Source organism: Peromyscus maniculatus, chromosome 4, assembly GCF_049852395.1.
Source record: "Peromyscus maniculatus bairdii isolate BWxNUB_F1_BW_parent chromosome 4, HU_Pman_BW_mat_3.1, whole genome shotgun sequence".
Classification (NCBI taxonomy): Eukaryota; Metazoa; Chordata; class Mammalia; order Rodentia; family Cricetidae; genus Peromyscus; species Peromyscus maniculatus.
This window is the reverse complement of record NC_134855.1, coordinates 62,196,049-62,311,400: the sequence shown is the minus strand read 5'-3', so window position 1 is coordinate 62,311,400 and position 115,352 is coordinate 62,196,049. Positions and strand designations below refer to the sequence as shown.

The 115,352-nt window shown below is 50.5% G+C and overlaps 5 protein-coding genes and 1 long non-coding RNA gene across 12 annotated transcripts; 3 read left to right on the top strand and 3 right to left on the bottom strand.

Annotated features, from left to right (window-relative positions):
* The first annotated feature begins 13,788 nt into the window (after positions 1–13,788).
* On the top strand, positions 13,789–30,997 carry Rtn4rl2 (reticulon 4 receptor like 2). The gene is made up of 3 exons (XM_006989651.4): positions 13,789–14,365; positions 20,581–21,062; positions 29,613–30,997. The coding sequence occupies exons 1-3, from the start codon at positions 14,335–14,337 to the stop codon at positions 30,360–30,362; spliced, it is 1,263 nt and encodes a 420-aa protein (XP_006989713.2). The 5' UTR covers positions 13,789–14,334; the 3' UTR covers positions 30,363–30,997.
* A 6,848-nt stretch (positions 30,998–37,845) lies between these two features.
* Positions 37,846–66,238, bottom strand: Slc43a1 (solute carrier family 43 member 1). Of its 2 annotated transcripts, XM_076569823.1 has the most exons (17): positions 66,171–66,238; positions 64,127–64,179; positions 63,457–63,726; positions 62,161–62,327; positions 52,224–52,401; positions 52,085–52,140; positions 51,880–51,956; positions 49,207–49,299; positions 47,460–47,593; positions 46,331–46,509; positions 45,085–45,231; positions 44,914–44,949; positions 44,617–44,770; positions 42,216–42,357; positions 41,880–41,953; positions 40,287–40,410; positions 37,846–38,563 (listed from the first exon to the last, which is right to left on the bottom strand). In XM_076569823.1, exons 3-17 carry the CDS (start codon positions 63,570–63,572, stop codon positions 38,417–38,419), a joined length of 1,824 nt encoding a protein of 607 aa, XP_076425938.1. In that variant the 5' UTR covers positions 63,573–63,726; positions 64,127–64,179; positions 66,171–66,238; the 3' UTR covers positions 37,846–38,416. The 2 variants fall into 2 exon arrangements, with proteins under 2 accessions (XP_076425938.1, XP_006989712.2); XM_006989650.4 differs by lacking the exons at positions 64,127–64,179; positions 66,171–66,238 and having other exon boundaries at positions 63,457–63,772.
* Positions 66,239–74,890: 8,652 nt separating this feature from the next.
* Timm10 (translocase of inner mitochondrial membrane 10) lies at positions 74,891–78,507 on the bottom strand. The gene is made up of 3 exons (XM_006989649.4): positions 78,289–78,507; positions 77,747–77,862; positions 74,891–75,316 (listed from the first exon to the last, which is right to left on the bottom strand). The coding sequence occupies exons 2-3, from the start codon at positions 77,815–77,817 to the stop codon at positions 75,115–75,117; spliced, it is 273 nt and encodes a 90-aa protein (XP_006989711.1). The 5' UTR covers positions 77,818–77,862; positions 78,289–78,507; the 3' UTR covers positions 74,891–75,114.
* A 1,299-nt stretch (positions 78,508–79,806) lies between these two features.
* On the top strand, positions 79,807–82,089 carry LOC143272917 (uncharacterized). Its single transcript, XR_013050568.1, has 2 exons — positions 79,807–81,170; positions 81,786–82,089. It is a non-coding gene; the product is annotated as an uncharacterized LOC143272917 (long non-coding RNA).
* Positions 82,090–83,929: 1,840 nt separating this feature from the next.
* Positions 83,930–96,044, top strand: Smtnl1 (smoothelin like 1). 6 transcript variants are annotated; one of them, XM_006989644.4, is made up of 9 exons: positions 83,937–84,040; positions 86,773–86,817; positions 87,764–88,521; positions 89,476–89,608; positions 89,714–89,765; positions 90,721–90,876; positions 91,059–91,173; positions 91,339–91,490; positions 95,872–96,044. In XM_006989644.4, exons 3-9 carry the CDS (start codon positions 87,766–87,768, stop codon positions 96,014–96,016), a joined length of 1,509 nt encoding a protein of 502 aa, XP_006989706.2. In that variant the 5' UTR covers positions 83,937–84,040; positions 86,773–86,817; positions 87,764–87,765; the 3' UTR covers positions 96,017–96,044. The 6 variants fall into 6 exon arrangements, with proteins under 6 accessions (XP_006989707.2, XP_006989706.2, XP_076425935.1 ...); XM_076569820.1 differs by having other exon boundaries at positions 83,978–84,040; positions 86,689–86,817; XM_076569821.1 differs by having other exon boundaries at positions 84,022–84,040; positions 86,692–86,817.
* A 1,584-nt stretch (positions 96,045–97,628) lies between these two features.
* Ube2l6 (ubiquitin conjugating enzyme E2 L6) lies at positions 97,629–112,802 on the bottom strand. The gene is made up of 4 exons (XM_006989641.4): positions 112,652–112,802; positions 108,378–108,473; positions 102,503–102,689; positions 97,629–97,911 (listed from the first exon to the last, which is right to left on the bottom strand). The coding sequence occupies exons 1-4, from the start codon at positions 112,676–112,678 to the stop codon at positions 97,760–97,762; spliced, it is 462 nt and encodes a 153-aa protein (XP_006989703.2). The 5' UTR covers positions 112,679–112,802; the 3' UTR covers positions 97,629–97,759.
* Between the last annotated feature and the right edge of the window lie 2,550 nt (positions 112,803–115,352).

The following is a 115,352-nucleotide window of genomic DNA, read 5'->3' as shown; positions in this document are numbered from 1 at the left end:
GATGGAGGTAGCTTTGTTGAAAATTGGGAAGTCTGAGCAAAATCTTAATGGCAGCAAGCTGTCCTAGTGTCATAGACACATCTGGTTGCTACATCAACTCCAGCCCTGGGCCTGTATTTGCATCTAGTAATCATTCACAAATTAAGTGGATGGGGCTGGAGATCGAGGCTCGGCTGGTAAAGTCCTGGGTTTGATACCCAGCACTGCATAAATATGTAGTCTTGGCTGTCCTAGAAGTCAACTTGTAATCAAGACAGGACCAATCTAATTTAGGGTGAAGCCACACCATGGACAGAGCTTATGTCTTGATGGTATCATTAAGCCACTGAATTAACCAATCCTCGTGTCTCTACCTCTGGGTCTGCCACCGTATGAGGTATATAATACATCTTGTTGTTTAAGCCATTCAGGGGTAGGTTTTATAGAACCTACATCAACAAAACATTCTAACTGACCAAGGATTTTCCTTCTGCTCCCTCTAGGTGATTAGATGACCTTAATTCTTACAGGTCAACTCTATATTATTTTCTAAGATCACGGAGAATTGTCTTATTCTCATGTACCACCAAGTATCAGCCCCCACTGATATCACCACAGCATGATGGATGCATTTTCCCTGTGTGATGCTAAATATTTTTTGTCAACTTGCAGGATCTAGAATCATTTAAGAGATGGGCAATTCTGTGAGGGAGTTTCTAGGTTGAGTTCATTGACATGGGAAGACCCATCCTAAATGTCAGAGGCACCATTCCATGGTCTGGAATCCCAGGCTGCATAAAAGGGAGCATTCAAGCTGAACACCATGTTCTCTCTGCTTCCTGACTGCAGGTGCAGTGTGACCAGCTGCCTCCCACTCCTTTTAAGTACCAAGGTTATACAGTAAAATGTAAGTCTAGGGCAAGGGTCATAGTTGGGGATAGAACACACTGAGAATATTCATGAGGCCCTAGATTTGATCTTCCACATCCCTCTCAACAATAGCAACAAAAAAAAGAAAGAAGGAAAGAAAGTACTGTGGCTTCCCTACCATGACAAACTATAACCCATGGAAATCAGCCAAGATAAAGCCTGCCTTCCTTCCTAAGCTGTATCAAGTGTTTCATCATATTGATGAGAAAAGTAACTAGTCCATTTAGTGCTAAGATAAGGGGTGTTAGAGAGACGGCTCAGTGATTAAGAGCACTTGTTGTGTTTCCAGAGGACCTGAGTTCAAGTCCCAGCACATATGTTGAGTGGCTCATAAGCATTCATAACTCCAGTTCCAGGGGATCTGATTACCTCTTCTGGGCACTCACATGCACATGCCATATATACACAGACACACATTCAAACACATAGATTTTTTTTTTTTTAAAGAAAAGAAAAGAAAAAAATGGCCTGGGTGGTGGTGGTGCAGACCTTTTGATCCAGCACTCTGGAGGCAGAGGCAGGATGATCTCAGTGTTTGAGACCAGCCTGGTCTACAGAGAGAGTTCCAGGACAGCCAGGGCTACACAGAGAAACCCTGTCTCAAAAAAACAAAAGGGGGGGGGGGGAGGAAGAAAGGAAGTGAAGAGATAGGAAGGAAGGAAGGAAGGAAGGAAGGAAGGAAGGAAGGAAGGAAGGAATGAAGGAAGAAGGAAGGAGGAACGACAAGAAGAAGAAGAAGAAAGACAAAGAAAGAAAGAAAGAAAGAAAGAAAGAAAGAAAGAAAGAAAGAAAGAAAGAAAAGAAGATAAAAGAAAGAAAGAAAGAAAGAAAGAGAAAAGAGAAAGAGAAGAGGAAAGGAATAAGAACAAAAAGTCCTAGATGTGAAGCTCCTGAAATGCACTTGACCAGACACCTACCTCTGGAACCATCGCCAGCTGCTTGTCAGAAAGAAGGTCAAGACAGAGAGGACCCTAGGTCCTGAAGTGTTAGGAAAGTGGTGTTTAGAGCTCGACACCCTGACCGTTCCTACTGTAGTCCACAGGTATTGAGGTCCCCCCTGCAGTCTGGAAAGTCCCCATTCTTAAGTAGATAACTCAAGCAAGAAATTCTTCTGTTTTTAATTTTAAATGTTAAATTATTAAAGAGATAATGCATGCACCAGGTCTTTTTTTTTTTCTTTTTAAGTACAAAGGTTATACAGTAAAGCATAAGTCTAGGGCAAGGGTCATAGCTTGAGGACAGAACACATGGAGAGTATTCGTGAGGCCCTAGGTTTGATCTTCCACATCCCTCTCAACAACAGCAACAAAAAGAAAGAAAGAAGGGAGGGAGGGAGGGAGGGAGGGAGGGAGGGAGGAGGGAGGGAGGGAGGGAGGGAGGGGAGAGAGGAAGGAAGGAAGGAAGGAAGGAAAGGAAGGAAGGAAGGAAGGAAGGAAGGAAGGAAGAAGGAAGGAAGGAAGGAAGTGGAAGAGACAGAGAGACAGAAAGACAGAGAGAAGGCTCTCAGCCATCAGAACAATATCAAGAGCACCCGATGTGGGTGCAAGACGATGTAGAAGGAGTTAGAGTCTCACCGTCTCTGTTGCTTATATCATATCCCCCAACCCCACCAAACTAGCTTGAGATTCAAGTAGTCAGTTGTGCAAACCTAGGTCAAGACCTCTCCCTGCTAGCCTTCCAGGCCCACCCATGATGCTGGCCAGCCTTTGTTACTGTTTCCTCTGAGTCATTTTGGAGACAGTCTCTGCATCTGGTGGTGCAATGTGTGATATAATTATTGTATTAATATTTCATCCCACATGTTTTTGACACGGTGGTAGCACACTGCTAAAACATTCCGTCTCTTATTGTGTTACTGTATCTTTAATTTCTTAGTGTGTTTGTGTCGTGCTGTGTGTGTGTTCCTGTGTCAGTCAGTGCACATGAGAGATATCTTTGCATGTGTGTGTGCATGTATACAGACGCCAGAGGACAACCAAAGGTGGTGTTTCTCAGAAGACATCCGCCTTGTTTTTTCGATGTGGGGTCTCTCATTAGCCTGGAGCACACCAGGTAGACTAGGCTGGCTGCCAAGGAGTTCCAGATATCCACCGATCTCTGCCTCCCTAGCTCTGGGATTACAACTGTGCACCATTGCGCTAGATTTTTCTGTGTGTTTTCTGGGGATCAAACTGCGTCCTTGTGCTTATGGAGCCAGCACTTTACCAGCTCAGCCATCTCCCCAACCCTTAACTAACTTGTTATGGTTTTTTTAAGATTTTTTTTACGTGTGTGTGTGTGTGTGTGTGTGTGTGTGTCTGTCTGTCTGTCTGTCTGTCTGTCTGTCTGTCTGTCTGTGTATCATGTGCATACTGTGGAAGTCAGAAGATGTTGGATCCACTGGAATTGGAGTTACACACAGTTGCAAGCTGCCCAGTGTGGGTGTTGGGACTGAACACAGGTTTTCTGGAAGAACAATATGCTCTCTTAACCAGTGAGTCATCTCTCCAGCCACATTTTAATTCTGTTCCACAAAAGAACATATAGCCCTCATTCTTCTTTTTATAATTTGTATTAAATTCAATGACAATTTGGGTATATTTATATATGAAACAGGATTGGAGTCCCTCATGCCTCATTGGTGATGCTAGGTTGTTTGACAATATAATAAGCAGCTACAAACAAGGCGGCATCTCCACGTGCACACTTCAAGGACAACTGCAGGATCACTTTCTAAAACGTGAGTTTCTAGATCAAAGAGTAAGTACATTTTAAAGTTAATAGCCATTTATCACTGACCTTCAAAGCAGCCATACCAATTAACACCCGCACCAGTGATAGATGAGAGTGCCTCTTTTCTCCACATTCTGGAGAGGCAAGCAACTCATAGATCAACTTTTGAGAGCACACAGAGGGGAGCTGCTGGCCTGTTAGATGGTCCTTATCATAAATAAGACCCAGGTGCAGATCAGTGAGAGGAAAGCCCTTGGGAATCTAGTGATGCCATATCTGAATCCTGGCATTTTGTTTTCTTTTTAAACAAGGTCTCAACTATCTTCTAGGCTTCCCTGAACTCACTGTGTAGTCAAGGATGTCCTTGAACTTCTGATCCTACTGTTTCCACCTCGCCAGGGCCCGGAACGCTGTCAAGGGTCAACAGCCCAGCTTTGAATACTTGTTCTCTGTGTAATTTGAGCAAATGCGTTAGCTCATGGTGGGCCTCATATTCCTAATGTGTAAAGCATAAATCTTTTTAAAACCATATCTGGTCATTATAAAGAGCCAGCAGACAAAAGCATGCAAAGTCCCATGTAGGGGGACTGTAGCAGGCAAGCGTCTGAACCCAAGTTTCCTCTGCGAATGGCGTTGATCTAGATTTGACTCGGGCAAGACCTGGGCAAGTGTTGTGCCTGAGGTAGAGTGTGCAGTTCTGAATGCATCTTATAAGGGGCCAGGAAAGTTCAGGCTGAGGAGAAAGTGGGCTGTTCAGGCCTCAGAAGTGGAGTAGAGAAGTGTGGCATCAGTTTTACCTAAAGGAAGACACACAAGATCATTGTGATTTTTTCTTTTTTTTTTTTCCATTTAAAAATTTTTTATTCATTTTACACACTAACCATAGATGCCCCTCTCAACCCTCCTCCCGATCCCCCCCCCCAACTCCTTCCCCGGCTCCGACCTCCTCCTCCAAAAGGGTGAAGCCTCCCATGGGGAGTCAGAAAGCCTGGTACATTCAGTTGAGGCAGAGTCAAGCTCCTCCCCAAAACATCAAGAGTGAGCAAAGTGGTACACCGTGGAGGGGGGGCAATAGAGAGGAGGGGATGGGGGATGAAAACATGAGAGAACAGAATGGTCGAGCTGGGGGAGGAGGGACAGAGTGGGAGAGCAATAGATAGAGGGAGACATTGTGGGTTAAGGGAGAAATCTGCTGCTAGGGAAATTCCCAGGAATCCACAAGGATGACCCCAGCTTAGACTACTAGCAATAGTGGAGAGGGTGCCTGAGCTGGCCTACCCTGGTACTCAAATGGGTGAAAACCCAACTGTCATCATAGAGTTTCATCCAGTAACTGATGGAAGCAGATGCAGAGATCATTGTGATTTTTAAAGTAAGCCCTGTAAATGTTGATATTTTATTGTGCCATGAAAAATACAACCAACCCACTTAAATGATCCCATGGTCTCTCCCCCCCCCAAAAAAAAATCAGGTGGAGGGGCTGGAGAGTTGACTCAGCAGTTAAGAACATTCACTGCTCTTTCAAAGGTCCCAAGTTTGGTTCCCAGGACCCACATCAGACAGTTCATAACTGCCTGCAACTCCAGCTCCAGACTACCTGATGGGATCCGAGGCCCTTTTCTGACTTCTCTGGCCTCCCACACACATGTGCTCAAACACACATGCAGACACATACATACATAAATTTTAAAGTGAGGAGTAAATGAGAAAGATATCCAACATCCATCTCTAACCTCTACATGCATGTGCCCACACATGAACATGTACACATACATCACACGCAACAAAAACTAATAGGTAGGTAGATAGCTAATAGATAGTAGATAGGTATGTAGTCAGATAGATAGATAGATAGATAGATAGATAGATAGATAGATAGATACATGCATGCATACATACATACATACATGGATGAATGGATGCATAGATAGTTAGATAGATAGATAATTAGATAGATAGACAGATAGATAGATAGATAGATAGATAGATAGATAGATAGATAGATAGATAGATAGATAGACAGACAGATAGACAGACAGATAGATAGACAGACAGACAGACAGACAGACAGATAATGGGGAGGCTGGAGAGATGGCCCAGCACTTAAGAGCACTTATTGCTCTTCCAGAGGACCCAGCATCAGTTCCCAGCACCCACATGGTGACACACAACCATCTGTAACCTCAGTTCCGAGTGATCTGACACCCAGGCACCCATGTAGACAAAACTCTCAAAGACATAAAAACAAAAATAAATAAATAATGGATAGTTTTAGAAAGAGAATGCTAATGAAAGCATTTAAATGTTTTTAAAGTGATTGGATTGAAATTTAAAAACTCAGTGATTCATTTTGCATGGTATATGAACCACAGCTATCCCCCAAATCGCGATAGTAATACATTAGGAACTGGAGTTCCTCAAACACTGATAGACAATGCCAACTTTAGAACTCAACGTGAGTTCTATGAATTAAACAGACAGTGGATTTAAAGCCCCACTCTTTGGCTGGACAGGTGGGCTAGCCACTCCAGAACTCAGATTCCTAATCTATAAAATGAGAGTGGTATTTTTTAATTAAATTTATTTATTTATTTTTCATCCCAACCGCAGTTTCCCCTCCCTCCTCTCTTCCCATTCCCTTCCCCCCCAACCTCCACTCCCCCCCCCCCATCCTCTCCTCCTCTGTTTCTGTTCAGAAAGGGGCAGGCCTCCCATGGGTATCAACAAGGCATAACAAGTTGCAGTAAGACTAATCTCCTCCCCTTGTATTAAGGCCCGGCAAGGCAAGCCAGGATGAGGAATAGGTTCCCAAAAGCAAGCCAAAGTGCTAGGGACAGCCCTGCTCCCACTGTTAGGAGTCCCACAAGTAGACCAAGCTACACAACTGTCACATATATGTAGAGGCCTAGATCGGCCCTACGCAGGCTCCCTGGTTGTTGTCGGTCCGGAGTCTGTGAGCACCTAGGAGTCCAGGTTAGTTGTTTCTGTGGGTTTCTTGTGATATCCTTGACCGACCCCTCTGACTGCTAAATCCTTCCTCCCTCTCTTCGGCAGGACTCCCTGAGCTCAGCCTAACGTCCAGCTGTGGGTCTCTGCGTCTGTTTCCATCAGCTTCTGGATGAAGACTGTCCGATGACAATTGGGCTAGGCACCAATCTATGAGTACAGCCAAATATCATTAGGAATCATTATGTTGACTTATTTTTCTCTAGTCATGTTTGCTTCTATCCTAGGTCTCTGGGCCACCCAGCCTCTGGGTCCTGGCACTCCAGGCAGTGTCAGGGGTGGGCTTCCATCTCGAGGCATGGGTCTGTCATTGGTTGGCCAGGGAGTGATATTTTTTGTCGCAGGATGCCTGCAAAGATTTAATGAAGTCACATGCACAAGGTGTTCACTTCACTTCCTGGAATGCAGGAAGTGCCTAGTAAGTGTGACGGTTGTAATTACAGTGAGCATAAGCCAAGGAGTTTAATTTCATTGGCCACATAAGATTTTGTTGTTATAGAACCCATTCTGTTGTGGAACATCGTTATTAACAAAGAAGATGGTTAAGCAATAAAGGAAAACCACCCATCACTCTCCCAACAGTCCACAATTTTCACTTTTGCATTTTCTTCTCTTGACTTTGTCAAATGAGTGCTTATTTTGCATGTCTGCAGTCGGTATCCATGCAAATTTGGTGCCCTGCCCTTTATCAACAAACTGCGTTATAAACAGTTTCCATGTTTCTGCATATCCTTGATCATTACCATTTTTGTGGGTGTGTAGTATTGAACTGGAGAGATCAGCCACGGTTTTCTTAACCATCTCACTGCCTGGAGAAACGAAGAAAGAGAAACGCCAGCGGCATGCCAAGGGCTTCTTTTCCCACCTATTGAATTATGTTCTTTAGACCAATTCCCAGAAGCGAGCTCAGTGGGTCAAAAGATAATAATACTTCCAAGGCTCTTGTTACATTCACTTGATGGTTTTGCAGACTTGCACACTGCTTCCAAAGACTCAGAAGCACAGACTTTCTCCGGTCTTGCCAGCGCAGGATGATGATGTCTGTTAAATTCTGCTAATTTAATCAGTCTGAAATGCTATCCTGATTCAGCTTTCATTTCCATCTCTTTGATCACAAACAGTTTGAACTATTTCCCAAGTATCTGTTTGCTCTCTCCCTACCCAACTGGATGAGGCAGCCAGCCGCATCCCTCACCTCTTTGTCTGTTAAAGTATTTCGATGCGTGTGATGGATTTGAGTGAGAAACTCGACAGATACGAATCATTTGCCAGCCAGATTTGGCCACTGGGGCATCTGAGCAGGGAGATGCATGACCAAGACTACACCTTAGGAAGATGAATTCTCAGATTAATTGAGAAAAATGGACTATGAGGCAGGCAGAGACATCTGTCAGCAGGATCTTAATGGGGGCTTGCACTGGGAAGTGATCCCAGACCCCCGGGCTGTAGGGATCTTATGTCCCTCTTTCTAAGGCTTGTGGCTCTTGTCTTCACCTCCACCCTACAATTCCCCCTCTCATCAACTTGCCCTCCCTTGAAAAATCTAGAGGAACTGTGGGGGAAGGAATCATTCTTCCCTATCCACCCACTATATAAGCTAAAGAAAGTCTTTCCTGAGGGGGATCCCACAGTGAAGAAAAGACAAAACTCCCAGCCACATGTGACATCTTCAAAGAGGTAATGGAAAGACAGGTTACAGCAACAGGGGGGTTGGACTCCGCGGCTTTGTGCTCTCTAATATGGTTCCCAGACTAAAAGAGTCCAAGGCATCCCATCTAACAAATACCGCAGGCAGGACTTCTAAGCGCTGGCCCGCCCCCACCTCCACTTTAATTTTTCACCCTCTGACAAATACCAGCACGACCCTTGTACCACCATTATTAGGGTTAGAGCTGCCCCCAGCAGAGTGCACGTGTGATATGTCAGGGACGTTTACAGGTGCACGAAATAAACAGAATCAGGGAAAATGCGGACTCTGCACTAGGCAAGTTAACAAGTCTATTGTCTAAGGAGACAAGGGGCCCTCTTCCATTGAGTGGGAACTCTGTCAAAACAGTGGGACCTGACTTTTGAATTAATCAGCCTCCAGGGAGCCAAATCCTGCGTGAGGCTCAGCACTGCGTAGGGCTTGGAGAAAGAAGAAAAGGTTAGTATGTCTGTCCCTGGATGCAGAGGCTGGCTCTGAGGCTGCTCAGCCTTGTAGCCTTTCGAGGAAGTCATGTGACTTCTTGGTAGCGCTGGCCTCAACATGTACGAGAACGGGGCACATGGGCAAATAGAAATACTATGTAACAGGTTGGGAATTCTCTCCTCCAACAGCAGTCAAAGCAAACAAGAGGTCTCCACCAACGTAACCCTTGCTTTCCAAGTCACAGGCACCATTCCTGCATTCTTCAAAGAAACCTGATATCAGAAATCTAGATTCAAACTTAGAATGATTGGATTCCGCATGGTTCTATACAGATATATACTGTGTCCTCGTCTCTTGCAACTGTAGTTTGACCTAAACAAGAATCCTCGGGGACATGCACATAAACACCTACTGCAGATCGAAGGTCCATGAGCATCCTCTCTGAAGCACCTCCCTGAAGCCCAGCTTCTGCTATGGGGACACATAACAAGTGGGTTGGAGAAAAGGCTCATGGGTGTCCTCAAGAGTTGGGCCATTTGAGAAAAGGACTCTGTAGTCACCACCAGGGCCATATGGGCTCTAGGAGGGCACACTTCCCTGGCCTTAAGTAGTTCTTATCCCATGAAGGGATATTGGCTGGAGAAAGGCCAGAAAAGAGACCCAAGAGCATGGGGCTCGAGGCAAGACTCCTCTTACACAAGTACAAGATGACTCCAGTTTCTTCAAGCTTGTGTTCCACCTGTTAAAAGATGTATAAACAAACCCTCCCTCACAGAATTACTCTAAATCATCCAGTGCACAGAAGTCGGTGGCCTGAAGTAAGTACTTAAACACAGTACCATAAATAACACGAGTCGGATCCTCTGGAACTGGAGTCACAGACGGTTGTTAGTTGCCATGTGGATGCTGGAGACAGAACTCTGGTCCTTTGCAAGAGCAAGTGCTCTTAATCACCAAAGCGCCTCCCCAGGTCCCAAGCTTGACCTTTAAACTAATATGGTTCAGGACTTCCCCGCCCCCTCAATTCAGAAAGGATCTGATGAGGTATCCTGTCCCCATCGGGCTGGCAGAGCAAGGCACAGTGCTCAAGGAGAAACTGGGCTGCAAGGTGCATCTGCACGAGTGTGCAGTGTGTGTGGTCACTGGCCAGATCAGAGTAATGCAGGGGAACACTCACTAGCCCTGCGTGGTGGACAGCGAGAGAGAGCCGAGGAGCCCCAAATGAGGTTCGGCGGAATCTCTACCAATCCTCATCATCTACTGGAGCCCATCCTCCACCCAGAGCTGGGAAAGTGAGAGCAGTGTGGAATCTGGCTGACAGACTCCACTCTCAGTGACTTCCATCTCAGAAGCCCCAGAGAACCAGGCATGCCAGAAAGCCAGACTCTCAGGAACACCAACTCCGTGATGTCCATTTCAACAACGGGGAAACCGAAGACCTGAGAGGCCATCGCAGGTTACACTCAGAGGCAGAATTCAGTCTGGAACTTCTGGTTCAGGTTGGGAATCCTGCCATCACACCGGACAACCTTGGCATGTGCTAGGAGAGGGTGCCAAGGTCAAGTTCGGCTCCATGGGAGGCCACTATGACTAAGGACTCCCACGCCTAGCATTACCCCTTGCTCCTGATGAACTTAAGTCCTAACTCTGCCTTTTACTTGAGTCTCCAGGTCATTTAGGCTAAAAGCACAAATAATGACATTATTTAGCATTATTGCGCATGGGGTCAGAGACTCTTAGATCCTTTCATGCTTTATCTCATTTAATCTTCAATCAACTCTGTGATCTGGAGAGGCTATTTCTCTTCCATTTTCTACACGAGAAACTTGGAGACTTGGGAAAATTAAGCCACTTGGCGATGGTCACCTGTTTAACCCGGGAGTTGCAAGAGGAAACTCCGCAGAGCCTCTGTGTTAGGGACCACTGAGCAATCCCACGGTGTACATTTACTGACTGGGGTTCTAACATTGACCGCGCCGAGCAGGCCAAGTTTTGGGAGGGTGGCTATGCCAACTCACTAAGTGGGGCCACCAGAGGGGAGAGGAGCCCCAGTGGCACAGTAAGAATAGTCGTGATCATGAAGGACATAAAAGCCCATTTGTGCCAATATCACACCTCTTCTGCGAGTCCTTCCAGAAGCCCGCTTTTCTGCAGACACTGGCTTGCTCGGGAAAGAGTCTATATATTCATCAACCCCTTTCTAGAGATCTTCGGCTTCCAGGGGGACTGCAGCTCCACCTACAGCCACCAGAGGGCGGGCCAGCTCTGTGGCCAAGAAGTACCCAGCGCCTGGCCAACTGTCCAGGCAGAGATGGGCCTACACAACCAAACCACAGTCCTCGATTACACTGTGCCATCAGCCTACTCCTTGGGATCTCCAACCATTTAACTGCAAAAGTCTATCACGGGATCTGCTTCTAGCGAGACAGCCCATACCAAAAACGATGACTTGGAAACAGTAATAAGCCAGCTTTCCTGGAGAGATGGAGATTTTATGTAGCCTGGTGAGCCATACAGTCTCCATGTGCAAATAAGGAGATGGAGGCATAAGGAAGAGTGAATGGTCCGGGGTAGTTAGAGAAAGCGGGTGTTCCGATCCAGAGAGAGCTGTCAAGAGGTGCAAAGAGAGGGGGCCCTAAATGTAAATATCAGGAGAAACAAGGGGTAGGAATAGCCCACAGGGAACACCAAATGCACAGTGAGATTCTGGGAAACCAATACTAGCCACCCTTCCGCCCACCAGCCAGTGGTCCAACAGCCTTGCTCAGCACCTGTTGGACACACTGTATGAGAAGCATTTCCTGCCCTCAAAACGCCGGCAGTCGAGAGTGGGAAGCGGTGAGTCAGCAGATAGCTAGGGGAAACCCGGACACCTGTACAAGACGGTGGCTTAGAGAGCATGTGACCGTCTAGGGAATCCCAACTTGGCCTGAAGGAGAGGCCTAGAGCTAAGGACCCTCTCCCCCGCCGCTCATCGCAGGAAGGGGAGCCCCTCCAAGCTTTGGTTGCCGGCCTGTGTTGGGGGGCCAGTGTCCCCTCCCACCCCTCTCAGAAGAGCTGCAGCCCAGGGAGCCGATGAAGCACACCTGAGTCAGCCCGCCGCCCACCCGCCCCTCAGCGTCTGTCTCCGCATCTTGTGATATTTCGCTCCCCGGGAGCCAGCCCCATTGCGCTCCGGAGGCAGCTCGGCAAACAAACCCAGCGACAGATTGTGCCGCGGCTCATTCCGGGGAAGGACGCCAAATCCCACCCTGCTACCCCCAACACTCCCTCCCCGCCGCCCCCTCCAGCACTACCCCCACCTCAGGCGCGGGCCCTGCGCAGAATGGGACCAGGGAAACGCAGGGCCCTATTTCTGCCTTAGAAAAGAGGGACAGGCGGCCCAGATATGCCCTTTTTTGTTTCTACCTGACCTGGAAAAGCGGGAGAGAAAATTCAGGGGCTGCTAGGCTGGGAGAGCCCTGGAAGTAACAAAAGATAGAACCGGCAGGGGGCACTTCAGCGTGAGGTGCAAGGAGACGGAGAGCCACTACCACCACCACCACCCAGCCAAGGAACAAGATGAAAAGGGGGAAGTGGAGGAGGGACAAAGGAGAGGCGAGGAAATGCATGCAGACGTGGAGAGGCCAAAAGGCTGGGATTCAAAAAAAAAAAAGATGCAGTCAAAGAAGACAGAAGAAGGCGTACGCATATTTGGGAAGGGAAGGACAGAGAAAGTAAGGGAGGGAAGCGAGGGAGAGAATAGAGATGGGATCATAAAATATAAATAAGAGTTGGGAAGAAAATGAGAGAAATCGAAGGAGTACGAGAGAAGAATGACAGATTATAAAAGGAGCATGGAATGAATGAGAAGAGTGAGTCTAGCATTTATAAAGCGCCGACTGTATGCCGTCCGTACACAGCGTTGGACCCTGGCACAGACAGGAAAGGAGGAGCCAGGTGCCCGCGCAGAGGGTTCCTCGGCTCCACTCACGGGAGTGGCACCCAGTGCTTCCACGCTGTCACCGGCAGGGTCCGACTGCGTCCAGATGACCCTGGCACCCGCAGTACGCACCACTGCAACAATCCCAACCCCGCCCGCGCCCCTTGGCGACGGTCCCAAAGCGGCTCCCCCAACTATCCTTCACCTAGTGGCTCTGCTAAGCACCTTGAGCTAGCCAGGATTAGGGCAAAAGGCAAGAGGCCTTTAAAAGAAGGCGCTTAAATCAGAGATTGGCTGATAGTGCCAGGAAAGAGGTCGCTAGAGGTGTCTAGGGCACCTGTGAGGCCCCTTTCCACCCCTCTGTAAAAGAGAAAGACGTTTCTGTGAAACTAACAATCGGCTTCCACTTTTGGGTCCTCTTCTGCCCTCTGGCGAGGGATGAGATATCCCCTTTGGGGCATATCACGTAAATACGCGCGCGCGCGCGTGTGTACACACACACACACACACACACACACACACACACACACACACACACACACACCCGCAGGCGCGCCCAAACTTACACCCATTTGAAAAAGTTTTAAGGTGCATACAACAATCCCGAGTACGTATACCCTTTGCCTCCTGTCCCAAACTCGCGCGCGCAAAATTTCACACAGCCCTCGTGGGACCCACCAGAGCAGAAACCAGCGCGCACACTCACGTACTCCTGCCCTGTCACCGACGGGGATAAAAGGCCAGCACTCAGCGACACCTGCCCAAGTGTCTGTCTGCGCGCGGGGGCACGCGCCTCTACACTCGCTCACACAAACTCCTATACACACTGTTCCTAGGGCTGTACAAGCAGGGCTCGGAGTCTGAGGACCAAGGAGAAAGTGAAATCTTGAAGTTTTCCTAGGGGACACAAACGATGGCAGGGGACAGGGCAGGAGGGGGTGGAGCTGAGCGGGAAACTACTCAAGAAACTGCGTATTTTCTGGCAAAGTTGGGAGAGGAAACCCCCATTCCGGACAAGTCCATGGGGGGAGGGGGGCGTTCCTTAACACTACTGCGCGCGCACGCACACACACACACACACACACACACACCAAGAAGGGATTTCTCTAAAGGCATGGCGCTGCGGAGGCTATGGAAACTCGGCCTTCCGGGTCTCCCAAGGTTGGGAGGGGGAGGGAGGAGTGGGCTAGACGGAGAACCACTCCCGCCTCCTAGTAGCCAGCAAAGGGTTAAACCGGCAAGCCGGGAAGCGAGGGAGGAGCCAGCGAGTGCGGGAATGGGGGGGGGGGGAGCGCTTCTTCGCTGTCCCCACTCTTCCTCGGAGAGCAGTCGGGGTGCAAGGACCGACCGACTAACTGACTCCCTGCGGGGCCGGACTGCCTAGGGGGCGCGGACACCAGGTGTCCAGGGCCAACCCAGCCCTCTCTACCCCGTCGTGCCCCGCCCCGTCCCGTCGGGGCCCGATGGCTCCTTCGGAGGCACGCAGTCCGGGGGGCGCAGGGTAGAGCTCCGCAGCCCCGCCACGTAGCCCGGGGACTCCTCGGGTCCTTCCGGAGCCCCGCGGAGTCCCCGCCGTCTGTCCGGCGGCATAAGGGAGCGAGTGGGAGAGCCCTCCCCACCCCCCGCCGCCCCCTCCCCCGAGCGTCGAGACAAGATGCTGCCCGGGCTCCGGCGCCTGCTGCAAGGTAGGGACAACGTCCGGCGGGAGGACCCTAGAGAGGGGCGCCCCTCTCTTTGGGCATGAGGGTGGGGCAGTGAAGGGGGTGGGGTGGGCTGGGAGCAAAAAAAAAAAACCGCTTAGCGCGGGAGCCGCGCCTCCGCCCCCATAGCTGCCAGCCGCAGGAGGGCACTGGGCTTGGAGCCTGCGGGGAGTGTGCGGGGAGCTCGTGACCAAGGGGCGACGCGGAGGGCAGACCGAGCAGGCTGGGAGGAGGAGAAAGAAAGAGGCTCAGGTTCCGCTGTCCCGGCTCCACCTGCTCCGGGGGACGCCGAGGACTCGGGCCGGCTGGGGAAGCGCCGACTCAGCAACTCCTCATGCCCGGTGTCTCAGCACTTTCCAGTCACCTGGGAAGACAAGCCATGTGGGTAGGGGGCTGTCCGGGAATGGTAGGGGGCAGAGAGCGATTTCCCTATGGCCTTGTCTGGTCGGACAGATGGAGGGGCTAGAAGAGAGGCTAGTTCCAAGCACTGAGTGGCAGCCAAGGGTGTGGGCTGGAGACTGGGGGCGGGGAGGGTAGGGGTCGGAGGGAGGAGGGGAGTCAAGATGAGAAAAGTGTCTAGAGAGGTGGGGGTGTGAGAAAGAGGAGGTGGGGGCGGGATGGGGGGAGGGCGGGAGGAGGAATAAAGGTTAGACGACAGGAAAGCTTGGTAGAAACCAGGGTCCAGGGGAAGACCAAGGGAGAGGGAGAAGGGGACCAGTTCAGGAGAGAATTGTAGAGGCTAGGGATAGGAAGCTAGTGGGGCGCGGGGCGGGGGAGATAACCGGAAGGGTGAGGACTGGGGCTCTGGGAGACTGGAATGGAAAGGGATGGCAAGACTAGAAGCCAGCGGAAGCTGGTGATGGAGGACAGATGTAAGGATCAGACACTGGGGGAAATGGTCACCAGGACTGGGGACCCAGATCCCTACATGGTAGAGTGGTTAGAGAAGGCTCGGGATGGCAATAGAAGCCAGAGGAGGAGATGGAAGAGAAGCGATGAGGTGCCCAGGAAAGAGACAAAGAGGCTCCTGGTAACCACTTCCACGTGGGAAGCCAGCCCTCCATTCTAAAGCGCCTGCCTGTTCTTTCCCTTCTCTCAGGGAGTGGCTGGTGGGCTAGTCCAGGGGACTTTGAGCTCAGGGCCTGGGGCTGCTGTAAGAGAAGGAGGGTGAGCACTTGTGTGTGTGTGTGTGAGAGGGGGGTGGCAGCCTCCTTGGGGTGGGCACCTGGGCTGGCTCAGTGCTGCCATTTATATCTCCAAGCCCCGACGTCGGATCCTGCCGCCCCACAGTAGCTGCTTATTTTGGGGTGTTACATTCTGGCAGAGTGAGAAGCTGTTTGCAGCAGCTTCAAAACCTCCAGTCACCTGCATCAGTGCCTCCCCAGGCCCCTGCGTCACTGGTATGCCATCGCCCCCATGCCACTCCCAAGCCCCCCCCCCCAGCCTCTGCCCCCTCAGCATCTGCTGGGTAGGCCCCTGGCTCTTCCCTGAGGCCGTGTTTAAAGTGTGGAGATGGTGCTTGTATTTGGGGCCCTGTACCCTATTTCTAGAGCCAGAGAGGCCTGTCTACTTTCCCTGGGATAGCTCTGCCCCATTATGGTGCACTCTAGTTCCTGCCTTGGAGTCTGCTCCCGCCCCCTTCGAGTTTCTTATTCCCTCTGGCCTAACGGTTGGCACAGGCCGAGATCCTCATCTCAGAACCTGGGTATTCCAAGGTCTGGCAGCCCTTGGGCCTTGACCGTGATCCTTTGGTGAATGGATCCTTTTGGCTCTGGGTACCTTAGCCTTCCAAGATCAATATCATGTTGTGGCCTCTCTCCACTCCCTCCTGTGGCCAGATGTGGTTATTATGCCTTTGGTCATTGGCCACCTCTTCCTGGATAACCAGAGCCTTGGAGCCCAGGAGTGGAAATCTATAGAGAGAGCCTAGGTCCCTTTCCTCCTCTCGATCCTGAACAGCCAAATGGCTATCACTGTGAGTGTCCCAAGCCTGAGCATATGGGCAGGGTACCTATATTCCCTTTACCTCTAGGCTAGCATCTCACATCCAGGGGGTGTGGTAGGGGTCGGGGCTCCCTAAGAAAAGTCAGCGTGTGTCCTCTGAGCACAGTCCGGCACCTGCGTCTGCTGCTCTGGATCTCACATTACACTTGGGCCGCACAGTGAAGTCTCCCTCCCTTCCTAGGAAGGTTGGGACCTTGGTGCTGTTGATCTCACCAGGGGTCGTGACAGGTTGGGTTCCACGGATAAAGAAGGCTGCATCACAAGCTGGGTGCTGGCGCACAGTAGGTACACGATAACAGATTGATTCCTTCTTCTCTGGTCCCACACACCATTCATCCCGGGGCTTTACCTGCTGACTTCAGAGGAAGGGATGAGCAGGGGGTGAGGGAGGCTGGCAGAAAAAAAGGCTTCCCTCTCCCTTCCCCACAGGGGAGGAAAGAAACCAGGATTCTGAGGACAGAAAGGGGCTCTTCCAACCAGAAGCCGACTTTTCTGCTCTCCAGCCCTTGGGGGGGGGGGGTAGGGGGGGTTCCTGTCTCACAAAGGTTTATCCTAGATAGTGGCTAGAGAATCCCTAACCCACCTCTGACACACTGTAGCTGACCAGGACATGCATAGGGGAACCTGGAGTATAGCGTGGTCCTCAGGGGAGGGCCTGGAATGGCTGTGAAGAGGCGTGTGAAAAGCGGGACTTGGTGGGGGGGAGCATGGGGGAGACGTGGGAGAGGGAAAATGGTACAAGGTGCAGGGGGGAGGAGAGGGGGGAGGGAAAGGTGCTCTCCCAGCCCCCTACCTTGCCTCTGCCTGGAGTGCCCACTCCAACCCAGCCTGGGGGCAGAGAAGCCCAGAGCCCCTCCTCCCCCTCCCCCCTGCCTCCAGTGAGAGCCACAACCTGAATTATGGATGAAGCTCCTTGGGTTACAGCTGCTTTGCGTGGCAGTGAGGGCCAGAAATGGCAACAGAGTCACTGTTACGCAGCCGCTGCCGTGGAGCACCCCCCCCCCCCCAGCACACAGGGTCCCTCCTCAAAGGGCCCTCCCTGCAAGGAAGACCACTGAGACGGAGGGAAGTAGATCCCACCGAGAGAAAAGGCTTAGACGGGGCAGCAGGGAGGCCACTGTGGGGCCAAAGAGAAGAGAGGCACTGGAAAAAGTGAGGGGGGCAGACAGGAAGTTGGGACAAGACGGAGGGGAGGCTTGCCAGCTCCTGATGAGCTTGACCTCAGCCTGGACAAGGGCCTGGGATCAGGGGAGTCGCCCTCTGAACCCCCCGGCCTGCTGGGTTTGTGGCCCTTCCGGCTTTCTCTCCCAGGATAACAGTCAGTCAGGGATAGCAGTCAGTCAGCCGTGGAGGCTGGAAGAAGAGCTTGGAAATCCTGGGGGGCTGGGGAGGTTAGCCATGCAGCTCACACTCTGGTGAGCTTGTGGATGGGGGTGGGATTAAGGGATCAAGAGAAGGATTTGGCTTCCTTTGGTGTAAAGTCCTTGGAGAGGCAGAGATCAGTGGGTGAACAGGAATGCCCTACTGGACACCAGGCCAGTCTTTTTTTTCTGGCCCTTGTCCTGTACCACTTTCGTGCGTGACCTTGGGTGAGTTGTTCGCCTCCTCCGAGATCCAAAACTTGCCATTTCCGTGAGGCCTGACACAGCTCTGAAATCCCCAGCCCTCAGGGCTCAGGAAGCCCACCGCCCAGGGTCCCCCACTGGACTCCCACACCCCACTCCTTCCTGGTTAAGATCAAGGGTGAGAGACATGCTCCTCCACCCCACGTGGCTCTGAAAAAACTCGGGAGGAGAACAGTGATCGTGAACCGCCGCACGGGGGAGGGGTGAGAAGGACCGAGAAACGCGGAGGTGGTGTGAACGAATGGAACAGCCGCGCTGTATCACTGAATATTACATCACACCCAGCCTACACACGCACGGGGCCCGGCACTCACACACGCGGAGGACCGCCAGCACTCGCTCGCTCGCGTTCCAGGAGGGGCCAGTGACACACACACACACACACACACACACACACACACACACACACACACACACACGGGCTGGGGTGGCTTTGGGAAGTGCCTCAAAGTGAAGAGCTAGGGGGCACCCCGACTCACAGGGCACTCCACTCTGCACCAGGGTGGACCCCCCCCCAGGAAGAGGCACAGGGATGCATGCCTGCTACAAACGTCACCTACCGGGGTGAGCAGCACCTTCGACAGTGCACACGGGTCCTCACACTGTCCCTCCAGACCACAGGCAGACAGACAGACCTCCATACACACAGACGCCTCAGAATACATTCAAACCTCCGTTCCCAGCCTTGGAGATCTGACACTGAAAGTTACCCACCTCTCGGCTACCCACTCCCTGAGCCATAGGGACCCCCAAACTAGGGCTTCCTACCCGACTCCTGGGGCCCGAGTCCTAGCTTTGTGGGTGCGGGTTCACCTCTCCCCAGGCTAAGATGCCCCGGGAAGTCTCAGGGGCTTTCTGGGAATCCTGACAGAACTGAGGTCTACCCACAGGAACCTCCACCTGCAGTATTGAGGGGTAAGGGACAGGGATGCACGGAGGAGGAGCTCTGCCCTCCTGGGTCGGGCAGAGAAACTCAGGTCCCCATTCCCAGCACCTTCGTCCCCTGCACCTGCTCTTCTGTCTGCACCCTAAGAAGATTAGCCCACAACCACACTCCAAAAGTTACTTTGGAAAAACCCTAACAAAGGCTTCGAAGGAGGGTGTCTGAGTCGGCTCTGCAGCCCCACTCTCCAGCCCCTTCCTAGGAGGGAAAGGCTAAGGTTCTTCCAAGGCCTGCAGGGGGAAGAGGGAGGCGGCTGTGGGTCACCAGGACACCCACAGGCCTTCTCGTCACAGACGGCCTCAAGTTAGTGTCTTGCTTTCTCGAGTGGGCTGGTTTTGCTCCCGGAGGACATTTGGCAATGTCTAGAGACATTTTGATTGTCATCACTGGGGGCAGGGTGCCGCTGGCATCTGGTGGCTAGAAGACAGTGCTATAGTTTAACAGCCTAAGAAGGGTTGCCCCTATCCCAAAGAATCCCCAGCCCTGACTCGAAGACTTTTGACCCTAACTCTAAACAAGGCCAAACACAACAGTGAAAACAGGAAGGAAAAGACTCCTGTCCCCCAACAACTTTAGACACCTCTCAGTGCCCTCTACAAAGCCCTCCTGGTGTGTGGGGTTGCAGGCTCACCACTCCCCAGGCAAAGCTCCCCAAGAAAACCTCAGAGGCTTCCTGGGGTCCCTGACAGAGGGAAGAGGGCAAAAGCTGGTTCCGCCTTTATCGGCTCTGTTGAGGGTTCCCTCACCGCCAGGTGGCACAGGCCTTTAATGCCAGCACTTGGGAGGCAGAGGCAAGCCCATCTTTGTGAGTTCAAGGCCAGGCTGGTCTACAGAGCAAGTTCTAGGCCAGCCCGGGCTACACAGAGAAACCCTGTCTTAAGGAAGGAAGGAAAAGAAAGAAAGAGCCCCTCAGTCTTTAATACAGTGGAGAAACACAGGCATCCATTCTGGAGAAACTATAGCTCTCAAAAGGATTTCAAGACTGGGATTGTAGCCGAATTGGTAGAGTGCTCGCCTGCATGCACAAGGCCCTGCCTGGGTGTGATCTCCAGCACAGCATCAACTAGGCATGGTGCACACCACTGTAATCTCAGCACTAGGAAGGTGGAGACAGGGGGATCACAAGTTCAGGGACATCCTCAGCTAAACATTAAGTTTGAGGGCGACCTGGGCTACAGGAGACCTGCCTCAAACATACACACACAAGAAAGAAAGAGAAAGAAAGAAAGAAAGAAAGAAAGAGAGAGGGAGGGAGGGAGGGAGGGAGGGAGGGAGGAAGGAAGAAAGGAAGAAAGGAAGAAAGGAAGAAAGGAAGAAAGGAAGAAAGGGGGAGGGAGGGAAGAAAGAAAGGAAGGAAGGAAGGAAGGAAGGAAGGAAGGAAGGAAGAGAAAGAGAGAGAGAGAGAAAGAAAGGAAGGAAGGAAGGAAGGAAGGAAGGAAGGAAGGAAGGAAGGAAGGAAGGAAGGAAGGAAGGAAGGAAGGATGGAAAGAAAGAAAGGAAAATGAGGTTTGCATACCTCAAAGGAACCTGGAGAGAGGTGGGGGGTGGCCAAGCCTCTTGAGCCTGTTAAGTTGCCTCCAGACCCCTGGCCACCCACCCAGCGAGCCTTCACTCTGCTCTCCCAATAGGTCCTGCCTCAGCCTGCCTCCTGCTGAGCCTCGTGGCCCTCCCTCCTGTGACTCCCAGCTGCCCTATGCTCTGCACCTGCTACTCATCCCCACCCACGGTGAGCTGCCAGGCCAACAACTTCTCTTCAGTGCCGCTGTCCCTGCCACCCAGCACCCAGCGACTCTTCCTGCAGAACAACCTCATCCGCTCCCTGCGGCCAGGCACCTTCGGCCCCAACCTGCTCACCCTGTGGCTCTTCTCCAACAACCTCTCCACCATCTACCCCGGCACCTTCCGCCATCTGCAGGCCCTAGAGGAACTGGACCTTGGTGACAATCGGCACCTTCGCTCCCTGGAGCCCGATACCTTCCAGGGCCTGGAGCGTCTGCAGTCGCTACATCTCTACCGCTGCCAGCTCAGCAGCCTGCCTGGCAACATTTTCCGAGGCCTGGTCAGCCTACAGTACCTCTACCTCCAGGAGAACAGCCTGCTCCACCTACAGGTGAGCCAGCTACCTCCCCTAGGCCTCTTCCACCCCTCTCTCTGGACCTAAGTACCCCCTCCTGTCTTCTCAGGCCACCTTTCCTGCCTCAGCATCTCCATCTACCTGTTTCTCTGTCTTCTTTCTCGGTATCTGTCCACCCCAATCAGTAATCCCACTTGCCTCTCTCTGTGTGTCTCTCTAACCCCCGTGTGTCTCTGCCTGTCTCCTGACTTGCCTCCCCCATATGTCTCCCTCTGCCTCTTCTGTCTGTCTCCCTTCATGCACCCACTCAGCACACTCCCCAGTGCCTGTGTATCTCTCCTTTCCCCAAGAGCCTTAGCCCAAAGGCCTTGGCACGATCTTTTCCCATCCACCCCCAAGTCCTCCCACTTCACCGTGCAAGCTGGACAGAGGGCGGGGTCATTGCTGGGGAGGGCCCTGCCTCACAGAAGTCACACTCTTCCCTGATCTCTGGGTAATCACACAAGAGAAAAAAATCCCACCCGTTCCAGATCTGCCCCTCAAACCTGCGGTCTCAGGTAGAACTCTGTTACATAGCTGAAAAACAGATGCTCTGGACAAAAAGAAATGGAAGGAAGAGAAGTATTGTTATTTATTGTTACCAATATTGATCTAATTATTATTTATTATTGTTGTTATGCTGACTGTCGGGCACTCAAACCCTCATATCCCATTTCCTCAGGAAGCAGTGACACACCCCTAACAACCACTCAGAAGGGCATGTTCCCTGGTAGCACAGCCTCTGGCTAGAAGGGGGCACTCCCCACATGAGCCCACAAGGCCCTGCCTTCTCCCTATCCAGGGTTTGGTACCCACAGGTCATCAGTCTGTGGGTTGGAAAATCAGTCCCAGCTGATGCTCCTGATGATAGCAATAGTGATGATAATTTATCGATATGTTGAATATCCACGGTATGCTATACTAGAAGTACAGCAACCCTGGGAACAGTATTCAAATGGAGAGAGGAGCAGGAAAATGCACAGTGACTGGGATAATAGGCCTTATTATTGCTGAATAACGGGCAATCAATTTAGCAGGTGCCTAGTAAGTACACATTGTGTTGGGCCCTGGGCAAAGCACTTTACAGGCATCAACACTACCATTTACAAGCATGTGGTGTTTTTCAAACATGGGCCTCAGTTTTCCTCTCTGTGAAACGGGAGTCATATGAGCATCCATCGCCCAGGGATTTTGTAAGCACTAAATGCATGAATAATTTGTAGTGCACTTAGAATAGTGCTTGGCATATATAAGAGCTATATAAACACTTGTTAAAATGCCATGTTTTTTTTAAATGAACTTTATTTAACATTGGTCTCAGATGAAGTTCAATGCCCCAGCTTGAACTTCATCTTAGAGATCTGGGTCAACTCTAAGGATTATTATGAGGCCATGGAGAGGATCCAAGACACACCTTCCACTTCTCTTCTTCCTAAAGTTGCCGGGAACCACGTGGTTACAGAGTGAACTCAGCCACTTCATCTCAAGCCTACAGGCCTCTGGAGGCAGAGGTTTTCACCACGAAGTGCACACTGGGGATCCCAGGGATTTGTAGGACACGAGTCCCTGAAGCCATTGTCCCTGTGACTGGGGCCTTACTGGGCTCCCCACCAAGCTGAGTCCCAAGCTGCGTAGCAGCAGGGACACACAAGACTAGAAGGGACACAGAAGGGAACTGACTGAGACTACAGAGCCAGAGGGAGCTGACACTTGACCTGCCTGGTACCATCATACTTTAGAGGGATAATACTCCGAAATACAAGTGTGTAGGCTAGGGGTTTTTGCTAGTGTTTGATTGGTTTGTCATTGGTTTTTGTTTGTTTGTTTTTTTTACTTATTTGTATATACATGGGTGTTGGCCTACATGTACATCTGTGCACCACTTGTGTCTAGCGCCCACTGAGGTCATAAGAGGAAGTCAGACTCCCTGGATCTGGGGATAGTTACAGATGGTTGTGAGCTGCCCAGTGGGTGCCAGGACTCAAACCCAGGTCCACCGCTCTTAACGGCTGAGCCATCTCTCTAGCCCTGACCTTGAACTTCTTAATCCTCCCACCTCCGATTCCTGAGTGCTGGGATTACAAATCTCTACCAGCATGCCTGGTTTATAAGTACTGGGGATGGAACCTTGGTCTTTGTGTATGCTAAGCAAGCAAACAACTGAGCCACCACATTCCCAGCCCTGTGGGGTTCAGTTTTAAAAGCACTTCTCGGCCTCTTGCATGGCTTTAGACAAACTATTTTCTCCATCCCCATGTCCACTTCCCAGCCTCCTGTATGTCTTTGGATAAACTATTTTCTCCATCCCCATGTCCACTTCCCTGAGTTGGCACCTTAGTGATGTCAACCTATCCAGAAGCTTCATCAGTATTAAAATGAAAGGTATTTAGCACAGGCCACGCTTCAAAACCATGATTGTTACAGGCTGAGTACCCTGACCTCAAGTGCCGGGGATCGGTTGTGTTTATTTCAGATTTTGGAAGATCTGCATACACATGATGAGTTATCGTGGAGACAGGACCCATGTAGCTCAGCCATGTCTCCTACACACTTGTCCACATAGTTCACCCATGTCTCCCATAGCGTAAAGGAAATCTCAGACAATTTCATAATTCTGACCAGGAAATATTTCAAGGTGGGGAATTCCCCACTTGTGGTGAAGTGTTGTTGATGTTCTGAAAGTTTTGGATTTTGGAGGATTGGATAATTCAGATTTTCTGATTAAAGACACTTGGCCCTTGTTTTTAATTTTTAAATTACATTTTTTTATGCTCATAGGGGAAGGTGGGTGTACATGCACGTGCCATGGCGTGCACAAGTCAAAGGATGACTTGGGGGAGTCAGTTCTCTCCTTCCATCATTTGGGTCCCAACTATGGAACCCAGGTTGTCAGGCTTGGTGGCTGTCTTAGTCAGGGTTTCTATTGCTGTGAAGAGACACCATAACCACAGCAACTCTTATAAAGGAGAATATTTAATTGGAGTGGCTCACTTACAGTTCAGAGGTTCAGTCCATCATCATCATGGCAGGGAGTATGATGGTATGCTAGAGTAGTTGCTGACAGTCCGACATCTTGCCTACCACAGGAAGTCGTCTGAGACACTGGGTGATATCCTGAGCATAGGAAATCTCTAAGCCCGCCCCCAGAGTGACACACTTCCTCCAACAAGACCTCACCCACTCCAGAATAGCCACACCTCCTAATGCTGCCACTAACTATGAGATTATGTGGGCCAATTACATTCAAATCACCACAGTGGCAGACACCTTCACCTGCTGAACCAACTTACTGGCCTAGACTCTGTTTTAATGACTACTCCTAAGATCCTGGTCTCCTTATCAATATGTAAAAGCTACTCATTATTTAGCTTTAGGAAAGGTACCTCCCCTCTCTCAGCCTCCATCTCCTCTTCCTAGTGGGGAGCCATGAAAATGATGCCTTCCACAAAGACAGGCTGTGAGAGGCTAGTAAGTTAATGTGTAGTGTACATAGCTTAGGGCTTAATAAATTACTTTTGCCAGGTGGTGGTGGCGCATGCCTTTAACCCCAGCTCTAGGGAGGCAGAGGCAGGTGGATCTCTGTGAGTTCAAGAGTTTCAGGCAGCTAAGGCTACACAGAGAAACTCTATCTCAAAAAAACAAAAAAACAAAAAAAAACAAAACCGATAGATAGATAGATAGATAGATAGATAGATAGATAGATAGATAGATAGATAGATAGATCGATCTTGACCCTCAGGCCATAGACAGCAGTCTGTTCCTGGGACCACCTAAGGCCCAAGCCCAATGAACCTGTAGGTGATCATCGGGGTTTTCTGAACAATCTTGGCCTGGGCAGCATCGGGGTGTCATGGGAAGGAAGCCTCTTCACACCTGGCCCTTTATAGAGAAGAAAGGAGACAGCCTGTGAGGTGCCTGATGGAACTAGGCTAGGAGATGCCACAAGCAGGTGAGGAAACATGTGGCTCAGTGAGATCCTCGGGAAGCAGGTGTGACCTAGGACGCAGCCCAGCCTGCCCGGGAAGGGAGCTCTGGAGGAGACCCATGGGTAGGATGTGGCAGGTGCCCACGAAAATGGTGGAGGTTCTCATGGAATGTCTGCTGAGGGCGAGGCACTGTGCCAGGCCGGTTCATTCACCAGCAGATTCCTTACTGAGCACCTACTGCATGCCAGGCAGCATGCAGGGTGCCAGGGATTCCAGGGTGAACAAACACAGTATCCCTGCTCTGTTGGAGGGTGGCCAGATGGTAGAGCTGCTTCTCCCCCACCGCAGCGGCTTACTTAGTGTTTACAAGCAGTGCTTGTGCTCAGGCAGATTGGAGTTCTAATCTAAGCGCTCTCTAATGTGCTGTGGCCTCGGGGTCCCATCTACGAAAGAGAGATCATGGCCTGTTGCTCAAGGAGGAGGTGCTGAGGATCATCCAAGGGGATGATACTTGGAAAGAATACAGAGTGGGTGGGAGCCAAGGACAGCAGTGAATTCACCAACTGTGGGGTTGCCAGGCTCCAACTGGCCCAGGTCTGTTAGGTTCCGCAGCACAGGGGTTGGGAGTCTCACCTCTGGACTTTATTATACCCATGTTAGCTGTTGGGCCCTCAGCAAGTGGTTCCCTTCTCTGAGCCCCTTTCTCTTCGTCTCCACATAGAAAAAAAAAATTGCAGCATCTGCCTCATAGTGTCGATGATTAAGATACTATCAGGATCTGTGCCACGCAGGACTTGGCATTCAGTGAGAACTTGGCAAATCACCTGCTGACGCCGATGGTTATGACACCTACCATGGATGGGCAAGCACCATGAGCGGGGGTGCCTAATGCAGAGTGCACACACTGAACAGCTTTGCTGAATGAGTGAGATCAACTCCCAGGCTCACTGAGTCAAAATTAGCAAACGCTTAGGGGACCTGAAGGATCAGCCACTCCAAGTCACTCGTGGCACAGATGGAAACAGTGAGGCCCAGAGAGAGAGGTGCCTGGAGCTGCCCAAGGCCACACAGCCTGGGAAGCTGATAAGACAGGCTCCAAGGCCAGGTACTGGAAGGTTGGAGGAAGGCAAGGTTAAGAACAGGATGCTGTCAGCAAGGCTGAGGAGGGCAGGGATGCTGCATTTAGATTCCAAATGGATACAGAAAGCTGTGAACCGGCCAGGCGGGAGGCAAGGGAAATGTGGTTTTTGAAATGGAAGAGGATGACTTTAGCAGATGTTCCTAGCCCAGAGGGAGGGGGCGTGCGAGAAGGTGATGGGGGAGGGCTGGGGCTGTGAAAGTCAAGAGCTTATTAATGCACAGAGAACCGTTTTAATGGTGGAGAGAGGAAGGGCTGGATTTGAGAGCTGCAGTCCAGGAAGTGGCGATGGGATTTGGCTACAACTTGGGTTGGGGGAAGGGAATGGACCCCAAGGCTGAGGCTCAGAGCAGGGGCCGAGAGGAGAAGAGGCTAGAATACAAAATTGGACTGTGGTTACTAAGTATCTGGGTTCCCTGGGGTGTCTGAACCTCTGTCTTCCCTTCCAGAACCCTAAGTCTCCAAAGGGTAACCCAGCGCCACCCTCCTGTGTGCCCACATTGATCCTCTAGCCATACATCTCCGGGTGTGTCCTACTATTGCTGACACTCTAGGAAGAGAAACCCCAAGGGAGGGGTTAAGCGGAAGGACTCAGAGTACCCGCTGGGCAGGACCGGAAAGGAGGAACTAGAGGGGTGCACAGCAAGACTGAGGCTTTTGTGGTGAGCGGGTCAGCTAGGGACCTGGACAGGCATTCAGGGTGGTGGCATCAGAGGGTGGAGAACGCTGTCAGAGGGAGCAAGAAGGTTGAGGAGGACTGATCTCAATGTGGCCAAGAGAAGGGCTCTTGGCAGACTCAGTTCCTGTAGCAGAGAGGGCGGAAGGCAGATGGGAGGAGGTGCAAGAGCGCGCGGGAACACAGGAAGGTGGGGGCTGTGGATATGGGCTGGAACTCAGCACACTCCCCCTCCTGAGACCTTCGACCAGGTGCCCAGGTCGCATGAGGAAGGAACCATCACCCCAGGCACTGGGGGAGCAGGAGAGAACCAGAGTTGGGGGACAGGCCAAGGTGAACTGGCCTGAGCAGAGAGGATGCTCGTGTCCTGTTAAACCCAGATCTCCTGGGACCTGCTGACCACGGCCACTTGGGGAGGACCTTGAGGCAGTGGGAGCGAGAGGAATGGGGTTCCAGCACTTTCTATAGATAACCCTTCATCTGAAGCAAACCTCACTTTGGATGGGTGGTCACTTAAGTAACTAACTCCCAAATCACATTGTGCATGGGTGGCGGAGGGTGTTAATGCAATCCAGGGCCTTCAACATGAATAAGCGAGTACTCTACACCTGAGCTACAGCCTCACCCCAGCTGACCACCAAAAGTTCCCTGGTCAGCTGGTTAAGAAGCAGAGCTCCCACTGCTCCCCCCCCCCCCCCCCCCGTCATATCCCATACCTTCACTTCTGAGCCATCATCTCAAGGTTCTGCCAGTACATGACTTCTCCACCCCAGGCCCTGTCCCCGACACTGTAAGAGGGACAGTGGTACAAGGCTTCAGAGGCCAGCCTCTTCCCTCCTTTGCTAAGTCTGGGATGTGGAGCTGACAGTGGTCCCCTGAATAACTCAGCCAGAAGCAGAACTTCCCGTCCCCAAAGAAACCCTCCGTCAGAGGGAAATGGATGAGACGGGATGGGCTGGAATTCTAAAGGAGTCCCTGCTGTCATGACAACCGTGATTTATGGATGGTTGACTGTGCCTCTATCAGGTGGTACCCGCAGCAGCAGCATCGTAGCATCTAACCTCTTCAGTCTATTGAAGAACCTTCTAAAGGAAGATATATATACTAAGGGACAGGGCTCTGTGAGGTTAAACAGCTTGTCCAGCAGCTAGGAAAAGGAAAATCTAGGCTTTGCGGCAGTGCTTCTAACTCCTGAGCCTGTGGGCTTCATCCCTGGACAAAAACTCTACATGCAAGAACTGTACCCAGCACTCCACCCCATGAACCTTATGTGAACCCTGTTCATTGGTCCTCAGAACAGAGCCAAGAGCTAGGGGCACTCGTTTCCACTTTACGGAGGAGAAAGCATGCTTAGAGGTAACTCAGCTTGGCCAACTTCACAAACGATCACACAATGTCTGCCCATGTGAAAACCTTTTCTTCTTTTCCAAGACAGGGTTTCTCTGTGTTGCCCTGGCTGTCCTGGAACTCACTTTGTAGTCCAGGCTGGCCTCCAACTCATGGAGATCCACCTGCCTCTGCCTCTCCAGCGCTGGGATTAAAGGCGTGCGCCACCACTGCCTGGCTATCCCAAGTATCTTGATACATTCTGCTCCATTAATTGCCACGTTTTACAAAGAGAGAAAGAGGCTCAGAAAGACAGAGTGACTTTTCCCCCAGGTATCAAAGTTCATGGCAGACCCAGGATCTAACTCTCAAGCTCCAAGCACGGTCTTCAGGCAACCTGATCACCAGCATGGGAAAGGCAGACTTGTTCTCAGTCTAGATGGCAAGCTGCTGGGAGGTACTGGAATCTGAAAGGGACTGGGATACAATCTAAATTTAAGAACCAGGCAGGTGAGATGGCATTGTCCCTGTGTGACGGTTCATATTGACTGCCATCTTGACAGGATCTAGACTCACCTAGAAAGGCTGGAAAGATGGCTTGTCAGAAAGGTGGTCATCACCAAGCCTGGTGTCCTGAGTTCTAGCCTGGAACTCCACATGATATAAGGAGAGGACGCACTCCCACAAGTTGTGTACACACACACACACACACACACACACACACACACACGCACACATACACACACGCACACATGTGCACGCACACGCGCACACACACGCACACGCGCGCGCACACACACACACACACACGCACGCACGCACGCACGCACGAGGAGGGGGTGAATAAATAAGTAAATTTTAAGACCCACTGCCAAAGCCAGCTATTGTGTTACTGAGCGACAATCCAAGCCACTCAAGAGGGTGAGGCACCGGGATGGCTAGCTGAAGATCCACCTAGGCTAAACATCAAGTCCAAAGTCAATCGGGGCAAGTCGGTGAGACTCTGTCTCAAAAATAAGTGTAGAAAGGGAGCTGTGGCTATAGTTCAGCGGCAGGGTTCTTGCCTGGCATTGCTGTGCTGGGTTCAGCCCCTTGGGGCCCTGGGCAAAGGGACCCACTGACCTCAGTTGTATAGCTTTCTCCATAGGAAATAGGTTAGAAGATGCACGCTTTAAATTCAGGACTCAGTTGATAAGGCGCTGCCTAGCATGTTTGAAACCCTGAGTGTGATCTCCAGCACCACATAAAACTGCCAGGGAGCACAAACCTGAAATCTCAGAAACCAAGAGGTGGAGGCAGGAGATGAGAGGATCATCTTGGATACATAGCAGGGATACATGGTATCTCAAAAAAGAGAAAAGGCAAGCCCTTTCGCACTGTTCCACCCTGCCATTATGCCTTCCTTACCCTCCCCAGGTCCTGGAGTGGAGTCCCCGACCCCGTCTCAGGCCACTCTCTTCTGTTTCCATCCCCCCACTCAGGATGACTTGTTCGCGGACCTGGCCAACCTGAGCCACCTCTTCCTCCACGGGAACCGCCTGCGGCTGCTCACGGAGCACGTGTTCCGCGGCCTGGGCAGCCTGGACCGGCTGCTGCTGCACGGGAACCGGCTGCAGGGCGTGCACCGCGCGGCCTTCCGCGGCCTTAGCCGCCTCACCATCCTCTACTTGTTCAACAACAGCCTGGCCTCGCTGCCGGGCGAGGCGCTGGCCGATCTGCCGGCTCTCGAGTTCCTGCGGCTCAACGCCAACCCCTGGGCGTGCGACTGCCGCGCTCGGCCGCTCTGGGCCTGGTTCCAGCACGCGCGGGTGTCCAGCTCCGACGTGACCTGCGCCACCCCGCCCGAGCGCCAGGGCCGGGACCTGCGCGCGCTGCGCGAGGCCGATTTCCAATCGTGCCCGCCGCCCACGCCCACGCGGCCGGGCAGCCGCGCGCGTGGCAACAGCTCCTCCAACCACCTGTACGGCGTGGCCGAGGCGGGCGCGCCCCCCGCGGACCCGTCCACGCTCTACCGAGACCTGCCCGCCGAGGACTCGAGGGGGCGTCAGGGCGGGGACGCGCCCACCGAGGACGACTACTGGGGTGGCTACGGCGGCGAGGACCAGCGGGGCGAGCAGACGTGCCCCGGGGCCGCGTGCCAGGCGCCCGCAGACTCGCGTGGCCCCGCGCTCTCGTCCGGGCTGTGCACCCCTCTGCTCTGCCTCTTGCTCCTGGCGCCCCATCACCTCTGACTGCGGTGCTCAGACGGAAGAGGCCACGGCCTTCGCCCCGCTCCCCTTCTCCGCCCCTCACCGAGCTGCGGCTCCATCCTCGCCCCTTGTTTGCGGCCCGGCCTGGCGCCTTCCCTAGGCCCCCTCGCTCCTTTTCTTCCCCGGGACCACGCTGCCTCATTTGCCTTCTGGGCTGTTCTGACTTACGTATGGCAGCCCCTCAGGCGGTGTCTAAGGTGGCTCGGCCCCATTCGCCCTGATTCTAGCCACTAACTCTTGTTCCCCAATCCCAAGGCTGGGGCGGGGCACCCCAGGCAGCCGATGCTCCTCTCTCCAGGGCCCCACAGTGGACTGGAGGGGCTTTTGTCTGTAGAGCACCTTCCACCAGCAGAGCCTTTGAAAGCTCCCCCGGGAGCCTCCCTTCCTCCCCCGGACCTTGGGAGGGATGCCTCAGCAAGGCCCAGGCTGCCCCTGGACCCTGCTTGTCCTGATCCCTTTAGCCTCCTGACACCTGGAGGAATACTTTTCTCCTAAGTCTACCCAGAACACTTTTTAGGGTGCCTGGAGAGTAGTTTCCTCTCCACCATGGCCCCTGTGTGGTGAAGATCAAAAGAAGTTGTTTGGGGGAAAGTTTATTAAAAAATTCTATTATTTTATCTCCTGTAAAGTTTTTTTTCCCCCATCAAGACCTCAAAAGCAGAAGTAGGACTTAGAACCGTTAAGTGTTTAAGGTTTAGAGGGCTAAATAAGGAAGAGCCATCTCAGGCCCCCGGAATTTCCTGCTGCATGGACTTGATGAGTGATTTCACCTCCCTTGGGCCTCAAGGTCATTCTGATCCTCCCGAGGCTTCAATTTCTTGAGCTACCCCGGCTGTTAAGGGTGTGTGCTGATGGCACCAATTTGCCCAAGAGAAGCAGCTGCCACCAGCCCTGAAGTGTTTGATAGCTGAAGGACTGAATCTGGAGGTGGCCACCAGCTGGGCTGAGTGGCCTCCAGGAAAGACATGTAAGCCTCCACCTTCCCCTGCAAGGAGGTATAACTTAGATATTCATGGGCACCACCAGCGAATCATGGCTTTGGGCCTATCTGGGAAAGGCATGGCTTCTTGGGGGAACACATAAGCCTTAAAGAGCAGAACCTAAGACTAGACCCCAGCTTGTGTTTGCCCTGTTTGCTGAGTGCCCCTGTGAAGTATTCAGCACACACGGCTGTCCTGGATACCCCTACAGCCATCCGGTCTTTCTCCCTTGGCACCGGTGAGATAGAAGCCTCCTTGGGTGCGTCAGGTCCAGCAGTTCTCTGAGCAGATTAGGAGAGACTAGGAGGTTAAGGTGATCAAGGGACAAAGAATTCAAGTTGGGGTGCCTTATATTGAAGCTAGAGGCTCCCTCTCTAGAGTGGGTAAAGAGAGGCCAGGGGCAGGGCGAGCATTGAACCTTAACCTTGGGGCTCATCAGACGGAACTGATCAAGGATCCAGAGCTGGGTTGTAGCCTGGGAGGAGGGAATGGCAGGATGGGAGGGACCTGGGTGCCGGGGTTCAGGACTGAGCTGCTCCTGGGATCCGATAACCCTGACCAGTGATGTCTCAGGATGCTGAGAAGAGGGGGGCAGAATCAGGCAGGAATCAGCACCCGTGGACTGTAGCAGATGGACGAACGTTGGCTATGGATGTGAAATGGGTGAGGGGCTAGTGAAAGCAGAGGTCAGGCCTGGAGAGCTCCGAGCTGGAGTCTTCCAGGGCCTGTGTCAGGCTGGCTTGGAGGCAAGTCATGAGTAGGATTGGGAGGGGGGTCTAGAGGTAAGGTTGAGGGGGGAGGGGAGAAGGGAGCTAGGGAAGTGCTGTGTTGGAGGAGGGGCTTCTGGGCCAGGCCAGGGGGGCGGGGAGGAGTGTGCTGGTAAATCAGAGGCAGGCTGTCCAGGTCACAGAATTATCGTTGTGAAATATTCATGGGCCTTCGGTCCAGATGCTATTTCAGAACAAGGAGCGCAGGAGACGTGTGTGTGTGAGCCTCAGGAAGAAGCCTAGAGCAATACTGCTCCCCAATGGCCCCCACCGCAGCCACTGACAGCCCAGACAGACCAAGGGACGCCCATCACGTGCACACCCACACTCTCCAGCTCTCTCTCTCTCACACGAACACACACAAAATGGAGCTTTGTGGCACGTTGCAAGCACACCAGCCACCCACGGGTCCCACAAACAGGCAGATGCACCTCAGATACGGACGTGGACCCACGCCCTCTCATCCAGGACCCCACACCCAGCAATCTCACAAGCTCAGGGCCCCAGCCTCTCCAAACAATCCAGATTGACAGCTTTGAGCGTGGCACTCCAAAATAGAAGAGATGGGCAAAGCCATGTTTTCCAACCCCCACCCATGTCCGGATAAGGAAACTGAGGCCAGAGTGTTCAGGAATGGACTTATCCATGACTCCCCTAACTCCTGAAAGAAGCAAAAATCCATTCACCTCCCGCATTCCATGAGTGTGTGTCCCCATTCTGCATGCTTCATCTTTCAGACACCCAGTGTCGACGCTAGCTCCGCTTTTCTCTAATCTCCTACATCTACTCGGTTCCCAAGTCCCCCTCCTGGCCCCTGTCCATGCTCTGCTTCCTAGGCCCGCCACCTCCCTGCTGAAGCTCCTCATTACCTCGTGCCTGGAACAGGGAAGAAAATGGAAGTAATCTCTACTCTGCTTTTTCTGCTCTCGGCCTCCCCGCCTCCCGCTCAGCCTGCCCACAGTGACTAGACTCATCTGGCCGAACGGTGCATCATGTCACTACGTCACTCTGGAACCTGCCGTGGCTCCCCCACTGCCTTCAGATTCAAGGTAAAACACCTTATCCAGGCGCCAGAGGGGTTTGCACTGTCGAGAAACAGCTGCCAGTCAAGCCTCCACCCTCGGTGGCCACCGGCCAACCTTCTCTCTAACGCTTGAACGTTTGTGTCCACCTGGCCACCTGGTTTGGTACACTAGAAACCCAGAAATCTATTTTGAATGCTACCTCAAGTCCCTTCGTCTCCCCCAAATTAGGAAACTCCTCCCTGCTCTTCTCAGATCACAGACTCCAGAGGCCTTTCCTCAAGGCCAAGACTGCACCTCCCTACCTGCCGGCAGGGCTCTTTACTGCCCTTCAAAGTACAGAGAAGATGAAGTGGCCCAGAGGGCGGCTGCCCCCTATTGACCACCGTGGGAAGCACAGACAGGCTTTGTCATCTCAAACTGCAGCGTGAGCATGCAGGCGCCTGGGGAGAGGAATAGAAGGACGCCAGATGACAAGCTTCATAAGCCCTTAAGCCTCTCAGGTTCTTACACCCAGAGTGGGGGGTGATGGTGTTTTCAGCCCAGTTTTCCGAGCAGCTGGCTACCCACTTTAGATCTCTAATCTGTGAGAGAGCTCTTCTATAAAAACATGAAGACTGGGCTTCCAGGACCCTTCAGAAGGGAAAGTTGGCCAACAAACTCCAAGAGGACACAAAACCAGGAACCGTCCAGGTGGCAGGCCCAAGGTCCAGCCGGGGTCAGGTTTCTCTATGAATTTTTAATGCTTCCAGCCAAACCTGTCAGATGTCCTGAAACCTGAGAATCCATCTCCGTTCATCTAGACAAGATGCCCTTCTCTATCCCACTGCTCTGGGGCCGGGCCACAGAGGGGGCTCCGGGGCAACTCTGCTCAGGGCACGCGGTTTGGAGGAGGAGAAGGATGGAGATCTGCTTGCTCTCCCCTTCCTAGCTGCGCGACCTCGGCGAATTCTCCCGATGTCCCTTTTTGTTGGTACTCCTGGTTTGGACATCTGGGGGTGGGGTGGGGGAGGGGCGGCGACACAGATTCCCCAAGGTAACTGAGCTGTAGTGGGGAGCAAGTGCCTAGCAGGCCGGTGTCTTTGTCAGGGCTGTCCTTCCCACAAGCCCTGTCTCTTCTCCTGTCTCCTGTCATTTTTTTCTTCCACCAACAGAAGTGTCTGTCTGTCTGTTTGACTGTCTGTCTGTCTCTCTCTCTCTCTGAAGGTGGGACTCTAATTGATTTTGGTCTCCCCAGTCACCTCCTAATAGCCTGAGCCTCAAAAATCTCCCAAGGACTACAGATGAAAAGGGAGAGGGAGGTTAGAAAGTGGGCAAGGCCGGCTGAAGAGTGGGGAGAAAGGAGGAGCCAGAGATGGAAACCCCTGAGGGAGGGGATGGGAAGAAAGGGGCCAGCTCAGAGAAGAGCCAGGTGCAGATCACCCCTTTATCTCACTCCATTATCATCTTTCCTTACCCATGGCCTCCACCCTCTCTTTTTCCTTCCTGGCACCTTCTCCGAGCCAGATCCCATCACACCAGAGACAGCCACAGTGGGGGGGGGGGGGGAGGATGGCACGGGACACAATAGGAGGAAGTGGGCCCCCATTTTTCCAGTCCTTTCTATCTGACTGATGGAAAGACAGTTCCTGACCCCACCTCGGAATCAAATACCCAGTAGTAGCCCAGGGTTCTGCATTTTATCAAGTGGAGAAGGTCTGTAAGTGCTCTCAAGTCTGAGAGTCATCTTCTGGAGGGTGAGGAGGGGAGGGAGGAGGGAGAGCAGACAGGACAACTCAAAAGGAAGTTGGCGCTCCTCCCCAAACATACACACTTGGTGGAAGCTGTGGATGGGAACTCCATGTAGCGGACAGTGGGTACGAACAGGCGCTTACCCTGTAATCCCAGTACTAGGGTGGCTGGGGCAAGAGGACAGTCATGAGTTTGAGACCAGCCTGGCCTATATAAGGAGTTCCGGGCTAACCTGAGGTACAAAGTGAGGTCCTGTTTGGTTTTTTGTTTTTGAAAACAAAAGGCAAAATGGATAATATGATAAGTGGAGAAAGGGACCCAAATTGTATGGGGTGGGACATAGCCAAGATGAGGCTGGGAAGTAGCCAAAAGTGGGACTTGACACATGCAAGGCGTGCCCACCCACCCTTCTTCATGGCCACCTGAGACTCTGCCTTGCTGGACCCAAGATTCGGAGATGGGTAATCACAGAGGAAGGCGCTCCCACTAGCTTTCTGGGGAGGAGAGCCAGATAGCAAGCGTTTCATTCCCCAAGACCAGTGAACCTCTAATAGGGTGCATCTCAGGAATATGTGGGTCCGCATGTGTCACCACCCTAACCGGGGCCCTCTGCACCCGCGGGAACTCAGCTGTGTCCAGCTTCCTTCTGACCTGTTCACTCCGGCCTTCCCCAGCCCCCAGTTCCAGATCATCTGCATAAAGTTCCAATTAACACGTTTTCCTAGAGCTGTTTGCGATCCCTGAACTCGCTCCCAACCCAGAGCCGGCTTCCTGCCGCCCCCTCGTCCCTCGGATCGCAGCTCCATTAACCCTTGAGGCCCAGGCGGCTCCGGTTGGCCTCTGGCCTGTCTTTTTGTAGAAGTCAGCGAGCCGGGACGCACCCCTAGGCGGCTGACTACTCAAAGGGCGAGCCAGAGACCGGTGCTCCTCCGGAAAACGACAGGCGTTCGCCCGCCCCTCTTTCTGGGAAGAGATGAGGAGGGGGACTTCTCCCGGGAGACTCGGGGCGTCGAAATTCCTCGTTCCTCATCCTCCGGCCCCCGCACCCCTCCTCCCGGCAAGGCACCCTCTCCCCTCCCCAGCCATCTGTTCCTCTAGGCAGCGCAGCGACAAACACGGCTCTAGCTTGCTTCCGCCCCTACCCAGCCCCCTCCCCAAACTTCCCTCATCCCCGGGAGTGGGAGAATGATGACACCCCTCTCCTAGAAGGCCCACATGTCGGCCTCCATCTCTCACTCAGCCGCTAGCCTCAGCTGGGCAGAGTAACTGGAGGCCCCCTTCTCCTTCTTCTGAGGGGCCCGTGGGGCTGGAGAGAGAATGCTTCATGGCTGGGGATCGGGGGCGGGGTAGGGTGGAGGCGTAGAGGAGATCTCGGGAAAAGGCAGAGCAAACAGAGGTAGGAAGACCGAGGCCCGGGTGCCAGAAGCGTGGATCTGAGCGCAGTGGTCTGGGGTTCCCCTCCTGGCTTGCCACCCCGCGAGTTGGCCACCCGCAAACATGCAGCGCCGCCTGCTGGGCACTCCGAGGACCGCGTGCGCACACACGCACCCACTGGGCTTCCTGTGCCCGTCTTCATTAGACTGCCTGGTGGGATGCCAGCCAGGTCCCTTGATGGCTTGAGGTTGGCAAAATTAGAGTCCTGGGAGGGAAGAGAACGCAGGGAGACTCTGACAGGCCCTCCGGGAGTTAGCCAGCCTCAGTGACAGGATCTCACCCATTCTGAGATTTTTCTTGCGCACAAAAGGCCACGGAGGGAGTCAGGAGTCTGCTTAGAGTCGCCATCTGCCGTGTGACTTCCCTCCAGACCTCCCTGTAGTTCTGTCATTTGAAGATGGGTGGGTCATTCTGCTTTATTTATCCCTCAAGAGAAGTCAGAACAAACAGGGAAGTTCATCCGGCATGCTATCCTCCGGCCCTAACAGTTGGGGGTCCTGCACGGGGTGCGGGGGCGCCAAGACTTTACTGGAGACCCTCCAAAGTCAGAGGTGCTCATCTGCCAATCCAGCACTTGGGAAGCTGAGGCAACATGATTGCAACGTCTACACAGTGAATTTAGCCAGTCTAGCCTTGGCTAAAGCATGAGACCCTCAAACACACTAACAAGTCCCCTCAGCCCCGAGAACCAGAAGGCTTGGGTAATCCTTTCTGTCCCTGACTGTCCATCAGGGCTTCGGTAGTGACATTGCTACCTGGCCTTGCCTAGTTATTCCCCGCCCCTCTGTACCACACTTGGCTTTGGCCTTAACCTTTCTGGTGCTGTACACTGCTAACCTCTCCAATTATAGCTGGGATGAAATGACTCACCTGCATGGAAGACAGATCGCCAGCTGGCATTTAGTGGCTCTGCCAGTCTATGACTAACTGCTAAGGCTTTCTCTCCCAGGGCACAGACTAGTGAAAGGTGAGATAAACAAGGTCACGTCTTCCTGATATGTCTCTCATCATTCGAGATGGTGTTTTCTTTATAATTGATTTATTTCATGTGCATTGGTGTTTTGCCTGCATGTCTGTCTGTGTGAGGGTGTCAGATCTTGGAGTTACAGACAGTTGTGGGCTGCCATGTGGGTGCCGGGAATTGAACCCAGGTCCTCTGGAAAGCAGTCAGTGTTTTTTATGTCCTAAGCCATCTCTCCAGCCCCACCCCCGGTGTTTCCTTTAAATGTGAATAATTTTAAAGCCTGACTTTAATGTTTAAATGTAAGTTCAGTGTAACATAAAGCTCAGAATTTGCCTGTTTTAAGATAAAATAAGTGTTGTAGGCCCCAGACATGACTTAGTGGGTACTGGGCATTGAACCTGGGATCTCTGGGAGAAGTGCTCTTAACCACTGAGTCATCTCTCCAGCTCCCCCTCCCCCCTCCCATCATCCTTCTTAAATTCCGAGGCAAGCTTGGTGAGACAGAGGGATGGAGGTGTGGAAAGACCATAACCCACTCCCTCCAGTCAGATACACACCAGCCAGACGTTCATTTCCCTTTTTATTTCCTCTAAGACCTGTAAGAAACAGCACCAGGGAGGGAACCCGCCCTCCAGCCCCAACCCAGTCGTGGATACAGCCAGCACCTCAGCCCCTCCTGCAGGAAAGGTCGCCATGCGCATGTGCACAGGATGTGCGTGTGCACACTCGGCAGCTGCGATCTTAGGAGAGTCTGTTCACTGATCCCATGAGTCTTCAGAGGCAGTGCCACAGAGGAGGCTCCTGGGGCAAGTGTGGAGAAAGGGCAGCCCCACATTCTGGGGCTTCCTCCAGTCCAAGAAGACGGCCCAGGACCACTGGAATAGGCACTGTCTTCAGTTAACGGACAGCTTGCTTTGGAGAAGATGTTTAAAGGCTGGGTTTTTTTGTTTTGTTTTGTTTTGGAGGTTTTTGTTTTGTTTCCCTTTTTGCAAGTCCCTACAAAAATAGAACTCTTAGTATTTATAACTCCACGGCCCCTCGGCTCCATGCACACGGTGCGGGAAGAAGCCACTGAGGCATTCCCTTTGCTTTATCAAGCCGTGGTCGTCTGTCCTCCAAGTCCCTTAGCCTCGGGAGTCTATGTAGCCACCTTGGAATCATTGAGCACCTTCTGTGGGTCTGGAAAACTGGTGGCGTACTCTCTCTGGAGATGGGACCGGTAGTAGAAGAGGTAGGAAGGCAGCAGAAATCCCAGGAAGGAAAGAATCAGGAGGCCCAGGTTCACCTTCAGAGCGTGGAAAGAGAAGCAAAAAAAGTCCAATTAGCCCTACAGATCAGAGATCCAGATGCGCCGTGCTCTCTCTGTTCCTGGACCCTGGACGGTAGAGGTCAACCAAGCAGAGTTCTCCCGAGAACACCGCCAGACTGCGACACACCTTCCCTAGACCCTGTAACCTACCTATCCCTTCATTTGTAAGTTACACCACTAATAAACCTCCCTTTTAACTAAAAAAAGAAAAAGAAAGAAAAAAAGAAAAAAAAAAAAAAAGAAAGTCCAATTAGGACTAGCAGGATGCACCCTCTTCAGGGACTTGGCCTGAGACTCCCAACGGGGAGGGTAGCTCAACCGCCTGTACTCCAGGTCCAGGACCAGGAGAAGAAACATGGTCAGACCCAGCAGGTGTGGTGACTCTTTCACCAGCATCTCAGATGGTCAGCAACCTGGCAAAGGGGCTGAGGTGAGAACACTAATGTCTAGGAAGTGACGGTCGGGCTCCACGATGCAACACTCTCTGGAGTGGCGACACCTATGCCCCAGAAGCCTGGCTCATGCCAGCCAGTAGGATCCCCCTGCAGTGTCAAGAAGAAGTTCTTGGGCGTGGTCAAAAGAACCAGATGGATATCTAGCCAGCCTGGAGCACAGATGACTTGCCACGCCCAGGACTGTGCCCTTCACAAGCTCCCTCGGATCACATCCTACTCCATGACTCATGTGTGACTTTGGGCAAAGAATCTCATCTGAGTGCCTCCTTCACAGGTCTACTGTGGAAAGACTACGTGAAAAAAAAAAAAAGAAGAAAGAAAAAGAAAAGAAAAAAACAAGAAAAAAAGCCAGTATGCTTGGCACAGCAACTTCTCAGCAAGCTGGGGGGAGGGTAATTTGTCACAGTTCTCTCAGAAGGAGGGTCCATGGCGGAGCGCCCCACAAGCAGAAATCAGGGAGGTGGATGAGAGTTCTGCGAGGAAAGGCCTTAATGACAACAGTGATACCCACACAGAAGGCACCCTGCCACTGAACCCTGTTTCAAGAGTCCTGAGAGAGGATGCCTGCATCACGTCATTCTAGTGAATGGGACTAGAGGTGCCTGCTGCATGCAGTCCAGGACTCTGGCCAGGCCAGGACACAACTTACCTGGAACCCTATTAAAACAAATCCTGGGGCTGGGGAGATAGATCAGGGGGAAAAGCTTTCAGCACGTGAATGAGGACCAGAGTTCGGGTCCCCAAAACCCATATAAATGTTGCGTGGGAGTGGTGCTCCACCCGTAATTCTCGTTCCCTGGAGAAAACTGGTTAACTAGACTGTCCACATCGCTAAGCTCTGGGTTCAACTAAGAGACCCTGCCTCAGTGAATAAGGCGCAAAGCAATCAAGGAATACTCCCAATGTCAATCTTGGGCTTCCACATATGCACATAGACACACACAAGCATGAGGAGACGCATACACACTTACCCCACACATGATAAAGCTTTCAAAAATAAAACAGAATAAAAGCAAGCCCTTGGAACCAGATCAAGAGAGTGACTGATGTGAGGCTGGGAGACGTGTGTTTTTAACTCTCCGGGCAGGGTTCTGATGAGCAGACAGCCTGACAAACCCACATTAGGGAATCTCCAAGGCACCTCCTGGCTGGGATGCAAAGAGAGGTGCCAGCCCACGCCAGCCCTCGCCCCTTCCCCAGCATTGGGAAGTGCTCCCCGGGCCCCGCGTTGAAGCGGCTCTCACCCAGAAGGGGTCTCCACGCAGAGGTCCCACCACGGCCATGAAGAGCAGCTGCTGCAGCAGAGCAAATAGGGCACTGATGAGCGACTGCAGGCCTGTCAGCGTCCCAAAATGATTGGATGGGAACCTATCCAGAAGGACATCCAAGAGTCAGAGGCAGGACCTCCTCCAGCCCAGCAACCTCTCTGCCTCCCACTTCCTCCCCTAACAGCAGGGATAGGATGAGCTTCACTGGGCTATTCATGTTGTTCTTTCCATAATGTTTACCGAGCTTCTCCTCTGTGCAGACACTGTTCTGAGTGCTGGAGAAAAGCAGTGAACTAAACAGCTCTCTTGAGTGGTGGTATAAACAAGATAAATAAATGCAGAGCGTGTTAATGCTAAGAGCTAAGGAGACAAGCTAAACAGAGAGGTGGGATCCTGCAGGGGAGCCAGGGACTTGCAGATGAGGTGGCCGGAGGCAGCCATACCAAAAAGACAGACAGGTATGCCCCCCGAGAAGGTGAGAAGGTAAAACTGTAAACCCTGCAGGTATCTGGGGGAAGCATGATCCAGCGACATCACTAAGTGCAAAGGCCCTCGGGAAAGAACATACTTAGGGTATGTTGTTTACAGGTCGGCTGAAGGAGAGTGACAGGGAGACTGGGGAAGGGAAGGAGCTAGGTCTTTAGGAATTTTGGCCCTATTCTGGAGCAAGGGGAGATGAGAAACCACGCGAGATATGAAGAGTTACTGTGTCCTAACTAGTGAGCCAGCCCATGTTGAAAGGAGACTGGGAGGGGGGTGCACACCTTTAATCCCAGCACTCAGGAGGCAGAGGCAGGAGGGTCTCTGAGTTCGAAGCCAGCCTGGTCTATACAGAGTGAATTCCAGGACAACCAGGGTTGCACAGAGAAACCCTGTCTCAAAAAACACAAACAAATGGGGGTAGCGCCAGCGAGAGGTGATGCAGCTTGGCAGTGATCCACGCTGGCGATGAACGTGGGGTGGAGGGGGACTGAGACAGTCAAGGTTGGGAAACCAGATGTGGGCACGTGAAAAGTGGAGCCAAGAGGACTGCAGATACCCCGGATATGAGTGTTCAGAGAAAAGCCATCAAAGGTGACTGGACGGTGCAGGGGAGGGGCTGCCCTCTGCTGAGACCCCTATAAGGAGGTGTAGCCAAACACCCACCCAGACCCTTCTAGGGAAGGGACACTGCGTGATGTGATCCGTGCAGAGAAGTCTCTCAACAGTGCCTTGCAGTTGGAATGAGGAGAGAAAGGAACCAGGGATGTTCATCGGGACACTATAAGAAATCTCTACGAGACAGGCATGGGGAGGGAGGCCTCAACCCAGGCCCAGGGCCAAAAAGTTCATCAGACCAGGCCTTCCCATTTTCTTCGGGAAAGACATGACTTTGGCGTCTCTGTGAATAGGGGGTGGGCTCTCTGTGATCACTGGCTTCTGTGATCACTTTCCCCTGTGACAGTCACTACTGAAGGGAGGCCAGGAGAAAGGCTGCTTTAGAGGAAGTTGGGCCCCTTTCAGCTCTAGCTAAAAATCCCTAACTACTCAGGCAAAGCTCCAGAAGGCAACATGGTCCATGTGACTCACACTGCAGCGTAGAGACCTCCACAGGCCGAGTGGAAGAAACCACGAACCATGGTGTGCAGGACAAAGGACACCAACTGAAACCCAAGAGAGAGAAGAGGGTCAGAAAGATCAAGGCAGAGAGAAGCGGGACATGGGTCTTGCCGGGCCATCTATACAGTTCTACCCTGACCCAACCCCCCACCAACATAATCTAACAGGTACACCTCCCGGAGAACCCGGGAAACAGACCCGGAACAGAGGCCTGCTTCTGTGGTATACAGACGCCGGTAGAGCATTCCCATCGGGGGGGGGGGGGGGGGGGTCTAGGAATGGAGAGGAGTGGAGGAAAGTAGGTACCTGCAGGTGGAGGTTGCTGACGAGGCAGGTGACGCCAAAACCCACCAGCAGAATGTTGGTCAGGGTGAAGGCATTGATGGCATTGGTGAGCTTTTGGATCTTTCGGTAGCGTGGTCTGGTGAACTTGGTGGCAGTCCCATCCCTGAAAAGAACAGGCCATCACTGGCTGCTGCCTGGAACTCCTGGAAGCTCCTTGGTACCAGCCTGGTCTCAACCCCTGCTGGTGCGCCTACAGAGTTAGGAAAGCCACAAAGGCGGAACACCATTTCTCTGTCTAGATAGATGGCTTAGCCAATGAAGGCCTTGCCTTGCAAACATAACAATCTGAGTTCTAACCCCCAAATCCCATGCTTAAAAAAAAAAATCTAGGTGTGGCTAAGCATCATAGCACACGCTTTAATCCTGGCACTCAGGAGGCAGAGGCAGGCAGAGCTCTGTGAGTTCAAGGCCAGCCTGGACTACATAATGAGTGCTAGACTGGTCTAAAAAATAAATCTGGGCGTAGTGGTATACACCTGTAAACTCAATCCTGGGGAAGTGGAGACAGGTGGGTCCCTGGATCTCACTTGCCAGCCAGTCTAGCCGACTGGGCAAGCTCCAGATCAATAAGAGAACCTATCTCAAAAACAAAACCCAGCATGGGCAGCACCTGAGGAACAACAGCCAAGGTTGTCCTCTGACCTCCACAAACGTGTGCACGCTCATGCACGTACATACACACTCACCTGAAAAAAACAAAGAAAGTCGTTTCTCCATAAGTGTGGTTTCCTCCCTAACTAGACGAGCATCAACTTGCGGGGGCACTTAAACGTCAATCTACAGGTCTACGCCCAGAATGCCGAATGTCCAGAAGCCCGGGAACTGGCAGGGCAAGTGTCCCAAGCATGTCCCTTCATACACACTGAAGTCAGGAGATCATAGATACGAAGGAAGGTGGAGAAGGGATCCCTCACACCAACTGTCCCACAAAAACCAGGTGGCCCTCTGGGCGGAGCCCGCCATGACGACCGCCCAGAACCACAACCAAGAGCTCAGGACCAGCTCGGGAAAGAGGTCAGCAGGCTGGGATGAGAGCAGACTGCTCATCTGCCGAGGATGGGCTCTGTGAATGGGCGGTCACACATGGAGAGCAGAAAGTAGAGAGAGAAAGGTTGGAGCCCAGGAAACAAACGGAAGCCACTGGGCCCACCCTTAGACACCTTTTCTTCTAGTCCCCCTCTCCCACATTCTCAGGACAGAAAAAAAAGGAGTCCTGAGTTCAAGATCCAATTTCAGTCTCCTGCCAGCCAGAGGCCCAAGGTAACTCCGGGCCTTCCTCTGCTCCACCAGGCTCACTCTGTGACCATAGACTATGACAGATTGATAGCAGTTGCTACTAAGACTGTATTATAAAAGACACAACATGGGCCGTGGTAGCGCATGCCTTTAATCCCAGCACTCGGGAGGCAGAGCCAGGTGGATCTCTGTGAGTTCGAGGCCAGTCTGGGCTACAGAGTGAGTTCCAGGAAAGGCGCAAAGCTACACAGAGAAACCCTGTCTCAAAACAGAAAAAAAATCATAGAAGACACAACAGCTCCTATCTTCACCTCTCCCGTCTCCCAGAACGCTTCCTGTCAGGAAGCCATCTGCCATATGCAAAGTAGCCCTCACAGAGGCCACACTGGCAGGCCCTGAACTCCACGCTCAGTCACACAGGCAAAGCTGGGAAGCAGCTCTCACTCAGGCAGTCCTTCATATGGCCCAGCTGTGGCAGGAGGAGGGAACACAACCTGAGGAGAAACCCCAGGTCAGACCCATCCAGCGAAGGCACTCCCAGACCCCCTCCCCGCAGCAGCTGTGTGGAATAGTCAACATTTGCTGTCTGGAGACAGGGCAATGCATCTCAGAGCAAGAGACAGCTGATAAGCCAGTCTTCCCTTTTCCTAGCCGTTGTCTTAGAACAGGGTCTCACTCTGGAGCCAAAGCAGGCGGAGTACGATGATGTCGCCCAGGCTGGCCTCAAACTCATAGCAACCTCCCCACCTCAGCCTCCTGCTTGGACGACAGGCATGAAGTCTCCAAGCTCAGGTAAGCTTAGGAGTCTATGCTTTACGACACCTGGCTTAGGAGCCGGCTGTGTGGTTATTTAGTGGTACAACCCAGGTCTCGGCTTCTTCCTCTGTCAAGGCCATCATGAACTCACCTCATAGAGGTGCTCTGGGACGCAAATGATACAAAGTGCCCAGTGTACAGCCAGCCCTCAACTATAGGTACTGCCTCCTCTAGCCTGTTTCCCTATCTGTAAAACCGGGAAGTGCTTTCTCAGACCTCTTAGGAGAACGAAGTGAGATGCTCTACACACAAACATGGAGGGAACGTAAACTCTCGTCGGGGCTCCCGTCAGCACCACCCTGTGGGTCACCTGGTATCTCCAAAGGAGGCCCTCTCACTCAGGGCGCGCTCAGTTGGGTCATCCACGCAGTCTTTGATGCGCCAGTCCATGATGTAGCCAATGAGGGGGCAGGTGAGGAGACAAAGTAGCTGCATGACTCCAAAGACGGAGGAGTAGAACTCCACTGGGCAGGAACAGAACTGGGGTCAGGATGCCAGCAGCTCGGTGGACACGGCCACCCACCCCCAGCAGAGGAAGACAGTCAGGGTGAGCCCCGCCCAAAGAAGGGAACAGGTCAGAGTAAGTACGGGCCAGGGATCTGCCTACCTGTCTCTTGCACCTTTTGTCTCTGTTCATGGTTCTCTGTGGGTAGAGACGAGACACGGTGAAGGGGCGCAGAGCCAGATGACCCTCCAGTCCCATCCTTCACCCCCCCACCCACGCACACCGCCTGCCCTCCCCCCCACACACACACACAGGGTTTCCCAAGAGCCTCACCGTATTCCCGGCCACCAGTCACAAGGAACTCCAGCATCTTGTTCATGGCAGCCATGTAGAACATGACCCGCAGCTGGGTCATGCCCATGGTGACGAGGCTCCACAGGAAAATGGGGGAGCAGAGGCTCTTGCGAAAGGGGACAGACGCTGGGGAGACAGTGAGTGGGAGGTCAGGCCCCCCCAGACCTTCGATCTCCCAGCTCCTGTGGGTCTAGTGGTGCTAAGACGGTAACTGTGTGGCTCCAGAGAGGCACGTGTCTCTTCGGAGACAAAAGGTGCAGGTGCACCATCCTCCTCAAGCGCCTGCCAGGCTCTGTGACAGCCTCCACAGCACCTTGTCAGGTGACCTCTAGTGGCTGCCTGTGTTCGTGTGTTAGCAACACCTATGAAGCAGCTGCTGGGGCCACATCCGTGACAAGCTTTATCTTACCAAACCTAATTCTGCAGCAGCCCCCCTCCCTTTTTTGAGACCGGCTTTCCCACATTTCACAGGCGAGGAAACAGCTGCTCAGGCAGACAAATGGCTTGCCTGAGCTCACAGGGCTAAAACGGCAGGGGGACCCGCCTCGGGCTCCTGCTCTTAACCATCCTCCGATGAGGATGACCGGCGGGGGATCATGGTAGGACTGGGCCCATTTTGCACCATATGAGACAGCTTGTTTTGCCCATCGAGTCTTCCGGTCCTCATCACTAACCTCCCTGTCGGGTGATGGTTTAAAAGATGAGGAAGGCGAGGGTGAGGACCCATGATAATGTCACACAAGTAAAGCAGGACTCCAACTCGCACCTTCCCACTCCAAAGCCGGTGCTCCCATCAAGTAACTGAGTCCCCCGGAGGGAGCTAAGGTATGTTTGGGAAGTGAACTTCAGGTTCATGCGTATCTCCACCTACGGCCAGCAGGGGGCGTAAGTGGGCCAGACATTAAAAGGCGCCGCCTGCGCGAGCTCTCTGACTGGGCTGTGCCCGATGCAACAGGCGGGGAGACTGATGACAGGTGGGTGGGGAGCAAAGAATCAGCTGCCTCCCAGGTCAGGAGATTCGCCCTGTGCTGGAAGCTCCTCCCTCCTACATCGGAAGGATGCAGCAGGGTACCTCTGAATCTGAGTTTCCCAGATCTCACTGAGCTGTGATTTCCACACCCACAACATCCACAGAGGGTGTTGTGAAGAGTAAGGAGGGATGAGAATGTACCCTACCTGGCCCGCCCCCCACAAACACACACCAGGCTTGGAACCAGACACTCACTCTCCTGATGTTTTTCTGAAGTACCAGAGACATCCTGGGATGAAATAAAGGTATCAGTCCCCTCCTCCAGGCTGGGGGCCTTCTGACTCAGCCGCTGGCCCACGATGGTTACATGGGTGTAGAAGCGGTCACCTGTGACCTTATGGTCCAAGGCTAACCCAATGAGTTTGATCTTCTTCCTGCCAACAGTCAGAACAGAGCACAGTTGTGCCGAGCTGAACTTCAACCTCTAGGCACCATCCCAGCCTGTCCGAGGACGCTGAGCACCCTTTATCTAGCACAGACATCCCTAGGAATACGCTTCCTATTGCCACCCCCATCTCTCCGGCTCAGAACCTGGCTTGGGCACCTGCTTACACAGATACTCAGTAAATGAAGGGCAGATGAGGGCTTTTCTCTCGGTCTACTTTCATGGAGGAGGTGGTGTAACTTCCTCCCATCCAGACTTCGCCTCCCCTCTTTCCAGTGCTAGGACCTTCAGCCAGTCAGTTTGTCGTTAATGGAGTTAATATCAGCAGCTACATCGTACACACGTGCAGCTACTTGGGGGTGGGGACAGTGCGTGGCAGATAGGAGGTACTCAATGAACGTCACCGACGTGACTGCTCCCCCACGTGCTAGATTTTGCAGCACCTAGCTGTTTGCTGTTGACTAACCGAAGTGGGGCTGGAAAAGGCTGGCGTTCAGGCTGCCCCACCCCCACCCCCAAAAGCAGTGTGCTGAACTGGCAGCTTGGCGGCTTCTTGTTTGGTCCATGTGACATTTAACGCTATTTCGGGGGTGGTGGTGGTAAGGTCTCCTACCCTGGCCTTCTCCTCCAAAGCCAGAGAGAATCTTGCCCTTAATAATAAAGCACATGCTGACTACCACCTGTGTGCCAGCCCTACTATTTAAGAAAAATACACCCGTGAGCAGGTGGCTCAGGTGTAAAAGCAGAGCTGAGAAGTCTGAGGCCATTTGCAAAACTGAATTCCAAATCCAGGTCTAAGGCTAAAGCTGATTCTGTCAATGACACCATCAAGAGGCCTGGCCTCCGCCCTGTACAGCAGGGGGCAGGGGGCGGGGGCAGGGGGCGGGGGCAGGGGGAGGGATCTGCTTCATACTCCAACCTCCTCTCCCAGCCTCTCACGTGTAATCCACTTCCTCGGGGGCAGGGAAGGCTTCTGCAGGCCAGTTGAGAGCACAGTTCAGAAAGATAAGACAGGCCAGGCCCGACCAAGTGAACATGATGACCATGAAGGATACTCCAGCATCGTAGATCAGCTGTCGGGGAAGGACAGGCCATGGAGGAAGCCAGTTTGCTCGGGCCCCACAAAGGCAGAACCCTTGGAGGACCGGGGCCTCCAAGGTCCCTCCCATCCCAATCCGTATACCCAATTTGCAGGTGGAGAAACCAAAGCCAGACATTAAAAGTCAGACCCAGAAGGCCTGCCCTGCCGCTCCATCCCTTCCTGTACCCAAGCTCCACTGAAGGAGTGTGGAGTCATTCTCACAAAGTACCGAAGGTACCTGCCACTCTCTCAACATGCCTAGAAAATCTCACTATTGCTTTGGACAGGAATGCCAGCTTTTGCCTATGACTCCTTAAAAATGCTCATTTACACACACACACACACACACACACACACACACACACACACACGTTTCATATCATATGTACGGGGAAATGAATGCTCTGGGTTCAGCCTTCCCCTCGATAGCACATTTCCTCTTGGAGAGGCAACCCCAACCTGAGAAGCCTTATCTCACAGCTCCCAAATGCACACAAGCGCACCTGGTGCAGGGAGGTGGGGTAATCCGGCAAAGTTCTAATCCCAAAACAAAAAGGTTCTGAACTGACTGGGATCTAGTACAAATGCGACCGCCCCTCTGATTAGAGAACTGTCTCCAATTGTTCTCCCTGGCAGCCTCCGACTGAGAGCTCTGGTCACTGTGTAGGAGAAACCTCTGCTCTTGCAGGAACTTGGGCCTTGGGCTCCTCCTTCTGAGGGCAAGACAAAGCTTCAATAAACAGCACCCGTTCAGCATGTAGAGGTAACATAGTACTCCTCAAGCTTACCCACTCCAAACTCCTTCAGAGAAGGTGGGCGAAAATGCCCACAAAACTAACAAAAGAACTTCTCAAGGTCCACCCTGAAGAACGAGGGCAGGATCCCGAGGCAAGAGTGCTTGGATGGACTACTTGACGGAGGAGGAAGCAGGGTCCTCCAGCCGGCCTCAAGCTTAAAGCTCAGGCCACCAGCTCCCAGGCCCATCAGGCTGGCCTGACCAGGATCTACTCTGGCATCGACTTGCTTTGTGACCTTAGATCAGGTTCCTCGGCTTCTCTGGCAGGGAGATACAGCCCAACTATCTGGCCTTCTGGACTTAAAAGCACCACTCACCCTGCCCCAGTGACACCAACTCTGGTGTCAAGGCAAAAAGACAGCTCAGGGGACTAGGGAAGTGTTTCAGCGGATAGAGTTTGGACCTCCATCACACACGTCAGGGAAGAGTGTGGCAGCACAATTCTGCAACCCGTTGTGGGCTGTGGTGTGGAGACACACGGACCCCGGAGGACTTACTGGCCTGCTAGTCTAGCCAAAACTGTACGCTCTTTATTCATTGAGAAAATAAGACAGAGAGCAAGAGTTGACCCATGTCAACTTCTGGCTGCCACATGCACAAGCATGTGAGTCCAACTGTAACACATACACACACACACACACACACCACACACACACACACACCACACACACACACACACACCACACACACGCACACACACCACACACACACACACACACACACACACACACACACGCACACACACGCACACACGCACGCACAGTGTCAAAAAGAAAAAAGACAACCCAGCCCCACCGAGGTTTCCATACCTTGATTCCAGGGAATGTGATGGCGGAAGATGCGTAGGAACCAATCATGAGCGCCATGAAAGTGGAGCGCAAGTTTCCAAACATGTTGGGCAGCTGAGGGAAAAAAAAAAAAAAAGCAACTCTTTTGAGCTAGTGATATGCTGACATCACCCTGGGCTCCCCTGTCTCAGAACTCCATAGGAAAGCTCGGAGGCTCCAGCCTGGCACTTCTAGAAGTGAACTCCAGGAATGGCGGCCCCAGGAGACCCACAGAAAAGTCCCCAGGGAAAACCCACACTGGGAAGGGCATTCATTCTGATCCCCTCCAACATACTTCCAATGTACTTGGGCACCTAAACTGGGCACCAGAAATATCCCTAGAGGGAAATTCTAACTTTGTCTCATCCCAGGATTGCCCCAGGGATTTTGTTCAGTGACACCTGTGGATAAACCCCCAGAGCAGGTGTTAAGAAACCCTGATCTGGGGGCAGGAGAGCTCACGGAGGTTCAAATCCCAGCTCCCACACATTGCTCATAACTGTCTATAATTCCAGTTCCGGGGGATCTGATAGCCTCTTCTGGCCTCTGAGGGCACCAGGTCCACACATGATGCAATGACATGCGTGCAGACGAAACATATATGGGACATAAATATAAACACTGATGTAGTCCAACTTATTTCTAAAATGAAAACAAAACTGAAGCTGTGAAGGAAAGAGGAGCACCTAAATTCACAGCCCTAAAGACGTCCTCCCTGTTCTGGCCCCCTCAAGGCTGTGTCCATGGATGACCCTGCAACACAAAAGTGACCGATAATCCTCTCTGTGGCCCCAATACCACAGCCTGCAGGTTCTGCTTAACCTGGATAAGTCATGGAGAGAGCAGAAAGGTAAGGATGAAGCGGAGGTAGTTCTGATAACCAAAGCAGGCCCAGAATGCCCACCAGCAATGAGTTAACTGATGGTCATGTGTTCTGTGCACTAACAGTGTGCCTGGCCCTCAGAGAAAGGGCAGGCGAAATCCTCCTCCCAATGCTTTGTGTACCTCCTCCCTTAATCCCTCTGCCTTCCAGGGTTAGGAGATAACACAGCTGGATAGGACCTTAGATGTCATGCAGAGGCCACAAGAACAGAGGCTCAGTAAAAAGACCTCAAATAGCGATGAGGAGTCAAGTATTTAAACAGGAAAGGGAGTTGCCATTGACCCCAAGGGAATACAGTTGGTAAGGCCAAGCCGACTTCCATTCGAACAGAGGTTTCACTAGAGTCCTCTATCTGCCATGCACCCTGCCAATGATACCAGGGGAGGATGCCAGGACTTAGGTCCCTGTCCTTCAAGGGTCGAAGAGGTTCAGCCTAGCACTGCCAGGAGCTAACCACAGGCTCACCCAGGAGGCAGCCTATTGGCCGTAGTTAGCGCCCACTGGCGGTCTGAAATAGCGAAGGTCAGGGGCCGGGCTAACAAGTGGTGGGGCGGGGCGGGGCAGGCGCCCGGCCACACCATTGGCTGGAGATGAGGCGATGACCGCAGAGGAGCGCAGACTGGCTGGCCCTTCAATCCCCTCTACTACCCCAGGGCAGGGTCCAGGTCAAGCCTCCTACTCCAGTCCCAGAAGAGATTTCGGAGGCCTGAGCCAATTTGCACAGCGGGAAGAGATTGCCGCACAGAGGGGTGGATCGGAAGGGATCAGCTTCCTTGAAAGTTGTGAAATGTCCCCAGCTGCAGTTAAATTAGGCAGCTGCTGGGATGAGAAATTCGGCCAAAACATCCAATTTGGCCGCATCAGAGATAAACAACCAGAAATGGCCCAACAGGAACTTTCCTTTCCCACCCCCACCCTGCTAAACTTTTAACCCGCGTACCCACAGACGTCCATAAACATATACAGTAAAACAAACTTACACGGGTACGTAAGAGGTTGAGTCACACGGAAAGGTTAGGTTTCTGGGTCAAAAATAGTTAACTATTGATAAATTCACAAGGGTGCAATCTCGCAAATGCATTTTCCACTCAAGTCCTTACACACACACACACACACACACACACCACTCTGATGTGGTAAAAGGTCCACATGGCCAAGCTGCTCCTTCACCCTCACAGCCACTTTACCCAGATGAGTTTCCTTCCCAGGAGTTATGACTGCTGACATGATTTATTAGCTTGCTTGCTTATTGGGTTTTCTGTTCCACCCCTCCCTAGTCCCCATATAGAAGCTCCTGGAAGATGAGGACATAGTCCTGTTTGTACTGTAGGCTTCGTGCGGGAACAGAGCTGAGCTGACATTCACAGGCTCAGTACACACACACAAAGTCTCACCCACGCACAGCTCCATGCCTACCGTTAGCTCGCACCTGCACAGTTTCACACACACACAGGCACTTGATCTGGGCTACTCATCATTCTCTTGCTCGATTCTAGTTATTTTTATTCATGGGTATGAGTGTGATCCTGTGTGTGCCATGTGTGCAGTCCCCTCCGAGGCCAGAAGAGGGTGTCAGTTTCTCTGGTGCTCCAGTTATAGGTAGTTGTGAGCTGTAGGACTTGGGGGGTGGGGGGTGACCATACTCCAGTCCTCTGGAAGAACAGCAAACGTTCTTAACTGCTGAGCCATCTCTCCAGCCCTCCTCACTCACTCCTAACCCCACCCACGCCCAGGTGTCTGGATGGCTGCCGGGACAAGTCCATCATACTCACCGTAAGCGAGGTAAACGTCAGGCAGATGCCAGCAAACCCATTCAAAGAGAGTGCCAGGAATATCAGTGGAGACAGAACTGGGAAGAGAGAGAAGGACAGATGAGGTCAATTGTGGAGCCATGGGAGTCCACAGGCAGGAGCTGGGGTCAGAGGTCGCCTTCATCCTGCCCATTCTAGAGAAGGCACATGAGGGCAGAGGGCTCACCTTCAGTGTCCCAGGACGCCAAGGCCATGAGAGTGCAGGACGCCGCAAAGCAGGCACTGTAAGGACACAGACCTGTTAGCCTCCCATCCCCTGCATCGTCTTCCGGGCCCTGCATGTCCCCACAATCTAGGCACCTCACCTGCCCACCAGGCGCAGAGGCCGGGGCCCAAAGCGATCCATGAGAATCCCCAGAGGCAGTGTGGTAGCGCTCAGCAGGAAGGAGCCAATGGTGAAGCCCAGATTGAGCATCTCGTCCTGCTGGTCACAGCTTGGCCACTGGTGCTGCTTATCTTGGGTGGTGTTGGTCCTGTTCTCAGCTGAAGAGGGAAAGGGAAGGGCTCAGCACGGGCAACAGAAACAGGAAGACAGCCTGACCGGGAGGTCCTGCCTTCCAATTCAGGCCTCTGACTTGAACCAACCAGGTGTCCCCGAAGGTAATGTGGAGTCCTATATGCTCTGGCCGGGGTGGAGAAAGAGCTCATGAGTGACAGCAATGAGCATCTGGCCCTGAGGGACGCACATACTTTCTCAATCTGAGGCTTCACCTAGCTCAGTTGAGAAAGTGGACATCGAAGACTGGACCACGTTGTCACAGTCACTGGGGAGCACAGTGGGGAACAATCGAGAGGCACAGTCAGTGGCTGGTTCCTTAATGTATGCAACAAACAGGAATGCACATAAAAGACAGAGGAAGCTTCTCGATAAATACATTCTGATAATCACAGCTAGTGCTGTTTAGCATTTACTATTCAGCATTTACCTACGTTCCAGGCACCGCTCTGCACAGACCCTCTAAGTCACAAGCCCCCAAGAGTCCATTAACCAAACATCCCACCCCACACATAATGACACCAAAGCGTTGCCTTCCAGGGCCCGTCAGCTGCGAACTTGGGAGTTGAGACAAGCAAAGGGCCAGTCAAGGGGACAGAAGGTGACTTGACTTAACTCTGTACATTGAGCCATGAGGTGGCTGCCTCTAAACTGTTTCTGGGTAGTGCCAGGGGAAAACAGGGTACTGCCTAAGGGACAGCCCAAACAGGGTCTCCATTCCCACCGCCCACCTGACGAACTCTGGAGTCTTGGCCAGGGAAACTCCCTCAGCCCGTGCCTCAAGCCCCTGGGCTGTTAACAAGGGCAGAGAATGAGCAGCCTCAGCTGCAGACAGAGAGGAGACTTCTGCACTGAGCCTGGCCCCGGGGGAAAGGGCTGAGGCACACTCAAGAGCTCTTGAAATAGCCCGCCCACAGTGGGGCTGAGCACAGACCCACACGATCGCGCCCTAAGACTGGAAGGCCAAAGGCTCGGGACAGCGAACAAACGGATGCTGATTTAAAGAGGGAGGCGTGCTGTGGGACCTCAGCTGGACATGGTGCTCTGCAACCATGAATGCCATTCCAGCCCTCAGGAGGTGGACACAGGAGGATTGCCTTGAAGACCGCCAGAGCTACATAGTGAGTTCCAGGCCAGCCTAAGCTATGTGTGAGAATCTGGAGAGAGAGAGAGAGAGAGAGAGAGAGAGAGAGAGAGAGAGAGAGAGAGAGAATCATTAACTAAAAATACAAAGTTAGTGTGTTCTGTGACGAGAACAGAGGGATACGGTTGTGCCTGGGTGCTGGGAAAGAGGGTGGCCATTGACCCTGACCTCAAGTACCCTCAAACTTGCCAAAGGACCTACAGGTAGCACAAGGTAATGAGATCCGTGTGTTAACATAAAAAGAACATAAAGATCGGTCAGATCATAAGAGCAAGCTATCAAAAAAGGAACTGCCTTGGGCGGTACCAGCTACCTTGGGAAGTTAGGGAAATGGCTAAGGCACCTGGAGGAAGGCCTTAGCAGGTTAGACTACTCAGCCTTTGAGTCCATGCTAACCCTCTTACTTAGCTGTCTTTATCATCACCATCCATTTCTCCACTGGGTTTGTCCACATGGGTTTATCCTACACCTGATTACTGGACATTTGCTGTATGCCAGCATTGTGTTGGAGCAGTGGGTAAAGAAAGAAGAAACAGAGGGACAAGTCAGACCAAAGGCCACAAACAGGCAACCACCACGGATTCTCTCTCTACCCATGTTTTGCTAGGCTGCCAGTAAACCGGGTTGAGAGTTGCATTAAATAAAAATCCAGATTTCTAGTTCATTGGAAATTTGGGACCTCAGCTGGACCCGGTGGTATGCAACGGTAGTCCTGGCTACTCAGGAGACGGAGGCAAGATGGCTTGAGCCCAGGAGTTCTGGGCCAACCTGAGCAACATAGTAAAAAGAGAGGGAGAAAGAGAGAGAGAAGAGGGCGGGAGGCAGGGAGAGAAAGTCAGAAAGCTCTAGCCGTTGCTGAAGGTGGCCTCGTCTTGTGCCAGGGCTGTCTGTCCTTCTTGAACAGACATGTCTATCTCCCAGCTCCCAGATGCTGGCTATCTTACACCTGCCCAGCTGGTCTCATTTATTATCACCCTCCTGCCCTTATACAGCAGCTGAATTTGTAGCCCCTGAGTTAGACACTGTCCATGCCTTTAAGTCATTCGTAATCAAATGACAAGTTTCCTCCCAAACAATCCCACTAGCTTGCGGAAAACACCTACTCTGCGCCAGTTGTTCCAAGCCACGTCTCACTTAATCTTCGCATCCACTGCAGATGATGAGGCGCCAAGAAGCAAAAGCATTTGGCCACCCAGCAGCCTACAGTGGCCTCCAATTCAAACTCAAAAGAATTTCCAGAGCCAGTGCAGATTCACCACACCACCCATCCTAGCTGTCCCACAGGCCAGCTTGGAAATGCTCCCAGGTACATTTTAAAGCCAGCAAATATGTGTACTCTGCTCCAGGATCTAGCCCATCGGACTGCTAATGGCCACTCAAGGCCCACTAATATATAAGTTCTTCTGTTTTAATCAATCAACTTCTTGTGGATTCAATATGAGCTAGCTCCTGAAGCCTGATCACTCTGAGGGGCTGGTTAAAGAACTTGCATCCAGAGAGACATGCCCAAGCCCCAGGCCAAGCTCCAGAAGTCCAGTTGAAGAGAGGGAAGAGGGATTCTATAAGCAAGGGGCATCAAGACCATGATGGGAAAACTTACAGATACAGCCGAACCAAGCCATTGGGAACTCATGAACTTTAGACCAACAGCTGTGGAGCCTGCATGGGACCGGACTGGGTCCTCCACATGGGCCAGACAGTTATGTAGCTTGGTCTGTTTGAGGGGCCCCTGACAGTGGGATCAGGATCTATCCCTGGTGCATGAGCTGGCTTTCTGGATCCCATTGCCTATGGTGGGATGCCTTGCACAGCCTTGATGCAGAGGGAGAGACTTGGACCTGCCTCAGATGAATGTGCTGGGCTTTGCTGACTCCCCATGGGAGGCCAGACCTTTTCAGAGGAGGGGGTAGGGGATGGGCTGCGAGGAAAGGCTGAGGGGGAGCTGGAGGAGGGATGGGGGGAATCTGTGGTTGGTATGTGGAATGAATAAAAAATTTCTTAATTAAAAAAAAAAGAGCTTGCATCCAGGAGAGTCACAGCAGAGTAAGTTTTTGGCATCCAACTGTCCCGCTTTCACAGATGGATGCTCCATGCGGGGAGAATGCACTCAGTAAGTGAGCGAGGCTGCTGGGTTGAAAGGGAAAACAAGGTGACTACCACTATATCCCAGCCCTTGTTTGCTCCTTACTACCTGGGTGACCTAGGCACATTACAGTTGGCTGTACACACAGCATGGGCATTCGAAGTGGGGTTAGGTCATATATGGTTTCCGAGGTTTCAGTTAATAGTTATTTGTGCATTAGAAACACGCATGAATGTATATATCTCTTAGGGATATATAAATATATATGTATGTGTACATACAACATCAAACCCAAGGCTACATCACACTTTAAATAACAGTAACTATGGCACACAGAAATGATAAGATTCCAAGGGTGGCTTGTAAATAACCGATCGTGTCTGGGAACCTCTGGGAACGGGGTCATGGTTAAGCAGGCACCTGTAGTCAGAGCCTGGCCTCACTAGCCATGCTGCTGAAACTCCCTGAGGCCTGGCCCACCTTTGAAATGGGGACAGGGACCTGAAACACCTGGATCTGAGGATGGGCTGAGTCCCATACACGCAGAGCAAATTTAAAATGATTCAGTTTTCCTTTTCTCCTAATCCATGTTCACTTCCTCCTGATGTTTTCCTTCCGGTGACATAGCCACACCACCAAAATACCTCAGGACTAAGTTCTAGCTGGTAAAATCTTGTCTAGGGCAGAAGGGAACGTAACGTTGGAGCCAAGTCCTGTGCTCCGTCAGCGATAAGAAGTTTAAAGACAGGTCTGGTGCTGAATGGAATAAAAAGAGTGGTTCCCTCAGAGTGAGACTCCACCCAGCTAATCCTGCAACCTGGGAAAGGAAAGGGCTTGAGGGATCTGATGCCTAAAAAGCATGAAGGAGTGAGGTTTATGCAACTATCATTTAAGGAGGGGGCAGGTTCCAGCCCCAGCAAGCAGCGGAACATGGCCGCCTCAAGCCCATGGTTCAAGAAGGATAGTGGTAGAGGGATTCTGGAATCTTTCTCCTTGCTTAAGGAAAGCCACTGTGGAGGGAAAGAGTCCCTCCATGGAGGCCCAAGAGAGACCATTTTGTGAAGCTGTGAAAGTGAAGCTTGGTTGGTCGGAGACCCCAAGATGTTGAAGATGCCAGAGCCATGGGATGTCTGCCAAAGGGAGCTGCTCGCAGGGAGTGGAACCAGCCCAAGAGAGAGAAGTGTGATGCAGTCAACAAAGTTGGAAGAAAGGGGGGGGGGCACGCCTTTAATCCCAGCACTCGGGAGGCAGAGCCAGGCGGATCTCTGTGAGTTCAAGGCCAGCCTGGGCTACAGAGTAAGTTCCAGGAAAGGCTCAAAGGTACACAGAAAAACCTGTCTCGAAAAACCAAAAAAAAAAAAAAAAAAAAAAAAAAGTTGGAAGAAGAGGGCAATCTGAAGAGTCTTTTGATAATTGACATGATAACCCTGCTGGGTTTCAGTCTTGCTTTGGATCAGTATTTCCTCACTATGCCCCTTTCCTCCTTTTTGGAATGGTAATATATATTCTGTGCCACTGTATGTTGAAGTGTGTAATCTTTTTTATTTTACAGGGGTTACAATTAAGAGATTGCCTTGAGTCTCAGAAGAGACTTTTTTAAAGTGTTGAGACTGTTATAGACTCTGGGGACTTTTGAAGTTGAACTAAATGTATTTTGTGTTATGATGTGGCTCAAAGCCAAGGGGACTGGGGGGTGGAATGTGGTGGTTTGAAGGAGAATAGAACTTGAATGTTTGGTTCCCAGTTGGTGGAACTACTTCGGAAGGATTAGGACATGGGTCATTTGGGGTGGGCTTTGAGGTTCCAAAAGCCCATGCCAGACCCAGTCTGTCTTTCTCTGCCTCCTGCTTGTAGATCAGATGTGAGTTCTCAGCTACTACTCCAGTGCCATGACTGCCTGCCTGCTGCCATGCTCTCCGCCACAATGGCCATGGATTCATCCTCTTAAACTATTAGCAAGTCTTCAATGAAATGCTTTCTTTTCTAAGTTACCTTGGTTACGGTGTCTCTTCACAACAATAGAACAGTAACTGAGACAGCTGGACTCATCCAGAGCAATCCTTGGCTATTGGTGGTTGAGACATATAGGCTATTCCCATGAGGCTTTGTGATGAAGTTCTATGTCAGAACGGAAGTGAATCCTCACTTTTGTGCCCTCCTCACACATCTCCAGGGATTAAGGATGGAGCCCACAGCTTCACACTTGTTAGGGAAACACTGTGACCCGCAGCAAGCAGCCCTTGTCCTCCTTACCAGCTGGGTAACCTTAGGTACACTGCTTAGCATCTCCAAGTTTCAGGTTTCTCCCCCCCAAAATGGGGGTATAATAATACTTATTGCACAGATGAGATCTAAATGAGATCCAAAGACCTAACAAACAGTAATATTTAGTGACTGTTAGCATTGCTTTGTTTTGTTATTTTGTTAGTGTGTTATGAACTGTGCTGTGGGATGTCTTTCTGTATGCTGTGAATATGTGTTGCTCTCACTGGCTAATAAACAAAGCTCTTTTGACCTATGGCAAGGCAGCTTAGAGGCAGGCGGGAACCCAAGCAGAGATATGGAGAGAAGAAAGGAAAGTAGGGAGAGACGCCTGGCCACGCCCAAGGAGCAGCAAGAGGCCAACAGACCAGTAATGCCACAGCAATGTGGCAAAACACAGATTAATAAAAATTGGTTAATTTAAGATGAACAAGGTAGCTAACAAGAAGCCTGTCATAGGCCATACAGTTTATAAATAATATTAAGCCTCTGAGTGATTATTTTATAAGTGGCTTCAAAACCACGGGGCTGGGCAGGACCAGAGAAACTTACCACTACATAACTGAGATGGTCTTGACTAAATTTTGAGTGACAGTCCCCATTAGCTCCCACCCCAGAGTATATATCAGAAAGGAAAGGTCCTCAAAATAGACAGTGTGACCAAGGATCCCTAAAGCCTGTACTAATGTCAACCTCAGTTACGAGTTTCTCATTTGCTGAGTTCTTCAACTGTTTGTTAAACAGCGTCATTTGAGTCTCATATTGTTCTCTGGCAAGAAAAATAACAATTATCCAGCTAGAGACCATTACAGAAAATCACAACCAATCAAAATGCAGAGAACAAGTAACCATGTGGTGCCTGGCCCCCAACTGGTACACCTACCACACAACTCCCACACCTAAGGTTCAAGGATCATAACAGAGGAGGGGACAGAGGATTGTAAGAGCTAGAGGAAGAGGAGGTCTGCTGTGAGACTGCATCTCCTGGAGATGTCACAGAGGATTCACGATGAATAAGGTACCAGGAAAAAGAAACGGGTGCTTCCTGATCAGACAGAACAGGAAGCACCATCCCACCCACCAGCCTGTAGAGGCCATTAGAAAAGGGGACACAGAGAGATGCTGTACACTGCTTTCTAAAAGTGCACAAATATGTTCTGGGGGAAAAGGACAAGAGTTCACTTAGTTCACCACTGGTGATCACAAACAACCAGACTCAACCACACACCCACTTCCAAGCAACTCAAAACATCAGGTTGGCACCTCACAAGATCAAGGATCTAAATGTAAGAGCCCAAACCACAAAACCAAGAAAACACAGGTGCAAATTTTTGTGACCTTAAATTCAGCCAACGGTTTCTTAAACATAATGGAGCAGCAGAATAAAAAACAGGCAAATAGAATTTTTATCAACATCCAAAAAGAAAGGAAGGAAGGAAGGAAGGAAGGAAGGAAGGAAGGAAGGAAGGAAGGAAGGAAGGGAGGAAGGAAGGAAGGAAAGAGAGAGGAAGAAAGAGAAAGAAAGAAAGAAAGAAAGAAAGAAAGAAAGGAAGGAAGGAAGGAAGGAAGGAAGGAAGGAAGGAAGGAAGGAAGGAAGGAAGGAAGGAAGGGAAACTATATAAAGGACTTAGAGCTAGAGTATAAAGAACTCTTACACTTCAATAGTGAAAAGACAGAACTAGGGGTATAGCTCAGTGGTAGACTGTATATATGTTTAGCACGTGTCAGGCCAAGGGTCCAATCTCCAACTAAATAAACAGGCAAATAACACAACTTAGAAATGGAATAAGCAGCTGAATAGTTGTTATTCCAGAGAACATGCCAATAAAAACACAAGAAAAACATTCAACCTCAGCAGCCATTAGGGAAATGCAAATGAAAAAGACAGTTGACAACCATCGCTGAGGATGTGGAGAAACTGGAACCCCTCATACACTGCTGGTGAGAAGTTAGACTGTGGTGGTCATTTTGAAAAACATTATAGTTACCTTCACAACCCAGCAAGTCCACACCAAAATAAATACATAGACACGGGAGTATTATCATTAACAACCCAAAAGGTGGAAATAACCCAGATGCCTATCAACTAATAAGGAAAAATGTAGTCAGTACATATAATGGAGAGTTAGTCAGCTATACAAAATAAGGCTTATATGTGGAACAAAGGATGGGCCTAGAAAACATTACGCAAAGTGAAAGAAACCAGTCACAAAGACAAGATTCCATTCATAGGAAATGTTCCAAATAGGTATAGGTGGTATCTGTCAGTGCCAGTCTATGACAGAAAGCAGACAAGCGGTGCCTGGAGAGAGAACAGGGCAGCTGGTGCTGCTAATGGGAATGGGGTCAATAAAACAAACGCTCTAAAATTTGTGGGGATGACTATGCAATTCCAAACACACTAGGACCTATTATGGTGTATGTTTTGCTTTGGTTTTTCAAGATAGGGTTTCTCTCTGTAGCTCTGGCTGTCCTAGAACTCACTATATAAACCAGGCTAGTCTCCAACTCACAGAGATCTGCCTGCCTCTGCCTCTTGAGTGCTGAGATTAAAGGCATGCACCACTACCATCTGGTGGTATATTGTATGTTTTGAATAAGGAGTTTATATATAATCACACAGGTCCTTAAAAGTTTTGGGGGTGGTGGAAATGTAAATAGCGGCTGTTGTGATGAATACCGGAATGTATACATTTGTCGAACATCACCAACATGTACAAGGTAAATTAATTTTCAGTAAAGATAACTTAGTGAAACCCTACAACCTCCAGGTGCAGAAGGCAGGGAGAACCCACGGGATGGGCTATAGTTGACACCAAGGCCGCCAGGCGACAAAAGAAAGATTCTCTCTGGTCTCCAGGGGAAACCCAGAGGGCTTGGAGAATTGTGTGGATGGGTGTCTCTAAGGTCTCTCACGTGGTCCTCTCAACCATCCTGGAATGCCTGTCGTTCCAAACAGACCTCCACCGCAAGGGACCTACCCTGACTTCCTAGGCCTGACGCTAACTCCATCACCTACAGCCCAAGGCCTCTGTAACTGGGGCCAAGCTCATGGGCAGGGTGCCACATCTGGGTGCAACCCATTGCTTCCCTAGAGATAACCGTGGCAGGGGTGGGGCAGCCTCCACGGTATAGCTGGTGCTGCAAATAAGACTAGATATCAAGACCTCCCCATCTCCACCCTCAGGGAAATGGTTTCCTGTCCTTCCACACTCACAGTATACGCTAAGAGGCAACGGGTTGGGCTGAGGAACCAGAAGCCAGAAGGACGTTTCCGTTTGTCAAGTGTTCTTGAGTTTCACACCACCCCATGGACAGACACTGTCCCTAGGTAATGGATGCTCAATTTGTAAGGAAATCACTGGTCAAATGAGGTGGAAGCTAGGATTCAAATCCCTACTGGCCTTCCTCCCGTGCTTGCTCCACAACTTGGAGGTGGGAAAAGGGACAGAGGGAGACACACCACACAGGTCTTTCGCTGAGTGCAGCACTCTCTTTTCCAGAAAAGAAAAATATCCACCAAGTCCCAGCCACCGAATGAAGAGCTCTGTCCACCCCCATCCCCCACCCACCCCACTCCACCCCCACCCCACCCCCACCCCAACCCCACTCGACAGAAGTAGACAGGCAGGCTTTGACTGTAGTCACTGTTCTCAGAGAGTTTAGGATTCCCACTCCACAAGACCAAGTTACATTGACATGAAAAAACAGAAACCCTCCACCAATATTCATTCTACAGGAAAGAGGGCTGTTAACTTTATGCAAATGGGTGATTTGTAAAACTGGGGACTCCAAGGTCCCGAAAAGGCCAAGAGTTCAGGTCCTTCAGATTCATACTCCAGGTTGTGTGGCTCTGCTTGATCTTACAAGAACTGCCTTGTGTGTTGGTGATGTAGCTCAATGCTTGCTAGCATGCAAAAGACCTGGGTATAACTTATCCAGGTAGGTACGGCACTTCTAAGAGTCTACATACTACTCTAGACTGGAGGTTGTCAATGGCAGTCTCAGGACTTGGATGCCTAGCAGGACATCGGCATTCAGTGGCCATTGAATAAGAGAATCCTAAGGGAGGGCACATGAAGCTTGAAGAGGTCAAGAAGTGAGGCTGTCCAGTTCCCATTTATCCAGTGTTCCAGTCTTGGGCAGCCCTGCTTTGTCTCCGCCTGACCACCTGTCCTTGTTTTCCAACTTCCTACCTCCGCCTTCTACCGTCCCTCGCGGTCCTCACCCCCAACCCCCAACCTTTCTCGGATATACCTGTGCACAGACTGGAATAGAAGCCTTCCTTCTTGAGCATGATCAGCAGGGAGCCCCAGCCCAGGAGCACCGCGGAGAAGAAGAGGTTCTCCAGCACAGCGGTGCAAGCCATCCACCAGCGCCTGCTGTACGCCTGCTTCAGCGTGGGGGCCATGGTGGCCGAGACTCTGCAGAGAAACAGAGCGCTGAGAGAAGAAGGGCTTCCTAAGGGCCCTTGAGAAGGGTACTCCATGATGGTGACTCCTGAGACCCCTGGAGCCAACCCGAGGTGGAGCCCTCATGGAGGTCCCATAGAGCCCGGTGCTGCGGAGCTGGCTCCGCGCGCTCTGGCTGTGCCAGGGGCGAGCGCGCCACTGGCCCGCAGGCCACTATCAGGAACTAGAAAGGTCGGGTGTCTGCGCGAAGCAACTTCCTGGCGCGCTGCCGGGCTTGTCTACCCAGGCCAGGGCGCACAGAGCCCGCTCCTGGAGCCAAACCCCAAGTTCCCAAAGTCAGCAAGGGGCGGACCGTGCTCTGTAGCCACCGCCGACCGACGGCTAGCCAGCCTCTGGCGCCAGATCGGACTCTCAGAAGCGGGCAGGAGGCGGAAAGGGAAGTCTGGGGCTAGCCCGAGACCCTCTATTCTGGTTACGCCTTTCATCCTCCTCCTCCTCCTCTCCAGAGTCCGGGTAGAAAAACTCCTCCCGCTCGCCACAGCCGGCGCTCGTGTCCCTCCTGTCTCCTGGGCCAACCCCAGAGCTGCCACGTGGAGGGAGACCCTGGGCGGGCCCCGTGGCGCCCCCGCGCACCCCTCACTCCGCAGCGCGCCCCAGAACCCGCCAGCCCCCCAGTCCCAGGGAGAGGGCTCGGGCTCCGGCAGGAAGTCCTGGTGCCTGTAGACTTTATAAGGACAGTGGCGGAGGATGGGGTGGTTGGCGGGCGGGTGTGTTTACCAGAGGCAACGGAGAAACCGGAGCTCGCCCGGGCCGCGGTCGCCACCGCCAATAAGGGAGGGGGAGACCCAGGCAAGCGGAGAGGGAACAGACAGGGAAGAGCAAGCTGGAAAGACGAAGGGGAAGGAGACACTAGCCCCTTCTCCAGGGGGTGGCCCCAGCCCCTCATCTGTAAAATGGGGCGTTCGGTTCAGTGACTCCCGAGGTCCCTTCTCACAGGGACAACTGTGGCTCTAAACAGAAGGGACTAGAAGAATGGAGGGGTCGGAGAGAGGAGACAAGGTGTCCAGGGTCTCAGGTAACGGACGCTTTGAAGGGACCTGCAAGTGTGGCTGGGTGACTTTGAGCGGCGCGAGCGGCTCACCTGTCCCCAGCAAACTTGCCTCCCGCAGCCGTTGACACTCGGGGTAACACAGAGCCTCCTCGGCGCTGCCACGCTCCGGATCGCCGGAGACCCAGGATCCCAATCCCAAAACGCATCCACGAGGGGGTCTTCCGGGCGTGCCAGACACAGCGGGCCTCGGAGTCCGCCGGTCTCACCCCGTCTGCGCCCTCGAAAGAAGCGGTGGACCCGGGAACCGTCCGAGCGCCACAGAGCCGGGAAGCCGGGAAGCCGGGGCATGGACTACGCGATCTGCCGAGTTGATAGTTGTATTTACAGGCGTCCAGAGCAGCGCCCCAAGGTGGGGGCGGGGGTTCCCTTCCCTTCCCCTCCCCTTAGGTCGAGTTTCACTCACACGTGACTCGCCTGTTGGTCCCCAGATACTCTTCTTGCCCTGTACGCCCCGGGCGCCTAAATTTCCGCTCTCGACCCCCACCTTCTCTGTTGACACCCTGAACTAACGTTTGACAGTGTTCTCTGCATCTTTGTTCAAAACAACCAAAGACTTGGCTGGCGTTAGACTGGATGCTGGAAAGGCTTGGATGGGGTTTTGAACTGTGAAATCAAAAATGAGTGTTTTCTTCTGAGAGTCAGAACTCTTTTGGAGTTTATATGCTCCAATTGCGAGTCTGCATTTTAAAAACTGACTAACCTGGGTTACTTGGAGCATCTTAATCTCTCAGAGCTTCAGTAGAATTTGCTTGCCTGCCAAGAGGAGATAGAATAAAGGATGCAATTGTAATGCTGAGTACACTTGACACGGTGAGCATAGTAAATATTAATTGTTGCAGCTGTTGTCCTTATTATTTCACAAGACTCAGTGATCAGGCTCTTCTGGTCGATAAATGATGGATTTTAGTCAATCATTCTTCCCACCTGGCCTCAAGTTCCTCCTCCGAATAACAAAGAAGGTATTCAGTACTTATTTGGACAATGGTGCAGATCAAGGAAATAATTATGCTGAAGGAAAACACAGATGTGGGTTAATTAGGTGCATTAAGAGTGAAAAAAGAGCCGGGCGGTGGTGGCGCACGCCTTTAATCCCAGCACTGGGGAGGCAGAGGCAGGCGGATCTCTGTGAGCTCGAGGCCAGCCTGGGCTACAGAGTGAGTTCCAGGAAAGACACAAAAGCTACACAGAGAAACCCTGTCTCAAAAAAAGAATAGCTAGGTGATGGTGGCGCACACCTTTAATCCCTGCACTTGGAAGGCAGAGGCAGGAGGGTCTCTGAGTTCCAAGCCAGCCTTGTCTACAGAGGCAGTTTCAGGGCAGCCAGGGCTACACAGAGAAGTCCTGTCTCGGGGTTGGGGGGGGGGGAGTTCAAAGTGTGGGGCTGGGGACATGACTCAGTTGGTAAAGTGCTTGCTTAGTACGCTTGATCCTGGAGGTTCCATCCGAAGCACAGCACAAACCAGCTGCGTGTCTATAGCAAAGGAGAGGTAGAGGCGAAGGAATCAGAGGTTCAAGGTCATCTTCAAACTACAAGTTAGAGGTCAGCCTGAGTTACATGCAACCCTGCCCCAGAAGAAAAACACGTGAAGATCGCAGCAGATGGCAGCCCACAGAGCTCTGAAGGAGCATGGAGAAGTGGAGAGCTCCACAAAGGTAGGAGGTAGAGAGTCAGTCCCTGAACCCCTGAGCAGCTGAGCCACAACACCAAGAAAGGAGCTAACACTGTCAAGTGACTACGATGATGGGCACTTTCCAAAACGAAAGTTATTAGGTGCTTAGCTCATCACAGTGTGCTTCAACCCTCACAGGTTTTCACATGGGGAGTAGCCAAGGTTTGCAGCTAGACCACAGCGATTGGAGGCAGGCCTGCCTGGCTTGTAATTTTTCTGATGTTTTCATTTCTGCGAGCCAGGTGAAGGAACAGCTAAGCAAAAGCTTGGCAGCAGAAAGGCACGGGGAGTTCTCTGGCAGCGGCACATGTAGGCTTTGGTGGTGGTTTTCCTTCTTAAAATGCCTTGCTGGCTGCAGGGTGAAAAGTATGGCTGAGCAATAGAGTTCTTGCATATGTATGTGATCCGTTCCAGAAAGATGTGCACACACACACACACACACACACACACACACACATGCACGCACACACGCACACACACAAGCAAGTGCACATCCAGACCTTTCACCTCAGGGTCAACTTTTTTTTTTTTTTTCAAGACAGGATTTCTCTGTGTAGTTTTGGTGCCTGTCTTGGATCTTGCTCTGTAGACCAGGCTGGCCTCAAACTCAAAGAGATCCTCCTGACTCTGCCTCCCGAGTGCTGGGATTTAAGGCGTGTGCCACCACCGCCTGGCCCGAGGGTCAAATTTTTTTAGCTCAGTACACAGAGCCCTACAGGAAAGGTTCTAACTCAAGAGCATCATGGTTCCTCTTGAGACTACAATAAAATATGAATCCATTATCTGTGAAAATGCTTCATGAGCACGAGCACAGACGTTCACGTTGAAATTGCAGTGGGGTGGTGAGCCCCAACCACGAGACGTTAGTGTAGCTAGAGTTTTCCTGCTTTGCCCACAGTCAGGACAAATCTTTGTCACCTGCCAGTCCCACAGCCGCTCAGACCCAACCAAGTAAACAGAGACTTATATTGCTTACAAACTGTATGGCCGTGGCAGGCTTCTTGCTAACTGTTCTTTTATCTTAAATTAACCATTTCCATAAATCTATACCTTGCCACGTGGCTGGTGGCTTACCGGCGTCTTCACATGCTGCTGGTCATGGCAGCGGCTGCAGTGTCTCTCCGCCTCAGCCTTCTGCTTCCCAGAATTCTCCTCTCTCCTTGTCCCACCTACTTCCTGCCTGGCCACTGGCCAATCAGTGTTTTATTTATTGACCAATCAGAGCAATTTGACATACAGACCGTCCCACAGCACGTTAGTGTCCATGAACTGTGTCTGGAAGGCTTGCTCTTCCTCATCTTATCCAATGTTCTCATCTTCCTCTTGGGAACTCTGAGCTCTGGCAAGTCAGGAGCGTTGGCTGTGTTCACTGCTTACGTACCCCAAACACCTAAGAGGTGCTCACGGAGCAGATGTGCAGGGAAGAGCCCGGCCAGCTGGTTTCGCGCCTTCCTGTCTCTGCACCTGTTCTTCCTTCTTGTGGGAGTGACAGATTCACTTCTTCATTTCGGATTCAGCCATCCCTCCAGCACTGCTCCAGCTTCACCTTTGTTTGGAAGCTGCCCACAGATCCCCAAACACTGTGCTGACCTCTTCGGATGCCTCCTGCTGATCTAAAAAAAAAAAAACGATCAGTGTCCTCCCTCCCCTTCCCTACTCCATCGGCTGTAAGTCTGTTGCGTGCAAGAACAACCGTGTTGTAGGTAATTTGTACGGCTGCTGCCTATCACAGACCTGGCATACAGTAAACTGCTGGTAAACATTTGTTGAATAAATGAGAAGGGAGAGGCAGGAAATCAAGCTGGGAAGGGAGTCTAGGATGACTTTGAAATGACATCCATGAAGCCAAGGACTTACAGTGCTGTGAACTGTAGTAACTCCTGTGTTTTGTTGTTTTCTTTTCCTTTGGTTTTGTTGGAAGGGGACAGACATGGTTAAGTTTGTACGTTTAATGAAAAGAGGGTATATGGGGAAGGAAAGCTTAAGTAAGTAGGAAGCAGCTGGGCGGTGGTGGTGCACACTTTTAATCCCAACACTCAGGAGGCAGAGGCGGGCAGATCTCTGTGAGTTCGAGGCCAGCCTGGTCTACAGAGCAAGATCTAGGACAGGTACCAAAACTACACAGAGAAACTCTGTCTCAGAAAAAAATAAATAAATAAATAAATAAATAAACAAACAAACAAACGAATAAATAAAATAAGTAGGAAGCCAGTGTAATAGTTCAGATTGTGAGGGGTGGAAAGGCCACATATTTTCACAGATGCCTATAATCCCAGCACTTGGGAAGCAGATTAAAGGCAGGATGACAGGCACACCCGCAAGTCCAGTTCCAGGCCAGAGCTAGAGAGCAAGACTAAGAGCAGAAAACTGGGGACGCTGGAGAGATGGCTCAGCCATTAAGAGTACTTGTTGCTCTTGCAGAGGACCTGGGTTGGGCTCCCAGCCACCCACATGGCGGCTCACAACTTTGTGTGACATCAGTTCAATGGAACTCGGTGCCCTCTTCTGGCATCCACAGGTACTGCAAGCATATGGTGCACTTGCATGCTTTCTGGCAAAACACTCAACACACATAAAATATAAATAAATAAATCTTAAAGATTCTATTCCAGAGGAGCACATAAGGTCTCAGAAAGCTGCACAAGGGCCATGGTGTGAATGTATAATGGAGGAGGGTAAGATATGCCACTATGGGAATATATAATTGGAGAATGTATGATATGCTGCTGTGGTAATGTATAATTGAGGAGGGGAGTTGGATCTAATCAGGGGCTCAGGGAATGGTCTTTAAGGGTTGTGTGTAAGCTGAGATCTGAGATAGCTTTAGGGGACAGAATCAGCAGGATTTATCAGTTCCCAAGGAAAGGAAAGCTCACATGAAGTATTCAGTTCCTAGAGCTGGAGAGAAGCATGTAGAGGAAGGGATTGTAGCGCAGGTCGCCACTGAAAGCTGCCAGGCCTGTCCTGTTGGGTCTTCTAAGACTATGAGGATGTCTCTGCAATTTAAAGTGGTCGTTCTCTTCCCTCTCTTGCTCCTCACCCATTCCGCCTATGTCAACAGCAGACCAATTCTTCTCAGGCTGGAGTACTGGAGCCACCCCAGATTCTGCTCCTAGCCTCTCTCTTCACACGCAGCCTGCCAGTAGCCTGTGGTTCCCAGCTTCTAAAGACTCCTTATCTCCATACACTGGCCTTCCCAGCCCCTTTTGCTCACTGAACTCAAGATGGACCCTCGCAACCTGGCCTTCCCAGTTCCACCCCATTTGACCCCACCTGTAACCAGCATCATCTACTGGAAACAGTTTTATCTGGCCACTCCCCTTGAAATGTCTTCAGTGTCCTTTTGTTGTTACTGGAGTTAGGGTCAGTGTTTATTCTCTTGACAGTCCAGGCTCAGCCTCTTGTCCACAAGTCAATTAGAATAAGCAAATTAACAGTGAAAAACAATCTATTTAATGTGGCCACATAGAGAAAGAGAACAAAGAGATATGGTGAGCTGTAGCATGAATCTTAGAAGTTCTTATTAATAAAATCAAACCTGGGCCAGGTATTGGGGTGAACACTGGAAGGTCAGAGAGACAGAACGAGCCACAGCTAACCTCACCTGGCCAACTTCTCAGCTGCTCTTGTTTCCTCTGACTGGAAGCCTCTTTCCTCATATCGGAATGGCTCTCAGCTGAACTGCTGCTTGAAAGCCTGAAAGCTTAACCAGCCAAATGCTCAACCAGGCCAAATGTTTCTAGTTTCTGGTCCTTATGCCTTATATATCTTTCTGCTTTCTGCCTCACTCCCTGGGATTAAAGGCTCGCTTTCTGGGATTAAAGGTGTGAGTCACCATGTTTGGCTGTATCCTTGAACACATGGATTTCTGCCTCTGGAATGCTAGGATTAAAGGCGTGTGCTACCACTGCCTATCCTCTATGTTTAATACTGTGGCTGTTCTGTCTCTTACCCCAGATAAGTTTATATAGGGTGCACAATATTTCAGGGAACACAATACTACCTCAGTGACCCTGAGCCCCAAGTCCATCTTTAGGGTCCTGGCATGAGGTCTGGGCTTAAGTAGAGAGCTAGAGGTATGCAAAGCTGAACAGTCTGGTCAGGGTGCGGTTCTGCCCGGAACTGACCCATCATTGTTTAGACTTTAGTTTCATCCTGCAAGGTGGTCTGATCAGTTGTCAGAAATATGTGAAGTCTGCTTCCAAGACAAAGCCCCCTTCTGGCTGGCACTCGGCTTCAGCATCTCTCTCCTCCAGCGCGAGAGTCCTGAAGAAGTCCTAGTTCATTGTTGGCCATTATTTTAATAATAACCAAACGAGGAGCTCTAGGGTGTCTTTATGTCGTTCACCTGGTTCCACCTTGTTAGACTCCAACAACAAGCCCTGACTCTGTCTTCTGTGCCTTGGTGCTGCTTCCGACTCCTCTTTCTGGTCTCTGTGACTTGGCCCTGCCACCCTCCTTCACACCATTAACACTCCATACTCTCTGCCACCTCAACTTCGTCTTGGGCCCAGAACATTCTTCTGACCTGGCATAGTAAACTAATCCTTCAAGTCAGAATGAAAGATGATTTCCATAAGTGCCCGATTCTCTGCAATAACTTCCCGGGACTCCATCTGTAAATCCCTTTGCTGTGTGGCCTCTATAACATTTGACTTTTCCTGTGATAGACTCATCAAGGTCTGCCTGTTTCCTCTGATGGACTGTGTGCCTTTCAGGGTAGGTGCCTGCATACACCTTCCCTCTGGCCACCCACCCTCCAGACCCACTGCCTGGCAACCCCTGCTCATCCTTTGAATCTCGCTAGCCTACCACTTTGGGGGAGGCAGCCTTCACTGGATACCCAGATTATGAGCACATTCCTTCTCATAGCCACACAGCTCCTTAAATATCTTTTGTAAAACTTATTGAAGGGTTATTACAGTTCAAGGAGGGCACTGGAGACAGACTGTCCTTCTGGGTAAGAGGTTTATTAGAAATATTAACGCCATGGGAAATGGCATGTGGGGGGTTCTGAGGAGAGCACAGACCCCAATACTGTAGCATGGAAGGGGCCAAGTGAGGGGTAAGGACCCCTTACAGGTTCAGAGGAAGAGGAAAATTCCATGCACCGTTCATTGACGAGTATCCACAGCACAGGCCTGCCTCTGATTCCCAGGGATTCTGGGTAGGAGGTCTTGCATAAAGCGAGAAAGGAATTTTGTTAGTGTGTGATTTGGTGAATGTGGGGTAACTGGAGAGGAGGGGCACATTTACATGTGGTATACCCATTACCTGGGTGAGTGTGGGGTGACACTGGTACCCGCTGATATCTTGGGAGTCTAGTAGCCTGGTTCTGTCCTATGAGAAAGTAAGAATAAGGGTGCCAGTGAGACGGCTCAGTGGGTGGACGCTTGCCACCGAGCCTGCGTTCAGTCCCTGGAATCCACGTGGCAACAGGTGAAAACTGATGCTTGCAAGTTTCCCCTGGCCTCTGACTATATACACATATGTACCCACTAAATATTTTTTTTAATTAGGGCGCCTCTGGCCCTGCCCCTCACTGGCTGGTGGAGAGCTGCCCTCCCCCTACTGGAGAGCTGACCCCACCCCACAGGCATGGGAGAGCCAGCTTCACCCCTCACCTGAGGGGGGTGGTCCCAATGGCCAGGTCAGACCAGCTCAGCTACCACCCAGGCACACATCCAGGGCTTTGAGTTGGCACTCCCCAACATCTACCTCATCTATGACCTGCTGGAGAGTGAAGGGACTGGTCCTGCGGAACCACGGCTGCAGGATCTCCATGACTCTGGGAAGTTGCAGGATATCTGAGAGGAGTTTCGGTGAGGGTCCAGTGTTGATGGTGTACCAGAAGCCAGAGGCCTTGAACCTGACCAACAAGTCATTACACAATGGACATTCGCAAGGAAAGCTGTTTGGACAAAAGAGTAGATGGCGTGATACACCACACCACAGCTCCCAGTGCCACTGAGATCGATGAAGAGACAGACGATGGAGAGGCGGGAAAGATGGAGGACTGAAGGGGGGCTTTTTGTTTGTTTTTGGTTTTTGTTTGTTTTAATTTTCTTATTTGTATTTTTTATTTTTATTATTTCTTTTTAAGTTTTACTTGGGGAGTGGGCAATACAAGGGTGAAGGGTAGATATGGAAGGATTATGAAGTGAGTGGGACTGGGGTGCATGATGTGAAATTCCCAAAGAGTCAATAAAAAATTGTGTTTAAAATAAATAAATGAGGGCACCTGCTATTCATCTGGAATCCAGGCTCCCGGGGAATCTGCTGGAGGGTAAGAGATAGGCTCTGGGTAGGGGCTTGCCGTTTCCTTTACAGCAGCTGTGAGAAAAGCTGCTGTACGAGTGTGGCTTGCTCGGCTCCTAGTCCAAACCTAACGTTTCATACAACTATAAACCACCTGGTTTTGGTATTTGTCTCACCAACTAGATCTTTTAGAACCTCATTCCACTGCGTCCTGTCACATAAGACAACGCTCATTACAAACTGCTCTCAGCTTGGCCCACACGAGCTCCTGCACATTGTGAAAACAGATCTCAGCTTTTATCAGATTTTTAAAGGGGTCTGAGACCTGAAAGAGTCTAAGCCTTTCCCTAGACTCTGAAGGGTCTGTCTGCCCTTCAGAACAGCATCCTCCATTACAATGTAAGCTCTAAGAGGGCAAGTGTCTTATTCTGTTTTGCTCTGATGTATCCCCAGGGCCTAGAATGGTACCCAACACATTCTAGCATAGGTGTGAAATGACCAGGAGTCTCAGACAACAAGAGTATGATCTGTCTGTGGCTGAGTTCCCCCAAAATATAAGGCTTTGAGCAAACATTTATTATCTGAGCTCCAGGTTGGTAGGAGATAAGGTGTGACTTGACTGGGTCTTGACCTTCAATGTCTCTCCCAGGCTGCAAAGTGTGGATCAGGGATGCCATCTGCAAGCTAAGCAGGGGCAGGCACACTCACACAATGGGGCATTCACCATGTAAGGGTTGCTTACCACAGGGGCCTCTTCACAGGTCCTCACAAAGTGGGAGATGGCTTCATCAGAGTTAGCAAGGAAGGGAAGAAGTACACGCGGTCCCTCGTAACTATATCCTATCACCTTAGCTATGATCTTTTTATAAGAAGTAAGTCTCGTGATCCCGTGTACACTGCACTCAGGGAGAGGATCCATCTAAGAGCACAAATACGTGGCAGTATTACCCAAGGCCCCGGGAACCTTAGAAGTTGCAATATACTAACCGAAGAAGGCTTAGATCAGAGCCTACTGGGTCAGGCGGGTGAGGGGGAGGCAAAAACTAGCGGTGAGAGATTTGATGAACAGCTGAGGCTTTGCCCACCTTCCAACAGGCTGCTATCAACCTGTAATGCAGATCTACAGATCTTCTGACTTTTTAAAAGTAGCCAAAGCCCTGTGGTGGCTCATGCCTTTAATCCCAGCATTCGGAAGGCAGAGGCAGACAAGGCCAGCCTGGTCTACAAAGTGAGTTCCGGGACAGCCAGGACTATTACATAGAGAAACCCTGTCTAGAGAAAACAACAACAACAACAAAGTAGGCAAAGCCTAGATTTTTGTGAGATATTTCCTGATTTTTTAAAACTGGGAAAATCAAGCAAAACCACATCTGGGTTATACTTCCTCCCAATGGCAGGAAGGACCTAATTCAGTCTTATTTCTCCCACCCTTTGAACATGTCTACTATCTCTCCAGTCCTTTACACCACCCAACTTGTTCATTGGCCGCAAAAACCTAACCAACTCATTCTGTGCATGTCCACAGAAAATGGTCTCAAAATGCAAAATTGCTGCGATACTGTCTGCCTAGGGAACTGCCCTTAAGTCAAGAACGACGGCTTAAGCAGCCTCGGGTCTGTGACTTGGGATCTCAGCTCTGCCTTGGACAAGTGATTAACTCCTGAGAGCCTCAGCCTCTTCATCCATAAAACGCAGCCGTTGTACCTGCCTCAGAGTTGTCCTAACATTAACGCACGTGAGGCCCTCGCAGAGCCTAGCCACGGCAACTCAATAAACGTGAGCTGGTCTTCTGTCATCTCCCCCTCTCCTGTCTGCACCACGTCCCTCCCTGATCCGTTGTTCTCTGTCACCTAACACTATCCGGCTGGGAGAGGAAGCCTCTGGAAAGCAGAGGTGCCACTGTCACTGAAAGGTTTAAATCCTCTAACAGGCTGCTGATGCCTTCAGCAAGCGAGAATCCAGAGAGTTTAACACAACCCACTCCCTAGGCTGTTCTGGAGCTGAGCCTGCCCAGGCTTCCGGGCTCATCGCTCAGCTTGTCTCGGCACACTTGGTGTTGCAGCCACACTGTAGCTGTTCCGCAGCACGCCACACTTCCCGCCATGGCAAAGCCGCTCTATTCAGGAGCTACTCCCGGGCTGGAACCTCTTCTCCCTCTGTCCACCGGGCCTTGTTTGTTCCAGCTGCGCACTGTCAAGAAAATACTCATTATGTCCCTTCTAAGCCTGAAGGCAGATACGGTATTTCCTCTCCTCACAGTATAACTCCTCTCTCTTCCCAGCATTGTGCGCGGCTGGCAGAGCACAAGAAAACGCAGTAACTTTATGGTGCTGGCCCCAACAGCTCAGAGGGCAGACAGCGCCACCTGCTGGCCTACATTTGTATTTCAGCGTTTAGAAAGTCTTCCCAGCCTAATAAAATAACGGTTTTGAAATTTTACAGAAGTCCATCTAGAGTAGTGGTTCTCAATCTTCCTAATTATTTTGTTACTACTTCATAACTGTAATTTTGATATCGTTATGAATTGTAATATAAATACCTGGTATGAGGATATTTAATATGTGACTAAGAGGGCAAGACCCACGGGTTGAGGCCCGCCTGCAGTGTCTCCACTAACCATCAAATTTAGCAAATTATTGAGCATTTGATGTACTTCAGATACTTTTCTAAGTGTCTGAGTTACTAGTTGTCACCCTCCCCCAAGGAGGCAGGTAGGGTAACTGAAACAGTTAAACAACTCTCAAGTCATGCAGCTAGAAGACCTCAGCAAGACCCAAACCCTGTTTGAACCTGCACTGGGAAGCTGAACGAAGTCTCTGCCTCTACGCCCTTCACTGCATCCCAGGCACCTCTATCAGGAACGCCTACTTTCAGTCAACAAGTGCCTTCTAGAATGATCCGCACATTCTGAAAGCTGCACTCCTCCAAGGGCCCTCCTCAGACAGAAGTGGAACTAAGCCTCTTCTCAGTCAGCCCTGGCTTCCCACTGCTCTCCTGTGCCACCCGCAGCAAGCAGCGGCCTCCTAAACCTGCTTCCTCACTAGACCTTCAATCTGGATGCGTGGACCCTGTTGGATACTGAGAAGCAACTGAGGAGCAGTCTGATTAGACAACACAGATGACGAGAGCCATCTAGATCACTTTCCATGATGCTCAGCTAGCCTTGTGCCTTGACAATGCTGTCTAGAGCAGAGTCTGGCTACTTGCTTCCTAAATCCCATCCACTGTCACTTCCTCTAGATCCTTTCATTTTAGTATGTGCTATGGGTAGAAATGACTGCTTGCCTCCACTTAATAGCTAATCAAAAAAATTTTTAGTGCTTCCTACCCGAGTCACTCTACTGAAGTACAGATGTGGGTCACATTCAGGGTCACAGCAAGCAGCAGACCCTGAACAAAAACCTACTGATCTCACTAGTCTACAGTCCTGAAACAAAACCCATGCCCCAAACAAAGAGAAAGACCCGCTGCACCCAATTCCATCTACTGTCAGGTGCTCTAGCTGCGTCATTACTCTCAAGAACTAAAGACACCGCTTTTCACAATCTGTTTTAATACAGATATATACATATACACACATACACAGTCACAAACCAGCGTGACAAATCCCCCTTTAGTCAGGAGAGCTCTACCACACCCAGGGGTCCTGGAGACGCTCCAGGGAGCCTAAGCATGACAGTTTTCACATACGACACCCATTAGGGAACACTTAAATGGGGTAAGTGGCGAGGCGCACCCCAGGTGTACACTGCCGGGGGCCTCACGCGGGTCCAGAGCTCTGCTGTACCCTCTTCATCAGCTCTTCGTCCTGCATGGACAGCTCCGTCAACTTTTTGCCCATCCTCTCATGGATGTCCAAGTACTTGGACACACACCGGTCCAGGCACACAGACTCCCCTTTGGATAGCTCTGCTTCCTTGTAGTGGGGAGGCACACATTTCCGGTGGCAGGCACTGGTCATTCTGGATTAGAGAAGGACAAGGTTGTATCAGTAACATCCTGTGGCAACCCAGAACCCTCCAACAACTCCAACCCTCCAGGACTGACGTTTGCCTCGCCCTCTCCCCCAAGAAACCAGGGGAAACTCTGATTTCATTCTAAACGCCTTGGAAGGTTCTTCAGACTAAGAACCTTGTTTGAGACGTGTATAAGACTAGTTAAAGAGGAAGGACTTGCTGGATACTGGCTGTGTGCCAGGCATCATGCTAAATGCTAACAGACTCTGTTACATAACCCTCCCAGTAGCTCAGTGGGGTTAACACAAATCAAATCCCCAATTTTACAGACAAGGAAATTAAGACAGAGAAGCTCAGTAATTTGCTAAGGATCATACAAAGCCAAATAGTCTGAGCTCACAGTCTGCATTTTAAAAACCATTCCAGCCGAGTGGTGGTGGTACATGCCTTCAATTTCAGAACTTAAGAGGATCTCTGAGTTTGAGGCCAGCCAGGTCTACAGAGCCAGTTGCAGGACAGCCAAGGCTGTTATACAGAAAAACCCTGTCTTGAAAAATCAATAATAATAATAATAAATAATAATAATAATAATAATAAAAAATAAAGTTCTAGTTTGTGGCCTCCAAGATAAATCAACCAATGAGAAGAGCTTCTGCTAACTAAAACCCCCAAGTGCCTCACTGTTCCCTGAATGATATGCTTGATGCTAAAGGCTTTCATGTTCAATTCTGGTAACGTCATCATGAAGTAATGTTTATTATGTCAGTGGTATTGATGATATAATCAATCAGGAGACAACTTGTCCAAAGATATTCAGTGGGTGACTGGTGCACCAGGATTTGTTTCCAAATTGGCCAAACAGCTATAAGCAACAGTTGTGAAGCCAGCCTGAAGTATTGGTCCTGACATTGCTACTGACCAGCTAGGGACTAGCTATGAGATTATTAAATCCCTCGATGCCTCAATTCCCTATGTTAAAATGGCACTAATAAAAGTAACCCACTGATTTTAACTTATTTGTTTCTTTTTTCTTTCTTTCTTTCTTTTTTTTTTTTTTAATTTAAAGACTAGTATCATCTACCCCAGGCTGGCCTGAAACTCACTATGTAACCAAGGACCGTGAACTATTGACTCTCTGGCCTCCACCTCTGAGTGCTGAAATTACAAGTACCACTTCAGTATCAAACCAAGGGCTTCCTGCATTCTCGACAAGCACCCTACCAAGAAAGTTATATTCCCATCTCCCAGTGAGTTATTTTTGGGGCCTGGAGAGATGGCTCAGTGGTTAAGAGAACTTACTGCTCTTGCAGAAGACCTGGGTTCAGTTCCCAGAACCCACATGGCAGCTCACAACTGTCTGTAACTCCAGTTCCAATGGATCTGATGCCCTCTATGGCCTCTTCGGGCATGTGATGTACATATGTATATGCAAGCAAAATATCCATACATATAAAAGAAACACAAATAAACAACAACAAAAGAACTTAAAAATGATAATGTGTATAAAATGCTTTGCAAGTACCTAACACAGAGTTAGAGTTTAAGGAAGGCTGGGTGTGCACACCTTTAGTCCCCAGCACTCAAGAGGGAGAGGCTCGTGATCTCTGTGAATTCAAGGCCAGCCTGTATACAGAGCAAGTTCCAGGCTAGCCAGGGTTACATCAAGAGACCCTGTCTAAAAAAAAAAAGTTTGAATATTAGCTACTAAACTATTAACTACTAAATGACTGTTCAGACGGCTCGGGAGGCAGAGGTACTTGCTGCCAAGCCAGAACTTGAGTCCAATCCCTGAGACCCATGGTAGAAGGAAAGATGGACTCCTATTAAGATGTCCTCGCCCTTTGGGGGGGGGTGGTGGTGGTGGTGGTGGTGGTGGTGGTGGTGGTGGTGGTGGTGCATGCCTTTAATCCCAGCACTCGGGAAGCAGAGGCAGAGGCAAGCAGATCTTTGCGAGTTCAAGGCCAGCCTGGTCTACAAAGTGAGATCCAGGAAAGGCGCAAAGCTACACAGAGAAACCCTGTCTCGATAAACCAAAAAAAAAAAAAAAAAAAGTGTCCTTGGACCTCCACTAATGTGCTGCTGTGGCATGCACATTGGCACTCATAAACAAACACAAAAAAACATAAACAAAAGTAATTAAATGGGCTATTTGTTTAAAAAAAATGTTAGTGGTAGTTGTTTCTGAAACTCACCAGATCCTGGACAGGAGATTCTCCTTCACACCCCTTTACGCCCTCTAAATAGCCAAGTCCTTCTAGTGACCTGTATTTCCTTTAGCCAAGCACGGTGAGGGTGGGGCAGAGGTTGGGGGGTGGGGGTAGGACTTGGCTCCACTACCTCAAGGAAAGCATTTGTTACAAGTCCTTCACTCTGTCCTGGTAAGGGTGACTCTGGATAATTCTCCAAGACAAGGTGTCGTGGAGTGGTTCTCATTACCTGTTGTACATGTCCGCCATCATCTCCACCTCCAGCTCCGCAGCCAGCTGCTGGGCTCTAAGCGGATCCATGTCAACCTAGCACCGTGGAGAAGAGCCTGCTGCTGGTCTTTAGTCCTAGGAGCAGACATGATCGTCAGCACCGACTCCTCCCGCTTCACCCTACGATCCGGGGGCTGGAGGACTCGAGGAACCACAGCGTCTCAGACCAGCAGGGACCCCTGCCCTCAGCAGACGTCATCAACCCTCTTAACAGAAGTGGGAACGAGGCCCGCCAAGGGGACAGTGGCCAACTCAAGGTCACTCAGGGTGTCACGAGCACAGGGCCGGAAACTGAGACCTCTCGATCCCTCGAGATCCCCCCCAACCAGAGGACCGACGGTAGGAACAGAACACTCGAAGCCCTGGGCCTGGCCCGCACGGCCCTGAGAATCCGACCCCCACCACAACCGAGGCTCCCGGAGCCGGCCCAGACGCTGCGGTCGTCATGGCGACGGCATCATCAGGGTCACTCCGGGGGGTCAGACACCGTGGCTCACTCACCACGGCCTGGGGCAGGTCACGGATCCCACGACGTCCCCAATTTCGGGTCAATAGTAAAAAGGTGCCGGGCACCTAGCTAGGCGAAATAAAAAAGCACGTGGGTCACTTCCGGGAGGGAAGTCCAACCTCTTCTTTGATCCGGAAGGAAACGCCGACCAGGCGGCGCTGGGAAATCGGCTACCATAGAGATGGAGCCACCGGCTGGCTGAATGGAAAACGACTTCAATCGGCTAGAGAGGACGCCACCGTACCATAGAGGCTTGAGCGAGGGGCCGAGCGCCAGCAGCCCTGTGAGCCGTCCAGCCCTTGGGTTATCGGGGAGGTGTTGGAGTGTTTGCAGTGTGGAAGGGGCTTGGCTCCCCGAACCCACTAAGGAGAGCCCGCGCCGGGGCGCAGACAGATCTTGTGTGAAGGAGGGAGAATTTTTCCCAAGGGGAGCCTGCCAGTTTTGCATGCTAAAACCACCTGGAGCACGTTTTTTTTTTTTTAAAAAAAAAAAAAAAAACCTCAATGCCCAGACGTTACCTCATACCCGTGAAATCAGAATCGCTGGGAGTAGGACCCAGGCATTAGTAAACAAACGAGCTGTGTGTGCATCATTAACGGGTGGGGTTGCAGAGAGAAGGATGCAAGGTTGCTGATCTCAGAAAGAAGAAACACCTACAGAGTTTTTGTTTGTTTTTTTGAGACAGGGTCTCACGGAAACCAGGCTGCTCTCTAATTTGCTGTATAGCCCAGGATGATCTACAACTTACGATCCTCCTGCCTCTCTCTCACTAGTGCTAGGGTTCCAGATGTGCTCCACGATGCCTGATTTAAACTAGGATCACATGCATGCTATAGGCAAGCACTCTACCAACTGCGCTGCTTCCCCAGCCCTAGAGCATGTTTTATTGTGCTTGTTCATTATATCCCCACACACATACGCATGAACAATAAAAATAAATAAATAATAAAAGCATTGGTTTCAATCTTTTAAAATACTTTTATTAGGGCAATTTCACGACACACAGAAAACACAGTCTAACGAACATCAACATAGCTATCACCAGGATTTAACGATTCTTAAAGTTTACCCACATTTTCTGGATCTCTTATTGTCTTTAACGACGAAGTCTTTTTTTCCCAAAGTGCTATTTTCACATCTTCAGCTAATAGTGATATCTCTCTCTCTCTCTCTCTCTCTCTCTCTCTCTCTCTCTCTCTCTCTCTCTGCTGAAGGCTGAATCCAGGGTCTCATACACTCCAAGCAAGCAAGCATTCCACCACTGAGCTACACCTCTCATTTGGTATACTCTTAAAATTTAAATTTATTCATAAGAGCATGTGCCGTGGGCACATGTGGAGGTCAAAGGACAACTTATGGGGCTGATTCTGTCCTTCCACCAGGTGGGTCCAGAGTCATCAAAGTTGTCAGGCATCCTGGTAAGCACCCTTACCCACTAAGCTATCTCAACAGTCCACTTATTTCTTAATGTAATATATTGCAGGTTTTTTGGTGGTTTTTGTTTGTTTGTTTGTTTGTTTTGGTTTTTTATTTATTTGTTTGTTTTGTGTTTTTTATTGGTTTTTTGAGACAGGCTTTCTCTGTGTAGTTTTGGTGCCTGTCCTGGATCTCGATCTGTAGACCAGGCTGGCCTCGAACTCACAGAGATCCATCTGGCTCTGCCTCCCGAGTGCAGGGATTGAAGGTGTGTGCCACTGCTGCCCAGCTTATTGCAGGTGTTAAAAATTAGTTATCTTTTTTATGCTGTGTGTGTGAGAGTGTGGATGCACACATTGTGCACATGGAGGTTGGAGGATAACCTCAGGTTTCCATCCTTAACTTCCACCATATTTGACACACAGACTCTTGTGCTTGCTGCTGCCTATGCCGGGTGAGTTGGCCTGAGAGCATCCAGGGATTCGCCTGTCTCTGCCTCCTATCTCACTGTAGGAGTCCTGGGATTGTGGACCCATCCTATATCTCTGGTGTTACATGAGTCCTGAGGATCTGAACTTGGGACGTTACTATTGCAAAGCAAGCTCTTGACCCACCTGAGCCATCTCACCAGCCCTACTGCAAATATTTTCTCCAACCTCTCAAAAGGGTCTTATTTTTTATTGTAATTAGAACATTTAACGTAAGACAATTGCTTGTACAATATAGTGTTGCTATTTATATGCACTGTATTGCACAGAAGATCTCCAGAATTTATTCATCTCTAGAATATACTCATCAATATGTTACAGTCCTTATAGAAAGGTTCTGTATTTGCCACTCACTCTGGGACAGGACTACTTTCTTGAATGGGACTCCAGCCCCAAAGAAAGGAATGCAGGATCACCCTGTTGGGACCTGCCACTCATAAGAGACTCAGAGAGCACAGATAGGTGTCTCCCTGAACTGTCCTGAGAGGAGCAGAAGGTGAGAGGCTGTCCCAGTAACAGGTAGAAAGCCTACCTGGCGGTTCCTCATCACTTCTGCTTGCCTCTATTGATGACTGTCTGGCCCAGACCACCACAAACTCTTCTGCATCACCAGGTTAGTCTCCTGGCTGCTCTCCCCACTCCTGCCGAGACTTCACGTCTGACTGTTCTCAAAACAGCAGCCAGAGTGATGTAAAAAACTAAAATTAGATCATGTCACTCACCCCCTAAATACTGCAGTGGTTTCTAATCATAGAGCAAAAGCCAAAGTCTTCTCAATAGCTTGTAAGATCCTGCATTGCTTTTCTCCATGGTGTGGTCCATTACCTGAGAACAGCAGCCTAGAGGAAGAAGGGTTCACCTCAGCTTTCGGTTCAGGAGATGCACTCCACTGCGGCATGGAAGGCATTGTGGCAGGAATGGGAGGCAGCCAGCCCCATCAATGGCCACAGTCAAGACGCGCAGAGAGAAGAGTGAGTGCTGCTACTCAGGTCATGTTATCCTTTTATTCTGTTAGCTGTCCCTGTCCAAGGGAAGTTACTACAGGCTTTCTGGGTGGGTCTTCCCCACCTCAGTTAACCCAATAGAGAATTAGCTTGTGGACACACCTAGAGGTTTATCTCCTGGGTGGTCCTAGGTTCTATCAAGTAGATAATCAGTATGAGCTAGTACAAATCCCACATGACTTGCCAACCCTGTCTTCTTCCTTTTATCCCCAACTGTTCTCCTGCCCCCCTGCTTTGCCCAGCATTACTGATACCCTCTGTCTTTATCCAACACATACATCATACCCCCTTCTTCCTAGTTACTCTTCTCTTTGCCAGGAACGCAGGTGCCCGTCCCTGTCACAGGCGTCAGTCCCAAACTTCTTTGAGGTCTTTATTCCCATATCATTTGCTGTAGCTACAAATATATTCTCCTTCCTATAAAAAAGTCAAAACAAACACAAAGCCCTATCATTTGCCCTGATTCACCTTATTTCATAGAATCTATTGCATCCAATATATTCCATATTTTACTTGTTAATGTGATTACTATCTCCTCACACTAATATTATTTTCTTTTGTGTTCAACACTGTTGTCTCCAGGACTTACTTGGTGTTCACTGACCATTGCATCATCAAAGAATGAAAGGATTATATAAAAGAAGTTATGATGACTGATGCCACCATCTTCTAGTTTTTGCTGTTTTTATTATCTAATGACAGTAAGACAAGAAATGAGTTAAGGGAAGGAAAAAATCATGAAGCCAGAGAAATGTGGGAGAACTCATCTGTCTTCAGCAGATAATTTTTGGATGGATGAAGGAGATGTACTAGAGACAGATGTTACACTTATTTGAAAATCAGTCCCCAAACCTGGGTTAATAAAAATAAGCTGTCTCTCATATCATCCCAGATACTGACCACAGCTCCTTTTCTTTTCCCTGCTTTTCTTGATTGATTCCTTAATTCAATATCAATTTATCAAGAACCAGATATGATCTAGGCAAAGCTCTGGTCTACATCTGTGAGCATGGAAAATAGATCCCCTATCCTCATAAAGTATAGAGGAGAGAGAGAGAATTTACAATAGAGTTTAAAGATCTATTTATTTTCATTTTATGTGTAGGAGTGTTTTGCCTGCATGAATGTAGTGCACCACATGCATGCTTTCTGAGGTCAGATAAGGGCATCAGATCCCCTGGAACTGGAGTTACAGATGGTTGTGAGCCATTGTGTGAATGTTGGGAACTGAACCTGGGTACTCTGTAAGAACAGCAAGTACTGTGCTCTTAAACACTGAACTATCTCACCAACCCTAAGAATGAAATTTGTTGTTGTTTTTCAAGATAGGGTTTCTCTGTGTAGCCTTGGCTGTCCTAGAACTGATTCTGTAGACAAGGCTGGCCTCAAACTCAGAGATGACCTACCCCTGCCTCCACCTCTTGATTGTTGGGATTGAAGTGTGCCCACCATGCCTGGCTAAGGATGCTTTTTCTTTTTTTCTTTTTTTCTTTTTTCTTTTTCTTTTTTTTTTTTTTTTTTTTTTTTTTTTTGGTTTTGGTTTTGGTTTGGTTTTTCCAAGACAGACTTTCTCTGGGTAACTCAGACTGTCCTGGAACTCGCTCCGGCCTCAAACTCACAGAGATCTGCCTGCCTCTGCCTCCTAAATGCTAGGATCAAACGTGTGTACTACCACACCCCAATAAGAATACAACTTTTGATTCCAGTAAATATTATGAAGTACATACATAAGCAGCCAGAAAAATGGAGAGAGCTTGACAATCATGGAGGACTTCTCTGAGGGAAAAAAAAAAAATTGAGCTGGGTCCAGAACACTGAGGAGTCTGTCTCACAAAGAGCAGAAGGAAAACCCAGTCCTGAGTTTGGAAAGCACTGATTGGATTTATTTAAGGAACAGGAAGCAAGCCAGTGTGGCTGAGTGGAAGGAGCTGGGGGAGGGGAATTGGAGGAGTCACAAGTTTCATAAATGGGAGGGGTGTCCCTGCCCACAGTCTCCAAACGGTACCCTTCTTAAGTTGTATGACACATAGCCAGGATAAGGATTTGTTTCCGTTTTTTTCTGAGCAAACTTTCAATTCAGCACACACACACACACACACACACACACACACACACACACACACACACACACACACACACAGAGCTGATCATGTATCAGTCAATCCTGCTCAAAATAGAATCAATGAGTTATTTGTGATGTAGATGCTAAGTCCCGTGTTTCATTGGCTCTCTCCATGCCGCTCTCCTCTTGGCCCCTCCCCTTCCAAGTTTCCTGGTCCAGTGTGAGCCCACTGTTGGCAGCTGCCCCACTTGCCACCTCCTGAGCCCACCCCTCAGCCAGCAGCTGCTCTTGCCTCGGGAGGAGTAAAGGAGACAATACGAGGAAGACTGGAGGCCAGGGGCTAAGGGAGCCCAGGAGGTCTAGCCTGGCTGTGGATGATCTTAGGCGACTGCAGAGCTGGAGACCGTGTTCTAAATGGGCCAGGCAGTTGCTTGTCAAGATCTTCAGGGCCAGAGCACTTCAGGAAAGAAGATGCTGTTAGGGTCGGGCGAGAGGGACCGCCGCATGATTGAAAGGTGCCACCTGTCAGATCCTCAGGGGAAATTTGAGCCTCCCAGTCTAAGAGAAAGTGTTGTACCAACAGGGCGGTAAACAATGCTCTTCCCGGGCTTCTAAAAGGTGGGAAGGGGGGTGCGGGGGGGGGGGGGGAGTGAAAGCAAGGAGGCGGGACTATGAGCTGGGGGCTCAAAGCTACCAGAACTTAAAGGACGATAGGAGTAAACCTACTCAGCTAGAACGAGGCAGGAGCTCCCAAGCTGCAGGCAGAACCCCACAGGTAGGAAAAACCCTGGGCCCTTTTTGAATTACTCCAGCCCCTACTCTTCCTTCAAAGAGCTGGATCTTCTTACAAGGACCCTGCAATGAAAGAAATTCAGGCTGCTTCCTAATTCTCTGCACTCCATCAACTGTTTTTAGCTGCCTAAAGGAGTTGGGTAAAACGAGGCCAGGTACAGAGCAGCCTGCAAGTGGCCAACTATGAAGAAGGCCCCAGGGGGACAGGTGGAGGTCTTGGGGGGCTTGGGATGCAATGGCCTCTCCAAGAAAAGGCTGCATGGTAAAGTAGGGGCCTCAGAACTACTGGGAGGGGGACTGGGCAGTAGGAGGAGACAGAGGCATCACAGAAAGAGTGAGCATCACTCACACTATTGAAGGCTCTCGGACCTTGGGTTTTCCTTCTGGACTGGGGGAGCTGAACTGAAAAGCCGAACTGGACACAAGATAGGGATAATAGCTGGGGTTCAGGAGGACGAGGGAAGAAGGAGGCAGGGAGTGAAGCTGGAAAGGAGTGATGAAGAAAGCTTTGGTGAAGGGTCTAGTGTGCACTTACGCGCACGAGAGAAAAACTGCTCAGCCTCATTGAGTGGCTCCTCGCCACAGGTGCCATGGCCACTCTTCTGAGCTGGGACTGTTGAAGGGACACAGGGCTGAGGATCGAGTGGGAAAAGTATCCTCAATCCATGCTCTAACCCGGGACTCAGGAGACCTAGTTTCCAGATGTGGTTTGGCCCACTTAATTCTCCTATGACTTTAGTCTCAAGAACTAGAATCCCTAAACCAGACTCCTAAATTTTAAAAGGGGGCTAGTTCCACCCTTCTGAGGGGTCCGTCCAGGAGTGACCAAGGTAAAGCAGAGCACTTTAGTGTACGCTGTGAACTGCCGTAGCATCAGGAGCACTGGGGGAGGAGAGCTAGCCTCACTCCTCAGAATTCAGAGCTGCTTCACTCCTTGTCTATTTGTGACAAGCCCAGAGGGGAAAGCAGAGGTGACGAACAGGCAAGGTAACTGAGGTGTGCGCATATGTTCCCATGCATACTGTCTCCCTCCCCCCGCCCCGCCCCAAGTGTGTAGTGTGCAGCTACAAAGATGGTTGAAGCAATCCGCTATGTCTTAGCCAAATATGCCGCACTTGGGGGTATAAAAAGGGCATGTTACCATCTTACTGACATCCAGTCCTCTCTGTCTTGTGTCACTCATAATGCCCTGGGGACCAGGTCAGGTCCTCACCCTGGCTCAGGGATGGCACAGTCAATCTTCACCAGGCATGCTGTGGAGAGTAAGGACTTCTTCCAAATACTGCCCATGTGCTAGCCACGTAAGCCTTCCACTCTCCATGTGGGCCGGACCTATTCTATCTACAGACGTGAAAAGGCAGAACAAGCGTCACACCGTAAACAGGGGCAGCTGGAATCCTGCCGTCACAAGACCACCATGCCTCTCACCACTGACTCACACCGTCTTCCCCATGAGGACACAGAGGGAAGAGGGTTTGTGGCTCATTCAGATCTCGAACACGGTTTTGTCAATGGGATCAATGGGAATGCCTCATGGACAGCATTCCAGTAAGGAAAGAGGGCAAAGAGAAAAGCCATGGCCAGGAAGGTCTAGGAAAAGGTGAATTCAATGGTATTCAAGCTAAGTGTTCAGTTTTTTTTTTGTTTTTTTTTTGTTTTTTTTTTAACTCAGTGGCACCTGATACCTGCTTAAGTGCTAATGATGCTGTGTGTCTCTAGGAGAGTGAAAAGCTGGCTATATTTGGAACAGCCGTGGTCAGTGAATAAATACATCTTCCTCTCGCTGTCAAGAGAACCTTTTTGTTCTCTCTCTCTCTCTCCACAGCCTCAGCTGGCCTCAGCTCACCATGTGCTGGGACTGATCCTCCTGCTTCTACCTCGCAAATGCTAGGATTACAGGCATGTACCACGATGCCCAGCTTATACTGTGCTGGAGGTTGAATCTAGGGCCTTGCACATTTTAGGAGAGCACTCTGCTGGTAAACCCATCCCTTTTGTGTGTGCCATACCTCTACAGAGTACTGTCTGGAAACATCCGATCTAAAGCTGGGGCTCAGAGGGAATGCCTTGAGCTCAAAGTGAGTGACTAGAATGCCAGGGTCCATGTGCCGTGACCTCCTGATCACCACCCGTGCATGCTGCTACCCAGACACTTTCCCCCTCTCGCTAGAATATATGGCTGGAGCTGCTGCACCAAGAGGCTATCGTGGTGGACAGTCTTCATATCTTTACAAAATTCCATCTGCTTCCTAGAAAGTGGAGAGCACCAAACCCAGAGACCCCAGGACTCTTGTCTGGAGGAGCAGGAAAAGGAAGTGGGTGGCAGAGTGTATCATGTCTTCATGCCGCCTGGGCTCTGTCCAGTTTACCAAGGTGTCCTAGGTACTCTCACCAAGAAAGAAAGTACTGCCAAGAGCAGGAGGTATTTTTAGCCAATGACAGGAGTGTCCACTTTTCTTACTGCCTGAGTCATGCCCTGAGCTCTATTTGGGAGCTGTTTTCTTTGTAACTAGACCCCCAACAAGAGAAGGTAGTGAGGGAATTGGCCCCGTCCCCACACCAAAACTATATACCGTACTCAACGAGGAATCCCCAAGTTAAGGGGTCATCTTCTCCACATATACCCAAGAGCAGGTGGAGGCCAGCTTTGCAGACTAGAGAGGATGTGATTCTATTCTCTCACCAAAGCAAACTCTTCTCATTCACTTTTTCAAGAACCACAGAGGTTCAGAGACTCGCCTGCCCCGGGGCTCCCAAATCGTGAGTATTTTTATACCATCTCTATGATCTGACATTTGTACCATCTTTACTCAAATTTCCTAAATGCCTGTCTTGTTTTGAATTAAGTTATTTTTAAATCCAATAATGCGTTTTAAAAAGACACTTCAGATCACTGCTGGAGATGGAAGCTCGATATCGCTTACCAGAAATAGAAGGTAACTGAAAATCCATACAATAGAAGCAAAGCAGGGCTGTTCAGTTCTACAGGCCAGCCTGCTTTTGGCCTTAGGGGGCGAACAGCAATTGTTCCTTCCAGGTTCCAGAACAATGGTATTACATTGTGACCACCTCCCTTGTTAATCAAAGTGAGGCAAAATCATCGCAAAGGCACTATATGAGGCTGGACATTTCACTCAGGGGTAAAGTGGTGGCTTGCATGCATGAAGCCTTAGGTTTGATGATAACAATAATAATAATGATGATGATGATAATGATAATAATAATAATAATGATGATGATGATAATGATAACAATAATAATGATGATGATGATGATAATGATAATAATAATAATGGCCAAGTATGGTGATGTAAGCCTATAGTTCCGGCACTCAGGAGACAGAGGCAGTAGAATCAGGAGTTCAAGGAAATCCCCTGCTACAAAACAGGTTTGAGGCCAACCTGGGCTACATGAGACCTTGCCTCAAAATAATAACAATAAAAAAAGGCATAGCATACAAAAGGGCCTTGGGTAAATACCATCCAATATCAAGTCAATATGGCCCAAATGCCCCACTTTAGCAAAAGAAGTGTTCTATCCTTCATGTTACCACAGGGAGAGTGGGTATGTTGTCATGCCCAACTAGTTAGGGAAACAGGACAGAACCAGAGACTTCTTGACTGCTGGGCCAGGGCACTCAGTGGGCAGGGTCTGCACCTCATGCCAGGGTAGTGTGTGACAAAGTCTTCATGTCTTCTCTTTCTAGACATGGAACGGACAGAAGAGAGTCCCTCTGAGAATGGGACCACTGTCTCCCCAACTGCAGGGAATCTTGACACACCAGGAAATCAAAGCACTGCAGAGGAGGTGGCCAAAGGCCCAGCTGGGACAAGTGTCAAAGACCCTCCGGATGAGGCAGAACAGGAGGGTAAAGCAGCCCCCGAGGGGCCTGTGTCAGGAGAGTGCCCAGAGGACGCAAATGTATTAGATGAGCTCAAGGTAGACCTGAAAGGGGAAGCCAGTGGGAAGAAGGAAGCCAAGGGTGACCTTGCAGAGGAGGAGGGTGGGAAGGAAGAGACCGCCGTGGCTTCCCAGGAAGAGACTGGCAGGAAAGAAGACACAACACCTGAACCCAGCGAGGTTAAGGGAAAAGAGGAGGCCACGCCGGCCCCGGAGAAGCAGAAGTCTGATGGAAACGAGGCCAATGTGGACTCTAAGGAGAAACTGGATGTGAGTGATAAAGCCAAGCCTGAACCCAAGGAGGGTGCTGGGGCAGAGGTCACTGTCCAAGAGGCTGAGACGGAATCTCAGAAGAAGGCTGATGTGAAGGACCAGGCCAATGCTGAACTTCAGGCAGTCGATGGGAAGGAGATGGTTGATGGGAAGGAGATGGTCAAAGGGAAGGAGATCGTCGATGGGAACGAGGTCGTCAATGGGAAGGAGATGGTCAATGGGAAGGAGATCATTGATGGGAAGGAGGTCGTCGATGGGAAGGAGGTCGAAAGTGGCACAAAGCAGCTGGTGGTGAGTAGGGCAGAAAGGAGGGTCTTGAGTCCCCTCTCCCTCGGGAATCGAGGCCTCCCTGACTCCCTCGTTGGTTTATTGTTGTTGCTGCTGCTACAAGGGCCCCCAAGCAAAGCAATTTAAAGGGGGGGGGTTTATTTTGGCCTGTGGTTTCAAAGGTTTCAGTCCTGGCTTCATTGCTTTGAGGGCTGTGGTAAGGCAGGAGAGGGGGAAACTGTTTTCCTCACGCAGCCAAGACACAGGAGACAGAGAGGGAGAAGAAATCTCTGAATGTAAGACATTCCCCTCACTGGGGAGATGGCTCAGTGGGTAAAAACTCTTGCTAAGATGGCAGAAGCACCTGGGTTCAAATCCCCAGAACCCATGTGGGAGTCAGGCACAGCAGTACACATCTGAAGTCCTCGTGTGCCTGAGGGAAGGCCAAGACAGGAGAATCCTATTACACACCGGCAGGCAACAAAGAGAACTGGTCTCAAAGGAGGAAGTAAGGATTACACCTGAGGCTGTCCTCTGCCCTGTGCGCGTGTGCCCATACTCACACACATAAATACATTCACATACACACACACACACACACACAATCACAGCATACACACACACATCACAAACACACATGCATCACATAAAAGATATGCCCTTCAGAGGCACACACACACACACACACACACACACACACACACACACACACACACACCATGATAGATCCTCTAACTAGACCCCATCTGGATAGTCTGTTGATGAGGTTAGAGCCCTCATGATAGCTACCTCTCAGTAGACTGTGTGGCCACTTTCTATCCAAACCATACCTTGGGAAAGTAGTCTTCCTCCACCAGGTATCAAGATCCTGGGAGTGGGGATGGGGAAAGGAGATTGTGGCTCAGACTGCCTTCCAAACCTTTCTGAAGTTCTTAGAAAGCCTTGGGTAGCTGCCCACACAGATCCTGTCCACCCCAGGAGCCAGGGAGTCCCACTGAAGAGCAGGAGGAGGGTGAGGAAAAAGAATCAGAAGAAAGGACAGCGGTGATTCCCAGCTCCCCCGAGGAGTGGCCCGAGAGCCCCACAGATGAGGGAACCAGCCTCAGCCCAGGTAAGGGGGAGCCCAGGATGTTGCAGGACTACCCTGAGGAAGGATGCTGCAGGGAGCACAGGACAGACAGCCTCAGCTTCCTTCTGCTCTCTTCCTTCCCTCCAGATGGCTTGGGTCCAGATTCTACAGCATCTGGAGAGACCAGTCCTTCAGCCAGGTAAATGTCAAGCCCTGGAGTTCTGACTCCTCCAGTCTCCTGCTCCTTTTGAAGTCAACTGTCACCTCTCTCTGGGCCTCCCCAGACCCGATTTCCAGATATTCCAGGATTCCTGGCCTTGTATCTCAGACAGATCCCAGAAAACAAACGGAGGGCGAGGCATGGAGGATGCCTGGTCTACCTCCTGCTCCGTGGCTGAAGCCTCTTCAGGCCCCATGAGTATTGTGACAGCTCTCGAAGCGTCATCCATAAGAATGATCTGAAAGCCTGAGTCTGGACAATGGCTCTGCCGCTTACCAGCCAGGTGACCTTGGCTGTGTCCCTTAGCCTCTTTGCATCTGTGAAGTGGACATAACAATTGTAAGGACCTCACAGGGTTATTGTAGGCTCCAGTGACTTGTGAGCAAAAAATGGCGCCTGAGCACATAGTGCCTGCCTGACATATGGGACATGCTAGACAGCCAGCCTTATTCTCCCATCGCACACACTTCGGTCACTTCCTTGTCTCTTGGGGAAAGCTGACCAATGAATACCCAGCAAGCATTTGCGCAGCTTTGAGGTAAGCGCAGCTACCTGACCTCGATCTTCTGTAGGCCTCAGAATTACCTTGTTAGGGAGGCATTCTTGCCCCCATTTTACAGATGGGGCAGCCCCAAGATCACACAGCAAATAAGAACAAAGCCAGGATCCAAATTCAGGTCAGAGCCCAGGTGTGCCCTGGTTCTGCCCCATATGGCCTCAGCAGACCACATGCTCCCCAGAGTTAGCCTGAGTCTGTTTACTGCTTCTTGGCCCTTACAGTGCTAGGCACAGGATGAGTGTGTGTACCAATTAAGCTTAACTGCGCAGGCCTGTCTATGGCAGTGACCTCTGCCCAGCCGGCCCCCGAGAGCTGTTCTGCACCCTATGGTGTCAGTTCAACCTCCTTTCGTGCTTCTGTGACCTCTCCATGTAGTGAGTCTTCGCCCAGTGACGTGCCCCAGAGCCCCACGGAGGCCCCACCCTCGGAGGAAAAAAAGGAGAGAGCACCAGAACGCAGGGTGTCGGCCCCTGCTCGGCCCCGGGGACCCCGTGCGCAGAATCGCAAAGCCATCATGGACAAGTTTGGCGGGTAGGATGCAAACCAGGAGTCAGGGTGGGCTGAGATTTCCCTAGGATTTGTGGGTGGGGGCTAATGGAGGGGGTGGGGGGTGGGGTCTGGGGGGCCAGTGGAAACCATCAAGGCCAGACACACCTGTAGCCTGAGATTCCTCACAATGGGATGTGTGTGGTTTCTTGCCCCTCTCCTCACAGGGCAGCCTCGGGCCCCACTGCCCTCTTCCGGAACACGAAAGCCGCGGGGGCAGCCATTGGTGGTGTTAAGAACATGCTTTTGGAGTGGTGCCGGGCCATGACGAGAAAGTATGAGGTGGGCAGGGGCTGGGGATACAGAAGGGACAGGGGACACTTTTCTCTGGGGCAGTAGTGCGGTGGAGAATCTGAGGGTTCGGATTCCAAAAGGGTCGGGGAGGCAAAGTCCAGACGCCCAGCCCGGGGTCACGAAGGTCTTCCATTCCCTGCCTATCTGTCTCAGCACGTGGACATCCAGAACTTCTCCTCCAGCTGGAGCAGCGGCATGGCCTTCTGCGCCCTCATCCACAAGTTTTTCCCAGATGCCTTTGACTATGCAGAGCTGGACCCGACCAAGCGGCGGCACAACTTCACCCTAGCCTTCTCCACTGCAGAGTAAGCCTCAGTCCTGGGATGGCAGAGTCAGAAGGGAAGTGGGTGGCCTCAGAGGAGTCCGGGTGCGTGCAAAGGGTGCATGTGGGCGACCAAGCTAAGGCTACTGCCACACAGACCTGTATCCGAGGGTTTTTTGTTTGTTTTTTGTTTTTTTTAAAGCAACTTTAGGCAAATGGCTCAAACAGAGAAAACTATGCTCCATTGTGGCTTATATTCTAAATGAATAGACAGGTCATAAGAACATGCATGCAGATAACACATAGGCAGTGGCAGCAGGTGCCCTGAAGAAAACTCGAGGGGCCGAGGAGATGATGGTTCAGTTGGTAGAAAGCTTGCTGCACCACGGTGAGGACCTGAGTTCCATCCCCAGGGCCCGAGTTCTATCCCCAGGACCCAAGGGCCCCATAGACAAGCAGATCCCTGGAACTTGCTGACCATGCTAGCCTAATTGGGTGACCCTTCAGTGTGGTGAGAAACCAAGACTCAAATAACATGATAGGCAGCTCCCGAGGTACAACATCCAAGGTTGACTTCCGGCCTCCACAAACCTGAACACGCATGTGCACATGAACACACATATCCAAAGAAAATTCGAAATTCAAGCAGAATAAGGGAGAGAAGAAAGGTAAGCCTTCTGGTTTGAGACAGGGGGTTACAGAAACTGGAGGTTAGGTTTTGACTCTGTGTAACCTTGGATACGCCCACACCCCTTTATCTCCATGATGTTTCCCCTTTTACAGAGATAAGAACTCAGTAACATAATTAAGTCCCTGTAACCCGCCCGCCCGTAACAGGGCCTAACCCACAGCAAGCACTTCAAACACTCTTGGCTACAAGACTATCATTATAATGAATGATATCACGGTTATTACGATAATTACCACTCACTCTGGGTCCTGGAGGGGTATTATTGCCGAGGCTCATACAGCCACAAGTCAAGGGTAGCAGCTGCTGGGAGGGCGGTGTAGGGAAGAGTGAGGCTGATGGAAGAAACTGAGACCAAGACAAGGCTTTGAACAATGGGTGTGGTGACACAGGACTATATTCCCAGCACTCAGGAGGCTGAGGCAAGAGGATCTCAAGTTCTAGGCCTGGGATATGTGGTGAGAGAGCCTATCTTAAAGACAAAAGCAACCAACCAACCAAACAAACAAACAAACAGAAAAACATGGTTGCCAGAGTGGGGAAAAGGGGTTGGGGTTCCAATGTCTTCCACCTCCCACCTCCAACCTGGGCGATGACCCCAGAAAGACACTTGTAAGCCCCTGGTGGAAACAGGATTGTGCAGGGAGTGTGGTCAACATGAGCGCAACTCAGGCCCCTGACAGACAGACAGACGACAGGTGCTTTTTCTAAAGCCCACACATAGCGGTGTGTGCCTATAACTTCAGCACCCCAAGACTGAAGCAGGGTTGCTGAGAATTGGAGGCCGGCCTCATGTCTATAGTAAGACACAATCAATCACCAGCTATGGGTGTGCTTCAGTTTAGAGAGTGCTTGCTTCCCCGTGCACAAAGTCCTGTGTTTGATCACCCAATGTGATGGTGCACACCAGTAACCCTAGCTAGAGGAGCGAGAGGCACGAGAATCAAACATTCAAGGTCGTCCTTGACTACACAAGGAGTTGGAGGTCAGCCTGTGATACAGGAGGCCTGTCTCAAACAAATAGATATATAAACCCTAGGAATGGCAGTACCAAATTGTCTGGCCTGGGAAGCCAACCCCCTCTAACCCAGGCCTGCCCACCCACCAGTGGGGAGGAATGTGTGTTTTCCTCAGGAAAATGAGAGTATATTGACCCATACTTCTCAACTTTTTTTTTAACAGCAAGTTTTTTCAGACATTGGTTGAATGAGCTACACACTATATATATTAAGGGAAGACCTTCCAGTTAGGTGACCCGTGGCCAACTCTCTTTTTCCTAAGAGGGTCTCTGGGGACACGTCCTTGGGGCCATAGGACACATGGATGTCACTTAAAAGCCACCAGATGGCCGGGTGTGGTAGCACATGCCTTTAATCCCAACACTTGAAAGGCAGAGGCAAACAACAACAAAATCCAGCCAGACTCTGTATTCCGGACAGTCTCTTCCGTTTTCTGTTGTTCTGCCATGGGATGAGACGGTCAGCGAAAACGGAGTCGTATTTCAGCTCAGCGATGCGGAGTAAAAAACTCCATTAACCAAGTAAGCATCTGCCGAGTGTTTGCCTGGACCCACTCACTTGTCCTCACAGGTGGAGGTGGGCAGAGGGGTTAGGGTCTTCCCAGGTCCTACAGGAGGACTGTGGCAAGGTAGGTGTTATGTGACTCCTGGTCTAGCTAAGCTCAGAGGCAACAAAAGAGCAGGCAGCTCCGCCCCAGCCAAACATCCTAATCTAGGGAGTGCAAGCCTGGTTTCCAGTGAGGCAGAGCCACGGAAAGGCAGAGGATGAGCTGAGGGTGACTGCAGGCTTTGGGAAGCGCCAGGCAGCTGAACAGGACCGAGGCTAAGGAGAATTATAGAAATGGAGAGTGGAGCCGGGTGGCAGTGGTGCACTCCTTTAATCCCAGCACTCAGAAGGCAGAGCCAGGTGGATCTCTGTGAGTTCGAGGCCAGTCTGGTCTACAGAGTGAGTTCCAGGACAGGCACCAAAACTACACGGAGAAACCCTGTCTCAAGGAAGGAAGGAAGGAAGGGAGAAAGGGAGGGAGGGGGAAAGAGAGAGAGGGAGGGAGGGAGGGAGAGAAGAAGGGAGGGAGGGAGGAAGGGAGGGAGGAAGGGAGGGAAGGAGGGAGGGAGAGAGGAAGGAAGGGAGGAAGGAAGGAAGGAAGGGAGGGAGGGAGGGAGGGAGGGAGGGAGAGAAGAAGGGAGGGAGGAAGGGAAGGAGGGAGGGAGGAAGGGAGGGAAGGAGGGAGGGAGAGAGGAAGGAAGGGAGGAAGGGAGGAAGGAAGGAAGGAAGGAAGGAAGGAAGGAAGGAAGGAAGGAAGGAAGGAAGGAAGGAAGGAAGAGTGGAGAATCATACTTGAGGGGCCAGGGTTTGAATCACTACTCCTTTTTCCTAACTCTGAGGCCTCTCAGAAGTGACAGGTGGAAGGGGGCCACTGCCACAGCTATTGCCCTGAGCTCCTGATCCAGAACTCTCCTCTAGTTCTCAAAGGCCTGGCATGAACAGAAGAAATGAGCAGTCCAGAGCCCCAGTGCAGCTTCACCACTTACACTGCTGGAGGAGCCCTGCTCTGTTCCAGGCTCCATTGGCACAAAGGGTTTGTCTTTCCAGCGTTGGGGGAGCAGCAGCGGCCCACACCCACGGGACTGAGGTTGAAGCCCCGGATGCAGAGAGCGTGCTTGTCCTATTCTTCAAAACCCTCCAGTCTGGGCCCCTCCCCCAGCTTCCAGGCCAGTGGCTTACACATCAGCCCAGCCGTGGCAGCCCCAAGAGAGAATTTCCGCTGGGCCTTCTTGTTCCCACTGCCAGCATCCATCGTTGGCTGGCTGTGGCAGCCCAGACTGCTGAGAGCCAAGGTGCAAGAGGCATTGGGCAGGCTTCGGGTTGAGTCCCAGCTGTTACACTCTCACCTGGGGCAGAGCACCAAACCCTGTGAGCTCAGTTCCTCCTCTGCTTGTCAGAGATAAAGAGGAGTAACCGAGCCCATCTCCCGGGATCACCCGATAAGACACCTGGCACCGGGCAGGGAGGCCCCAGCAGCGATTAGGCCAGCTTATCGGCCTCAGCAGAGCCAGGGATATCAAGTAGCCTCAAAATGCAGCTGGGACGTTAGAACAGGAGGACTTGCTGGGTTCCCTGCAGTCTGGGAACACACCAAGCGGTCCTGCCAAGGACCTTTGCAGATGGTCGTTCTCTGCCTGCTGTCCAGCACCCTACTACAAATTCCCAGAAGTCCCCTCTAGCACAGAGTGGTCCTTTTCTGCTACCTTTTTCTCCCCAGCGCCTCTCACCAATCTGATACCCCTTCTGCCTCATGTGGTGGATTACTCTGGCACCGCAGAGAGCAGAGTTTTGGCTATTCCCTGCTGACCAACAGAAGACTGCCTGGCACCCAGTAGGTGCTTAACAAATAGGTGATCTAATTGAATGGAGCTGTTAGGGCTGTGGCAAGCCAGCACTCTAGGTAGGATTCATGGTCTGTCCTCTGAAGTATTTGCTGTCCCTAATCCAGAGCACCGCTGTCCTTATGTGCAAGAAGGAAGCTAATCCAGGCTAGAACACAGAGGTTCCCATGTGAGGATATGGAGACCCAGGTCCATCTTGCCCCTGCCGGGGCCTCAGTTACCACACTCAACCCACCCTAGGATGGCTGACCTGGTGGCCTTCGCTTGCCTGGACCCATCTCCTCGGCTCCCTCCTCACCTTTGACCCTCTGCTCCCCATTCCACCCTCAGGAAACTAGCCGACTGTGCCCAGCTGCTGGACGTGGATGACATGGTGCGGCTGGCCGTGCCCGACTCCAAGTGCGTCTACACCTACATCCAGGAGCTGTACCGCAGCCTTGTGCAGAAGGGGCTGGTGAAGACGAAAAAGAAGTGAATGGCAAAGCCGTGCGGGCAGAAAAAGCGCGGGGGGTAGGGGTGGGGGGGCAGCGGGGCGGGGGGGCGGGGCCCAGCTGACAAAGGTAGGCTGGGCCTCCAGGCGTGAAACAGGTGGCACCGGTCTCAATGGCATTGAAAGAACTGTTGTAAAATTCCCCTCATTCCTTGATGCTCCCCGCACCCCAACCAGCCACATGTGTGCAATAGGCGGCGGCCGAAAATAAAAAGGAACCCGCATTTGGAGCTATGGGTGGCAATTTGCTCTCTCTCCTCTCCCTCTCTCTCCTCCCTCTCCTCTCTTTTCCCTCTCCCCTCACCTCCTCCCTCTCTCTCCACTTCCCACAGTGGGGGAACTTACAGACAGGAAGTAGACGATCTCTAGAAATCTCTCCAAACTGGGCTGCTGCGACTGGCCAGTGGGTGGCGCTCTTGAGTTGGACCACATTCTAACTCAGTGGTTTCAAATAAAATTAATCCCTCCTACTCTGGCTGAAGTTTTACCTTGTGTTGTTCCGCTGTATCGAAGCTGAGTTGATAATGGAGGACTGGCCTGGCATACATGAAGCTGTGGGTTCATTCCCTAGCACCAAACAGGGAAGGATAATCAGATACTCTGCCAAGGCTATAGGAAGAAATGTGGTCTCTGCTGATTGACAGCTGCATATGCCCAATTCACTGATGAGCTGTTCCCTCGTCTGGAAAACACTGGTGCCCCTCCTGTAGACCTTTGGAAGGCGCCTTGAGGATGTTCTACTCAGGGCCAGCGTTCCTTATCATGTGTGGCGAATATCCACGCTCTGTTAGTCCCCAGCCAGCCCTCTTTCTGATGAAACACTTAATCCATGAGACTCAGAAGGCAGAAGGCACAGGCCACCAAGCCAGGTGGGTGGCCTTAGTTGAATTCTCAGGACCTACATAGTGGAAAGAGAACACTGTCTCCCAGAAATTGATCTTCTACCTGCACTCCCAGGCCATGGTGTGCTCACCAGCCCCTACACAAACACACAAAATAAATAAAAATGTAACAAAAACTTAAAAAAAAAAAAAGAAGCAAAAAAGCTATCCTCTCATGGAAAACGTAGCTGAACTCTGGAATTCATCTGTGAAGTTAATGGCAGATAAGCACGGGCATTTTGTGGAGACCCCTGGACTAGAGGTTGGAGGTACACAAATCCCAGCTTGAGGCCTAGTCCCCAGAAACGTAGCCAAGCAAACCATCTAGAAACATGAAGTCCGGTTTCTGGGATGGAGTTTAGACCCTTCATTGTGAGACTCACCAGCAGAAAATTAAATGTTCAACACTTAAATCTGGGCTCGCCTATGACAAGTGTGGCTGATCTCAACCACTCAGCAGGGAATTTGGCTCCTTCTGTGTGCCCAGCCTTCCAGCCACAGTCCTGCCTTCCTTACCCCTGGGTGCCTGGGCCCTGAGGCATTCAGTTTTCTGCCGGTTGGCCTGGAAGGTAGCCTAAGACGGAGAACTGGAAAGCAGGCCTGAAACTGGGCAAACCTAACTTCCGCTGGCTTTGGGAGTGGCCAAGGACATGGGAACAGCACATCTAGAGCCATATGACTCGGGAAGGAGCACACATCACACAGACCCTCCCCCATACACACACACAGTAGGCACATTTATTGGCAATCAGCAGCTACAAAGGAAAACTTGAGCACAGGATGGTGCCAGTCTCTGATATCCATCCACTCAGCAGAAGATCCAGGCAGAGAGGCCTTAGAACCAGCATTAAGAGGGTCGGTCCTCTCCAAATTGAAGGGTGAATTCCTCTGCCTTCTGCCTGAACATCTCTGGGTTCTGAGTCAGGAGGTCAGCGAGTTCCAACCGCACAGGCTCCTCCGGATTTGGTCTACTCACCAGCATGTTGAGGGCCTCCAAGACTAGAGAGAGAGGACAGAGAAGGGCATCGTGGCCAAGGAGAACCATGGGAGCAGGTCAGGGCTATTCATCCCCAGATTCTCCCGAAGACCCCCAGTCATTCCTCAGGGGACTCCAAGAGGGTCCCACCACTTGGGATGGCTCCACAGCCAAAGCAGATGTCCCTCTCATTCTTCCTTTGTTTTATACAGGGTCTTTTTTTTTTTTTTTTTTTTTTTTTTAAGATTTATATGTGTACAGCATGTTTGTCTGCAGGCCAGAAGAGGAGAAGAGGGCACCAGATCTCATTACAGATGGTTGTGAGTCACCATGTGGTTGCTGGGAATTGAACTCAGGACCTCTGGAAGAGCAGTCAGTGCTCTTAACCTCTGAGCCGTCTCTCCAGCCCAAGTTTGTTTGGTTTTTTTTTCGAGACAGGGTTTCTCTGTGTAGCTTTGCGCCTTTCCTGGAACTCGCTTTGGAGACCAGGCTGGCCTCGAACTCACAGAGATCCATCTGCCTCTGCCTCCCGAGTGCTGGGATCAAAGGCGTGTGCCACTGCCGCCTGGCTATACAGGGTTTTGTTATGGAGCCCAGGCTGCCCTCAAACCAGAGCTCCTCTGCCTCCTGTGTACCAGGATTACCAACACACCCCACCACATCTGACTGTAGGTCTACAGTTTTCAACAATTATTTGCCATGGCTTCAAGGCTTCTCATGAGATAAGTCAGAGTCCTGGTCTTCACTCTCATCTTTTTTTCTTCTCTCATGCAATACGTCCTGACCACCGCCTCCCTTGCCCCCGATCCTCCCAGTGCCCCTACACCATCTCCGCTCTCCCCCAGATCCACTCCTCCTCCCTTTCCCTTCAGAAAAGAGCAGGCCTTCCAGGGATATCAACTGGACACAGAATAACAAGATGCGGTAAGATTAGGCACAAATCCTCACATTAAGGCTGAACAAGGCAACCTGGTAGGAGAAAAAGGGTCTCAGGAGTAAGCAAAAGAGTCAGAGACACCCCACTCCCACTGCCAGGAGTCCCACATAAAACCCAAGTTTAACAACTACAGCATGTATGCTAGGACCTACCTAGCATAGACCCATGCAGGCTCCGTGATTGTCGCTTCTGTAGATCAGGCTGGTCTTGAACTCACAGAGATCCACCTGCCTCTGCCTCCCAAGTGCTGGGGTTAAAGGTGTGCACTACCACCGCCTGGCTCTTTCTATTTTGTTTTTAAGATTTTAGTGTGTATGTGTGTGTGCCCATATTTGTACAGATGATCTTGGAGACAGAAGGGGGAGCTGGATCCCCTAGAGCTAGAGTTACAGGGAGTTGTGAGGGGCCTGATGTGGGTGCTGGGAACTGAACTGTTCTCGGCAAGAGCAGCAATCATTCTTAACTGATGAGCCATTTCTCAGACACTCTGGTTTTCTGTTAGATTGGGATTTCAAAGAAACTTTTATTTGGGGTAAAGGGGTTCTAAACTAAAGACGGAAAACGGTTCCCACCCCAGTGGCTTTCAATCTTCTCAACTGCTTTTGGGAACCTGGGAAGGTGGCATTCAACCCTCCTAGGCAGGTGCACAAATGTCTCTGCTCTCATTTACGGCTCTGGTGAAGACAGCATCACAGGCCCCTAGGGCTCGTCCAAGGCCCACTCCTTGTGTCTCCCCCGCCCTGGGGGTCCTTGTTCTCCTACATTAAGAATCCTGAGCAGGCCGGACACAGGTTGGCACCCAGGTTGAGTCCACAGACTTCAGAGCTTTACTGTCCAACATGGTCACTACTGCTTACGTGTTATTTAAGTTTAAATTCATGGAAGTTCGAAACAATTGAGAATTCAGTTCCAGTTTCTTTAACCACAGGGGACTATGGTATTAGTCACTGGAGACACAGCCAGCATTTCCAGCACTACAGAAAGTCCTGTTAATGCTCTAGAATCAGGTGTGTCCAACTTGGGGATCAACACAAAATTATGAGCTTACTTAAAACATGATATTTATTTTTGCCCTGGGGGGGGGTAGCTTGATAACACAGTTCTCAAGCATGCATTTTGCAGATGACAACTTTCTTTTACAATATCATTGTCTTAGGGTTTCTGTGGCTGTGATGAAAGACCATGACCAAAAGCACCTTGGGGAGGAAAGGGCTTATTTCAGCTTACAACTCTCAGATCTCAGTCTGTCATTGAGGGAAGTCAGGATAGGAACCAAAGCAGAGGCCATAAAAGAACACTGTTTACTGGCTTGCTCCTCACAGCTTGCTCAGCCTGTTTTCTTTCTTTTTTCTTTTTCTTTTTTTAAGATTTATTTATTTATTATGTACAAGAGGGCACCAGATCTCATTACATATGGTTGTGAGCCACCATGTGGTTGCTGGGAATTGAACTCAGGACCTCTGGAAGAGCAGTCACTGCTCTTAACCTCTGAGCCATCTCTCCAGCCCTCAGCCTGCTTTCTTATACAACTCAGAACGAGCTGCCCAGGGGTGGCACCACCCTCAGTGGGCTGGGCCTTCTCACATCAATCTTTAATCAAGAGAATGCTGGACAGACTTACCTGTAGGCCAATCTTATGGAGACGTCTTCTCGTTTGAGAGCTCCTTTTCCCAGATGCTTCTAGCTTGTGTCAAGCTGCCATAAAAGTAACCACCACCCCACACCCGCTAGATCCAGCCAAGCTCTGCCCCTCAGCACCTGTAGGGCCTTATTCAGCAGCTTCACCCTTCATAAGCTTCAGTGTCTCCATTTATTCAATCAGGCTAACGGCAACTCCATCTCATAGGAAGAGATGATGGTCCTCTTACCCCAAGCCCTTCCCTCTGCAGGCAAGCTCTCTCTCTCTCTCTCTCTCTCTCTCTCTCTCTCTCTCTTACACACACACACACACACACACACACACACACACACACACACACGACAAAGTTTCTCAGTCACACTTGAAGGAGTATACCAACCATCCAGTATCTAGGGAAGCATCTCTTCATTCAACAGGTTCACCTTAGACTCACATTTTTATCACCTTTGATTTATTCATTTTTTAAAATGTATTTGGGCTGGAGAGATGGCTCAGCAGTTAAGAGCACTGGCTGCTCTTCCAAAAGTCCTGAGTTTAATTTCCAGCACCCACATGGTGGTTCATAATGATCTTTAACTATAGTCCCATGGGATCTGATGCCTTCTTCTGGTGTAGATATATGCAGACAAAACACACATAAATATATTTATTTATTATATATTTATATATTTAGATTTATGCTATTTATTACATAAATAAATAAGTGTATTTATTTGGGCTGGGTAGATGACTCAGCAATTAACAATGCTGGTTGCTGCTCTAGAGGAACTGTTTGATTCCCAGCATTCACATGGTACCTCACAATTGTCTGTAACTCCAGTCCCAGAGTTCCAACTCCCTCTTCTGGCCTTCACAGGCACCAGACATGTATATGGTGCACAGACATACATGTAGACAGAAAAATCCATACATATTAAATATATAAATGTTTAAAAATTTTTATTTATATACTTTAAAATTTTTATATGCGAGTATGTTGCCTGTACGTACATATGTGCACCATGTGCATGCAGCACCCTTGAAGGCCAAAAGAGGGCGCTAGATCACCTGGAACTGGAATTACAGATCCCCTGAGTGCTGGAACTGAACCCAGATCCTCTGCGAAAGCAGCAAGTGCTCTTAATTTCAGAGTCATCTCTCCAGCGCCTATTTATTTATTTTTGACACAGGGTCTAATTTAGGCCAGGCAGACCTCAAACTTGCTATGTTATTAAGGATTAACTTTTAAAATTAATTTGTTTGTGTGTGTGTGATATGTGTGCATACTGACACAAGCATGCCACAGAACTCATGTAGAGGTCAGAGGACAACTTTTGTGAGCTGTAGGTTCGTTCCTTCCATTGTGGGATATGTGGATCAAACCCAGGTTTAGGCTTGCTCAGTGTGGTAATATGAATGTAATTGGCCCCCATAAACTCAGAGAGTGCCACTATTAGGAGGTGTGGCCTTCTTGAAGTAGGTGTGGCCTTGTTGGAAGAAGTGTGTCATTGTGGGGGTGGGCTTTGAGTTCTCCTATGCTCAAGCTATGTCTAGTTCAGTTCACTTCCTGTTGTCTTAGAGTCAAGATGTAGGACTCTCAACTCCTTCTCCAGCACCACATCTGCCTGCATGCTGCCATATCCTGCCATGATGATAGTGAACTAAACTTTGAATTGCAAGCCACCCAAATTAATTTTTTCCTTTATAAAAGTTGCTGTGGTCATGGGGTCTCTTCACAGCAATTGATAACCCTAACTAAAACACCACTCAGCAAGCCCATTTGCCAGCTGAATCGTCTTGCTCTTGAAGATGGCCTTGGACTTCTGATCCTCCTGCTTCAACTTCTCAAACACTGGCATCCCAAGTGTGGATCATCATACCCAGTTTATATGGTGTAGAAGACTGACCCTAAGACTTTATAAGACAAGCACTCAACTGAGTTACACCCTATTCCCTAGCTCTTCTCTTTTAAGCCTTTAACACAAATTAATCCCCAAACATCCCCCATTCAATAGCCCCCATCTACATCTGCCCCTCTTCTGGGCAAGGCCAGTCCTACCTTGGCAGGTCTTGGTGTAAGGCTTCCAGTTCTCAATGCTGATGAGGGGCAGGCACACCAACCCATCCTCGCTGATGTTGGGGTGGTAGATCTTGGTGATGAATTTCAAAGTGGGAGGCTTAAGTGGATACTCTCTGGGGAAGTCAATTTGCAGATGGAAGGCCTTGAGGTGATAGGGAGGTTGGTCCTGGTCAAAGAGAAGAGACTGAGCTCTGTTCTGATGGTACAACTCCCTGCAAGATGGCTTTCCTCCAAGGGCTTTGATCTGGTTCCCTCCCTTCCTCGTCTCAGGGTCCCAGGTGTTCTCTGTTCTACTCCCAGGAAGAGAGGAGCATCTGACAACTGCCTTAGAAATTAGAGGAAGGATAGACCCTGGGTTTTATTCTGTTGTCATGAGTGAAACATCTCCCATCCCTGAACCTCAGTTTCCTCAACTGAAAAATGGGACAGAAGCCCAGAAAACCACACCGACAGCCCCGGTTAAGCTCAATGAGTCACAACACAAAACAAGCAGACATGTGAGGAAGAGCTATGTAGGGCAGAGGGAAGGCGGCATGAGAGCAACCAGTGTGTGTATAATAGATGTATGAAACTGTCAGAGAACAAATTTACTAATTAAAAGTGGTGCAGATGCTATGGAAAACCAGAAAGGAGGTCGCCAAAACTTAAAATAAGATCCATCAATTCCACTTTGGACGGATCCCTCAAAGAATTTTTTAAGATGTATTTATTTTGTGTGTATGAATGCCTGCATGCATGTAAGTGTACCACATGCTCATGGAAGTCAGAGATGTTAACTCCCCTGGGACTGGAGTTACAGGCAGTTGCAAGCTGCCATGTGGGTGCTGGGAATTGAACTTGGGTCCCCTGCAAGAGCAACCAGGGCTCTCAACTACTGAGCCATCTCTCCAGTGCTCCCCAAAGAACTTCTTTTGTTTTTCAAAGACAGGGTTTCTCTGTGTAACCCTGGCTGTCCTGGAACTCACTCTGTAGACCAGGCTGGCCTCGAACTCACACATCTGCCTGCCTCTGCCTCCTGAGTGCTGGGATTAAAGGTGTGCACCACCATAGCCTGGAGGAACTTTTTAATAAAATCATTTTACTATAATGAAGTCATAAATAAAAACATCACAGAGTTAAGTTAATGTAGCCACACAAACGCTTGCCCAGTCCTAAACTCTACATCTCAATGAATTTCTACACAGAACAGCCTTTCTGAAGCCATGCAACTTCCCTTATGTTTTTGTGTTTTAATTTATTCTTCTCTCACACAATACATTCTGGTGGAAGCCTCTCCTCCCTCCACTCCTTCCAGTCATGGTGGTCCTCCCCCCTGCCCCCACATCTTCCCTCTCCCCAGATCCAGCTGCTCCTGTTTCCCTTCAGAAAAGAGCAGGCCTCCCAGTGAGTGATATCAAACACTTAGGGATTTACACTTTCACTTTCAATTATATTTTTATGAATTTGTTCACCACACACAAAAAAGAAAAACCACAACAGAGTTGAAACTGAAAAAACAATCCATTTTTTACTCTCTTTCACTTGTGTGTCCTTTTGTCTGCAGCATTCTGTCTGTCCTCATCACCTGATGTTATGCTTTCTTGGTCTCCTTTCTAAATGGCACGCTGTGCCCACCCTTACGGCTGTTTGCATGTATACACTCTAGACCAGAATCTGCATATGAGAAAGAAGATCCTAATTGTTTTTTGAGTTTGAGTGACCCCACTTTCCAAGTCCATCCATTTGCCTGAAAATTTCATGGTTACATTTTCCTACTCAGCTGAAGACGACAAATGAAAAAAATGAGACACATATGGACAAAGACACATTGTTTATCCTTAAAAGGGAATGACAGCCTAATACACACTACAACTTGAATGAACCTTGAAGACATCACGATAAGTGAAATAAGCTAAACAAAAATAAATAAATAAAATAAAAAACAAACAAAAAAAACCTGACAGCTACTGTATTGATGGCACTCATGTCAATACCTAGAATGGTCAAATCCTAGAAATATAAAACAGAAAAGTGCTTATCAGGTGCTGGAGGAATGGAGAGAGCTTATCAAATATAGGCCTAGTTTGAAATACAGATTGAAACGCTCTAAAAATGGAGGGGAATGATGACTACATAATGTACTTACGAACTCTTTAAACACGGTAAGTGTTATTACTTTACAATGATACATATACACAAACAAAATAAACCTTAAAAAAAAAACTAGACATAAAGCTCCACGCCTATAATCGGAATGTTTGGAAGGTGAAGCAGGACTGTTGCCTGGGCTACAGAGTGGGTTCAAGTCATCCTGGACTACACAGCAAAACTCTGTCACAAAACAAAATACAACAAACCCCAGGGACTGGAGTAAAGAAGGGTTTGGCAATGGCCAAGAGCTAGTACAAGAAGAATTCAGATCAAGGGAGCTGAAGAGTCTCCTGGGCACCTACCCTGGGCCACCTGTGTGTGACTAGGAACGGCCCCCACATTAGCCTGTAGAGTGGAGAGGAGGCAACGTGAAGACCCTGAAGCTACAGGGTCAGTTTTGTCTCTTTCACCCACGAGCAGTGTCTCTTAGATGAGTGACTGGACCTCATCTAACAGTAGATGTCTTCGTAGGGCTTAGCTGAGGATGAAATGAGTTAGTTTATGTCAAAGGCCTAGAACAGGGTATGGCAGCACACATATGTGCACCAGCTATCATTGGTAAGTCTGAAAACCATGTCTCTCAACGTAAGGAAACTGTAGTTCAGTGTGTACATGCGATGTCCAGGTCACCGTGACTGTGCTAAAATGGAAACTCAGCACTTGACTCTACGACCCACATATGACCACCACTCTGTGTTCCCTGAAGAAGTTCCAGGGGCTGGAGATGTGGCTCAGTTGGCAGAGCATTTACCCAGCGTGGACAAAGCCCTGGGACCAGTTCCTGGCACCACCTAACACAGGGTGTGACGGTGCACACCTGCCATCCCAGTGCTTGGGTGGTAGATAAGATGTTCAAGGTCATTCTTGGCTACATAGGGAGTTTGAGGCTAGCCGTGGACACACGAGACCCTGTAAAGAAGAAGAAGAGGAAAGGGGAGGGGAGCGGAGACCAGAATGATCCCAGCACAGAGCAGAATGGTCCCAGCACAGAGCTCAGGGTCCTTCACACTGGTGCCAAAGCTCCAAATCCTTCCAGAAGTTCCATTTTTGAAAACACAGGGCTAAGAGAGCTAGAACTACAGCAGTGGTTGGGCAGAGTCAAGGGTTGTGTTGTTTTTTTTTTCTGTTCTGAGTGCTGGAATGGACACCGAGGCCGCATACGTGCTAGGCTCGTCCACTGTTACTGGGCCCTGTCTGTAGCCCAGAGTCAAGGTTCTGACTGAGTACCTGTCTCTAACACACACAGAATGGAAACTGGGCTTGGCTGTGTTTATCTCCTGGGCAGATAAAGAAAATATCCAGCTCATGGTCTTGATAAACAGAAAAGCCTGGGTCTGTGAGGCAGAGACAAGAGTGAGTGACGCAGGACCCTCAGGGCAGAACTGGGTGTCTTTGCATCCTGTCTGCAGACTTCTTCTTGCTGAGCTCCAAGGTCTTAACAATGGATGAACGGTGCAGACAGCTGAGGCCCGAGGCCTTCTCCTGCTCTGCCTCATGCTACTGTGTGACTCTGAGCTTCTCTAGGACTCGCTCTCTCATCCGTAAAGAAGGTGGACCAGATGAAGGAGTTCACACTGCATCCCATGTTGGTGGAAAGAATCTGCTTTCCAGATTCTGGGTTAAATAAAATTTTTGATTGAAACCGTCCACGCACTGGTTAGGATGGAAGACTCTGGAGCTGGAAATGTAGCTCAGTGGCAAAGTACATGCTTTGCTCACGTGCCTTGGGTTCAAATCTTAGCACCGCAAGCAAAACAAAAAGGAGAAAAATAGGAAAGTCCAAGGCTGGAGGACTGCCAGCCTGAGCTACAGAGTGAGGACCTGTCTCCAATGAAGGGAGAAAAAACAGAAAAGGAAGGGATTGAGGGAATAGCTCAGTCAGGAAAGTGTTTGCATTGCAAACATAAGGACCTGACTTGGGTCCCCCAAATCCCTGTATGGGAGGGAAAAAAGCAGAACAAGGTGTCACACGCTTGCAATCCTGGTGCTGGGAAGTGTGAGCAGGCAGATCCCTGGGGACCGGCTGCTTAGCCTGCCTACCCTACTTAGAAAGTCCCAGGCTAAAGTCCGGGGAGGGGGGGGGGGGAGTGTACAGCATTTTAAACTGACCTCTTGCTTCCACAAGTTCACAAAGGTAAACATGGAGGAGAAGGGACAGAATTGGAGGGGGCGGGGTGTGAAATTGAATTCTGGAGCCAGACGAGCCCCTGCCCTGCCCCCTCATTCTGTGTAACGGCGGGCACATTCCTCGACTGCCTGGCTTTCCACCTCCTCATCTGTAACAGGACGATGCCCTTCCTTAAGGTGGGCGAGGCTTCTCAGTGTAACCTCATGCCGTGTTCTTCAGACAGTCATCCATCTGTTGCGATTCTCTACACAGCTTTACAAGGCCAGCGCAGCTGTGACCCGCTGTCGCTGAAGGGACAGGTGGGCTGCCTGGACGACCATGTAAATTGAGACTAAGTCTTTCTGGGGCTAGAGGTCTGCTTGTCCTCAAAGGCTCTTGGCTTCTCCTTCCCTGCAGGCCAGCTACTCTCTTCATCACAGCTCCCTAGAGTCTGACAAATGTCCTCCAGCCTCCTGATTGGCTGGAGAGGTGTTGGCACATCTGCCTGAGGACTCACCCATAGAGATCCTGTGACTTCTCAGTCTCTCTCAAACATGGCCTTTCCTAATTTTTCCTGTGACTGCCCTCTTCCTCCTGACCTACCCCTCCTCCTCGCTGTCATCATCCCAAAACTGGTCTCCGGGAAGACATAACCAGGATCCACTTAGTATCTTTTCCCCAACACTTGTGGCCCAGCATCTGGACAGCTTCAACCAAGGGGCTGAAGGACCTTGACAGGGCTCAAATGTTGGCCCAGCTCAAGCCTTCCTCCATTTTTCTGTACTACAGATTAGTGGAAAGGGAAGGAGAGACCATTGCATGGTAATTACAGATTCTAAATAATTAGACCATCAGTTTTCTCCAAGAGCTTTGCTTAGCAAAGGGCTGTGTCTTTTGTTTTTGTTTGTTTGTTTTCCTTTTTCTTCTAGGTGTTATTTCTCAAGTTGAGTCATGACCCTATATCAAAAAAACAAGGAGGTCTCATTTTGTCAGAAACAATATTAACTAAGCCTGGTAGCACATGTTTTTAGCTCCAGCACTTAGGAGGCAGTGCTCTGAGTTCAAGACCACCTTGGTCTACACAACAAGCTCCAGACCAAGTTACATAGGGAGATCGTATCTCAAAATGTGTGTGTATGTGTTAAACTACCTTGTTTTGGGAGACAGGGCTTCCCACTGGCCTGAAAATCACCAAGTAAGCTAGGCTGCCTGGTCAGTGAGTTCCAGAGACCTGTCTCTGCCTCCTCAGCTCTGGGATTACAAGCTCCTGCCATCACGCTTGACTGTTTACATGGGTGCTGAGGGCCAAACTCAGGTCCTCATGTTCACCAACTGGGCCTCCCCTGATTTTGGTACTGTTTGTCTGCCGAACCTTCCTTCTTTGGTGGGCTTGGTAGCTACCAGTTTGAAGGAGAGGTGTCCTCCTAAGTCCAAAGTTTCGGTTGGTGTGTTCATTAGTCTGAATGGACTTAGAAGCAGCTGTTCTAGAGACAGAACTTTTAACAAACACCACAACCTCCAGGAAGAGATCCCAGGTCAAAGGAAGTTCTCACCTAGGCCTGACTCTCCCATCTAGCATAAGTCACCCCTACCCCAAGAGTTCCCATGGATACTCACAGGCAGCAGGAGCATGTGCCATACAAGCACGTTGGCATCATCGCTAGACAGGTCCCGCAGGTACGGTGGAAGCTTCTCCAAAAGATCCTCCAGCTCCTGTAGGGGTCACACGGGGACAGTGGGCCAGGTGTTCATAACCTCAGCACCGTACCCACAGCCCTGCAGCAAGCCCAAACAGCATATCGTAAGAACAGAAAGCAAAAGGTCAGAGCCTTTTGTGAAATATTTGTTCACACTGTGTGAAGCTGTGTCACTGTGACTGGTATAATAAAGAGCTGACTGGCCAATAGCGAGGCGGGAGAGAATAGGCGGGACTTCCCAACAGATTTAGGCGTTAAGAGATGCCAACGAGACACTGAAAAAGTCAGACATATGATAGAGAGGAAAGGTAACTGAACATAGATTAATAAAAACAGGTTAATTTAAGTTATGAGAGACAGTTGGGAGCCAGGCAGTGGTGGTGCACGCCTTTAACCCCAGCACCCGGGAGACAGAGTCAGGCAGATCTCTGTGAGTTGGAGGCCAGCCTGGTCTACAGAGTGAGTTCTAGGACAGCCAGGGCTGTTACACAGAGAAATCTTGTCTGAAAAAACCAAAGAGAGAGAGGGGAGAGAGGGAGAGAGAGAGTTGGGGAAAAGCCTAAACTAAAGCCAACCTTTTATAACTAATAGTAAGTCTCCATGCCTTTATTTTTGAACTGGGAGCCCAAAGGAAAGTCCGACTACAGGAGCCCTCACTTAGGGAGCACTTAGCTGGTGTGGGACACAGTACTGGGTGATAAATGAATCACCTGATTTCATCCTCACTCCAGGTCTGCAGGCCCCAGCATAAGAATAAGCTGATCACTTCTCTCAAATATTGAGAATTTGGGAGTAAGTTCTCCTAGGAGCCTTTCTTTCTGAAAGCAAGGTACTTAACTCTGTCTTCTTGCCCTCTTTCTAGAAAGCCACTGGGTCCAATTTCCTCTTGGTGTCTTCACTAATACCTGCTGAGTTTCCAGCACAATGTGCACGGGTGGAAACAACGGCAAGAACATCACCCACCCACCCCTCCACCACGCCACACCGCCCTTAGGGTAAAGGTCTGCCCCCAGTGAGGAACTCTACACACCACACATGGGAACCAGGGAATAAGGAGTAACCGGGCTTCTTAGAAATGTGGCCCAATCACTTGGGCACCCCTTCATTCTCCCAAGAGCAGCTTACTGAGCATCCTCTGCTGACCCCTGACTAAGACGGGGTGCAGCCCTCAAGAATGTCTTTGGAGCAATGGAGGAAACTCAAATTTGAGGATGTGAATAGTGCGAATGGACACATAATCAGGGAGGAGGGAAGAAGGGGAGCAGGAATGCTTCCCAGAGGTCGCACGCTGTGAGATGGGCCTTGAAGAGTAGATGGGAACCCTCCAGGTAGAAAAGCAGGACATCAAGGCTGAGGCCCAGACAGGACAAATGTATGCAGGTGCCCCCATGGAATACTAATGTTATCACAGGAAAAGGGCTTCACGGCTAAGTACATGTGGGCAAGTTGAGCTAAACAGGCTCATCACTGCAGAACAGCCCTAAGGTTGTGGGTTTGGTTTGGTTATTGCAGTACTGGGGTGAAACTAAGTGCCTTGAACATACTAGGTGGTACCCTACCTGAACCACATCCCACATGCCCAAAGTCCCCCGTGTACCATAGTGCATCTGACCAAGGGACCTCACCCCTGGGACTCCATTTTTAGAAAAAGGCGACATTGAAAAACATTCATACAACAAGCAGCTCAGTCCTCTGGGACAACAACTAGATACAAACTATGTTTCTCATCCAGGGATGTGTGTACCCACCAGGGTACATTTGTCAATATCCAGACACATTTTCCACTATCACAAATGGGGTGAGTGCTACTACAGTTCAGCAGGTCAAGTCCAGAGATACTGATGAAACATCCTACAAAGAAGTATCTGGTCCCAAGTGCCAACAGAGACAAAGTTGAGAAGTGCTTGTGTAAACACACGCAGAGAGAAAGTTTCCCTAACCCAAGGGGTTGGGTGTGGGGTCCTTCACTGCTGTAAACTATCTGTACTTCCTCTCCCAAATACATGAACTTCCCACATTTTCTTCTATCTCTCAGCCTCTCTTCCATGTCTAGCCACACCAACAAATTGCTTCCTGCCTCTTCCACTTAGAGCCATGACCACTCATTTGCCTATTCCACCTAACTACAACCATCCTCTTGGCAAGAACAAAGGTTTAGGTAGAACACAGATCTTGAACGAGCATGTTCAGGGCTAGAGATGCAGCTCAGTTGGTAGGGTGTTTGCTTGGCATGCATGAAGCCCTGGGTTCAGTTCCGAAAACTGCATAAAGCTTGATTAAGTGGTACACATCTCTGATCCCAGGACTTAAGAGATGGAGGCAAAAGAATCAAGAAATTAAAGGTTGGACTGGTGAGGTAGCTCAGCAGCTAGGTGTACCTGTTGCTCTAAGCCAGAGGACCTGGGTTCAATTCCCAGCACCCACATGGTGGCTAACAACCATCTCTGTAACAACCAGTTACAGGGGATCCAATATTCTCTTTTGCCTCTGCGAGCACCAGGCATATAGGTGGTTCACAGATATACATGCAGGCAGAACACCCATGCACAGAAAATAAAAGTAATAATTTTAAAAAGAAAGTAAAGATCATTGTCAGCTACATATCAAGTTTGAGGCCAACCTGGACTGCATAAAACCCTATCTCAAAAAAAAAAAAAAAGAAAAAGAAAAAGAAAGAAAAAACCCAAGGGGAATTTTCTCTCTTACCACTGGGAATACTTGGATTTTATGTGCTTTCGTGAATTCTGCCATGACTTTCCCATAATTGCTGAAATCTAAGCTAGGACACACAGCTCCTCCCAAAGTCTGCTAGTAAGTCACCTGACTTGGAGGAACTGAAACTGAAGACACAAAGGCCCTTAATAGCCCTGTTGTGATAGTCTCGTCAGTCTAGAGTCAAATTCCAGCCCCGTCACTCCTGCTGAAATCTGAACAGCACTGTCAGCCAGGTTACTCTCTCTGATATCTCAATTTCCTCCTCTGCAAAATGGGAAGACACAATTATCTCACAGAGTTGCTATACAAATTAGATAAAATAAACTGCCTGGCACTCAGGATTCTGGAGCAATACAAGCCTGTCCATCTCTTAGCAAGAGGTAGCGAGGACCCTCTGCCCTATTTTGCACCAGCCTCCAAATTTTAGTTCTGGGATGGGCCTGCTCTGGCCTTCTCCATCTTAAAGAATTTTCCCTTATGGAGCCGAGGACAGCAGCCACCCTTCTCTCTCCTGAAGCAGCCTTTCCCTAAATTGTGCAGACTGGAGGGACCTTTGGGGTAAACTTCAAAGCCTGGGGTACCAGCCCCAGCCCGCCAGCGTTTCTCCCCTACAATCTCCAATCGTGGCTCCATTCAGCCCTCTAGACATTCCTAAAGAAACTGACCCCTTTCCATTCTTCCAGATAGTATTCAGTGTCCCAGATAGAAACGAGCACTCAAAGGGGATAAGATTTTTGTTCCTTTTCTGCCCCCTGCCGCCTGGCACTGGGCTAGTACGAAATAGGCATTTAGCATCTGTAGCAGACTGCATGCAAACCTACTCAGGGCATCAATTGGTACTTCTCATCCAGGGACTCTTCTGTATACTTTCATTCCAGGGACTGCCCATTCCCGCCCCACTGCCCATCAGCATCTCTAGCTTCTAAGGCCTCGGTTAAGAAAGGTATCAAATTATGGGTCCATCCAGTAGGTGGCGCAACAGAACCCTTCTCGTGCCTGAGATACGCCCCACAAATAAATGTCCAGCAGAATTGAAACTGAAACCAGTTTGGGGACGCTAGTTCATTCTCACTCCCGCACCCCCTGCCCCAACACACACACCACCAACACACACACACACCAGTACAACTGGAAACGTGGTGACTACTCTGTCTTGTGTGTCCCCCATCCCGGCCCACAAACTCCAGCCCTACACACAAACACACACCCACACCCACACACCCACACCCACAAACACACATATCCCGGCCCACAAACTCCAGCCCTACACACACACACACACACACACACACACACACACACACACACACACACCGACCGCCTCCTCCCACTCCTTCACTGGGAGAGGGGGAGGATGCCTGGGTTTCAGCCCACTCTGGTACCCCTAATAAACAAAAGCTCAGAGGTCAGCTGGGGGAAACGGAGGGAATAGAGCATGGGGGGAGAGCACTAGAAAGGGGTCGTCTTACACGCACTTACCTTCGCGACTCGCTTGCTGGCTGTCATCTCGGGTTGGAGCGTGGAGCACCTGCAGACTTCCTCAGGTCCCGGCTTTCTGAACCACAGCTCCGGAGCCCCACCCACGCCCCGCTCCACCCATGCAGACTCCAGCTGCAAAGACCTGCTCCCCACCCCACCGGTGGATACCTGGAGGGAGCCCTCATCGAGTGTCCCTGGAACTCAGCTCTTTGCAAATCAGAGACTAAGTCCTCGGAGCGCAGTGCTCCGCTTGGTTCCTGAGTCCCTCGGTGAGCGTCGCTCAGGAGCCGGAATGGGGTCCATCCCTAGACTTCATCATCCCCTCCACGCCGAGAATACACTCGCCCGAAGTACAGACGATATACTCGCTGTGCAAACCTAACTCTGCTGTAGGGCTCTCTGCGACCTCTGCAATGTGTTAGCCGGCCTAACCCCTACCTCAAGAAAGATTCTCAGAACCCTGAGCCAAGTCATTTTGCCTTTGTGGGCCCAGTGCCCAATCCTAAAAGCGAGTGAGGGGGACAGTGTGAACTATATGCCCTCCAAGGACTATGAGAAATCCTAGATGCAGTCCAGCAGTTGGACTAAGACACAGTGAAAGATGCTTCTTTTAGGTTGCTTGATGCTGAGCACCACATGAGGATGCTGTTGGACCCATTTGTTTTTAGTTTTGGGTGCTCTGTCGACTTTAAGTCCTTTACTCAGCAGAACACGTAGAAAGTGCCTGCTGTATGGCGATTTGGGAAACCGATGGGTAAGAGAAGCCTCAAGATAGATTTCAGGAGCCTATTATTGTTTACTACCAGCCGGTTACAAACTATGGACCTGGTGTGTGTTCTCATGACAGCCAAGAGTCTCCACCCCCTGCGCAAGGGCAGAGACCCCTTGCCCGAGCCCAAGTTGAGACCACGGTAGAATAGCAGCACCCCAACCCCAAATATTGAACAGCATCTGGGAGAAATTCTGCTGCTGTGATGAAGCTACGGAGAAGTCTACCTTCCCCACCTCACCCTTTCTAGCCTAGAAATTAGTCTATTTCGAACTCCAAATTTTGACCCAGTATGCCACATTTTCCCCCCTCTCTCCAGGATCCAAATGTCTGCCTTGCTTTATTTGCAGAACGATTCTGTTTATTCATTTCAATAACTTTAACCAGATACTTCCTAAATGATGGCAATGGACAGGACACCATCAGCAATCCCTAAATATAGGTAGGGGATGAGGGAGCAGGGCATTGAATCCATTTCTAGTTAGTCTTAGTTAACAAGCACTTGATACCCAGTGCCAGGCACTATCCTGAGAACACACCAAGCTGAAAAAGTGTGGTGACTGTGCTCGGAGAAGCACTCAGGCAGTTGAAACACGGAGAATTCAGCCTCTAAATTTTTGTGTGTTTGTAGTTTTTTGAGATAGGGTCTCACTATGTAGTCCTGGCTGGCCTAGAACTCAGAGATCTGCCGGTCTCTGCCTCCCTAGTGCTGGGATTAAAGACCTGCATCACCATGCCCGCTTGGTGAGTTTTTAATGATAATAACAAAGAATCACTCGGTCCTCTGAGGGTAGGAGACTCACTTGATCTCCTTGTGGAGGGAGGCAGAGGCTTCCTGGATGACAGAATCTAAGTGAGGGAGACTGAACAGTTAGCTGGAGGAAGAGCATAGAAGGAAGGCGTTCCAAAAAGAGGGAAGGAACGGCATTGGCAAGGAACATACAGGGTGTGGGGAACCTGAAAGGGTCGGCAGGGGGAGCATAGTTGTCCGGTCGACCCTCCTTCTTCCCTTTACAGCCTGCATCCTGATGTGAATTCAGGCATTCTGGGAAGGGTCCAGAATCAGCATGTGAGAGCTTACACACACACACACACACACACACACACACACACGGACACGGACACACACGGACACACACGGACACACACGGACACGGAAACGGACACGGACACACACACACACACACACATACACACACACACACACACACACACACACGGACACGGACACGGACACGGACACAGACACACACGGACACACATGGACACACACGGACACGGAAACGGACACGGACACACACACACACACATACACACACACACACACACACACACGGACACACACGGACACGGAAACAGACACGGACACACACACACACACACACACACGGACACACACACACAGACACGGACACGGACACACATGGACATGAAAAAATAAATAGCTCATTTATTTTGATTGGAACACAATAATTGTACACACTGACAGAGACAGTGTGGTAACCCATGTATGGGATGTGCAATGATGAAATCACAGCAATTAGTATCTGTGTGGCAAGCATTCTCACTTCTTTGTGTTCAGGATCTATGAGCTCTTCTAGTTCCTTAGGAAATCCATAATGAATCGTTGTTAGTGAAACTTGCCCCACTGTGCTATAGAACATAAGAACCCAGGGCTGCTGGGAGCCTGAGGAGATGGGTCAGCCGTTAAGGGCATGTGTTGCTCTCACAGCAACCTGGGTCCAGTGTCTAGTACCCACATGGTGACTCACAAACCATCCACACTTCCAGGAGATCAGACATCCTCTTCTAATCTCTGCAGGCACCAGGCATACATACAGTGCACTATGCAGGCAAAACAAACACACATATAAAAGAAAAAAGTCTTTTAAAATATGTTAAAAAAAAAAAAAAAAAAAACGCAGGGCAGCG

Excerpts from the sequence above, each read along its gene's own strand:
- Rtn4rl2 (XM_006989651.4), top strand. The coding sequence starts at position 14,335 with ATGCTGCCCGGGCTCCGGCGCCTGCTGCAAG. Across the intron at positions 14,366-20,580 it reads GCTCCGGCGCCTGCTGCAAG|GTCCTGCCTCAGCCTGCCTC; the intron begins GTAGGGACAACG and ends CTCTCCCAATAG. Across the intron at positions 21,063-29,612 it reads ACAGCCTGCTCCACCTACAG|GATGACTTGTTCGCGGACCT; the intron begins GTGAGCCAGCTA and ends CCCCCCACTCAG.
- Slc43a1 (XM_076569823.1), bottom strand. The coding sequence starts at position 63,572 with ATGCGTTTTGGGATTGGGATCCTGGGTCTCCGGCGATCCGGAGCGTGG. Across the intron at positions 62,328-63,456 it reads GGCAAGTTTGCTGGGGACAG|AGTCTCGGCCACCATGGCCC; the intron begins GTGAGCCGCTCG and ends GTTTCTCTGCAG. Across the intron at positions 38,564-40,286 it reads TGCGTGGAGACCCCTTCTGG|GTGAACCTGGGCCTCCTGAT; the intron begins GTGAGAGCCGCT and ends CACGCTCTGAAG.
- Timm10 (XM_006989649.4), bottom strand. The coding sequence starts at position 77,817 with ATGGATCCGCTTAGAGCCCAGCAGCTGGCTGCGGAGCTGGAGGTGGAG. Across the intron at positions 75,317-77,746 it reads ATGGCGGACATGTACAACAG|AATGACCAGTGCCTGCCACC; the intron begins GTAATGAGAACC and ends TCTCTAATCCAG.
- Smtnl1 (XM_006989645.4), top strand. The coding sequence starts at position 87,766 with ATGGAACGGACAGAAGAGAGTCCCTCTGAGAATGGGACCACTGTCTCC. Across the intron at positions 89,609-89,713 it reads GGGAACCAGCCTCAGCCCAG|ATGGCTTGGGTCCAGATTCT; the intron begins GTAAGGGGGAGC and ends CCTTCCCTCCAG. Across the intron at positions 91,491-95,871 it reads CTAGCCTTCTCCACTGCAGA|GAAACTAGCCGACTGTGCCC; the intron begins GTAAGCCTCAGT and ends TTCCACCCTCAG.
- Ube2l6 (XM_006989641.4), bottom strand. The coding sequence starts at position 112,678 with ATGACAGCCAGCAAGCGAGTCGCGAAG. Across the intron at positions 108,474-112,651 it reads CCAGCAAGCGAGTCGCGAAG|GAGCTGGAGGATCTTTTGGA; the intron begins GTAAGTGCGTGT and ends TGACCCCTACAG. Across the intron at positions 102,690-108,377 it reads GGCACATGCTCCTGCTGCCT|GACCAACCTCCCTATCACCT; the intron begins GTGAGTATCCAT and ends CTCTTTGACCAG.